Consider the following 144,179-nt stretch of genomic DNA (forward strand, 5'->3'; position numbering starts at 1 on the left):
AGCATTCAGTAGAATCACTTCTTGCCTTTTAAAAAATGGATTTAGGGGCTGGCCCAGTGGTGCAGTGGTTAAGTTTCCACGTTCCACTTTGGTGGCCTGGGGTTTGCCAGTTCGGATCCCGGGTGCAGACCTATGCATTACCTGTCAAGCCATGCTGTGGCAGGCATCCCACATATAAAATAGGGGAAGATAGGCATGGATGTTAGCTCAGGGCCAGTCTTCCTCAGCAAAAAGAGGAGGATTGGTGGCAGATGTTAGCTCAGGGATAATCTTCCTCAAAGAATAAAATAAAATAAAATTTTAAAAATTTAAAAACTGGATTTAGCTCTTGGGGCAGCTATGACTCAAGACTGATGTTTATTGGATTATGCTTAAGGGAACTCTTATATCCTTAGGACCTGAACTGCTAAGTCATTCAATACTTATACAGTTGTTGTGAGCTTAAAGTCACTTTCCATTTAATACTTATTAATTCCCATCTTTGAAATTTCAGCTCATTATTTCAGTCTGCCCAGAATTTATGGAATTTGGATTCTGTCATCTCCTGAGCTGGCTTTCCCATCCCTATTTATGCCATCTTCAAAATTTATGAGAACGCATTCTCTATCTTTGTTTTTTGTGGTACATGGGGTAATGGCCAAGTCAAGCTTTTCTTGGCTTACCTCAAGAAATAACCATATCGAGTTGCAATCAATATTGGAATCAAAACTCTCTGGGTAATATAGTTTAACCAACACCAAATCCACCTAACGGTACTGTCTTCTGGACCAAATTCCCCATCCATTTAATAAAAATATTGTGGTAATGGCTGTATTTATCTAACACTAACCACTTTGCTTTTATTTGATAATGGAATGGTCACATTCTTTAAAGCAGGGCAGTTTTGTCTAGGAATATGTTTTCTTAGCTAGAGAGTATATTTCCTAGCCTCCACTGCAATTTATGTGGCCGTGTGGCTATATCCTGGTCAATGGAATGGGAGTGAAAATAATCTGTATTTTTCCCTTCTCTTCCCACTTACTGGGAGATGGCAGCTAATGGAGCCATGATTTGGATCTCATGGAAGCCACATGTCAGGGATGACAGTTTTTCCACATCAGCTCTGCATTAGCTATCTTTATATTTTTAAGTCACTTTAATACAGTTGCTTAACTAATATATATAATAAGAGAGGGAGAAAAATTATCAAATGTCTTATAGATGCACTCTTTTTCCATCTTCCAATTGAGTAATCTTATTATTCAAGAATAATTGATGCTAGTAGGCACTTGTTTTACATGATACTTCAGAAAGTGTTGCCTACCAATCATTCATAACTTGATGTCTGTGAATATAACCAGAAATCCAAATAAATACATTCTTGACATTAGCAGAGCTCAGAATTTAGATTGCAGGTGAGTTGGATGAGCACAAAAGATTTTGTTTTAGAGTATGGAGCACTTGGTTAAGAGTAGCCTTAGGTGGAGTTGGTGGTTTGAGCAGCTACCGTAGGCCCCTCTCAGGGATTTTTGTGTCTGAAAGGCAGCAAGGCAAGTGCTCAGCAAAAGAAAAATGAGTAGGTTTAAAAGCTAACTCTGGCTCTGGTGCAATTTTGATAAGTGATCTATTTGCCAGGATTGTGTTTTGGGAACACATCTCAAATGTATGGAAACGTAGGTTTTCAGGGCCTGAGGAAAGCCACTGGGAAAACCTTGCAGGCTGGAAAACTTAGTCTATCCCAGCACAGCCTAGGCCCTTTTTCCAGTAGATATATAGTGCTGTCTACTCCACATGTATGCACAGTTTGAATGTAAAGAGGGATATGGGGAGAGAAAGAAAGCAGAAGCAACAACAACAACAAAACAATGAATAGAAGGGTGAGATATCCACTACACTTTTGCTACTGGAGGGAAATTCATATTCCCTTACTTATATGACTCCTCACCTTAATTTTTCTCCTCTATATCCTCTTCTCTATTTTAGTAAAGATGGGCACTTCAAATTTCCCTTTTTAGTGATCCAAAAAACTTATCCTGATGAGTATTAAGGAGAAGCTATTGCCTGAGATTGTTGAAATTATTTCAGTGCATTTCTGACAATGTTACAGAAATAGAATTCATAACTATGCAACTGGAATAAGAAAGCAGGCAATACTATTCCATTCTAGTGGTGACGTGTAATGTATTACCATGATAAAAGTCTCCAATATTAACACATCGTTTTGAAAAAATAAGAGTGTGTGGTTGAACTATAAGCAAAATAAATTTTACCTGAAATATATGATGCTTCCACCCACACCCTGCACCCCCCACATCCTGCCGTCTGAAAGCATCTGTTATTGAAAGAGCTTGCCAAAAATGTCACTGCCAGATTTTGCTGGACATGGGCTCTGATCATTTCCAAATGACAGAAAATCAGCTGTGGGATTTATGCGCTAAGTAATCATTAACCATGGGCCCTGCATTGACTGGGTGGAAAATATAATGTTCTTAATCTGCCTGATCTGAAAGGTCAAGCTGTGCCCCATGCTGCCTGCTCCCAGGGATTCAATACCAGCCATAATGATTGCAACAATAAGACAGATTTGCCCTGAAAGATAATACATACCTGTGCCAGTGGCTAGAAGTACAAGCACCCATGTGAATATTTTCCATGTTAGAGTTAAAGCATCAATAATGCTTTTTCATGTGTATGAAAATCATGAGGAAACACTCAAACATTAGCTTTATGAAATAAAAGAAGTGAGTGTGCCAGTATTAGTCAGTACAGAAGCCACAATTTGCTTTATCTTATTTCTTTTCTAATTGAATGTCTACTTTTATGATATACTCATATATCCTCACTAGGTGAAAATATTTCCCAGATTCTCCTCAATATGTTTTCCAAACATTTATTAAACTAATGTAATTAAAAAACCAGAATTTACCTAAAATTCCTATTTTAATATCTATTGCCAGCAAAATATCTAAGTTTTTAATTCTTTTGTTTAAATTCAGATATTAATCATTAAACATGTAATGTTTTGGGACTTCTGGTTTCCCGTCATCGTGTAAGGAGCTTACTCCATCCTAACAACAAGGAAAAGGCTGAACAAACTGAAAAATCAACAACTCCTTTTAGATTCATCAGAGAAGGAGATCGCAGAGCAAACTGCTTTCCCCAAAATTGGAGACAGATTGACCGGTGAATACAGGGAATCACAGGTTACCTGAGCAGAAACTCACAAGTAGAAATTTCCATAGGATTGGAAGCTCAGTGTGGACAAATCTGAGAGTTAAAAACTCCAGTGGGACATAGTCTTAGGTGACCCCCACACTTTAATGAATTTTAGTGAGATGCACCGGTGGAGTTCACAGTCCAGGGGCACAGGCTCACCAAAAGACTGGAGTCCGCTCATAGAACTATGGAATGCTTCCCCTCCCCCCAGGACATACCATTACATTACTGAAGTCCTATTACTACAGTTCCTTTTACCCAGTACTTCGTGTCCACCTTTCAACAAAAAATGACAAGGCATAATAAAAGGTAAAAACACAGTTTGAAGAGACTGAGCAAGCATCAGATTAGAGTCAGATATGGCAGGAACACTGGAATTACCAGACAAAATCTAAAACAACAACAACAACAACAAAAAACCTATGATAAGGGCTAGGGGCTTTAATGGAAAAAGTAGATGAGATGCAAGAACAGATGCTTAGTGTAAGCAAAGAGATGGGAATTCTAAGAAAGAATAAAAAAGAAATGCTAGAGATCAAAAACACTGTAACAGAAAGGAAGAATGCCTTTGATGAACTCATTGGGAGACTGAGAAAGGCTGAGGAAAGAATGTCTGAGCTTGAGTATACGACAATAGAAACTTCTAAAACTGAAAGCCGAAGAGAAAAAAGACTGAAAAAACCCAGAACAGAATATCCAACACTTGTGAGATAGCTACAGAAGGCATAACATATGTGTAGTGTGAATACCAGGAGAAGAAAGACAGAAAGGAACAGAAGTATTATTTGAAGCCATAGTAAATGAAAATTTCCCAAATTAATGCCAGACATCAAACCACAGGTCCAGGAAGCTTAGAGAATACCAAGCAGGATAAACGCCAAAAGTCCCAAACAAAACAAAACAAAACAAACCTACATCAAGGCATAGCATCTTTAAATTTCAGGAAATCAGAGATAAAAAAACCTTGAAAGAAGCCAGAGGAAAAACTATCTTACTTATAGAGCAGCAAAGGTAAGAATTACTTCCAAAGAAACAATGCAAGCAAGAAAAGAATGGAGTGAAGTATTTAAAGCGTTGGGAGAAAAAAGCCACCAACATAGAATTCTATACGCCATGAAATTATCCTTCAAAACTGAATGAGAAATGAAAACTTTCTCAAGCAATCAAAAATTGAGGGAATTTGTTAGGAGCAGACTCGCCTTGCAAGAAATGTTGAAAGAAGTTCTTCATAGAGAAGGAAAATGATATGTCAGAAACTAAAACATACAAAAAGAAAGGAAAGGCATCAGAGAAGAAATAAGTGAAAATAAATGAAGGTAAAACAAAAGCTTTTATTTTTATATTCTTAGTTGATTTCCCAGGTAACAGTTTGTTCAAAATAATAGTAGCAAAATTTATTCAATTGCTTAAATATTTATACATAATATATGCTTATATATACGTATATATGTATATATAATATATGTGTGTATGCTTATATATATATATATATATACACATAAGGATATATAAGCATGTGTATATGCTTTTGTATGCTGACATACATGGCAACAAGCCACACTGGTCTAGTGGTTAAGACTCGGTGCTCTGGATTCATTTCCCTGCCAGGGAACCACACCACCCATCTGTTGGTTGTCACACTGTGGCAGCTGTGTGTTGCCGTGATGCTGAAAGCTATGACACCAGTATTTCAAACACCAGCAGGGTCATCCATGGTGGACAGATTTTAGCAGAGCTTCCAGATTAAGACAGACTAGGAAGAAGGACCTGGCCACTCACTTCTGAAAAAAATTGGTCATGAAAACCCTATGAACATCAGTGGAGTATTGTCTGATACAGCACTGGAAGGTGAGAGGATGGTGCAAAAACACCTTGCATCCTTGTGCTCTGCTGTACACAGGGTCGCTAGGAGTTGGAATCAACTAGATGGCACTAACAACAAATGCTTATGTATAAGTGAAATGAATGACAGCAATGACATAGGGATGGCAGGGAATAATTAGGAATATTTTGTTATTATAAGGTACTTACACTACCCATGGAGTGGTATAATGTTATGTGAAAGTACACTTGAAATTTGTAAATGCATGTGGCAAACTCTAGGGTAAATATTGAAGAATATTTTAGAATAAGCATAATTGATATGCCAAGAAAGGAGGGAAAATTGATTGTATAAAATGCTCAATTAAAACCATGAAAAGCAGAAGTGTGGAAGATAAAAATAAAAGCAAAGAACAAAGGCAAATAAAAAATGAAAAATATTATAGGTATTAATCCAACCGTATCAATAATCACTTTAAATGCCAATGGTATTAATACACCAATTAAAAGACAGAGATATATGTGTCAACAGGCAGATGATATTATTGCCAAATGTCCATGGGAGGAAAAGATGGACAAAAACATTAGAAACAGACACCTCTTGGGTATATCGAACAAGATTTACTTGTCTAAAAGAAACATAAAGAAGTCAGCACAATTAGTATATACGCTAGTGAGATCGTCAATAGCCTCACTGATAGGTAGAAATCTGGAGAGGATAACTTCTGCAATAGATTAAACATAGTCTAATTCTTCTCCCTTTAAATGTGGGCTGGTCTTCATGACTTTCTTAATTAATAAAACAATATGACAGGGACTTTCAAGGCAAAGTCATAAGAAACCCTGCACCTTCTGACTAGGCCTCCTGGAACACTCGTTCTTAGAGCTCGGCTTTCAACAGTGTGAGGAGAACTCCCAGCCTACAACTCTGGCTGAGTTCCCGGCTGACAGACAACTGCAACTTGCCAAACTTGTGCATGAGCCATTTTAGAAATGAATCTTTCAGTCCCAGTCAAGCCATTTCAGCTGATGCTCACAGAGAAGAGATGCGCCACCCTGCCAAGTCCTGCCCTAATTGTAGATTCATGAGCAACATAAATGATTGTTGTTGCTTTAAGCCACAAAGTTTTGTACTGGTTTGACATTTAGTCATAAATAACTGAAATGACTTCTAAGCGAGGCCTCCTATAAACATAAACTTCTACTTCCAGACATTTGACCCTTCTGCACATAAAGCTGGAGTAGTCCAGTACATATCCTTGCCTGGACAAATGCTGCAGACACTCTCATCTGAACCAGGTTCACCTCCTCAACTGCAGAGTTATCCAAATACAACGTGACACAGCCTGCAGAATTAGAACAGGTGTCATTTATTAGATAACTTTGGGAGTCACGCCTCTGGGCTTATTTCACAGTACCAGATATAAATCCCCATTGATAGGCACAATTTGGGGAACTTTCAAGTAAGGCAGAGTTATCACTGCCAAAGATTTGCCTGTATTGAAGCTAAGTCCTAAAGCTTCATTTGCTATGATCTTCAAGTCTGACACCTCACTTTCAGCCATCACTTTAGGTCCTTCCAAAACCATTTCAAATACTGAGCATTTGATGATGTGCTGTTTCCTCCACCAGCGGGCCATTCATGAGGGAAACCAAGAAACAGTACAAAGATGAAGCAACAGGAAGCATAATTTTAGCACCAAACTATTGCACCTAATAATTGATTATCTTTTTTCTTAGACACTATCCTTCTGCAGCTATGTATTCAACATCAGATCTTCAGAATAGCTGTTTCAAACAGTAAACTTTCAAGAGAAGTGATTATGTAAAGCTACATAAAATCCAAATTTTGTAAAAGATTTGTAAACCTCTCTGCAACCCAAATAAACTTATTTAATTAAATCAGTTGCTCTTTCATGACTAGCGTCTTTTCCATGAAACAACTAAAGGTTGGTGATTTGGAACCCTTCAATCAAGAAGAAGAGCATCTAGTTTTTCTGGTTAGATTCTTGCCTCTACTATCACTGCCAGTTCTTCGATGAATTGAGATGGAACATTTGGGATATCTGGCCTGATAGGATGATCCAGAGAGGGAGAAGTAACATCTTAGCTAACCCACTCTAAAATAATAATAGTGAATAATTTTAATATACTACTCATTATGAGCCAGAAATTCTTTCAAATTCTTCACATGATTAACTCAACAAACTATGAGGTTAGGTTCTATTACTATCCTCATTTTATAGATGAGGAGATTGAGGCACAGAGATACTAACAAAATTGCTCACTGTCATGTAGATATTAATTATGGCAGCTGGTATAGGAGGTGAGGCAGTTCAGCTTCAGATTCTGTGCTCTTAACCTCTACTCTTAGGATCCTATTGAAAGATGAATGTGTGTGTGTGCGGAAAATGGTGAAGCTTGTATCAGTCTGTGTGTCTGCAGTATGTGAGAAAGACAGATACAGAGAAAGGGGGACAGATGAGGATAAGAAGTTTTGTTTGATTACTGAAAAAGAAAAGAAAGATAAATAATAATGTAAAAATAATCTAGAGTGTGGACCACATATTTAAGTCTATGGTCTCAAACATTTTCTGCATACCACAGAATCTCATGATTTAAAAACTATATGTGTTGCTTTCTGGGAAGAAGACAAGGAAACACTATTATCATCGAACACTATTTTTTTGAGGACTTGCTGCACACTAGAGGTTGTAGGAAAAAGGCGATTTGCAAGTGCTTACTCAAAAATGGCTGAGAAACTCAGTAACAACCAAATCACAACCTGAATTCCAAAGCCAAGGAAAACCTAGGCACCAAGGGAAAGATAGAATTGAGGCGCTGCAAGGCTGCAACAATTTAGGAAGGCTTTGTAGGGAGGTGGGTCAGGTTGAGGTAACAAGCCCAGAAATCATTTGGGGATGTTAATCCATCAAGGACTGTGCAGGGTGGCCTCTTTTCAGCCTGGCTTGCTAAAACAAAGCCCAGAGAAGCAAGTGCCTTGCAGGCAGCCAGCACCAAGGAGAGAGCCAGACAGGCGGGCCATCCAAATGAGAGTTCCTCAGTCCCATGGCGTCTTGGCATGGTCCCATAAACAACAGTTGACTATTGCCAGGAAAAAGTTCAGGAAACCCCACCAGACCCCTGGGGAAGATGAATGGCTTCTTTCCAAGAAAGCTCAGGATGTAGTTCTTATTTCACCCCTCCATGAGAAACATGAATTCTCCCAGACAGTAATGGTCTCTCTGCCTTTTTTAATCTGCTTGTTTGCAACTTAAAATTGATAATGAAAAAGCAGTTGTCTTGAACCTTCCTATAAATGTAAAGGAATGGAAACATTAGTTCCATGTAACATTTCTGTTGATTATGGCATATCCATTAGCAGATGGATTATGGCTTCCTCAATGTTTATGCTGTTTGGTGTAGCTAGGCTTTTTTTTTTCCTTTTAATTCCTTTCTCATTGAACTAGTGAAAAGCACAAGATAAAAGTGTAAAATAAAAATGTGTATATTAAATTAATGCTGAAATAAGACATTTTCAAAAAGATGAGCTAAAGGAAAAGAGGCCTGAATAGAATCAGACACATGCACACATGCGCACGCGTGTCCACACACACACACACACACACACGCATACAATGGCATCCTGATCATCACATACCCAAGCAAAACCATATAAATTCTATTAAAATATTTTGCTATATTTATGGATTTTCTCATAAGTGTAGAGTGAATAAACTGATAAAAATGTCACAAGGTGAGTTCAGTGAGTTTGGTGAGAATTCAGAAATCATCTCAAAAGCCTAGAAATGAGGGTAGGAATAATGAAAAGTAGGTAAGGGAAGGAACTGAATGTTTGGTCAGCTAATTTTGTCTCAGTCTCGATTACTGGAACTCTCTCATCTCTCCTGGCAGCTTTGTTAACCCAAGCTCACAAACCCTGCATATAAATGCCATTTGATCTTCACTGATGGAAGGGGGTGGTATATGCAGAATTGGGACAATATTTTTCCCCACTAGTAAATAAATTGAAGATTTTTAAAAAGACTCATGTACTGTTCAGTTCTTTCATTTGTAGAGAATGAGACAGTTCTTTGGAATACACTGGTACTATCGTCAGCAAGTAAACTGTAGGACTTTCATTGCCACTTGGACACTGAGCTACCGATATTCCAGTGCCTGTAAGATAATGTCTGCATATCAACCTAGATTCTAGAAAATGCACTAAGAACCAAGAAAAGAAATAAATTTGTGTATGTGAAGCACTCTTTAAACCTAATGTATTCTTGAACACGTTTTTTTCTATTGATCTGTATGTTTGGAGTACAGCTGGCAGGTAGGGAAATATGGCACCTATTAAACACTTACCTGCTTACATGCACCATCTTTATACAAGAACAATAATTGCTCTTTCATATTGACAAGCTGTATCTGAGTTCTTGAAAGAGTGGAAAATCTTGGCTGGGAGTACAAGCTGCTTTATCTCTCCCTCTGATGTGTATTACTCTGTATATACTCTCTGATGTAAAGACTCTAGTAAAAGTGCTAGAAAGTTCTGATTTAAAGATTTTTTAAAAATTAATTCATCAAATTACATCTTTCTAAGCACTATCCATCCCATCCCATGTATCAAATGAATTGTATTTTGGTTTACTACTCTTAGCCGTTGATTACATTGGAATCAGAAGTGATTCATTTCCCTCTATCTCTGTAAACATGGAAAGTAATTGGACGCTATATTGGGTTGAATTGTGTCCCCTCAAAAGATTTTGAAGTCCTAACCCCAAGTATCTGTGAATGTGATCTCATTTGGAAATAGGGTATAAGTAGAGACCTACTAAGTAGGTCTCTTAAGTCCTGGCTTGGGAATTGTTCAAATCTTTTGTTCTCTTCAGTAGTTTTGTGTTCATCCCTCAATAAAATTTGACTATGCATCAGGACCATGTGACACAGAAAGACAAAACATATAATACCTTCCCATATATTCTTTAATTGATACTGTAATTAATGAAAACTCTTTATGTCAGAGAAACTGGGTGGTATACTAGAGACAGATTTATAATGTTTATATACTTGTTATTCCCAAAATATCTTGAACATTTTAAGGGCAGTGACTATATCTTCATCTTTGTCTCCCTCATATTAAACATGCATTAGTATTTTTAAAATGCTGGATGAATAACTAAGTCTTGGGCCTGAAGTTAGAAGAACAGAGTTTGTATTCAGGCTCTGCCTCATTGTTGACTGTCTTACCTTAAACGTTGGAGATAATTTTAGGGAAGACATTTAATCTGTCTCAATTTGTTTTCACTTCTATAACATCAATAATGTTGACCTATTTGCCTCATAAGGTAGGTGCAAAGAGATTATCCTTTTCTTATAAGTATCTCTAAATTTCAGGCTATTTTCTTAAAGAAATTTGACAATTATTGTTGATCTTATTACTGCCAGCTGATGTTTAAGAATACAAAGAAATAATTTTGAAACTTGTTGAAGAGATAAGACATACACAAAAAAGATATACCTAATAATACATATTTAGCTAGATTGAGAATCAAATATACAAAGGCAGCAAGTGGTATAGGATTTCAAAGTAGAGGACCATTACCCACTCTAGTGCATTCTGGAAAATTCTTATAAGAATGCTAGGAGGTAAACTGGGCCTTGAAATAAGGACAGGGGCTGGAAAAATGAAGAGAACAGAGAACATTTTTGACAAGCAAAGAAGTAGAAATAGAGTCAGAAAGTCGGGGGATTTTCAGTGTGTATAATGAACTATGAAGATATCAACTTGACTAGACTATGAATGATTTATATATGGTATTATTAGAGAATGAAGTTTCTAGAAAAGTAGTCCATAGAGTCAGGAACATAGAGGGTCTTAAACGCTGGGCTAACGACATACCAAGCAGTAATAACAGAAGTTGCAGACTTTCTGAATAGGTGTAGCACAAATAACTCAATCATCTATAAAGACCCTGTTTCCAAATAAAGCCACATTCACAGATACTGGGGGTTAAGATCTCAATTTTTTTTTTTTTTTTTTTTTTTTTTTTGTATTTCACAAGACCTGTATGTCACCAGTCAGCCACAGGCAGGTTGGCACTGAAATGCACATGCTAACACCTGTTCCCCCGGGGGAAAACCTACAAGCCGCGCATCTGGGTGAAGGGAGCAGCCGGTAGGCTGCAGAATTCTCCAACAGGTGCGTTTCTCTGCACTGCCTCACGCCCACGCGGACCCCAGCAGGCACAAACAGCCGCCCACATCCACGTGCCCCCCGGGTGCCTGGACCACATGACCGGAAGGGCCCTAGAGGTGATGCTCCCTGAAACCCCACTTCTAGACGGTAAAGACGCCCTCCGTCCGCAAAGAGCTCCTTGGTGATCCCTCTGTGCATCTCCCAGCCCAGGGCAGTGAGGAGTGGACGGTTGCCTCCGGTTCCCAGCCTAGACCTCCTACGCACCCGCCCTCAGGCGCAGAGCACTTGAGAGACACTCCCCTAGTCATCACCCACCTGCACGTTGGGCCTTGAAATCTTTTGAGGGGACACAGTTCACCCATGATGACATCCAATTACTTTCCATGTTTACAGAGACAGTTGGAAATGAATCACTTCTGATTTCAACATAATCTACAGCTACAGAAATAAAATTCAGCTTCCCTGTCTTCAATAATTCATCCCTTCACTCAACTTCGTTAGCATCCTTTCTTAAATTGAGTCTCTTCACCCAAGTAATTGCTAAGGTCAAACAGAAAATCCTCAGGGTGGTATACCAAGTGTAGCACTCTTCCACGGATGAAAACATTTGCTTCCATAGGGTTAAAGGAAGAGCTCACAGAATGCGAAGATGGTATTCTTATTTTGTAAGGCCAGACACATACAATGCTATCCACTTGATTTACACTGCTTTCAGTGTCAAAGATTGATCTGAATTATATGTTGTTGTGTCTGACCACAAAGAGCTTCTTGTGCTACACTGGGTGGACATTCTTGATTTTCCTCACAGTTGTTACAGATAAGAGATACAACAGCACAACTGAATGTACTTCATGATAGCATGCTGTAATAGAAATCTAATAAGTTGATCAACCTTCAGAAGTCAGAAATGACCACCACAAAAAAACAGTTGGCAGAGTCATTATCTAAACAATGTAAGTAGTTATATGTAAGCCATGGGGTATTGAGCGTAATAGTCCTGTCTAGACTCAGCACTTGCATAATGGTTTATTGCTGTCTTTTCTGCACCAGCTGGTTAAGCAAGTTGCTGATGACCTCCTTAATGGGCACCTCCATGACATAACCAGAACCAGAAAAATCTTGGCATTCTTAAAATAGAAGATTTGAGAAATCTTACTTTTCAATCTTTTGAAGTAATTAGAATAGCTTGGTTTATATTGGCAAAGAGAAAGTCCTTTAATGAAAGTCGTTAGATAAATACTGCCTCATCATTTCCCGTCAGTGTCAAAGGAAAATCAATAGTAAGTCAATGAACATAGACACCCATATACTGCAGGATGATGCTCTTAGAGAAGAACAATACATGAGGTGAAGTCGGAAGATTATGAACTTTAGTGTCAGATTAGATGTGGGTTTGAATCCTGATTCAGGTATTTACTAAGTGGTATGATCCCAAAGTCACACTCCAAACATATGAAAAATAAAGAAAATGCCTCCACCATAGAATTCTGAGGATCAAATGACAGAAAATATGTAAAGATGCTAGAACAATAATAATCATAGGTAAGAATTCAATAAATGGCAGCTATTACTTTTATGAAAAGAGTGAACCACATATTGAATTTTTTCTCCTTTTAAGTTTGACATGACAATATTTTTGGAAAAACACATTTAAATGTTCTTACTGAATCTAGGGTTTTTCATCTATTTCTACTGTCTTCTAGTTGCTCTTATCACATCCATGACCTGGTTTCTTAACAGAAAATAACAATATGTTTTTAGTAAACTTCATACTGGCTACTTTTGTTTTTTAGGTTATCAGTGTCTTAGGTTGGGTTCCCCAGAATTAGACTCTGAGAATAGGATCCATGTACAAGAGTGTTCAGTGCTCCCACGAGAAAGTGGTAAGGAGCTGTGGGACGCAGGACATGGAAGGAGAGAGAAGAGGCTAAGAAGAGTGCCATGTCAGGCAAAATCCTGTGTATAATCACTTTAGGCAGATCCCACAGGAGAGCTCTGAAATAGAAGTTGGGCCTGAGCATTGTCCCCAACTTAGACAAAGAAGCTGGCCTTCCTTCTCCCTCGCCAACTAATCATTGACTAAGGCAACAGGGGGCAGTGGTATAAGGAACGCAAGGGGAACTGGAAGCAAGCCTGCAGTATTCCTTGCAAATATATCCTGCAAAATTTAGCAGAGAACTTTTTCTACTCTTGTTTATACTACATATACATTGAAGGAATGCCTAGAATGTATATATAAACACACACACAGTTAGGGACTTCCATTCTTCAATTTCTACAACTTCAGCTTCTACAATTTCTTCAACTTCAATTTCTACATCAGAAATTAGAAAAATGAAGCCTTGGCTCATATATTTCCTAGTGTCAAGTCTGGGAAAAGAAGCCAGCATTCCTAATGCAAATAACTCTTCTAACTCCTCTGAAAGCTTTCTTTTATCTTCAACAGGAATTATAATGTCATCTAGCACTAATCATAGAAAAAAAAATGACAGACAATATCTAAAAATGCAAAGCAAACTAAGGCAATTTATTAAATGTATGTAGGGACAGTACTAAACTTTTGTCATCATAACATTGTTTCCCCCTTAATTAAGTTTAAATAGAAATAACTTGCTGAACTGTCTATTTCTGCCATGTAATTTACAGGATATATAATATAAACTGTTATTAATACAATAATTAAAGTCAAGAAAAAGATTTGCATGATAAATCATTACAACTCACTTATTTTTGGCAAAAAAAAATAAATTTATGAAGGCTTTTGTTCAAACCCTTGTGAAAAATGGATCTTTTTGTAAGAAAGCCTCTTAGTTTGTAATGGTTAACTGATTCTTATTTGTCTCATGTATTTTGCTCCAAAAGTAGAACAATTTTATTTAATAACTAGGTAGCTAACCACTCTTACAGAATTGTTAAAATTGGTATTTTACAATCTTGCAACATTCCACCTCTCCCAAAACAAGAAAAATAGAATGAAAGATAATAAAAACTGCACACACAGTCTTTTTAAGCAAGATGTGCAGGACCTTATTATGTCTACAATTATGGGTCCTGTATTTTCCCTCTTCTATTTATTATTTTCTCTTTGGTTCAGGATTGTATACATGACTTTCCTCCTAGATACCTATAATAAACTACTAAATGCTCTCAACTCCCAGCCTTCCTTTCTCCAGTTTTTTCTGATGTTGCCAGCAAGTTAATCTTTCTTAAGCATGGCTTCCAACACATCCTTCCTTTGCACTAAAACTCTCAATATCTCCCCACTGCTCACCCTCACCCAACATTTAAAGTCTTCTATGATCACATCCCCTTATCTACTCTTTCAGATTTACCTTCCACTTCTTTTTGTTCCAGTTATTTAGTAGTATATGAAAATAATCCTGTCTTTCCCACCTTTCTTCCTTTGTTCTCACAAAACTGTCTCCACTCTGATCACCACCTATTAATATGTACTCAGTCTGTAATATTCCAAAATGTGGTTGTTTCTGAGTGTGGTGATTTTTATTGTTGTTTTTGTGATTTTCTGTACCTTCTAAGATTTCCATGAGGAGTATGTGTTTCTTTATATTCAGAGTAGAACAATAAAACTTATACACAATATCAGTCTTTCAAGAAGTGTCTCTTGTATCCCTGCCTTCCTGTAGCCTTCATTCATCCTCTCAGGTAGCCCCTCTCCATTCTGTTCTCTTAACACCCCGCCCTCCCCATGCCCCATGCTGCCTTACCCTACGAGGCTCTCTCCATCCTCCATGTTGCATTGCAGTGCAGATGCACTTCATCTCCATCACTGGGAGGTGAATTTCTTCAGGAATTCTCTTCTGCTGTAGGGCTTGGTTTGTTCTAAATGTGCAGCATTTAACTCTCATGTTAGTTTTTAGCTAAATGTGAATAAAAGAGAAGATTCTCAGAAGCCTCTTGATTTATATAATTTCCAGAAAATAGCTTTCAAATGTAACATTTTTTTCCCTAGTGAAAGTATAAATCAAGCAAGAGATCTCAAGTCTCCTTGAAAGAAAAGTACTAGTGCTGGGCTCAGGAATCGGACTCCTTATTAGATTATGCTATGTACTAGTTCTGCAATATTGGGCCAATAACTTAAACTTTTGATACCTCAGCTAAATCATCTGTAAAAGAAAGATAACGTCAGCACCTATTCTTGAGAGTTATAGTGAGGACTAAACGAGTTGATACACTTAAACCTCTTAGACCAGTACTGTCGTGTGGTAAGTTTCCACAAATACTAGGTATCATTACTGGGAAATAACCTTGCCCTATGTCATTGCAGCATGAATTACAAATTATGAAGCAAAACATTAACACACTGAATTAGAGAGTTCCTAAACTTGCATAATCATAGCATTCTTATTGTGCTTAGATCCTGCAAAAACAGCCTGCAAAGTTTAGTGCCGACATTATATAGAATAAAGGGGAGGAAAAAAACACTGAGTATTTTATGTAACTCGACTATATGACTTCCCACTACCCAATGTGAAAAATTGACAGTTATGTTCATGGTCTTTTTTTCCTCCAAAATTAGTACGCCTTTATTATCTTTGCTGGTTATAAATATAATAAAAGCTCTTTGTAAAATAGTTTAATAATATAAAAGTGTATAAAGCAGTATAGAAAAGTATTCCATGCCAAACTAAGTGTATAACTGTATCTATATTTCTTATACACACAACACACGAAACAGTTCTAAATATATTTTTTGTAGACTATTTTCTACTTTTATTTCTTTTTTATTAACTATATATCATTAACATCTTTCTATGTCAATGCAAATGGGTCTATCTCATTCTTTTTAATGCCTCTATATTCATTTAATAAATGACCAGTATCATATTGATAGAGATTTAGGACACTATCCAGTTGTTTGTTGTTATAAGCAATGCAATAAACAATCTTCCACTTAGATTTTCTGGGTGCATTTTTCAATTAATTCCTTGGGATAGATCCTAGTATTGGACCAGATGGATCAAAGGACATGCATATTTAAAATGTTAATAGACAAGCCAAATTGCCTTCCAGAAAATTGGACCAATTCATACCTCTAGCAACAATGTGTAGAAGTCTCCATTCTCCCACTTTTGATTACATTGGCTATTATCATTATTAACCATTTTACAAATCTGATTATTTGGTCATCTTCTATTTTAATGGATCATTTGCATTTTTTTCTTTTGTGAAATGCCTAATAAATCCTCTGTTCCTTTATCAGAATATTAACCCCAAAAGAACACAGTTTGAATATATTGATTGTTCTGGATATATTTATCTTAGAAATTAATTCTAATTCCTACCTCCCATAAACACAGATGCATTTTAAGGAGTATTTGCATTTATTTTCCACTTCGTATTCTTAGACATTTACTCAACCATCATGTTGTCTTTTTCGCTCCAATAAGACCGTCTCCCAAGTCCCTCACTGTGTCAAGATGATATTCTTGATAATGGCAAAGAAATCCGAAGAACACCGCTTTTTCATCTCAGATATAATATTGCTAATATAAAAGAACTATCTCCTTTCGTTAACAGTCTCGGCCATGTGAAGCTGTGATGTTGCTAAGAAGATTCTCACTGTCCAATATTTAGAGAATATTCCCGTTGCTATTTGTAATAAGGTATACAAACACAAATTATGTTAGGATACAAGCTTAAAGGGTTAGCAATGTTTTTAAAACAGTTGTCAGACTCATGCGAAACACCTGGTGAAACGTGAACTTTTTGCTTGAATAGTTCTAGCACTAGTACTGCACAAATATTAGGAAGTATTACCCTTTGTCTAAAAATTTGCATTCTCTATAGAAGGAAAATAATCATAGATGATCCGTCATTAAGTTTAGCATGCACATTTTTAGTTAATTCTTCTAATTTTTTTTCTTGAATTTGGGGGTAAGGTATTCATGAAGAATGGAAAAGCAGGAATTTTGAGTTTTATTAGCAGCACTGTTAGTTATTGACTTTGGGGCTTAAGTTAGTTACACAAACTCTCTCCATCTTCAAACTCTCTTCATCTCCATAAGAGGATTAAACTATATGTTATTGAAGGTCTACCCAGTTTTACCATGTTAGCATATCATAGTGCCATATTAACATGATGGTTTTAGAGGATGTATAGTGTCCAGGAATACAATTTAATGTAATTTAGACTGAAAATTAAAAACTTTAATGATAGTAGAGCAGTTATATCTTTATACTTTAAGGAACATTTGAATCTTTAAAATCACAACCAAAAATCTTTCTGTTAAAGGGACTGGAATGGAGAGATGAGGGTTTTCATGTTCTTACTTTGTCCTTCCATGAACAGCTTTATTTTTTTCTAACTATGCACATATATAACTTATTAAAAAATGCTAACTGAGATTTTCTAGAAGATAAAGTTATGGGGTTTTTTGTTTTGTTCTTTATATATTTTATATTCAAAAAACTAATAAAACTTTTAAATCTCTTTCTGGAGAGATTTATGTACATATAAACAGTAGGAACATTCACTGGAGTGGTGTGGTGCCAAGACTCCTAGAATGAAATCCAAGACCCTGGGATTCTCACATGTCTTCCTTTCACCCTCTGCCCTCAGGAAGGTCTCATAGGTGCCTTCCTTCTTCATCTAGGCTGCATCTTTGTTAAGCACATCTACTGAGGTTCATATTCTTTTGGGGAGTTTCAGAGAATGAATTATTAAAATAATATGATAAACCACCGGTTTACATTTTAGAAACTACTTTTTATTAGATCCTTGACAACAGATGGCCTTACTGATTCTTTTGGTTTTTGGCAGTCAGATAGGTGAAAAATATTTTCTTACTTTCTTAGGTGTTTATTTGATTCTTAATGATGCTGAGGATGAACATCATTTTCCTAAGTTTATTGTCCATCTGTCCTTTTGTCTGTTTGTACGATTCTCATGATTACATCCTTTGCCCCGATGAAAACACATGAGAGAAGAGAAGGGAGAACCTACTGGCCCTATCTCTGAGGTCAGGGAAGGATCTTCTACCTGAGACTTGAACGATGAGTAGAGATGACAGCTGTGGATAAGGTGAGAAGAGCTGTTATCTCTCAGCTCAAAGTTCTATCTTTGTATATTCTGCTTTGTGAGGCTGAGGCTAAACTCTGTAAACATTTTTCTTTTGCCAACTGGCTCCTTGCTAGGTCTTCCCAGTGGGGAACTGGAAGGAAATTGAAAAGCAGGAGGAGGGGAGACAGGATTTGATCCTTCCTGTGTACTTGCTCTTACTGTCAATGTCTCCCTAGCAAAATCTCTTCACCCTGGGAGCAGCAGTTGGTTGCAATCTACAGCTGTTTATTTGGCATTCTAAGAAACAGCTTCATCATGACTCCTCAAAGATACCAGCAGCAGCCTGGAAATGCCCCATCCTCAGCTTGCTCCCTCCTCCACCCATCCCCCACCCACACCTGGTATACCAGCACAGTGGGGCAGCACCCCTCTTCTTGGATCTGAGTTCATGGGATTCTTCCTACAAATTGCTAAGTTCTGTGAACTCAACTCAACTCAAGCCTCTTCCCTTGTTTCTTTCCAAGAAGGTTCTTATTTTGTCCACCATCTCTGTTTTAGCATCCAACACCTATTTAACACATTTATATTAAATTCTTTCTGTTGAAATACCTAGTATGATTTCGTTTTCCTTACTGGACCCTGAGTAACTTTTGTGGGGAAAGACGAAGTTCAGCTTTTACCTGTTGAAGTTGAGGGGCTGCAGGGCAACTGGATTTCAAGTCCAGTAGACAACTGGACTCAAAAGACTGGAGCTCAAAATGATGTTCGGACCAGAAATATCAGAATGATCTGCTTTCTTACCCACTTAAAACTGAGCTTGGTATAAAAAGCACTTCTAGTTTAAATGTTCTAACATGTAGAAATGTGTAAATACTTTTGTTATAAAGATAGTTTTTGCCATCTTAAGTTATGAAGCAATAGGAAAGAATAAAAATACAGAGAAAAATCCTTAAGCATCATGCAATCAATTAAACCAGAAGTTTTATGTGGTAATGTGGCCTCTAAAGTTTTTAGAGTAGTGGTAGAAGTGCAGATGTCCTATTATTTTGAGTGGCTTGAGTAAAACTGAAGTGAAGATGCTAAATGTTATGGTCTTCTACAACAGAAGAGCTTTGAGTGGATGAGCAGTTGCCCATTATCACTCCATGAGAGGCTATCTACTTTCTTCTACACGTTTTCACAAAAGGAAATCTAAATTCTGCTGGATAGTTTTAGACATTAGGCTAAAGCCTTTTTAGATCCTGAGAATGGAAGACCAAGAGAAAGGTCAACAAAACAAAACACTACAAAAACCATATCATAGAATTATGAAGTCATCAAAAACTTTCCAGTATACTCAAGATCTCTATTCCTTTTACATTGCCAACCAATTGAAGTGACAATCGTAACTAATAAGCTGATATGAGATGGTACTTTTGAAAAAGATATTGCCTCTGGGAAAGACTTCTGTGTGCCTTTGTAAGGTAATAAGTTCAAGGGAAACCTAGCTGAGACACTCCAATGATTTCAAGGCAGCTTAAATTGTAATAAAATAGGCATGAAATGCTCTAATAAGTATTCTTAAGTCAGGCTTCCTCAGCCTGATATTTAGAGGTTTAAAGCAGAAAAACGTTTTTCAGATACAACAAAACACGAGGCAGCATCAAGAGCAGTGTATATGAAGCCAGCCTGAGCACTGTTTTAAAGTTTATAATGTGCTACAATGATGAAGGAGCACACTCTACAGTTATAACAGATTTTTCTGTTTCTTGTTCGTTAGTTTGACCCTAAGCTTCTTCCTTCTTTCAGTCTCTTCCACTGTTTCAACATCGTTTGGTGGGCAGGGAGTATTTTACATATTTTATTTTGTTATGAGAAAAAAAATCAGTTTTTCTTTGAATTCATATTTTATTTTTACTGAATTCATATTTTATTTTCCATTGGTTCTGTTTCCTAATGTATAATTAGTTCTATTACATTTGTGAATAAAAATGTCCAGCTGTAGACAGAATCCATAAATCAGATCTTGCAGTGGTTTGAACTTAAGTTCTGAGATATTATAAAGTATTTTTACATATTTTTATTCTGAATTTTTTATTTAATATTATGGGCTTCTTCCATTTTCTTAATTTTTCTTTTAATTTTATAGACAAACTAAAAGAATAGAAACATTAGGAACAACATCCTCGTTTTAAGTATGAAGTGAGTCAGTATCTGGTGAAAGGAGAGCTTGTGGACCCCTAAATTATTTCTTAAGTATCTAATCATTGTTTTGCATTTTTAATTCCTGACTCAGAAGGACTGTTTTTCAAAGGACTCCTTCACACATTTAAAAATATGCCAATGCATTGATTTTCTTTGATGTCCAGCTTTTGTTATTGGACTGGACAAAATTATGATGGACTAAGTAGCTGAGCAATGACCAGCTTGGCAGAGATAGATTACCCCAAAGCCACAGTAACCAAAAAATGTCATTGTATTTCTGGGTCAGATCAGTGTATTAGTGTGGGGCCCTGGACAGAAGAAAATTAAAGAACATGCAAGGTTTGCCAATGAAAAAGATTACAAGGAGGAACAAGGTACAAGTGGTTCAGAAACTAGCTTGGAAATGCTGATCATACACATTTATTCTATGCGGTTTCTGATGAGCTTCTCTAGACAAGTGGAAGGAATAGCCTAGCTCTGAGAGATCTTCTTGACCTACATCAATTGCTCAAGTGGTACATTTTACATCGATCCCAAACTTACCTAGAGGTAACTTCAAAAAGATATTTAATAAAAGTAAGACTGACTGTAGATTTGGTGAACTGATATAATTTGTTTTTAGCTATCAAGCAGTATGACTTTGCTAGCAGTATGACTAAGTCACTGAAGAGGATTCCTGGACCCAATTTCAACTTGTGGGTATGGAGGCTTCCCCACACCAATAAGCAGTTCTCTCACACCAGCAATGTGTCTGAGAATTCAGCTCAATTCTGACATTATCTACCAAGAGATAGAATCAGATTCCACAAGTAAAGGGCTCAGTCCCACAAGACCACCCTCTATTTCAGAGGCCAATCAAAAGTCCACATTGTTACCTGTACTTCTGATCAACTGGCTATAAATCAGCGGTTCCCACGACCCCCTCCCTGGGTTTGATTAATTTTCTAGAATGGCACACAGAACTCAAGAAAATCCATTTACTCACTAGAGTACAGACTTATTACAAGAGATATTAAAGGACATGACTCAACAGCCAGATGAAGAGATACGTAGGAGGAAGTCCCAAACAAAGGAGCTTCTGTCTTCCTAGAGCTTGGGGCCTGGCACAGCAGCACATGGAAATGTTCTGGTTTCCCAACATGGAAGCTCTCTGAAAAAGGGCCAATAAGCTGTCTTTTTGGATATTTATGGAGGATTCATTATACAGTCATGATTGACTAATTCATTGGCTATTGGAAATTGATTCAACCTCAAGCTCTCCCCATCCTTGGAAGTCAAGGGATGGGACTGAAAGTTCTAATCCTCTGATCACATGGCCGGTTCTCCTGGCAACCAGTCCCCACGCTTGGGTGCTTCCAAAAGTCACCTCATTCACATAACAAATCCCAAGGGTTTGGGGAGCTATGAGTCAGGAACTGAACAAAGCTCAAATATATCATCTGAATGACCAAATATATATTTCTTATAAATCACAATATCACAGTCACTCTCACTCTTTGTAACTCAACTTTTTTTTCTCCATTAGATGGGAATTTAATTTTTAAAAAATTTGTTATATTTGGGGCCAGCCCCAGTGGCCTACTGGTTAAGTTCGGTGTGCTCCACTTCAGAAGCCTGGGCTTGATTCCTGGGCACAGAACTACACCACTTGTCTGTCAGTGGCCATTCTGTGGTGGTGGCTCACATACAAAAAGAGGAAGATTGGCAGTGGATGTTAGTTCAGGGCAAATCTTCTTTAGCAAAAAAAGAGAAAACTGTTACAAAAAATTGTTATATTAATAGTATAAAGCTTTTTCTGAAAAAGAATTTATAAAAATTTTGAAAAGTTAAAAGTTCTATATTGATCCAAAGCATAAGCAATCAACATTATTCTTTGAACTAATATTAGCATTGTATACTTTGTTAACTAGTAAGAGGAGTAAGTAATAATACTTGTCTTAATAATATAAACACAGAAACTTTAAAGAACAACATGGCTATATAAAAATATGGGGTAGGATATACATGATAACAAAAATTAAAACAATTTCCAAGAAATAAAAAACTCTGAACATGTAAGGTAATTAGGATTACAAACTTGTGAAGTAGTTAAGCATCCTTTACCCACGTATCAGAGGATGAGTGAGAATTGACCACTGGATTAGGCATGATGGAGATCACCTACGACTCCTTCCTGTCTGGAAATCACATTTTTAAAACTCTATGGGCTACTTCTTGAAGACTGACTCTTGATATACTAAAGGGAAGATAAAGGAATATTCCCCATCCTTTTCATGATGTATGACCTTTAAGTATAATGTCTTCTTAAAATCCTGTTTTGAATAGCAGATACCCAATAGTAACTCTTTTTATTTTCATTTCTTCAGGCATCCTAATCTTACCAAGTCTATCACGCACAGATACCTTAGGCTGATTATGCACATGGGAAGGTAAGAAAGAAAGATACTATATTTTTTAAATTATTAGCTGGATTTCTATTTGTTATTTATAATCACTCTATACATTAGTCTTTATTATCTATTCATCTATCTATAATCTTACCAATCATCAGTCAGTTTAAGTGGCTGTGATACATAGAAATATTCTTCTGTTTGTATACATGCCAAAAGTCATGTCTGGAATTTTTTCAGCAAACACTAATAAACATATTTTTTCCTGGCTGGTGAGATTTTGGAGATATTTTGCTTTCTTCTTTGCACTTTTATGAATTATTTGACTTTTTACATAAAAATAGAGTACAAGTTTTATAGAAAAAAATTTTTCTTAAAAATAAAAAAGTTTTATTGATAACATGGAATAATAACAATAGAATTCATCTCATGGTTTTGTGATGAGGATTAAATGAAATTACAGGTGTCAGGTGCTTCCCAAGGTCTACTAGGGGACACTGGTGACACTCAAATGTATTGTTATTTCAGTCTTTTTTCCTAACCATAGTTAATGATTATGGGCATTGTGCTGCTTTTTTCATGTATACCTTGAAAATCTCAATGTATTTTATGGAAAATATCATCTTTTGTAAAAGAAATTTTGGCTATGGTTTAAAAGTTGTACCTAAAATAAATTAGAGGTAACTGTAACAACTAAAATGAGATAAAAAGAGCAAATTTATTAGAGGATAAGATAATGCTTACACAGAATAAGAATAATTCACAGATTAAGAGAGAGCTCAAAGAAATTCAAAGATCTAATTATTCAAGGGAAAAAAAATCTATAATAAGCACAAATATTTTCTTCCTGCTCCATCTACAGTTGTGCTAAAAAAATGCATTATAGAAAAGTTTGAGATCATTTTTTCACGCATAGTTTCTGTTAAAATCTGAAAACAATTTAGAGGGATGGTGTCAAGATGGTGGCATAAGCAGACTCTGAACTCACCTCCTCCCATAGATGCAACAAATTTACAACTACTCTTGGAACAATTGCCCCTGCAAGGGAACTGAAAACTGGATAAAAAGAACCCCTGAAACAAGAGACAGTGCTGTCTGAGGTGGAAGAGGCAGAAATTCCTTTCTGAAGAGAAAAAAGCCACCTTCATAAGCTATGGTGCTTCACAGCCAGCCAAGAGCAATCCTAAGTTACGGAGTCTTCCCTGGAGGAGTAGGGGAGCTGTGCAGGGGAGTTTTATCCCTATAAGCAGCTTTTGGATTCACCGCAACCAAGACAAGTGTCATAATACTGGCTTTGCTGGCTGTCAACAACAATGGGGAATACCCCCAGAAAAGCTATCAGACATAAGGGAAAAAAGCACCAGCTTTTAAAGGGCCCATGCACAAATTCATCCATTTAGGAAAGCAACCTAAAATCACCAGAAAGAAAGGTGCACAGTCCTTTGGTGAAAAGACACTCACCTGACAGGCTCTGGGTACATCTCAGTGAGAGGTGAGACCTCTCCAGGAACTAAGACATTGGAAACAGCCATTATTGTGACCTAGTACAGGCATGCTGGCACAGATGCTGGCAGACACTATTAGAATTCTTCTCCTGGCCTGTCAGCCCAGGGTCTGCTGCCCCAGCTAGAGCACTGATTTAATCCAGCTCAGCCAGAGTAGGCGGCCGCCCTAGGGACTGGCTGCACCCTACAGCAATCCCTTGGGCAACTTGTGGGCCTGCATAGGTGGGGTGACTAGAACCTCTGCAGCCAGGCCAGGGGGTCTGCTTCTGTGGGGGCAGGATGTGCACAAGGAGCAGGATTAGTGGGTGGGGCCTCTGTAGTAGGGTGACTGGGTCCACTTCAGTGGGTTGGGTTGCATACACAGGGCAGGACTGTGTTGATGAGGTGTGTGGCTCTGTAGGTGGTAGAGATTGTCAGCAGCAGCAGACTTGTGGTTCTCAAATAGCCACATAGGGGATCAGTTTGATCTTCTAAAGCCTGTAACAACTGGAGGCTCCCATTCCCAGAGCCAGCCCCACTCAGTGACAATCCTGAGAGAGCTGACAACAGCCTTGCAGGCCTGATGCCTACAGCAATTGTAAGCCTCTGAGCCTAGAAACCAGCCACGCTGGGGGCCTACTCATTTAACAGAAAAATTGCAACAGAAAGGTGCTATTAGACTTTTCAGCCAACTGTCCTGGAGCTCCTCATGCCCAATAAAGTCATTAAAGGATCCATAGCATCCATAAACAGCTGAGCATTACAACCAGCTGGCAAGGGGGACAGCCTAGCCTCCCAGGGCACCTGCAGCAAGGGCAACCCTGCCACAACAGGAGGACACAATTAGCCCACACAAGGGACACTCCAGGAATATTTGGAACTGGTGACAAGACAGAAGCACATTGTTGGACCTCATAAGGCATCTCTTACATAGGGCCACATCTCCAAGATTGGGAGACATAGCTGTCCTACCTTATACATAGATATAAGCAGAAATAAAGAGGCAAAGTGAGGAGAAAAAGGAACATGTTCCAAGTAAGGGAACAGGACAAAGCCCCAGAAGAAGAACTAAATGAAACAGAAATAAGCAATCTACCTGACAAAGAGTTCTAACAAAAAAATCATAAGGATGCTCACTGATCTTGGGAGAAGGATGAATGAACTCAGTGAGAACTTCAACAAAGAAGTGGAAAATATAAAAAAGAACCAATCAGAAATGAATACTATACTGGAAATGAAAAATTCACTAGAAGTACTCAATAGCAGAATAGATGATACAAAAGAACAGATCACTGAGCTGGATGAGAGACTAGATGAAATCACCCAAACTGAAAAGATAAAAGAAAAAAGAATTAAAAAGAATGAAGACAGTCTAAGGGACCTCTGGGACAACACCAAGTGCACCAACATCTGTATTATATGTATCCCAGAAGGAAAAGAAAGAGACAAAGGGGCAGAGAATATATTTGAAGAAATAATAACTGAAAAATTTCCTAATCTGAGGAAGGAAACAGACTTCCAAGTATGAGACATACAGAGAGCACCAGACAAGATAAATCCAAAGAGGCCCACACCAAGGCAAATTATAATTAAAATGTCAAGAATTAAAGAGAGAATCCTAAAAGCCACAAGAGAAAGGCAACAAGTTACATACAAAGGCAATCCCATAAGGCTATCAGCTGACTTCTCAGCAGAAACCTTACAGGCCAGAAGGGAGTGGCATGATATATTTAAAGTGCTGAAAGGAAAAAACCTACAGCCAAGAATACTCTATTGGCAAGTTTATCATTCAGAATGGAAGGAGATATAAAGAGCTTCCCAGACAAACAAAAACTAAAGGAGTTTATCACCCAGAAACCAGCCTTACAAGGAATGCTAAAGTGACTTATTTAAGTGGGAAAAAGAAGAGCACAAATAGGAATAAGAAAATTATCCAAAAAAAAAAAGCAATAAAATCACTGGTAAAGGCAAATATACAGTAAAGGTAGCAGATTAATTACAACCAAAGCTAATATGAAGGTCAAAAGACAAAAGTACTAAAACTATCTTTTTCCATGATAAGAGTGTACCAGATACACACAAACACAAAGAAGTTAGATATGATATCAAAAACATAAAATGTGGGAGGAGGGGAGTAAATTAGAAGAACTTTTAGCAAGAGGTCAAACTAAAGAGACTATCAACTTAATATAGCTTGCTATATATGTAGGTTATTATATATGAACCTCATGGTAATCACAAACAAGAAACATATAATAAATACACAAAAAATTAAGAGAAAGGAACCCAAACCTAATAGTAAAGAAAGCCCTCAAATCACAAGGGAAGAGAGCAAGAGAAGAAGAAAGGAGCAGAGAAGAACTACTAAAACACCTAGAAAAAGTAATAAAATGGCAATAAGTGCATACTTATCAATAACTACTTTAAATGTCAATTGACTAAATTCTCCAATCAAAAGGCATAGGCTGGCTGATTGGATAAAGAAAAAGACCCATATATATGCTACACACAAGAGACACACTTCAGACCTAAAGACACTCACAAAATGAAAGTGAAGGGATGGAAAAAGATACTCCATGCTAATGGCATTGAAAAGAAAGCTGAAATAGCAATACTTTTATCAGAAAAAATAGACTTTAAAACAAAAACTGTAACAAGAGACAAAGAAGGGCACTATGTAATGATAAAGGGAACAATCTATCAAGAGGATATAACACTTATAAATATCTATTCACCCAACATAGGAGCACCTGAATATATAAAGCAATTATTAACAGACATAAAAAGATAAATAGACAGTAACACAATAATAGTAGAGGACTTTAACATTGCACTTACTCCAATGGATAGCTCATCCAAACAGAATGTCAATAAGGAAACATTGCCCTTAAATGGCAGATTAGACCAGATGGGCTTAGTAGATATGTGCAGAACATTCCACCCAAAAACTGTAGAATACACATTCTTTTCAAATGCACATGGAACATTCTCCAGGAAGGATCATATATCAGGCCATAAAACTAGTCTCCATAAAGTTGAGAAGGTTGAAATAATTCCAAGCATCTTCTCTTGCCACAAAAGTATGAAACTAGAAATCAACTACAGGAAGAAAATCAGAAAAGCCACAAATATGCAAAGAGTAAGCAAAATGCTTCTGAACAACAATTGGGTCAATAAAGAAATCAAAGGAGAAATTAAAAAAAATACCTTGAGATGAATGAAAATGAAAATACAACATGCCAAAATTTACGGGATACAGGAAAAGTGTTTCTAATAGGGAAGTTTATAGCAATACAGGCCTATCTCAACAAACAATAAAATCTCAAATAAAAAATCTAACAGTGTCCCTAAAGGAACTGGAAATAGAAGAACAAACAAAGCCCAACATCAGTAGAAGGAAGCAAATAGAAATCAGAGCAGAAATAAATGAAATAGAGACTAAAAGAACAATGGAAAAAATCAATGACATGAAGATCTGGTTCTGTGAAAAGATAGACAAAATTGACAAACCTTTAGCTAAACTCACCAAGAAAAAAAGAGAGAAGGCTCAAATAAATAAAATCGGAAATGAAAGAGGAGAAATTGCAACAGACTCCTCAGAAATACAAACGATTTTAAGAGAATACTATGAAAAGCTATATTACAACAAATTGGATAATCTAGAAGAAATGGATAAATTCTTAGAATCATACAACCTTCCAAAACTGAATAAAGACGAAATAGAGAATTTTAATAGACCAATAACCAGTAAGGAGATCGAAACAGCAATCAAAAACCTCCCAAAGAATAAAAGTTCAGCACCAGATGGCTTCCCTGGTGAATTCTACCAAACATTCAAAGAAGACTTAATACCCATTCCTTCTCAAACTCTTCCAAAATGTTGAATAGGAGGGGAAACTTCCTAACTCATTCTACGAAGCCAACGTTACCCTGATACCCAAACCAGAGAAGGACAACACAAAAAATAAAACTGTAGGCCAATATCACTGTTGAACACAGATCAAAAATCCACAAAAAGTACTAGCAAATCAAATACAACAATATATTAAAAAGATCATGCACCATGATCAAGTGGGATTCATTCCAGGGATGCAGGGATGGTTCAACATCTGCAAATCAGTCAATGTGATACACCACATTAACAAAATGAAGACCAAAAATCACATGATCATCTCAATAGATGCAGAGACAACGTTTGACAAGACACAGCATCAATTTATAATAAAACTCTGAATAATATTGGTATGGAAAGAAAGTACCTCAACATAATAAAGGCCATATATGACAAAGCCACAGTTAATATCATTCTCAATGGAGAAAAACTGAAAGCTATCCCCCTAAGAACAGGAACCAGACAAAGATACATACTTTCACCACTCATTTAACATAGTATTAGAAGTTCTAGCCAGAGCAATCAGGCAAGAAGAAGAAATAAAAGGAATCCAAATTGGAAAGGAAGAAGTGAAACTGTCACTATTTGCAGATGACATGATTTTATATACAGAAAACCCTGCAGAATCCACCAGAAAACTTTTAGGAATAATAAAGGAATACAGTAAAATTGCAGGACACAAAATGAACATACAAAAATCAGTTGTGTTTCTATACAATAACAATGAAGTAGCAGAAAGAGTAATTATGAATACAATCCCATTTATAATTGCAACAAAAAGAATAAAATACCTAGGAATAAACTTAACCAAAGAGGTGAAAGATCTGTACACCAAAAACTATAAAACATTGTTGAAAGAAATTGAAGAAGGCACAAAGAAATGGAAAGATATTCCATGCTCTTGGACTGGAAGAATTAACATAGATAAAATGTCCGTACTTCCTAAAGCAATCTACAGATTCAATGCCATCCCTACCAAAGTTACAACTACAATTTTTCAACAAGGAATCCTAAAATTTATATAGAACAACCAAAGACCCTGAATAGACCCTGAGAAAAAAGAACAAAGCTGGAGATACCACACTCTGATTTCAAAATATACTACAAAGCTATAGTAATCAAAACAGCATGGTATTGGCACAAAAACAGACACATAAGTCAATGGAAAAGAATTGAGAGTGCAGAAATAAACCCATATGTCTTTGGACAGCTAATTTTTGACTAGGGAGCCAAGAACATACAATCGATAAAGGAGTCTCTTCAATAAAAGGTGTTGGGAAAACGGGAGAACCACATGCAAAATAATGAAAGTAGACCATTATCTTACACCATACACAAAAATTAACTCAAAATGGTGGCCAACTCTGTGGCACAGGATAATGTTGGTCGCCCTAGCCCTCCTTCATTGAACTGCCTCTTCCAGTTACCAGCATCTACACCATACACCCACTCCCCAACACATAATGTTCTCAGACTTCAGAAACTGGCTTTGTCTGCTAGAACAGTCTTGAAAGTAGCTAGAAATTTACATCCCCCAGGGTGAGCCTTCAGAAATGACTGTTCAGGGCCAGCCCAGTGTCGTAGTGGTTAAGTTTGCTTCAGCGGCCTGGGGTTCACCAGTTTGGATCCCGGGTGTGGACATGGCACCGTGTGGCAAGCCATGCTGTGGTAGGCGTTCCACATGTAAAGTAGAGCAAGATGGGCACGGATGTTAGCTCAGGGCCAGTCTTCCTCAGAAAAAAGAGGAGGATGGGCAGATGTTAGCTCAGGGCTAGTCTTCCTCGGAAAAAAAAAATTAATTCAAAATAGATTAAAGACTTAAATGTAAGACTTGAAACCATGAAACTTCTAGAAGAAAACATAGGCAGTACCTCTTTGACATCAGTCTTATCAGCATATTTTCAAGTACCATGTCTGATTGGGCAAGGGAAACAATAAAAAAAATAAACAAATGGAACTACATCAAACTAAAAAGCTTCTGTACAGCAAAGGAAATCATCAACAAAATGAAAAGACAACCTAACAATTGGGAGAAGATATTTTCAAACCATATGTCTGATAAGGGGTTAATATCCAAAATATATAAAGAAGTCATATATCTCAACAACAATAAAACTAACAACCCAATTAAAAAATGGGAAAACGATCTGAACAGACATTTTTCTAAAGAAATATACAGATGGCTAACAGGCACGTGAGAAGATGTTCAATGTCAGTAACTATCAGGGAAATGCAAATCAAAACTACAATGTGATATCACCTCATTCTTGTCAGAATGGCTATTGATTAACAAGAAAGGAAATCACAAGTGTTGGAGAGGATGTGGAGAAAAGGAAACTCTCATACACTCCTGGTGGGAGTGCAAACTTGTACAGCCACTACGGAAAACAATATGGAGATTCCTCAAAAAATTAAGAATAGAACTACCATATGATCCAGCTATTCCACTGCTGGGTATTTATCCAAAGAACATGAAAACATGAATGCATAAAGATACATGCACCTCTATGTTCGTTGCAGCATTATTCACCATTGCCAAGACTTGGGAGCAACTTAGGTGCCCACCAAGGGACGAATGGATAAAGAAGATGTAGCACATATACACAATGCAATACTATTCAGCCATAAAAAATGATGAAATCTGGCCATTTGTGACAACATGGATGGACCTTGATGGTATTATGCTAAGAGTAATAAGTCAGAGGGAGAAAGTCAAATTCCGTATGATCTCACTCATAAATAGAAGATAAAAACAGCAACAAACAATCACGTAGAGACAGATTGGATTGGTGGTTATCAGAGGGGAGCAGGGAGGGAGGAAGGCAAAAGGGGTAATTAGGCATGTGTGTATGGTGACGGATTGTAATTAGTCTTTGGGTGGTGAACATGATGTAATCTACACAGAAATCAAAATGTAATGATGTACACCTGAAATATATTTAATGTTATAAATCAATGTTACCACAATAAAATAAATAAATAAGTAAATAAATAAATAAAAACAATTTAACCACTTCAATGTAAATTTGCTAATAAACCAGACAAGACAAAATTATGAGTGCTCAAGACTGAAGGAGAGTAGTGTAATAAGATTCTGCCAGGAAAAGTTCCCCTAAAGACTTTTTTTTAGTTATAGTAATGATTCCCAATGGGAAGCAACAGAAATATGTGTAACTGATTCTTTGGCCGTAAGATTTTTTACCCAGACAATTCAAGATACAATTTTAAAATTCTCATTCTTTTATTTGCTTTATCTGTTTTATTTTTGTTCAGGCATTCTCATTCCCAATTTTCCATTTATTTTCATAATGTTTGGGTAACTTTCTCTATTTTAAAATTTTTCTATAGGTATTAATTCCTTTATTAACTCAATTCTTAAAGACTAACATGAAGTGTTTATGACTAGAGGGCTTGCAAACTCAAGTCAAGTATTAAAGATTCATTCCAGCTAAGGCAGATATCTATGCCTCCTTCATTTGCCTTTCAACATAAGAAATGCCAGCAAGAAGTATAGTTGTCTCTGGGAGGGAAATGAAGGCTTCAGTTAACCCGGATTCTCAGAGCCATTGGCAGTGGTCTAATCTTAGAAGGGGAGATCTGGTGGACCCACACCCTATGTGGACTTCTTTTTCAGTATCTTGAATCTCTAATCAATTGTGAAGTTTCATGGGAGGAATACAGTAATTATTTGTCACAATAAATTGTATCCCTTGAACTAGAATTTTTTGTGATGGTTTTACTCTGATCATTTAGAGAGAGTCTATAATTTTCCATCTTTTAAATGGAGAGATCTAGATTCTAGCTGTTTTATGAGATGACTACGTGAAAGCACCTTAACCAGGACCTAGGACATTGGAGACACTCTGAATTGTTAGTTTTCTTACCTTTTTTCTAGACTGAGAAAATTAATATACACTGCTCACTTTGTTAATGCAAATCTAATGAATTTTCTGGGTCGTGATATTGAAAAAAGCCAAATATATACTCAGTCATTCAGAGGAAAAAGGAAGCTTTCTAATTCCTGAGCCATGAATTTCCCATTAATGTTTTAATTCTTTAATCCATAGAGGAAGCCATGGCTGGCTAATAATATAACAGAAAGTTTACCTATAAATCTTCTGAAAAATACATTGCATATATACTAAAGGTATAGTCATATTTTAAAAGTAAAATGAGAACTTGTTTTATGTATCACATCCTGTAGCAACATGAGACTTTTAAAATGAACAATTATTTTTATTACTCCCTTATTAATTTTAAGGTGGATTTCTGGGTTAAAATCGTCAGATATGGTCAATACAATCATCTTAAGAAAAACAAAAAGGTAGAGCTTATGTTTTCATCATTGCTATTTCAGGAACCATCAGGATTTCAAAGGCTTATTATTTAAATCCCCTTGCTTTTGTTTCCACAAACTAACAAAGATATATCTGAAAACCATTATTTCTCTTTTGCCATTTTGTTCTTAATATAAATGATGCAAGGGTGCTCTCTCTTTTTCTTATTTCTTAGACATTGGCTTATGCTTTTAGAATTAAGAAGGTATGGACACAGGAAAATGAAGGAAACACTATTGGAAACTTCCTTAAAGAAGGAACTTTATTGAAATAGCAAAATATAATAGAGAAGACAGATTCTAGTGAAAACTGGTGTGGCTGGCTTTAGGTAACATTGATATTAAAGGGAAACCTTATTCATATTTCTCAGCCCACAGCATGTATAAAATTAGCAGTTAAATGAAGAATTCAGAATGAAAAAGATGTTAAAAATATATCTCGATATGGACCAGCCCTTGTGGCCTAGTGGTTAAGGTCAGTGCTGTCTGCTTTGACCCCTGGGGTTTGGTTCTGGGCATAGACCTACACTGCTTTGTTAGTGACCATGCTGTGCTGGTGGCCCGCATACTAAAAAATAGAGGAAGATTGACATGGATGTTAGCTCAAGGTGAATCTTCCTCAGCAATATATATATATATATAAACCTTGATAAAATATTCTCTTTCTTCTGTAAAATTTGTAAATTAGCTATTGGAACCTCCCACTGCTACCAAACTCTTGTTCTGAAAGCATACCATTAGTCTTCACCAGAGCCTCCCACAGGTTATTATATCTCATTTAAATTTTCTTTACCCCTGTCTTTCCTCCCTATCATTCCTTCTTCTCTCATAGGCTCAGCTAGCAGTGAATATCATCATAAGAAATTAATAAAGTAAATGAACAAATATACATAAGATAGAATACAATAAATATCGGACAGAGTAAAAATGATTCCTATTAAAATTCTAATTTAGAGTCTCTGCATTTATATTGTCACCTGCACCTTATCTTTGATCCTCTTGCTGCTCAGCGCGTGGTCCTTGGGCCAGTAACCTCACATCCAGGTGTCTCATATGCCCATTAAAATTTGATAAAACTACTCAGCCTACCTAGAAAATGATATCAAAACTTCTTATCCTTATGTTACTTAGGCTTAAGACTCAAACTACAGACAAGCTTCTTAAAATAATTTTATGTCAGGTTTTAATGGTTAAATTCAATAAAACTACCTTTAATGTTGATAAAATGATGCTAGACAACATAGAAAAGTGGACTAAATCAGTCAATTTTTAATTTGCAAAACCTTTCCCACTTCAACACGCTGTTCAATTTTCTGTTTTCTGTTAGATATCAGCCACTGAAATCTGAGAAAAAGGACTCTACTAGACTCACACCACTATGGTGGGCTGGAAAATTCAGGTTCTTTTAATCTTCCCACCTCTCCGTTCATGATATCCATTGATATTTCAGGTGATCTCTGATTCTGATTTTCCTTTACATTTCTCTAGCCACCAGTCCAGTCTCATCCCTAACAAACATCTTGGCCTCCATCCCGTCTCTGCCCCTTTCACTGAGCTTCCTAAAAACAATATTTCTTAAAGTGGGTTTATAGGAAAACCTGTTCTATACTATATTAACAAGAATGACTTCCCCACAGTGCTCACTGGCAAAGGTGTCTAGGAAATGCTTGATAAAGCACAAGAGGGTTCTTTACCAGCTGGTGGGCCACACTTTGAATAGCACTGTACTGAAAGTAGTGTAGTCTTTAGTCTGGGAAGATTAGAAATTTTAAAAAAAGAAATCCAAAATGAGTCCTTGACCTCAACTTTCATAGGCTTCTGGTCATTTAGTTATCATCAATGGGCTAGATGTACAAAGTGTTTTTGGACTTTATTTGACCAGAGACCCTCTTTTTCACATAGCATCTACATTGATTGGAATTCTGTGACTATGTCTCAAAAAATATAATTAGAAAAACCTGCTTTCCTCATGTTCTTCTGTTTAGGAACTTAAACCGGCTTCCTACTCTCTATCACACCAAGTTCAAAATTCTGGGGTTTTTTTCCTTTAGGATTTATCTGATCTGATTCTGCCCTATTGTCCTACCTGCCCCAAATTATGCCCCCTTGGCTTTACAACACCCACAGTCAGCTATGAGGAAGGCTTGTGTTTCCCCTGATCTCTACATAAACAATACAAAACCCCGCATCCCTAGGCCTCTGCTCACAACTTTCTCCTCCCCTGGAAAGAACCTTTTGGCCCACTGCTCAAATGTGAAGCATATTTAAGGCCCAGTAAAGTTCCAGAGTTCTCTGTCTTGGATTGAGTTCCCCTAAAGTAGACCCAGAACAGAGGATTTGTGTGAAACTGATTTATTAGGAAGGTCCCGGAAAGAGTAGGTAGGGGCTGAGGAAGTAAGGCCAGGATGAGAAGAGGCCAGGCAAGGGCTCCACGGAGTGACATCCCAGAAAGGGTCACTTGGGGTCAGCCTCACAGGGGAGCTCTGGAGAGAGTGTGGTGACACCTCTGAACTGTCTCATCCAGAGTGCAGGAGGCCGGGTGCCCAAGGCATTGATTAAGGGCTGTGCCTGGTTGGGGGGAAAGGCAAAAATTCACAGGCATTCCCATCTAACCTCTGACAAAGACACTTGGGTGCTGGCTGCTGGGATTGGAAGCACATGGGAGCCTACGAGTGCAAAACTCTTAATGTGATGGGATGAAGTGGATCATGAATGGCATCAGCTGCTACTTCCCCTCACCCTTCTCTGACCATGGAGATTTCTGTTGATATGAGTCTCACTAAACCTGGCACTAGCATTACTTAGTTTTGCACCTACTTGCTTTTTACTTCCATGTATATATTTTTCCTAAATTCAGCAAGATTTTAAGCTCTTCCCGAACAACGTCCACTCATGATAATTCTCTTGTAATTTGTGCATTCCCAAGCAAACTCATTCATTTATTTAGGAAATTAATTACTAAATAAAAACTAATCTTTGCTTACCAACAATATGAATACAATACTGTCATGATTCCAATGCTTATTTGTCTAATGGGAGAAGCTAAGGTAGATGTTGGGATTAAATTCTGTTGGATCAGAATTTAAGGGAAGATGATCATTTTTTACCACCGAGTAGTAACTGAACTGGACTGAAATTAAGAAACTAGTTCCTTTCCTTTGATATATTCTTTTTTCCTTTTTCTCCCCAAAGCCCCCTGGTACATAGTTGTATATTCTTCTTTGTGGCTCCCTCTAGTTGTGGCATGTGGGACGCTGCCTCAGCGTGGTTTGATGAGCAGTACCATGTCCACGCCCAGGATTCGAACCAACGAAACACTGGGCCGCCTGCAGTGGAGCGCGCGAACTTAACCACTTGGCCACGGGGCCAGCCCCCTTTCCTTTGATATTTTGATCACAATAAAGTAAATTCTTGTTCTGGGTTGGAAAAATCAGCAAGACTATCAGATAGGTTGATGTGAGGGGAGCTGACAATGCAATTTGGAACGAGAAGACCTGAGTCCATAGTTCTGCATCACCACCTACTTTATATCCCAGATGGATTTAAAACATTTAGTACTTTATTTTCTTTTTCTTTTATATAGGGTTGCTAGTAATAATAATTTTTCTCTTCTCTATCTTTGTTTTGAGGGTTAAATGAGATAATAAAGTACAAAAGGACCTTATAAATCATAAAGAAGTGTCCAGTTTAGCAGTCATAGTAGGTACAGTAGAATATATTATATATGTATAATATAGTGGAATAGTTGTAGTTTTTACTCAAAAGCAAACAATGTTAGAGTCCAGTTAAAATAAATTTTTCTAGAAGCCAAAAACTCTTAATCAACTCAAAATTCCAAGTTGATTTTCACTTAAGATTTTTATAACTATAAAATGTTTAGTGTATAATCACTGAGTGAAAGATAAGGTTGCTGCTTAAAAACTCAGTGTTGGTAATCTAGCCGTTGTTTCAGGCTGCATGTTTCAAATTGTATTGCCTTCCCAGATCATTTTTTTTTATCATTAAGGTAGTTTTTAGCATGAGAGGCTCAAAATTGCCAATTAATTAAAACCATTGCCCAGTGGCCTTCAGATGCGTATGTAACCCTGATTGAGCTCTGCAGCTGTGAGAGCAACCCTTGAATAATAACCTCATCTCATAATTGGTTGCATGATGTTATACCTCTCAAATATGCAGTCTGATGGACCAAACAAAGACTAGAGAGCCTGAGTTTTTCTATCCTTTTTTGGCATATAGATTGATACTGCATTTAATCTTTTAGAGAGCTCTTTGAAATTAATATTTGGGACAAGTATTCTAGATTTTGACTTGTTCTGTTTCATGCTGGAAACATTCTTCTCCTCTAGCTGCCTCAGACACAACAGAAATAATGCTGCTGGTAATACAGGCTCTCTGGCTCGCTGCCAACCAGTGCCAAGAGAAAAGAAAGCAGCAAAGGCCACTGAGCAGTTTCTGGGCTCCATGCACAAGTCCTGCAGCCCCTTTGCAGTGAGCTCTAATTCCATGGCAGCTGCCCGTGTCATCGCCTCTCAAGGAAAGCCAACATTCTTAGGCTCATTAGTGGAAACATGGCTTCCCTGGTATCCTGAACATTCTGCATCTTTGAACCAGAGAATCTGAATAATAATTGTTACCTTTTAGTGAGCATTTACATCATGTTAGAAACTATGACATGCTCTAGGCTTTTTCTCATTTAATCCCAGAAGCAGATACAATTTTGATGCCATTTAGTTATGGAAAATGAGGTTTAGAGATTACAATAATTTCTCATCTTCAGCCAGGTTTCCCTGGAGCAGAACCAGAGTTGAGATTTCTGATGGAAGTGATTTATTAAGAAAGTGCCTACAAGAGAAGCCAATAAGAAAGAAGGGAAGCAGGGTGGGAGGTGGAATGGGGCGGGGGGAAGCCAAATAAGGAAGAAACTTGGCAAACTCTCCTGGGTGTGGCTTTAGCTTATTAGCACAGGGGAGCTCTGGAGTGTGAGGTAAGCCTCAAGGTTACACAAATCTGAAACAAGGGAACTCAGGCCTTTGTATGCCCTCACTGAGCAGTCATTTCTTTTCTTCTTTATTTTTTTTTAGGAAAATTAGCCCTGAGCTGACATCTGCTGCCAATCCTCCTCTTTTTTTGCTGAGGAAGACTGGCCCTGAGCTAACATTTGTGCCCATCTTCCGCTACTTTATATATGGGACGCCTGCCACATCATGGCTTAACAAGCAGTAACATGTCCGCACCCGGGATCTGAACCAGTGAACCCCAAGCTGCTGAAGTGAACTTTACCACTACGACACTGGGCTGGCCCTGAACAGTCATTTCTGAAGGCTCACCCTGGGGGGATGTAAATTCCTAGCTACTTTCAACACTGTTCTAGCAGACAAAGCCAGTTTCTGAAGTCTGAGAACATTATGTGCTGGGGAGTGGGTGTATGGTGTAGATGCTGGTAACTGGAAGACGCAGTTCAATGAAAGAGGGCTGGGGCGACCAACATTATCCTGTGCCATCACATAGCTAAAATGCAGCAAAGCTGAGATTTCAACCAAGCTCTGTCTGACTATAACACTCAAGAATTTGTGAGCAACCAGGGTAATGGAGGTTCTGTATATTGTGTCCCATGAGAAGTTGTTGACCAAAGTTAACTGAAAGTATCCTAAAGTAGGGGAAGATTGGAAAGAGAAAAGAAAGTTCTCATAAATTATTTTGAGGGCTGTCAAGCCCTTGGAATTAGGAGTTTTGAACTAGGTTGTTTCCAAGTGCAGATAGAGAATAAAGGGGTGTGAACTACAGGGAAACAGATTGAAGCTTAAGATAAGAAAGACTTTTAGGACAATAATATTCTTCCAGTAATGGAGTCAGCTGCTTCTACAAAGGAAAATTTGGCTATACCTCACAGCGTCAAACGGTCCAGAATATCATCTGTCAAAGAGATGTAGTGTCCCATTACACTGGAGTTGGACTAAAAGATTGACTTCTAAAGTACTCTGATTTTCTTAAATGAGGACTTAGTTTAGAGGAAACATTTGACTTGTTATCTTGTCATTGTCTGGCATAAATGTTATGGCGATCTTACAAATACACTCCTTTGTTTTAATGCAAAATGAAGTGCACTAACTTCCATTTGAAATATGAAATTGAATGAGTCAATTGCCCTGCTTACCCCCCACCACCTTTTCCATCACATCTGTTCCTTTTGTAATAAGCAAATGAGCCAGGAGACAGGATGACACCTGCATTAGGGAACCGAGTATGTGCAAATGTCCTCTAAATTGCTTAGGATAAATCCGAACTTCATGAAATTCAAGCTAGATGATTGTAAAATAGAGTTTAAAGAGAACAGAACATCATCACAGAGAACATGGGTACAAAATTGAGTCAAAACAACTCAAAATATCTAATCCAGTACAGACAAGTTCAATAATTAATAATCCCACTTGAGAGGAAACTGTTTGCAGACTATCCACAAGTATTTTTACTTATGCTATTAAGTTTTTCAAAGACTGACACTGAAGGTCTTAAATTATTCAAATTCTATGTATTTATTTTAAAAACATTGAAATCTTGAGAAAGACTCCTTTGTTCCAAAAAGAGGCTTTCTTTCCCTTTTTAAATAGTGTCACATCTAAATAGTCAATTAACAGGAGCACTAAGAGTAGTTAACCAACTCATCTGAATTAGTTCTTACCTTTTAGTGCTACTTCAGGACAGGCAGAGCGAAGTGCAGAGTTGAACAATTAGCCATGATTTTAGTTACAGAGTCTTCAGGTTAAAAGCTTCTGTGTTTTTCTTTTTTTTTTTTTTTTATTGAGTTAATGATAGGTTACAATCTTGTGTGATTTCGGTTGTACATTAATGTTTGTCATTCGTGTTGTAGGTGCACCACTTCACCTTTTGTGCCCATCCCCCACCCCACCTTTCCCCTGGTAGCCACTAAACTGTTCTCTTTGTCCACGTTTTTAAATTCCTCATATGAGTGGAGTCATACAGAGACTTTCCTTCTCTAACTGGCTTATTTCACTTAACATAATTCCCTCAAGGTCCATCCATGTTGTTGCAAATGGGATGATTTTGTTCTGTTTTGCAGCTGAGTGGTATTCCATTGTATACATATACCACAACTTCTTTATCCATTCATCTGTTGATGGGCACTTAGGTTGCTTCCATGTCTTGGCTATTGTAAATAATGCTGCAATGAACATTGGGGTGCATAGGACTTTTGGAATTGCTGACTTCAAGCTCTTTGGATAGATACCCAGTAGTGGAATGGCTGGATCCAACTTCCCAAAGACCCACATGAAGATTCCAGCTCACTATTTATTCGGTCTTTATATCGTATGGTAGTTCTACTTTTAATTTTTTGAGGAATCTCCATACTGTTTTCCGTAGTGGCTGCACCAGTTTGCATTCCCACCAGGAGTGTATGAGGGTTCCATTCTCTCCATAACCTCTCCAACATTTGTTACTATTAGATTTAGATATTTTTGTCATTCTAATGGGTGTAAGGTGATATCTTTTTCTCATAGAAATATGATATCTTTCGCTTAAAGAGCACATTTATAGGTGATGGATAGCAACTAGATTTTTGGTGGTGAACATGATGTGGTCTATACAGGAGTCAAAATATCATGATATATACCTGAAATCTATATAATGTTATCAACCAATGCTACCTCAAACTTTTAAAAAAGAAACAAATACAGTACCTTTGAGCAAGTCCCCATGTGCTAAATGACAGCCTGGCTCATTGCAGAATTCCTCTCTTCTAAGAAATTGGCCCTGAGCTAACATCTGTTTCCAATCTTCCTCTTGTTTTTGTTTTTGGTCCCCAAAGCCCCAATACATAGTTGTATGTCCTAGTTGTAAGTCACTCTAGTTCTTCTATATGGGATGTTGCCACAGCATGGCTTGATGAGCTGTGTAGGTCTGCGCCAGGATCCCAACTGGTGAAACCCTGGGCTGCTGAAGCAGAGAGTACAAACTTAACTCAGCTGTGGGGCTGGCCCCAGATTTCCTATGTTTTGTAAAGCATGTTATATCTAACTTTTTTCACTCAATGTTACGTTTTTAGATTTATCCATGGTAGCAGATGTAGCTGTAATTCATTTGTTTTGGCTGCTGTGAAATATTCTCTTGTGTGACCGTATCACAGTGTATTTATCCATTTTCAAGTTAATGAAACTTTAGGTTATTTCTAATTTTTTTGCTTTTATTGACTGGGCTGCATCTTGTATGTCTCCTCATTCACAGGTTGGTTTCCCCAAGGCTTAGGACATGATTTTTTCCATCTCTTCAAGATGGTTCCGTAAGCTCTCTGGTGTGGCTGCACTGATCTGCACTTTTACCCTTGATGTGCAGAAAGGACCAGAGACCAGTGTGTGGGAATATTGTCCTTTGGGAGTTACTCCTATAATGTACATTAGTCAAGGAGATAACACGGAAGGATGGGCTTCAAAAGGCAAGACAGATGGTTACAGCTGTATTATGGATAATTGTGTGAGTAGCGCAATTAAGTGTATAACCTAATTGTGAAGACAATTTTGAACCTCCATTTTGGTAGGCATAAAGCACAGTAAAGGCCATGAAACTAAGGACAGTTCCATAAAGACTGAATAAATAGTGAGCTGGAATCTTCATGTGGGTCTTTGGGAAGTTGGATTTTCCTCTTCCTGACAGCATTTCTGCTCTTTGTACATAGGTCTATGGCTTATTTACTTTTACATCTTTTAATATCTTTCTGTATCAATAAGGCCTTTGCCTAATTTTTTCTACTAGGGTCATAATTACATAAGCTCTGTCAAGACCTTAGTATGGGCTTCATATTGTGTGGTCAGAATCAACACCACTTTTTCAATTTAATAGATAATTATTGACTACCTACTAGCTGCTACTCTTCCAGGCCCTGACGATTTGGCAGTGAGCAACACAGAGGAGCTCCTTGCACACACAGAAATTACAGTTTAGTGGGGAAGAAAACAGCAAAAATGAGAACACAATAATTCCACATAGTATTAAGAGAGTTGAAGGAATTAAAACAGTGATTCGAGAGTATCTGGCACTAATCGACAACATATTTATTATGAACACGTTCCAGGTACCAATGACATGGCATCAATTCTTATCAATTTTGTACAGTGTGCAAGGTACCAGTCAACAGAGGCTTTATCTTCCTTTTTTTTTTTTAGAATTTTCTGGAGTGAGGAAGATTGTCACTGAGCTAACATCTATGCCAATCCTCTTCTATTTTGTATGTGGGATGCCACCACAGCATGGCTTGATGAATGATGTGTAGGTCTGCTCCTGGTATCTGAACCTCCAACCCGGGGCCACTAAAGCAGAGCACACGAACTTAACTGCTAAGCTACCAGGCCAGCCCCAAGGGTTATCTTTTGAACTTGATTTTAGATGACCTAACAATATTATGATGTGAGGGCTTTTGATATCATCATGATCATAGTATGATAGTTATTATCACAGTAATTTTATATTTATTATGTAAGAGAGGAACAATGTAGATGTTTCAAAAAAAGAAATTAATAATCCATCAAAAGAGATCACACATCATGCAAGAAAAGTAACCAGAACACACAGTAGTATTAGCTGGCTATCTATAGGAGGTGCATACACTGAGAACTAAAGAAGTTCAGGAAAAAACATGTCATGTTGGCGTCGTCAAGAAAGAATTCCATGAGGAGGCATGATTTAGGGTTGAATGCTGATTACTGTTTGATACTGAGATTGTAAACTTGAATCTGTATGGCATTATAATTCTCTATAAAATTAATTCATTTACTCTAGTAGCTTTCTTCTTGTCCCAGATTCCATTCTGAATTAATCGGACTTCCATCTGGCATCTGCTTATTAGGCCTTGATCTCTTGCCCAGAATGGCTTTCAATTGTTCTTTCCTTGTCTCTTCCTAGCCTCCTGGTTTTACTTCTATTGTGGTAGGTGGATCTGGAATTCCTCTGTGCCCCAAATCACCTGCATGCTGCCAGGCTTGTCCTAAAATGGCTTCTCCCTTCCCTTCTATTACTTGCCACTATGACAATCAATGTGCAGAAATGGAGTCACACAAAGGAGAACAAAATCATAGTGATTTTCTCTGGCTCAGAAAAAAAACCTGTTGGCAGCAGTCTTCTTTCAGAATTCCATTCTAAACAGCTACCTTCACAAGTTTCCTTCAATTTCATTCTATTTTGGTTTAAAATAAAGTAGGAACAAGATAAAGAGCCTAACAAGCTTTGCTGCATTGACAATTAAGAAGCACAGTTTAAGGATAAGTAGGTGAGTATGGAAGTCAAGCTGAGGAAAAAGAAAAGAAGGGATATATTAGGGATCCCATATAAGGGAAAGGAATAAATGAAATTGTGAGAAGAAAGGAATATATAGAATTCTAAATACTAGCAACTGAAAAATATAGGGCCTAATGAAGCATCCAAGATTTTTCTAAAAGGATTCTGAATACATTTCAGTATTAGATTGTTTCAGGAACTCAAAATAACTCCAAAAAAACAAAACATAGATTCTCATTCATTTACTCAATATATTTATGAATTGTGTTCAATACAGCCATCTTTGCAAAACTGAGATAAAGAGCTGAATTTCTGCCTTTGAAGAGCTTGTCATCCAGAATGGAGACAGACATTCAGACGCACCATTACAGTGGAATATGATCATTAACTGAAGCAGCTCTGGGGGGTGGGGGGTGAGAGCATAGTGGAGGCAGTATCTACTTAAGTTTTCTCTGGGTAATAACATCTTATCTCTAACGTGGCTTTAGAAACTTTCTGCATCTCTTCAATTTTATATTATACTTTAAATTTCAAAGCTAGGTTCATTGATCTTCAAACCTTTTAATTTTCTTTTTCTACAAAATGGGATCCAATTGCTTTTCCTTTCTTCACTCTTCTTCATTTCTCTGCTCCATTTTACAGCTACATTCCACCCAATTCTGATTTCTTATACTCAAATCTCTCACTCCTTCCTCCTGGCTTTCTCTTCTAGGCTTAGGGACTGCGCATCAACCATATTTTCTATTTCATCGCTCTCCTCTAACCAGGTATAGTGCCTAGTGCTGCGTTCTGCTCCACAAAGGCTTGTTGACAAAATGCCAAAAGTTTCTAAAGCCACCCCAGAGACGCGGTGTTATTGCAATGCTATCTTCGTATGGATTTCGCAAAGAAATCAAGGGAACTGATTAAACAGCGACTGTACTTTTACTGCGGAATTGCCTCTCTGAGAATCAGTGGGAAGTAAATTACAGGAAGGAAACCTGCAGGAAAGTTGCTCTTGATTAGACATCACTTTCACTGACCGCTCAAGGGGAAGCCCAGAGCTCAGCAGTGGGACATTTTGACACAGAGCTCAGAAACCACATGAGCCAGCACCAAAGGAAAAACAACTAGTTAAAGGAACTGGATTGGGGTTCTGGCTTAGCAAGGACAGGAAGCCTAATGATTCATTCACTGGTCAATATTTTGCAAGGAAAATATAAACTCATCATGTGGGAGAATACTGCTTTCCAAGCGGGAGCCCCCATAAGTGTACCAATGACATATTTTTTTTAAAGTTATTATTTACTTTCTAATTGTTCTCAGCACAAAATTCCTATATAAATGGGTATTTCTGTAAGATATAAACAACGCACAAATGTGCAAAGTAAAAGGCTAAATTTCCTCTCTATTCTTCCCCTCAAAGGTAACCTCCATGAACTGATATGCATCTTCCCTGTTTTTCATTTCTCCATATATGCTATGTGCAATGGATTTTTAAAATATATAAGGATGAGATGTTACAAATTTGTATTGCCAGATTTGTAGCTCTGTGATTTTAATTTCACTTACCATTCTTTATTGAGATCACTAAGTTAGTACTAGACATTTAACTATACTAGTACAATGTATGAGGATTTATACTGAATTAATTCAAATTCAAAGCAGCGTTACGTTGGCTAAATTTTCTCTTCTGTTGGCCTTGTTTTCAAAAAAGTGATTGGGTCGCAAATGGCTAATTCATTTGGTGTTTGGTATTTGAAATAACTTAAAATATGAACAGGGAATGGTTAATCATGGAGCTTGAAGCAGAGTAGGCACTTAATAAATACTTGTTCAATTCTACTTAATATCTCTTAGTACGCTGTTACAAGTGAATAGTAGCGCCCTCTCAGTTTATCTACCTACATATTGCAAGATATCTTCCAAGGAACTGAGTCTATCTTATTTTATGAATCAGTTTACAAATATTTATCGGCTGCTTACTATGGTCAGTCAACAAAACTCACCCACCATGATGCGTCTTATCTATACCAGGAGTTTTGGAGGTTGGAAGTCATTCTCAAATCAATAACAATAAACTGTTATTTGTGTAGAGTGCTTTGCTGTTTACAAGATACTTTCACATGCCTCATCCCACTTAACACTCACAACAGCTTTGAGAGACAAGTATCATTCCCGTTTGAGAGAAAGAAAGTGAGCCTCTGATCATAATTGAGCATCCCAAGTCACTTAACTGAAAAGTGAAAAAGGCTCAGATTCCCTTGCTTCAAACTCAGAGCTCTTCTGATATATTTTTTCCTGTACAAAATTTACTGCCCTATAGGACTAACACATTTTTAAAAAAATTAATTCACGCCTGAAGTGCTATTTATAAAAAGTGGGAAAGTCTCTGTTGGCATAGAAAATAACAGTTTAGTACATTATGAGGATATATCTACATTAAATCAGTAGTATATTCTACCTCTCTGGTTCTCAATATGTGTTCCCCTGACCGGGAGCATCAGCATCCCCTGGAGACTTGCTGGAAAAGCAAGGCCCCACCCTAGGTCTACTGAATCAGGATCTGCTGCGGGGCTCAGCAATCTAGATATGATAAACTTCTTAAGCTATTCTGATGCACATTAAAACTTGAGAACCATAGTTCTATCCAGTAAACTGGCAGAAGATAAACAACTTGCTATACAAATCTAAGCAACTCACCTTCCTGCTGACATAGATTCCTATTGAGGTCCAAAGACATACCTTCCACAGAGATCAAAGGACAGCTTTCTCCCTTGAAATACAAGCAGCTACTCTCTGTCAGGGCTTATTGCTTCCAGGTATAGTAGTAGGGTTTCACTTCCCTTATCGTATTCTCTGTATTTCTTGCTATTGTGAAAGCTATTTTTAAAAACCTCTTCAATATATTTCTCTCTTGATTCCAATTTCCCCACATAGGAATATGAAATAATTTTATTCATTTTCCCAATTTATTAAACTCTGAAAGCTAAAAAGAAAAAGAAAATAAACAGACAAAACAGAATAAAAAGAAAATTTCCCAAATCTTTTTTTTTTTTTTTGAGGAAGATTAACCCTGACCTAACTACTGCCAATCCTCCTGTTTTTGCTGAGGAAGACTGGCCCTGAGGTAACATCCATGCCCATCTTTCTCTACTTTATACGTGGGACGCCTGCCACAGCATGGATTTTGCCAAATGGTGCCATGTCCACACGCGGGATCCAAACCAGGCCCAGGCTGTGGAGAAGCAGAACGTACGAACTTAACTGCTGTGCCACTGGGCCGGCCCCCTCCCAAATCTTAAGTACACAATTGGACAGTAAAATGACAATCAAGATTGCTACTTTTTGGTGACTGTTATTGGGCTGAATGTTTGTGCCCACCCCAAATTCATGTGTTGAAACCCCACCCAACAATGTGATGGTATTAGGAGGTGGGACCTTTGGAGAGTAGTTAGGATTAGATGAGGAGGAGTCCTCATGAATGGGATTAGTGCCCTTACAAGAATCATGAGAGAGCTTACTTCCTCTCTTTGCTCTCTGCCATGTAAAGATGTAAGAAGTCGGCAGTCTGCAACATGGAAGAGAGTCCTCACCAGAAAGTGTTCCTGCCAACACCCTGATCTTGGACTTCCAGTCTCCAGAGCTGTGAGAAATAAATTTCTGTTGTTTATAAGTCCCCTGGTCTATGGTAACTTGTTACAGCATCCCCGAATGGCTAACACAGTGACTAACTGATAAACACACACTTAAGACGTGTGGAGGAGGGATATGAAAAACAAGAGGGTCAGAACCATAGGTTACTGTTCAAAAACTTGTCTCGCATCACGTTATGATTTGAGTTAGCCTTGGACGCGGTTGCCACTGCAACAGAGACCGATTTTACTCATATCATCTTTGTTTGGCTTAGTATCTATTTCATAGACTAAAGGCTCTGGATTCTCCTTGGATACTCTATCATCAGTCTAATGTGAGAGGAAGAGTCTAGTGATAGTTGTTGCTGTTAAGATAGAGGAGTTTCAACTTTTGTATGTAAAGATTCTCATCCAAGGAAAATATTAATTGTTGAATGAATTAATAAACAAATATGCAAGCAGCAGATTTTGAGTACCATGCATATTTCTTCTATCGAAATGAATCAGCCAAATATGTATGATCTGTAAAACCTCTGATGTGCTTTTTGTAAAAAAGTTAATAAACTTTACTTTTTAAAGCAGTTTTAGGTTCACAACAAAATTGAGCAGAAAGTACAGAAAGTTCCCATATACTTCTTGTCCTTGCACATACACAAGCTTCCCCATTATTGATATCCTGCGTCACAGTGGTACGTTTGTTACAGTCAATAAAACTACAGAGTCCACAGTTTACATTAGGGTTCACTCTTGATGTATGTTCTACAAGTCTAGACAAAAGTACGACAGCTAGGCATCCTTGTAGTATCATTCAGAATAGTTTCACTGCTCTAAAAGTCCTCTGGACTCTGCCTATTCATTCCTCCCTTCCGCCCCCCTCCAACCTCTGGCAACCTCTGATCTTCTTACTGTCTTCATAGTTTTACCTTTTCCGGAATGTCACTTAGTTGGAATCAGACAATATGTACCTTTTCAGATTGGCTTCTTTTACTTAGTAACGTGCATTTAAGTTTTCTCCAAGTCTTTTCATGGCTTGATAGCTCATTTCTCTTTAGCACTGAATGACACTCCATTGTCTGAATGTAGCACAGTTTATTTATCCATTCATCTACTGAAAGACATCTTGGTTGTTTCCAAGTTTTGGCATTTATGAGTAAAGCTTCTATAAGCATCAATGTGTAGGTTTTTGTGTGGACATAAGTTTTTAATTCAGTAGGATAAATACCAAAGAGCACGACTAGTGGATAGTATGGTAAGTGTGTTTAATTTTGTAAGAAACTGCCAGACTCTTCCAATGTGGTTGTATCATTTTGAATTCCCATTCCAGTGATCTATTTGTCTATTCTTTTGCCAGTACCACACTGCCTTGATTACTGTAGCTTTTTCCTAAGTTTTGAGCAAGTCATTTTTCTTGAAGATGGGTAATGTCAGTCCTCTGGCTTTGTTTTTCTCCTTTCACATTGAGTTGGCTATTATGGGTCTTTTGCTTCTTCATATAAATTTTAGAATGTCTGTCAATATCCGTAACATAATTTTCTGGGATTTTGACTGAGACCGTTTTGAATATATAGAGCAAGTTACAAAGAACTGACAGCTTGACAAAATTAAGTCTTCCTATCCATGAAGGCTGTTGAACTAGCATTATATACCTAGGCTAAGTCATACTTCGTTGTGTTATATAATTCTTTTTGTTTGTTTGTTTGTTTGTGGTGAGGAAGATTGACCCTGAGCTAACATCTGTGCCCATCTTCCTCAATTTTGCATGTGGGACACTGCCACAGCATGGCTTGATGAGTGGTGTGTAGGTCCACACCCAGGATCTGAGCCCACAAATGAACTTAACCACTACGCCACCAGTCCGGCCTCCCTTTAATTCTTTTTATACAGTGTTGGATTCAATTTTCTAATATATTTTTGAGGATTTTTGCAACCATGTTCATGAGAGATATTGTTCTCTTGTAATGTCTTTGTCTGGTTTTGGTCTTAGGGTAATGCTGGCCTCATAGAATGAGTTAAGAAGTAGTCTCTCTGCTGCTATCTTCTGGAAAATATTGTAGAGAATTAGTATAATTTCCTCCTGAAATCTTTGGTAAAATTCACCAGTGAACCCATCTGGGCCTGATGCTCTCGGTTTTGGAAGGTTATTAATTATTGGTTCAATTTATTTGATAGGTATAGGCCTATTCTGATTGTCTATTTCTTCTTGTGTGAATTTTGGAAGATTGTGTCCTTCAGGGATTTGGTCTATTTCATCTAGGTTACTAAATTTGTGGGCATAGAGTTGTTCATAATATTCCCTAATTTTTTTAATGTCCATAGGATCTGTAGTAATGTTCCTTCTTTCACTTCTGATATTAGTAATTCTTGTCTTCTCTCTTTTTTTCTTAGTTAGCCTGGCTAAGGGCTAATCAATTTTATTGATCTTTTCAAAGAACCAACTTTTAGTTTTACTGATTTTTTAAATTGATTTCTTGTTTTTAATTTCATTGATTTCTTTTTTTTTAAATTTTTATTTTTTTCGGATGTACATCATATTTCAAATTCTGGATACATTACATCATGTTCACCACCTGAACACTAATTATAGTGCATCCCCTCACATGTAACCCTAATCACCCCTTTTGCCCTCCCCCCTCCCCCTTCCCCAATGGTGACCACCAGTCCAATCTCCAATGCTATGTGTTTTTTTGTTGCTGTTGTTGTTTTTATCTTCTACTTATGAGTGAGATCATATGGTATTTGACTTTCTCCCTCTGACTTATTTCACTCAGCATAATACCCTCAAGGTCCATCCATGTTGTCACAAATGGCCGGATTTCATCATTTTTTATTGCTGGGTAGTAGTCCATCATGTATAAATACCACATCTTCTTTATCCATTCGTCCCTTGATGGGCACCTAGGTTGCTTCCAAGTCTTGGCTATTGTGTATAATGCCGCAATGAACATAGAGGTGCAAGTATCTTTATGCCTTTGTGTTTTCAAGTTCTTTGCATAAATACCCAGCAGTGGAATAGCTGGATCATATGGTAGATCTATCCTTAATTTTCTGAGGATACTCCAAACTGCTTTCCATAGTGGCTGTACCAGTTTGCACTGCCACCAGAAGTGGACAAGGGTTCCCTTCTCTCCACACCCTCTCCAACATTTGTTGTTTCCTGTCTTGTTAATTATAGCCATTGTGACCGGAGTGAGGTGATACCTCATTGTAGTTTTGATTTGCATTTCCCTGATAGCTAATGATGTTGAGCATCTTTTCATATGCCTGTTGGCCATCTGTATTTCTTCTTTGGAGAAATCTCTGTTCAGATCTTTTGCCCATTTTCTAATTGGATTGTTGGTTTTTTTGTTATTGAGCTGTATGAGTTCTTTGTATATTTTGGATATTAACTCCTTATCTGATATGTGGTTTGCAAATATCTTCTCCCAATTGTTATGTTGTCTTTTTGTTTTGTTGATGGTTTCCTTTGCTGTGCAGAAACTTTTTAGTTTGATGTAGTCCCATTTGTTCACTTTTTCTTTTGTTTCCCTTGCCCAGTCAGACATGGGACTTGAAAATATCCTCCTAAGACAAATATCAAAAAGCATACTGCCTATGTTTTCTTCTAGAAGTCTCATGGTTTCGGATCTTACATTCAAGTCTTTAATCCATTTTGAGTTGATTTTTGTGCAGGGTGTAAGGGAATGGTCTACTTTCATTCTTTTACATGTGGCTGTCCAGTTTTCCCAACACCATTTATTGAAGAGACTCTCCTTTCTCCATTGTATGCTCTTGGCTCCCTTATCGAATATTAGCTGTCCATAAACTTGTGGGTTTACTTCTGGGCTATCAATTTTATTCCATTGATCTGTGTGTCTGTTTTTGTGCCAGTACCATGCTGTTTTGGTTACTATGGCTTTGTAGTATAATTTGAAATCGGGGAGTGTGATACCTGCAGCTTTGTTCTTTTTTCTCAGGAATCCTTTGGCTATTCGGGGTCTTTTGTTGTTCCATATAAATTTTAGGATTCTTTGTTCTATTTCTGTAAAAAATGTTGTTGGAACTTTGATAGGGATTGCGTTGAATCTGTTCCAGTTTTTATTTCTTTTCTTCTGCTTACTTTGGATTTAATTTTCTTTTCTTTTTCTAGTTTCCCAAGGTAAAAACTTAAATTGTTGATTTTAGATCTCTCTTTCTTCATTTCTAATATATTCATTCAGTGGTATAAATTTCCCTCTAACATGCTTCTCTGCATCTCTCTAATTTTGAGAAGTTATATTTTCAATTTCATTTAGTTCAAAATATTTTAAAATTTTTCTTCAGATTTATTCTTTAGCCTATGTATAATTTAGAAGTGTGTTGTTTAATGTCCAAGCATTTGAGGATTTTTCAGTTATCTTTCTGTTATTGATTTCTAGATTAATTCCTTTGTGAGCTGAGACCAGACTTTGTATGGTTTCTTTTTTTAAAAACATTTTAATTTTTAATTTAAAAAAATTTGTTAAGGTGTTCTTTATGGCCTAGAATGTGGTCTACCTTGGTAAATGTTCCATGTGAGCTTGTGAAGAATGTGTACTTTTCTGTTGTTGGATGAAGTACTTTATAGATGCCAATTACATCCAGTTGATCAATGATGTTCTTAAGTTCAACTATGTTCTTACTGAATTTCTGCCTGTTGGATCTGTCCATTTCTGATGGAGGGGTATTAAAGTCTCCAACCATACTAATAGATTCATGTATTTCCTCTTGCAGTTCTATCAGTTTTGCCTCACACGTTTTGACACTGTTTTTAGGTGCATATGCATTAAGAATTGTTATATCGTCTTGGAGTATTGACCTCATCATTATGTGAAGCCCCTTCTTGTTCCTGATAACTTTCCTTGCTTTGAAGTCTTTCTGTCTGAAATTAATAGACCTACTCTGCTTTTTTTGATTGGCATTAGTATGGTGTATCTTCCTCTATTCCATTACTTTGAATCTATGTGTGTCTTTATATTTAAAGCGGGTTTCTTGTAAACAACATAAAACTGGGTCTTGTTTTTTGGTCCATTCTGACAATTTCTGTCTTTTAATTGGTCTATTTAGATTATTGACATTTAAAATGATTATTGATATAGTTGGATTAATATCTACCATATTTGTTACTTTTCTTTTTACTGTCCTTGTTCTTTGCTCCTATTTTTGTCTTCCACACATTTTTTGCCTTTTGTGATTTTAATTGAGCATTTTATTGGATTCCATTTTCCTTTATCTCCTAGCATATCAATTATGCTTCTTTTTTTTTTTTTTGCTTTTTTAGTGATTGTCCTAGAGTTTGTAATATTCATTCACAACTAATTCAAGTACACTTTCAAATAACACTGTACTGCTTCATGGGTAGTAAAAGTGCCTTATTAATGACAAACTATTCCTAATTCCTCCTTCCTATCCCTTGTATCATTTCTGTCATTCATTCCACCTATACATAAGGACACATAAGCATATATATATTATAATCTAATGCACTCATGCTATTATTATGAACGAACTGTTATCTATTAGATCAATAAGAAAAAAATAAAAGTTCTTGTTTTACCTTCAGTTATTCCTTCTCTGATGCCCTTCCTTTCTTCTTGTTGATCTGAGTTCCTGATTTATATTATTTTCCTTCTCTCTGAAGGATTTTAAGGCCTACTGACAACAAATTCCCCCAATTTTTGTTTGTCTGAGGAAGACTTTATTTCTCCTTTACTTTTGAAGGGTAATTTTATGGGGTACAGAATTCTAGCTTGATGAGTTTATTCTCTCAACTCTTTAAATATTTCACTCCATTCTCTTCTTGCTTGTGTGGTTTCTGAGGTGTCGTCTTTCTGCTGTCTTCAAGAATTTTTGTTTCTTTCTCATTTTGTGAAGTTTGAATATGATTGGCTTAGGTGTAGATTTTTATGGTATTTTCCCTATTTTGTGCTCTGTGAATATCCTGGATCTGTGGTTTGGTGTCTGACATTAATTTGGGGAAATTCTTTGCCATTATTGCTTCAAAGATTGCTTTTGTTCCTTTCTTCCTTTTTCTTCTGGTATTCTTATTACATGTATGTTATGCATTTTTTAGTTGTCCCACAGTTCTCGGATATTTGGTTATGATTGTTTTTCAGTCTTTTTTCTCTTTGCTTTTCAGTTTTAGGAATTTCTATTGTCCTATCCTCAAGGTCAGAAATCTTCCCTCAGCCATGTCTAGTTTGCTAATCAGCCCATCAAAGGCATTAGTCATTTCTGTTACTGTGTTTTTGATTTCCAGCATTTGTTCTTGATTCTTTCTCAGAATTTCCATTTCTTTGCCTACATTATCTATCTGTCTTTGCATGTTGTCTACTTTTTCCATTAAAGCCCTTGGCCTATTAATTATAGCTTTAAAAAATTCTTGGTATGATAATTCTAACATTCCTGGCATATCTGACTTTGATTATGATGCTTGTTCAGGCTCTTCAAACTATGCTTTCACTTTTTATTGTGCCTTGTAATTTTTTGTTGAAAGGTGGACGTGATGTACTGAGTAAAAGGCACTGCAGTACTAGGCCATTAGTAATGTAATTGTAAGGTGCAGGGGAGAGGAAGCATTCTATAACCATATGGTCAGGTCTCAGTCTTATGGTGAACCTGTGCCCCTGGACTGCGAACTTCACCAGTGCTTCTCTGTCCCTCCCCATCCCACCCTTAGATGGGAGAGGATGGCTAGAGGGGGCTGGAGTTGGGTAATTCCCTTCCCCCATGTGAAAGGCTTGAAAGAGCCGGAGTTGAGAATTTTCCTTCCTCCAGTTTGGTTAGGCTCTGGAAAAAAACCCAATAATTTATGTTTTGGTAAAATAGTTTCACTGCAGTTTGGCTTTGTTAAGAACAGAATGATGTATTTCAAAGAGGTTTTTTTTCCCCTCTCCAAGCTGGAAGCAGCAGATTTTTCTCAGATATTAAGCAATTCATCAATTGCGGTTCAAGTTTTCTTACTCCTGCCCTAGTTCCTGTGGAAGATTCTGCTTTTGGGTTTCTGCTCCGGTTGAGTTGTGAATTTCCATATTCTCCTGTTTCTGTAATTTCGGGGGCAGCAGTTTGCCCTGTGACCTTGCTTCTCTGATGGATGTAAGAAGAGTTGAGTCTTCAGTTTGTTCAGTTCCTTACTTGTTTTTAGAATGGAGTGGGATTTCTAACTTTACACACCAGACCAGAAAGCCTGTGCTTTTTATTCAGATGAATAAAATACAAGCTAACATTGAATTGTTTGCTTTTCCTTCACACTGAAGAGTATTTCACTAATGAAGCAGGTGACATAAATCTATATATCTGAGTAAAATTGTAACAGCGAAAAATCTGTACCATATAACATAGCATAATATAATCATGTTGCTATTTGGAAAAAGATTAATCACTAATCATAGTACAATTTTTAATTAAAAGGAAGGTGGGAGCTAGATGAAAAAAATTAGGGATGTTCAGTAAGCTAGTGATCAAAGCCAAACATTAAATTAAAATGTTTTCTATGAAAATATGAATCTGCTTATGCAGATTATCCCACTGAATTATTCCACCATCTGTAGAATTCATGCCTTTTTGTTTGACTCATTTGTTACAAGTAGCTTATCAACAATAGCACCAACTATTAACATAAATAAGAGATTCTTGCACGATGATAGGAAGAGACAATTGGAAAGTCGTACCCAGTTAGAAAAATTAAAGAAACCAGCACTATGTTTTTATGCCATGTGTTACTGAATCAATGGGACTGTGCCCTTGAGAAATTCAGCTTTATTCCAAAAAGAAAAACAAATGCTAATCATATCATAGAGAATATTGAAACATTTGAAGATGCTCTTGTCGATCTCGTTATGATTTTAACGCAGATTATGTGTAAAGATGGAACCCTGTTCAATGTGTAATCTGTACTGCTGGCTGTGGTCAGATATACTGGTATTGAGAAAATTTAACAATCACATTTTTATTGAAAAAATATTACAAAACATGTCTTTAAAGACAATATTCACAATTTGATGGCTGTGTTGTGCGTCAGCAACACACTAGCCTTCAGCTTTTACTTCTATGTTAATAAATTATTCAGAGAAGATACGGTCAAACTTTCATAAATGGAGTACCCACTGTTGATCCCTGTTATCTTCATTTCTTTAGTTTGAGGAAATAACCTGAATACAGAAGAGGCATAAAGAAGATTTTTATCTATGTATCTGTTTATCTATCCATCTATTTAGCTATCCAGCTAGTTATCTAACATCTATCTTTGTGTGTACATTTGAGATATTAGAAATGAAAATTCCTCTTTAAGATTCCAAATTTTCTTCTACTAGGAGTGGATCTGTAAGTTCACACTTCAATGTAAATTACCTTCGGGGAAGTCAAAACTGGGATCCATATTGGGGACTTTGGATTGTCAGAATTCCACATGAAGCCATAGAAAACTGGAGGACAGGAGAAAAGACAAATAGAAAAGAATTTGGAGTGTGTTAATAATAATTAAATTATTCTAAATTTGTATTTTCTTCAGGTTCCTGAATGAAGCAAGTCCTTCCTTGGGAGCACTAAAATTTCCCCCACATGCTGCCTTTAGTGTGCTCCTTCTTTTTTTCCTTAAAGATTGGCACCTGAGGGGCCGGCTCCGTGGCCAAGTGGTTAAGTTCGCGCGCTCCGCTGCTGCGGCCCAGGGTTCGGATCCTGGGCGCGGACATGGCACCACTCGTCAGGCCACATTGAGGCGGTGTCCCACATGCCACAACTAGAAGGATCTGCAACTAAGATATACAACTGTGTACAGGGGGGGTTTGGGGAGATAAAGCAGAAAAAAAAAAAAGATTGGCGCCTGAGCTAACATCTTTTGCCGATCTTCTTTTTCTTCTTCTCCTTCTCCTCCTTTGCCTTCTTCTTCTCCCTAAAGCCCCCCAGTACATAGTTGTCTATTCTTATTGTAGGTCTTTCTGGTTGTGCTCTGTGGGATGCCACTTCAGCATGGCTCGATGAGCTATGCCATGTCCATGTCCAGGATCCAAACCTGCGAAACCCCGGGCCAGTGAAGCGGAGCATGCGAACTTAACTGCTCGACCACAGGGCTGGCCCCTAGTGTGATCCCTTTTGATAGACAGCTGCTATTTCTTCTAGATCAAGAGGATGGATGGTGGACTCTAGTTTCTGAGAGGAAAAAATGCATTTTAAAATGGCCACGAGTTGCAAATATTGCTAGAGGGGAATACAGGGTTTATTTGACAATTGGTGAGTGGAGACTTTTGTTAGCATTCAATGGAAGGCCCAAGTTTGAAGCCATCATAGAGAGATGAAGTGACGTGCTTTAGGAAGCTTACCATGACCCTCTGCTATAGTTAGTGAGCCCAATCTAAATTTGCAATAGCTCTGGTAGCCTCCTCTACTAAGAAGTGGGGAGAGATAGGAAGTTTGTGTGAAACTTATGCCTCCTATTACTGACATATTTTGTTCATAAATATGTTTCATTAATAGCAACAGATGGAAATGACTTCAGTAATGAAGACTTGGAGAACAGTTGTTAAGCAAGGACATAAAATCGTGTTCTGTACAGCTTGGTTCAACAGAGTTCATCACATCAGAAGAATGCCAAGCAACAAAAATTAAACACGATGGAGAGCATAAGGCAGGAAAACAATACGTGAAGACTACTGAGAGTTTGTTAACCCCTCCAGTGATCAAATCAAGTAGGAATCAAATCAAACTATTTTTCAAAATTGAATTTAAAATGATAGAATTTGCTCTAATCTTTTTTTAAGTTCCAAATATTTGATTGTTAAACCCAGTTTAGTGTCCCTTTGATTCCTGAACTCTCCAGGAGAATGGTGACGAAGAGCATATGCAGATTAGCCAAAGGCTAGAAGCTTTGGATACTCAGCAGGGTCTGGATTGCAGTTCATATATGGTCATAGCAGACACAGTACCACACACAGAAGGGGGTTTGTAAGCAGACTTTGTCAGCAATCCTATTCTTGGATGCAAAGGATTATAAGCCTAGCACAAAGTAAATAGTCGGTTTCGCTTACATTTACAGAAGGCTGGACAAAAGTCAGCAGACACTACCGGCACAGAGCTAAATTAACTCAACTCAAGACAAGCGAGTTCTATATGTTGAGGAATAAAAGAGGATTTGGGAATTCTGTGTTTAAATTCTTCCAGAAATCAAGAACAGCAGTAGGTTTGAGCACACACGGCTAATGTATATATCCATGGATGCTAACATAAGCATCTTTAGGTGTCGATACATAGAAAGCAAAGTGCACCTTTGATTTTAAAACAGACTCTTCAAATGTGTAAAGGCATCCAATTCTTAGGAATAGAGCATAGGAAAACTAACTTTTTTGTTGTTTTTTGATTTATATTGTAAAACATTACTTTGATATTTAAATAGTGGCTATTTGCAACTGTAATAATGAAATAGTAACGTTTTATCCTCCCCTGATTTTCCAGACATATCAAATGGCAATTTTATTGCTTAATTTTTGAACATCCTGAAGTTAAGAACCAGTCAAAGACCATTACTTGAGTCTGGGTGAGGAAGTCTCCAATTTTCAGAATTCGGTGACCCAAACGGGCTGTGGGAATGTTATTATATTAGCTTAACACCTCAGAGATATGTTTCTCCGAGAACGTGATTTTGAAGAGTATTAAATTTAGCAAAACTTTCCAGTGAATCTCACCGTATGTGAAATTGAACATTAACAAGTATGTGAAATTTAATACTTGAGAATTATATTCTACCTGTAAATAGTACATTAAATCTCTCACATCAGAATTGCTGCTATGAATTGGGAGGTAAAATTGCTCTTTTAGGCAACTGATGCACTGGAGTAAATTACATAATAATTTAAAATGTAACTGAAGGAGTTAATTGTCTTTCTAGCAAGCTCATTATAAAAACCTCTAAAGTGTTTATTTAGCTACATACATTAAAGTGTGCTAGTTTTCTAAAAAATAATTTCTTATAATAAGGATTTTTGTAATTTATAGGAAAATAAGCTTCTTGAACAGATCATCAACTGAAAAAACAAATGCTGAAAGGGAACATAGGAATTAAATTTACATGGAAAAACAAATGAACTATAAATAGATTCCTGGAAGTGCCTTAATAATCTGACTGATGCAACATATGAAATACTTTTTAGTTTCCCATTTGGGACTGGATTTTATGTTCCTGATTAAAGTAAACCTTTAAACATTAAACAAAAATAAATAATTTTTAGTCCAACTATGAACTGAAAGTGTTTAGCTGTATAGGTGGCAACACTGGATGTTAAAGTGGGAGTAGAGACTTTCTATCCCTAATTGCATTCCAGAATCCCACTCTCTTCTAGTGCTGTTACTGGGACTGAACATAGTTTTCCTGTGGATATGGAGGTTAATTTTGTAAGATAATTTGGGAAAGAAAGGACTCTAGGCTTCTTGAGTTTTGTGATCATTTCCTATTTTATCTTTATATCTAAAATGCTTAGCTATGGGAGACTGACATTTCATATACGCTTTATTCATTCATTCAATAAATATTTGTTGCACGTGTATAAAGAGCCTCAGAAACTGCTTTTGGTGCTGGGCACCTGTCAGTGAAGAGAGCAAGCAAAAATCTTTACCTGCCTCATAGATTTATTTTCTTATTTTTAGTATTATTGTATTCAATATCTTTTGAATGAATGTTTACTGGATGAATGACAAAGGAACCACCATTTGGAAAAACTAGAAAAAAGCATTTTAAAATTTTGTAATTATGATCATTTTCCCATTATCATATTAAAGACATTAAGGAGTGTTAATAGAGCATACAGATTACTTTGCTTGAATAATATTTTGAGGAAATGTAGCCACCTAAGCATCTGCATTTAGGTTAAAAGCCATGTTTCAAAAGTTCTGTCTCACACGCGAAAAATCACTTAAGCATATTTTAATATTACGTCTTCTTTCCTCAGAAAATCTTTAAGTAAAATAAGAATCTGGTAATTGTTGCTCCTAGATTAGGAGCTAATATTATATCTGTATACTCTGCAAGTAAGTTCATATTTACTGGGGGAGATCACTTAGAATAGTGGGAGAGCAGGTAAATGAGTGTATGGCTTGTCTACTGGCGCCAAGTGGTATTCTCAAGATTAAAGGTCTTAAATCTTTCATTCATAGTGTTACAAACTGACTGTCATAGTCCATTCACTACATCTACTCTAAAGAATAGCTAAGAAGTAAAGGAATGATTTCGCTCTCAAAATTTCTCAAGATGAGAATTTAAAAGGTAGGCAAGGTAATTTTGAGAAAATGAAGGATATTTTGGATGTGAAGATATGTAGGGTTTTTTTTTTTCAGACAAGAGCACATTACAAACAATGCCCAGCCCTTTCTTCCATCCTCCTCCTGACACAGTAGCAACACACACCAAAGAAAGGATTAGTCCATCAATTTTAAAGAGATCCTCTTTAAAGCCATTCTGCAATAGGAAAATTTGGCTCAGTATTGTAGCACATCAACTATTGCCTTTAAAATTAGCTCTTATATTGAAAGAATGTACATTTCAGTTTTCTTTTTTTACTGTAAATACATTATTTTTATTTCCAAGAAATAAGATCTTTAAAAATCACCAATCACTGTAAATTTTTGAAATATTGGAATATTTTCTATCTGTCCTTTATAGGGATAAAGTTGTATATTTTATATAGGCAGCGTTTATTCTATTTACCAAATACGAGTTTATGGAGTTAAGATGTATTACGCTTATGTAAATTAAATCTGTCTATAACCACATTTTAATAAAAAATAAACATATCACATACTTACTATTCTTCTTGGAATAACTGAAAGAAGGAATCTTAAATGATTTAAAATTTAGAGATGAAAGAAGTAGGTCTTATTTTAAATTGTTGTTTTATCTGAAACGTCTTAATTATTCTCATTGCTGGTAACAAATAGTTGATAATGACTTTGAATCATCAAAAAACAGACTATCATAAAAATAATGACTACTGTACCTCTGTTTTCATAATTAAAAATCTTAAGTCTTTAAGTATTTAAAGAGTATCTTCACATTGTCCCAAAATGAAGTAAAATGTTTTCCGATTTCTGTATGAAGGAAAGTATAATGATAAGTCTCAGAGCATTAAAGAAATATAGTACAGGTACTTTGGTTTGAGTTAGTTTGGAATATTTAACTTTTATATTTGTGGAGGCAAGTTTGGAATTTGGAATCAGAATACTGATTTTGAGTCCACCAAATATTACCAACTATCTCTGAGTTTCAGCTTGTTCATTTATGAAATAAGAAATATTTTACTTATCTCTTAGTGCTACTGTGAAGATTAAAAGAAAAAAAAATGGGAAAACAACATGTAAGATATAAGTGCTACGAAATAATGTGGTAGTTTTCAAGTCTCCCGTAAGTTTGAGTGGCCTTTGGAAATTTTCGAAAACACAACATACCAGTTCCCCAAATATTGAATTTTTGACTCAGTGAGTCTGGAAATTAAGCCATCTGTACTTTTTAAAACTCCACAGAGGATTCCAAAACCCAGCCAGAACTTCTGTATTGTTGTTGTTGTTGTTATTATTATTATTATTACTATTATCATAAGCTGAGCTGTTCTACTATTCTCCTTTCCCAAAGATTTTTTTTCTTTACTCCACTACAGGCAGAGAGAATGAGAGTCTAGGATTCCCCAAAACACTTGTTCTGCAGACCATCCTTAATGCTCTTAAGAGGAGGAATTGCAAAGTAAACCCAATACAGAGACTATATTGCAAAGCACAAGAAATAAATCTACTCTATTCCTGACATCTGGAAGCAAATGCCAAAAAAATAAATAAAGCATAGGAATCCTTAAGATCTTTCTTGCAATGTTAAAGAGTGAAATTCCATTTTCAGACCAAACGTAGTTTAATAATAAAGGACAGAGATGTTCAATATGGAGATGAGGAAGGATATGAAAGTTCTTGTCTATATCAATTCAATTTCTTACAAGTCAAGTGATTTGTCTTACATAAATTATCACTTTTCAATTAGAGCTAAACAATAATAAAGTAGCAATAGGAGAAATTCCATCAAACTAATTATTTGGCATCATATAACTTCCCCAAACCAAAAACTTGACGTTAAGATCACTTATTTTATACACAACTAGTTAGTATTACCAGAATGAGGAGAGAGCTCTCTTGACGATCTCTATCAACTTTCACAATGTGGTCTTTTTAAAGTTAAAGTTCACTTCACTATAATTGCGACAAAATAAAATTCAAACGTTCAAAATTTCAAGAGAATCATAACTTCAACATTGCTTCAAATGTTGTCAATTAGGGTTTTTTCAGGGGAAGGAGTAGTGGGTTATCATGGATAAATATTTTTGGCGCTAAATAAGAAAGGTAGGTGGGACACAATCCCTCTTGTCAAGAAACACAGAGTCTATTGGGGGAGATGCACAAATAAAGAGTTCATTATAAGTTGCTGTCATAAGTGCTATAAACTAGAAAACATTGTATGTTATAGGACATAAGAATGGCTCCTGATTTTCATTGATATTAAGATACTTAGAACAAACTCTTAAAAGGAAGTAGCTCTGAAACTTTACTCTTAGATGACAAAGCGTTGTCCAGATGAAAGATGTAGAGAGAGACCAACAACAGTCCAACAAGAGAGAGCTATGATTGTAAAGTCATGGAGGAGGAAGAAAGAGAGACCTTGGTGATTTAGGGGATGGAGAGAATTTTAATATATCTTGGGTATAATGTGAAAAGGGAAGAATATAAGGCAAGCTTGAGAAGGGTCTTATATGTCATGCTAAAGAACTTGGGCTTGTTCCCGGAAGCTGTAATAATCCACTGAATGATTTAAAGATGTGTGTCTTATTTATGCTGAAAAGAAATGCATCTATTAATTGAGTTTATTCATCATTAATCATGCTGAAAGAAGTTGCTGAATTTAATAAAGGTCACAATGTCACGGTAAGAGTGCTGCTTTGAAACAAAACAAACACAAAAAAGACCATAGATCATTTGAATTCCTATATAACATTGACATTTTGCAGTTGGCAAATATCAGAGTACTCCCACTCCCAGATGCACATGTAACTGCAAGTAATGCAAATAGGTCATCAATGTTAGGTAAAAAGAAATATCTTATACCCTCTCCCTTACTTTCTGTTCAAAACGCAAGCAGATTTCTTAGTTGCTAAATTTAGAGTTTAGATAATTTGATCCTTCTCTGTTAGAAACAGTTGCAATGCCATATAAGTTTCATTATTCCCTGGCTAAAAAAAATCCTTAGGATTAACAAAATAAACTAGAAATCAACTGAAATCTTTGGTTCTATTGCAAGAAAACTCAATGTTTAGTTGAACTTTGACTTTAAAAGTAAATGCACGCCTTAATCAATATATTCCAAAAAGTACTGGGCTAAAACAGTGGTTGGTAATATCCATATTACATTTCATAAGTTTAAATGCTCCTAATAAGTTTATTCATATCAAAATTTAGTTTAGCATCCTTTATAGTGTAAGAGTATGCCTTCTTAGAATTCACATAAAGTCTGTTATACTTGCCACACCTGCATTTTAATGTGACTAAAATATATGGATGATATGTATATAGGGCAAAAATTGGACAATTGAGAAGAGATTTTATAATATTTGTTTATTAGTATTTCAGAACAATAGAGGCTCATAATGCATACTACTCATACTTTTCTTAAATAAATTACTTTGCATAGTCTAGCCAATAAAAAACAACCAGAGTCAGAACTTAAGACCGTATAGAAAAAACAGGTGGGTCAGAGTGTTGAAGAGTGAGAACAGGGAGGTGGTGGTGATGGTTGGATTCTCTTTCATTCTTAACATTGATAGAAAAATACAGGTTTGAGATAAGGTATGAAGATAATCATTACCAGGAATAAAGTCATATATTTAACTTCCAAATTTTTAGAGAAAAGAGGAGAATAAAGAGATTGAATTCTATAGCTGCTGACAGAAAATTAAGAATAAGAGGAAACAGCAAAAACATAAACTATATGCAGTAGATCTAATAGAAAAAATGGGCCAAACATCAGTTATCACAATAAATATTAATGGATTAAACTCTAATATGAAATTGCCAATATAAGATTGTATTAAGACACATAAATATCTATGGATTGTTGAAAGAGACATATTGAAAATTAAATGGTACTGGGGCTGGCCACGTGGACGAGTGGTTAAGTTCATGCACTCCTCTATGGCGGCCCAGGGTTTCGCTGGTTTGGATCCTTGGCACGGACATGGCACCACTCATCAGGCCACATTGAAGTGGTGTCCCTTGTGCCACAACTAGAAGGTCCCACAACCAAAATATACAACTATGTACTGGGGGGATTTGGGGAGAAAAAGCAAAAAGCAAAAAAAAAAAAAAAAGGAAGATTAGCAACAGTTGTTAGCTCAGGTGACAATCTTTAAAGGAAAAAAAAAGAAAATTAAATGGTACAGAAAAGTTAAAAGTAGAGGGATAAATAAGAAGATATAAAAGGAAAATAAAAGTTTGAACAATTATTGGTGGCTATTGAAAAAAAAGAAGAGGAATAATAGAATTCAAAGCAAAAAAATTTAACAGGACAAAGATTTATATATTTTGCAAAATGAACATATGAATCATAAAATTTTACATTCAAAAACCCCAGAAAGTGTTTATTAAAATAGCAATTTTGATAAATATGATAGCTTGTGGATAATACTCATTCAATAAAAAAAATTTATTGAATATTTGAGATGTGCCAGAAATGTACTAGTAACAGTAATATTAGTAAATTATGGATATTATACATTCTGAGATCTTTACTCCAATTGTCTGGTTTTTAATTTTTCTTTCAAAACCAATAAATTGTGGTCAAACATGCATTCAGAGAAGAATGGATAACTTTAAGTGCATTAATTATTAAAGGTGGAAGAATGACAAAGAATAAATTAACTGATAAAGAACAAAAAACTGCAGAAAGACAAGAAAGCATTAAAACATATAGAAAGCATAAATTGGTTAATCTGAAAGAGATTAGCAATGGATTGATAAACAAATCCTCCCTAAATTGTAGTCTCTGGTAAATTAATAAAAAACACATTTATGTATAGGAAATAGGATACAACCACACTCAAATTTATGAATAAAATTATTCCAATTACAGATTTCTGGACAACGAAATTTGAATTATCAAATTGTTTTAAGATGGGATAGACAATCTGAGTAGATTAAAAACCATTAAAAATTTGGTAAACTTTAAAAAAATCTCTCCCCACCCTAAATTATTATATTATGATTTTATATGCAAGTTCTTATAGATCTTTTAAAGGAAAAGTTAATTTCCATGATACTAAACCTTTTTAAGAGGTTATAACATAATTTAACATTTTTAGTTCATTTTAATGATATTTCCTTTACGCTGATGCCAAAGTCTGATACCAAATATGCCCCATCTTTATCATTCCTTATCCTGATAAATTACACCCTTATATCCAGTTAGCCGTGCCCTAAACATTGGAATTATTTTTGATTCCTCTTCCACACTACTGACATGAAATTTATCATTAAGTCCCAAGAATTTTCTTTCTAAATACCTCTAGAATTAGTACTCTCCATCCCTATTGTCCCACGTAATCCAGGCCATTGTTGTCTTTCATTCTGGTCCATTAAACAGTTTGCAACTTACATCGTTATTTATATTCTTGGTCATTTCCCATCCATTTTCTGTGCTGTAATCTGGGTGATCTTTCTAAAACCTAGATATGATCATGTCGCTTCCATTCTTAATGCTTGTCAATGATCTCCCATTGTCATTTGGATATAGTCCAATATCAAGCTCCTTTTCAAAACTTACAAGACCCTTCATGATCTGGCTCCTGTCTACATTTTATAGTAGGGATTATCAATCTATTCTGATACACTGAGAGCTCTGTGAGCTTGAATTCCTAGCATCTGGACTACTCCCTGAACATAGTTAAAGTTAGAAGTTGATATTGGAAAGCTATAGTGGAATCTTGTCCAAGAGAAGGAAGCTTAAACATCTAAAAACTCATACATTTAAAAGATTTGTCAAAACGTCATTCTGCTTTACTCTGATATAGTCACTCATCCAAGCAGTTAAGAGAAATTCTTGGTATGTAGTGGACCACAAGTAAACATATAATGAACGAGTAAACGGATATGGTAGGTGTTCAAAGCTTTATAGAAAGCCTGGAACCCATATAAAGCTCATTCCACTGAGCTCAAGGACAGATTCTCTCCACAAAAATCACAGAAACAAAGTCCAGTAGATCAATCAATGCTACAAAAATATTAAACTACTTTTCTCCATTTTCTTAATTGGATATAATAGAATATAGCAACAGTTTAATATATTTGTGAAATTGTGAAACCTAGTAATTACACAGACTACTGAATTAAACAATAGCTCACTGGAGGGAACTCTCAGGTAGATTTTTGTGATCTTTTTCAGCAAAATTCTGCATCCTAACTTTGAGGAGTCTTCATTCCAAGTGAAAGACTTTACGCAAAGAATTAGTATAAAGAGTTATGTCCCTATCTCAGAAAAGATTTTAAATCATTTCAGTGGATTTCCCCTTATGGCCTTTTTTCAACTTGAAGTAAACAATCAGATGTGATATAATGACTGAGTTAATTGGTTCGATATGGCATAACTTTTAGGGGTGTGCTGGATATTTTCCATTTGTCCCTTCAGACCTATTCTCCACTCTATTCTATGCCCCAGAGGTTGACCTCTATACCCCTCATCAGATTGGGACCTTCTGGCCCAAAATGGAGGGTGGAAAGAGAGAAAGGTCAGGGAAGCTATTCTTCTATCTCCCTCCTTGCTTGTCCTCAATGTGTCAGTCACTGCATTCTTCTATATACCACACTTCCTGTTAGGTGGCCCCTCCCACATTATAACTACAGCTATAGCTCTTGTTAGGTTCTGGTAACTGCTCCCTCCACTTACCCCTTAGGCCTAGAGATGAGTAAGCCTCCCGGATATTGCTACCTCTGGGATGCTGCACCATTGCTTGTTGGCTTTCCTGTAAACCTCAGATCTTTGCAAATAATCTCTTTATTTACATCTCCCTGATAACCTCTTTTGAGTTTCCTATTAAATTGAGAACTATTAAATTGAGAGCAATACCTCAAACCATCATGAAGTAATTTGTACCTCTCTACTTTGTCTCAGTGAATCCATGCTATGAGAAACCTTAGCCCAAAACCATTTTTTTCGCTCTAAGGACTAAGCTTAACATTTTCACTGAGATTTGCTAGAGTAAAATTTTGCTGTTCGTGTAAGTTGCTTATGAAAGGATTTAATTTTAAGCCCTTTTGAATGTCTTTATAGATTCCTCAGAGTTCTGAGAAAGATCCTTGGAGGATTTTCTTGGCTTTCCATTTGTTTGTATCAAAATAAGAATCAGGGAGACAATCCCTAATTGCTCAGCCATAGGGCAGTCAGGGCACATTTCAACACGTCTGTGATCAGCTGTGGAATCACAGAGAATATCTTTGACATGCCTTCTCTGCCTCAACTGCTTCAAACACTGTTTTTCTATCCCATTTATCTTAAGACTTAGAGGCAGCAATACTGAGAGACAGTTCAAGAAGCAATAACACCTTTAAACTTTTTCTGGGACAGTTAGAGATTCAGATTATCATGAGCACATAGGAATGTTAAAAGCATTAAATGCTTAAAGGAAGTCAGAGGAAGAAAAGACTACCACCAGTTGAGTAGATCATAGAACTCTTCATACGCTAGATAACATATGAGTTAAATTATTAAAGATGTATATTTTATTATTATTGCTATTACTATTTTTTATCGTTATTTTATTTCTAGGGTAAAAGACATTATTGAAAGGGCAACTGTAAACAAGGCTATCAGAGTGAGTAAATATAAATATAGATTTTATTTTTTTTCCTTTTTCTCTCCAAAGCCCCCCGGTACATAGTTGTATATTCTTCGTTGTGGGTCCTTCTAGTTGTGGCATGTGGGACGCCAGCTCAGCGTGGTTTGATGAGCAGTGCCATGTCCGCGCCCAGGATTCAAACCAATGAAACACTGGGCCACCTGCAGGGGAGCGCACGAACTTAACCACTCGGCCACGGGGCCAGCCCCAGTAAATATATATAAAGAGCATTCAGGGGGTAGAAGTTGAGTAGATCAGTTGAAGTAGAGCTTATTTTAAAAGATTTAGTCAAAAAATATTTGATAGACCGGAATCAAATCAATAGGTAAAATAATTGAGTATTTTTGAGTCAAGAGTGTGACAAGAACATGGGTGATGTTGTGGGAGTCTACTCTGAAAGCATTGTGCAAAATGGATTGAGGTAGGAAAGACTAGGGCCATCGCAATAGTCTGTAGATGAGGTAATGTGGCTCTGAATTGGTCTAGTTGCAGTGAGAGGTTAAATGGGAAGAAAGTATCAAATAAGAAACAGGTTATAAAAGAATTAATAAAATTCAGGCAGATGCAGATGGTTTTAATTTCAACCTTCTTAATACTTTAGTTAAGCCATGTAGACTTTTCATTACGATGTTAATTTATTTTCAATACAGATGATTTTACTCTTTCCTAAACTACATTTTGTGAATGTATTCTGGAACCATGTCCAAATTCCATAAGATATTAGAAAAAGTCTACAGAAAATGATTACATAATTTGTTTTGCCTGCAATCTTTGGCTTCTTTCAGGAAGAGTGTAAGCTAATCACGTTGGCCACGCAAATATTGATTGTTCAATTGTGTGCATAAAAGTTGCTGTTACTATAGGGCTTGTGAAGAGACAAAAATTACATCACTAAACTCAATGGGATGATAATGACCTCAACCCCCCTTAACCCTATGATGTACATATGCTTACTTCATTAGGCCTTACTGTTAAGGATATGACAAAAAAAATTAAAGTATAGGATAATTTTACATAAAGAAATCAAAATTCTTTCTCAAAAAAGAAGTAGAAGGGATGCGTATATTTCGAGGACAAGGAGCCTATAGAGTTGACTTTTTAGTTCCCCAATTATACTGAACGAAATATGATGAATGCAATAGTCACTTATACATTTTTGTAAAATACTAAAATAATTATAAACTAGATAAGCTAACATCTGGTAAAACCACATTAGATTTATTTATTTTAAATTTTAGTCAAGGATACCTCTCCAAAGTCAGTGAAGAGCCGGTTGAAATTAGACTAAAACACAAAGCCTCAATTTCAGACTTCTTATAATACCTATCATTCCAGTCATATGGTTGAAACTAAACAGAAAGTTTAAAACAAATCAACATATACAATAGACTTCTCAGGGTCAGACCTTGTACCCAAGAATGCCCTCATTTTCTTCAGAACACTTCATTTTATACTTCACAGAAGAACCCTTAGCCCAGAGAAAAACTGTTCATCGGCATTGGGCTAAGGTCATAACTCAAATTTAAAATTTAAAATTTCCCATCATCCACCATTACTCAAACCTTCTTGGATAATTCTGGCAATACTTGCTGAAACAACAGGACAAACCACCAGTACCGTATTTAGTGCTTCCTGTATCCTGGAAAATGCTTCCTCTTTAGAAAAATGGCTTGGAAGACTTCCAAGATTGTGCTTTTGCACTTTCAAGCATGAAGGCTCTATCAGAGTGCTGGATGAGATGACATAGTGCATTCACAATGCTTATAAATCATTTTACAAGCTGATTACTATTGAGCATCTCATTTTTAAGATAAATCTGGAATTTTACACAGTTGTTGATTCTTTAATGTAAGGCTCAATAGAGGACTAGTGAGGAGCTATATTTATTTTAAAAATGAATAGCTTTCTTTATCTTTTTTCTGGGAAACATTTGCAGATAATGTGGCTAAAATGTAGTTTCTCTATGACAATGTATCCACTCAATGGAAAAGCCCTTTAAAGGCATCATGTGTCTGAATGACTAAAACATTTTCAAATAACATATTACTGAATTATTTAAAGTAACAGTTTTAAATTTTTTTTAACGTTTTAAAATATCTATTTCTAAGTTGTCTCATTCTAAATTATTTTATACCCCTTTGTGTTCCAATAGGAACAGTAATCCACCCTTTTCTTGTATCATTAAAAGGACATCACTATGCAAGAGACTTAAAGGGTTGTAGATACACAGTTAGGTATATTTGTTTATTGCACAGTGAATGAACAGTGGCTCTACATCAGTCACTATATATTCGAGGAGGGCTAAATTTGTGGGTGAGGCATGGTAGTGAAGGATATAACTGAGTACTATAATTTTTTTTAAAAAGTTAGTTTATTCAGTAGAAGATGTTGCTCATATTACCGTAGGGTCCCCTTGGCAAGAGGCAGATAATGGAATCCATCATCAGGGAGTCCACGGACCTAGCGGTGTTCAAGAATCCCCAGAGCAAAGGGCAAAGCATAGGTACTGAAGAGAGTGGAGGAATTCTGGAACTTTAGGTAGTGAATCAATGCAGATTATGGGCTGGGTCACCAGAGCCCAAATACCATCCTAAGCTATGATTTAGAGGCTATTTGGGCATGCTCAACCTCAGGTCTGGTTGGCAGTAAAGTGGATTCAGGGAAGATGGAGAACCCAGTTCCTGATGGGGTAACAGGACTAAAAGGCAAGCCCTATCTCTTAGTTGGTGTGAGTTTACTGATATACCTTGCACACATAAGACTGGGCTTAGCCACTGAGGTTCTTACAAGAAGTAGCTACAAGAAGCTAAGGAAAACAAAGATAGACAAAAAAAAAAAAATACATGTAATAACAAAAATTAATGCCTACTGTGTGATTTAAGGGCTATTATGTTAGGATGGAATCAAATAATACTTGGAAAACATCATTTCCCTTTTTGGGAATATCTTTGGGGAATCAAACATCTAAACAAGTCAACCCATTTAAAAATGGTGAAACATTTCAAATGGTAATTACCAATTTTACAAATTAAATACGTATACTTTTGAAAGACAAATTTTAAAAATTGCATTTAGAATTTTTATGGGGTTATTGTTCTTGCCATTGACACTTTTGACCAATACCATGTGCTTTTGTGAAAGTTGCATGGACTGTCATGCAGTGGACCTGAGAACACATCCTAGCTTTAACTTTCTGTCCGGTTTGCTGAGAATTTTGAAAACTTTGTGGGAAACAATTTTGAGACAAATCTGAGAGATAAGGGATAGTAAATACACAGGATGGATGATCTAGTCAAAGGGAATATTTTTTGTAATGTCCAAAATGTCTTTGTGATGAGATAATTAAATTGTAATGATCCTTATGTAGAAGGCAAATCAAGAAAAAGTTCTTAAATAATTTTAAACAGTTTTTATGGTAGAACATACATAACATAAAATTTGCCATTTTAACAATTTTTGAGTGTGCAATTCAGTGCCATTAGTTACATTTGCAATGTTGTGCAATTATCACTACAATTTCTAAAACCCTTCCATCACCCCAAACAGAAACTCTGCACCTACTAGGGAACAACTTCTCATTCCCCCTTTCTCCAGCCCCTAGTAACCTTCAATCTACTTGTCTCTATGAGTTTGCCTATTCTCTGTATTTCATATAAGTGGAGTCATACAGTATGGCTCCTTTTGTGTCTGCCTGATTTCACTTAGCATAATGTTTTCAAAGTTCATCCATGTTGTAGCATGTATCAGAATTTCATTTCTTTTTACAGCTGAATAGTGTCCCATTTTATCTATATACTACATTTTGTTTATCTATTCATTTGCTGATGGACTCGGTTATTTTTTGAATCTGGAAATGTCATTACCTAATATTATATTTGTCCAAAGCCCATATCAGAGGTAAGGCCTATTTGGTGTAGCTTTATACCTGGACTTTGGGAAGATATGTGCTAAAAATGAAGTTATTACAAGGTTTACCACTATCAAATGATAATAAAAATTATCCAATAATATGAGATTAGAAATCACTTCACATTTTATATTAAGTCACAAAATTGTGCTACTATTAATTCATTAATATTGTCTAAATAGACTTTAATTTGCATATTATAATTTAAATGAATTTTCATGCTAGTTTAGAATTATAAGCACATAAAAACAATACCCACTCTCTTTAAACACATTAGAGTCACAAATACCTGTGAATATATCATAAAAGTCACTAACTCAAAGGCACACATACACATACACACAATTTTGCAGTTAATATTGTGATTCATGGAACCCCAAGCCCTTCCAAGTCTTGAATTCCAAGATAAAGATTTCTCATCTTGGTAGATATTTGACCAAAAGTTCTGAGTGGTACAGATAAGAGTTTCAAATGACTCTTCAATTCAAACATTCTCCGTTTTTCTTATTTATGCATGCCAGCACCCTTGTAGCTCCAACAGAAGTTGCATATGCTTAAAATTCATGACTCATTGTGTTCTAACTAATTATCCTATGACAGTAGGTTTTGTTTTCCCTCCTAAATTGCAAACATTTATGGGAAACAGCTATGGCTTATATTTCCATTAAAGTTTTCATGCTCTTAGCACACATTGTTTTCAATAAAAATTATTTTATATATTTTACGTTTATTAGAAAGTTTAAAATAGAGATGTAATATCTCTTTGGAGTTTTCAATAAATGTCTTTGCTTTTTTTAACAATACTACTTTAGCACCATACTTTATGCATAGAAGATATTCCATAATTAGTTGTTAGTTTGATTTGATTTTTGTTTTAGATTCTTTCTTCAAAAAATTATTTTTCTTAGTGTTGTGAATGGATCGGAAAGGGAGTGAAGAAGTCATGTGCCCATATATTATATCTTTCGGAAGAATTACACTTTAACTATTAAGTATAACTGAGCTGATATTTTTCAATATGGGCCCAGTAAATATTTCTAATATTGTTAAGCATTTTTAAGTACTTCCAAAGAGAGCAAGAAAGTGGTTTCAATACTTTCAGAGAAAAGTTAATTCACAAAGGAAGCTTGTGTTTTATGAGGCTTTCCTGAATTACAGAAATTAAAGATGGAAGGACCCATTAGGTCATCCAGTTCATTCCCTTAAGAGTGCAGAATTGCTCCCTGAAGAATATGCACTTGGGCTTTTCTGGAAAGGAAACATTAAAAGTCAACTGCAATTGAGATAGTAAATTTGTAATTTATGCACAATAAAGGTTTTTCTCCATAGATATTAATACTACTGCATATTTTAAAATCTGGCTAAAGCATTAATAAAGTGATTAGCAAAAGTCAAGGAGGCCATTTGTTAGCATACTTCCTGATGAAATAAAAAGCTCCTTAGGCAATTAGTTTGGAAGGAAATGAACATGAACCCCTGGTTCCTCCTCCTTATGCCACCCATCTAAGGCTTTTCCTTTTTGTTCCCCAAAATGCAATTTCATTGTTCTATAATGAAGGTGTAATGGTTCCTGCTTGGGAAGCTTCATGGGTAGAAAATTTCTATTAATTTCTCTGTTCAAGTGCAATTTCCACACAAGCCTTTTAGAAGGATAGCGTTCAAAATATTAATTTGACCAATACATAAGATCAGCTTTTGCAAGGACTGAAGTTGTTAGTTCTCTTAGGATCTCAAAAATAGCTCTTAGCCACAAAAATACTTTCCCACTACTATCGGAAAGTATTACTTTTATTTAAGCATTACTTTTTATTTAATTATTTATTTAAGAATTATTTTGTTGTTGTTAGTGCCATGGAATAGATTCCACTCCTAGATTCTGTGTACAGCAGAGTGGAACCTGCCTCATCTTTTCACACCATCCTCTCACCTTCTGATGCTACATCAGACAATGCTCTGCTGTTGTTCATATGGTTTTCATGGCCAATTTTTTCATAAGTGAGTGGCCAGGTCCTTCTTCCTAGGCTGTCTTAGTCTGGAAACTGCTGAAACCTGTCCACCATGTGTGACCCTGCTGGTATTCGAAATACCAGTGACATAGCTTTCAGCATCACAGCAACATGCAGCAGCCACAGTATGACTACTGATAGGCAAATGGGTGGTGTGGTTTCCGACCTGGAAGCAGACCCAGGCCGTGGTGGTGAGAGTGCTGAATCTTAACCACTAGATCACCTAAGTATTATTGCCATAGTACTAAACTACTATGGCACCTGAAAATGTAATCATAGATTTCATTTCTTAGGTTAACTATTCCCAGCATATTTTTCATAGGACACTAGTCTTGAGACAATGGTTCTATGGACAAATTTGGGAAATGATGGCTATTTTATTTCCTCTTTTAGAGATGCACAGTATCCATCAGTGACTTAAATACTGAAAAATCCATAATAAAGAAAGCTGCTTAACTTTGAGAAGCCAAATATTTAACTCATAATGTTTTTAAATTTCATGACCATCTATTAATGATCATAGAATATACTTTTGGAAATGCTGGCTTAGAATTATCGAGATTTTTCCTTTAAATTATAAATACCTTGGGTGGGTTAACACCAGTGTTTGTCTATCAGAGATTTAATGTAGTATGAATCAGTATACCTTTCATTTTTTTTTTAATAGGTGATATTCTAGAAGAAAGAATTGAAGGAATAACAGAGTATTAAAAGGACTAGTTTGGGAGCATGAGCATTGTCCATAAATTCTTTATGCACTTGTTCAACTTCTATCTATCCTTCATCTTTTCTATATGGTTGCATGGGCCTTTCCTTGGGGAGCTATTGGTTATCATAGGGAGTGCAAATGACAACTGATCTGATTTTTGCAAGTTCACGTTGGCTCTTTAAACTTTCTGACTCCTTTAGGCTAAAATGGTCTCATGGGATTTCTCTTTACACGGCAGATTTCTTATTTTTGTTTTAGACTTCAAACTATGACTAAACTGGAATTGGCACAGTGGACTTTTTCCCAAGTTTGTCCTCTGGCGTTCTGCTTTCAGTTTTGGGCAGAACAAGACCAAGAAGAAGGAAACAACGAGCAGTCAAGCTACTTCTCTTTCTTTGCCCAGATCCTCAGGAGACTCTGGTTTCTACCCAATATGATAACCTTTCTGATTCTCAGTTTTACTGCATGAAAATTAATGAGTGGGATTAGGAAAAGGTGACATTTATGATTCCTTTCAAATTTATCTATGACTAAAACATGCACAGATAAATTCTAGGACATAGCTATAAGAAGATATAAATTCTTTTTTTTTTCTCTCCAAATCCCCCCAGTACATAGTTGTATATGTTAGCTGTGGCTCCTTCTAGTTGTGCCATGTGGGATGCTGCCTCAAGGTGGCCTGACGAGCGGTGCCATGTCTGTGCCCAGGATCTGAACCAGGGAAACTCCAGGCCACCAAAGTAGAGTACACAGACTTAACCACTCAGCCATGGGGCTGGCCCCCCAGATATAAATTGTTGATAGTAAAAGATGACTACAAAGCAATAACAACAATAACTTAACTAGATATTATAAAAATTACTTAACTTCTTGTGAACTAATGTCCTCAAGTATACAGTGAGGGATGAGCTAGTAATTAGGAAAAACATTTCCAGTTCCTAGAATCAATAAATTACTCTGTCTGATTTAGAAATTGAATTTTACCTGTTTCTCGCCAGGATAAGGAAACAGTGACTGGTTTTTCACCTTCCAGACTGAAACAGCAACAACAAAAAGGTAAAGCATATGAAATAAAACAGTCATTTTCAAGACAATAGACATTACACAACAAGAGATAGTAATCCCTAAGAGACAGGGAGTAAGTGAGATGAACTTTATGACTGTCCCAGTTTTCCACCTCGAGAGAGTTTCTAGGCTGCACTATAGTAAAGAAAAGTCTACTTGGAGTCTGGTGATCTCCCTGAATTGAGGAGACAGAGCAGAGGATCTGGGAAGACCAAGGTGGCAAATATTGGAGAGGAGAATACTGCCTAGAAAGAGAAATTCAGAGAACCACAGAGGGCCACCTAAATATTCAACAGAGTACTGATCAGCACATACATGTGAAGATACTACCTGAGGCTAGGGGAATCACCTAAAATGATTCAATGCAACAGTGCCCACTGTTCACACAGGGCCTGGGAGAGTGACAGTTTCCACCATCTTGTCTGGAAAAACTCATAATTCAAGAGGCATTGGGTAGAGTACTCAGTAGGATCTTGTTTAGAGGTAAAGAATAATTAGCCCTAGAATGAGCACTGAGCCAGACCTACCTAAAATATAAAACAAGACCTCAAATAATTAAACTATTCCAAGTAACTTAACAGCATCCCAGAACAAAGTTCAAGAACATTTATCGGGATGCAAAATATCCCTCACCTAACAGTGTCTGGGTATCCAATCAAAGATATTCAGAAATGCAAAGAAGGAAGAAAACAGGAGCCATAGTGAGGAGAACAATCAACCAATGGAAACTGACCCAGAGCTGACAGAGATGTAATAATTAGCAAACAAGGCATTAAAACAGTTATTTTGACTGTATTCTACAAATTCAAAAAGTTGGAAGTAGAGATTATGGAAGATATAAAAAACCCAAATCAAATATTTGAGAAGAAAACTACAATGCATCAGATTAAAAAAATAAACTGAATGGGATTAACATCAGATTAGATGTTGCAGAAGAAAAGATTAGTGAACTTGAAAACATGGTAATAGAAACTACTCAAAACGAAACACAGAGGAAAAGAGAATAAATTTTAAAAATGAACAGAGACTCATTGTCCCAGAAGATAACTTCAGGTCACCTGATATACACATGCTTGGAGTCTCTGAAGAAGAGGGGTGGGATGCAGAAAAAAATATGAAAAAATAATGGCCAAAACTATCCTAATCTAATGAAAACAAGCAATCCATACCTCTAAGAAGCTCAATAAACTCCAAGCACAAGAAATATGAAGAAAACTACACCAAGGCAACTCATAATCAAATTATTCATAAACAGTGATGAAGACAGCATCTTAAAAATAGCCAGAGAAAAAAAGATATATTATATATAGAGGAAGAAAAATAAGGCTGAGACCAGATTTTTCACTGGACCGAACAGCATCTTTAAAGTATTGAAAAAATCTGGCAACTTATAGTTCTATACTCAGCAAAAATACTTTTCAACTACCAAGGCAAAACAAAGAAATAGAAAAGCTGAAAGAATTAATCATTAGCAAACCTGTACTACAAGGAATGTTCAAGGCAGTCCTTCAAGCAGAAGAAAAATGATATGAGATGAATTATAGGTGAATAACATGATGAAATCCTTTGTGAATCTATACAAAGGAATGAAGAGTATTGGAATTGATAACTAGATGTGTAGAATGTCTGTTTTCTTATTATTTAAATCACTTTAAAATTTAAAATTAATCAAAAATACTAATGTATTTTGTAGTTTATGATATAGGAGAAATACAGTGTATGACAGCAAGAGTTTAATGGCTTGGAGAGTAGAAATGAAAGTATACCATACAAGCAGTGGGATAATATCACTTGAAGATAAAGACAGGGATAAGATAAATATGTATACCATATAGACCAAAAAAATAATTAACTAAGAGTTATGATTAATAAACTAACAAAGAAGATAAAATTGCATCATCAAAAGACCCAATCTAAAAGAAACCAGAAAAAAAGAAAAATGGAAATAAAGAAGAGATGGGACATATTAAAAATTAATATGTACATGATGTATATAAACTTAACTATAGTAGTAGTGACATTAACCCTAATTGGTCTAAATAATTGAATGGCAGATATGGTCAGATTGCATAAAAAAATTGAGACTCAAATATATGCTACCTATAAGAAATAAACTTAAATTATAAAGAAACAAATAGGCTAATAGATGGAAAAAAATTATACCCATGCCCACATTAATAAAAATGAAAGCTGGAGTGGCTATGTTAATATAGGACAAAGTAGAGTTTAGACCAAAGAATATTTCTGGGATTAAGATGTTCATTTCACAATGAAAAAAGCATCAATTCATAACAATCTTAAACAATTATGGACTTAATAAGAGAGTTTCAAAATACATTCAGCAAAAACTGATAGAACTGCAAGAAGAAATAAATAAAACCACAATTATAATGATAGATTTCAACATCCCTCTCTGAATAATTGATCCAACAAGTAGACAGAGAGTCAACAAGTATGTGGTAAATTTGAACAATACCACCAGTCAACTTAACCTAATTGATATTTATAAAAGACTGGAACCAATAACAGTAGAATACTCATTTTTTTTCAAATGCATGCAGAACATTTGCCAAAAAATTTAATTTTAAACAATTCAGATTTAGATTCCATTTATTAAGATGTTTTAATCTTCACTTTTAAATCTTAGAGTATTTCTTTAAAAAGTTAATTTATAAGCATTTATTATACTTTGCTTATTGTAGAAATGAATTCTTCTATACTACATTTTCTTTGGGAATTTTAAATGTATCATTTATAAAATATAGAAATATACCTAATTACAGAGATACACTTGGTATTTCAAATATGTGTCTGGACTAAAGAAAAATGTTTCATGCCATATTAAAACCAAAGTCAAAGCAGCAATTAATATGGGATATTATCACCCAGTAAAATCATTGAATAGGTTGGCAGCATTCTTATTTTTAACAAATATGAAAGATACTAATATCTTGGGGACTAAGAACACCTTCAGAAAGATGCTATTTTTGCAAATGTCCTTAATTTACTCATTTTAATCAAAGTTTTTGGCTTTAAAAAGGATGCTTAGAATATGTCTCCACATTCTTGTCAAATACTGGCTGCTATTTTCAAGAGACCTACTCAGTAGTCCAAGATTTAATAGCATCTGCTTATCTACCACAAAGGTTAAATAGGGATAAAACTGGCAATAACTTGAAAGAAACAAGCAGAGTTGGGGAGTGAACAAATTTAGGATTGGGTTGGCTTTAACATCACAAATCAACTTAAAAGCAAATTTTCAATATTGTTCAGATGTAGGTCCCTCAGTAATTCTGCCCGAGCTGTGCAGTTCAGCCAGGAGCTGGAGGATGGACTGGTTTTTATCCAGCCTCCTCCCACCCATCTTCAAAACTGAGAATCACTTTTGCAGTGCAGTATGTAAAGATAGGAACAGCAGATGATTCAAGTCACATAGAGAGCCTAGTGTGGTATGTTACAATTACCCACCACACATCTATACACTTGTGATCATCAGTGTTATCTTAGTCCTCACAAAAGCATGATGATGTAACTTTTCTATTCCTAGTTAAAGGCAAAGACCTTGAGGCACAGAGAAACTCAGCAATTTATGTCAGTTCAGAAAGTGGGAAGTAGCAGAGGCATTTTTCAACCCAGATCTCCGGTGAACGAATCTAACGATCTTTTTCATCCTTAGACTTTCGTCCTCTTTGGTGGAGTGCTTTATTGTCTTCCACATTTAGCTGTCCTTTAAATGGGCTTTGAGTCAACCAGTCCTGGGTCAAATCTGGATCTGTTACTCACTGGTTACCTGATCTGAGCCTCATTTTCTTCATCTGAAAAGTAGGAATCATAAAAATGTATAAATAAGTTAACAGATTTAAAGTACCTATTAGAATACATGGGCCACAGAAGACAATAAATATTAATTCTCTTATCAGTTTACAGACTTTTAAATCCTCAATTTTGGTATCTCTGTGCCAATAAGTAAAACTTTAGAAGCAGATGTTTCAGATTCATTTAAGGCATCTAAATGTGGTATCGGACAGAAATACCTTTGAAGACGGTGTCAACATGTAAGAATCACATAAAGGTAATTTGGAGCCATGCCTCAGAATATTTCTGGAGTTAAATGTTATTCACTAGTGAATCAGTCTGAAGAATATTTTGTAATGTGGAGTTTTGGATTACGGTTGGAGTTTCATCACAATTACATCAATGAAGTGAGAACTATTGTCATAATTTTCTTATCTTTGTGTAATTATGGGATGGCTGGAAGATTCATCATTTTTAACCGAACAAGTTTGATTTAGGAAATTCTTATGATCATATATCAAGTATAGAAACAATACTGTCATTTCTTTCACCCACTTTTTAAAGAGGTTTGTTAGCCGATGATCAAGAAAAGTGGATAACATACACCATGAATATTTGAGATTCTAGTATCTGGGCCTCTTTCCTATTTGTATTGGCAATTTTGAAATCTTCCTTTAATAAGTTTGTCATCAATTTATTATGATAATCGATGAAGATGTCCCAGGAAAAAAAGGTTTCCCTTAAGTAGATGCTTTATAAATACTAACAAATAACTTTGTTATCTTGAATTTTCACAACAAACTCATCACATACAAAAATGTACCATAAATTATAGATATCCATCATTAGCAATGTATGGACTATCCAGTGGCAGACATATTAAATAGACAGTAACCTTAAAATAGCCCTAGTTGCTGCAGCTGTATTGTGTGTTCACTGTTTGTAGCATATTAAATATCTCTGTTTCAGCTCAAGAATATCTTGCTGACTCCGAGTATTTCTTATACAATTAGCAAGCAACTTGTAATCACTGTCACCCTTAAACAGCATTACAAGGATAAGAAGCTCTTAGTTTTGGTCAAGTGAAGCTGGGTTTCAATGGGTTAACTGGGATCATTGCTTCAGTGACTGTTCATAGCCTCAGACTTCACAACCCTAGCAGAGGCTGGCTCTGTAATAAGTCTCACGTTACACACGGATTAGATTTGTAGAAATCCTGTAACTCAATAGGTACCTGCCTATTCTCTCCTGGCGTCAGCCTGCCTGCACTGCTTTGCTCTGTAGACATACCTGGCATTCCACCCATGCCTCTCACTTACTAAGTGAACTGGAGTCTGCCTACCAAAACATTGGGGTATTGTTGTGAGGGAGAAACCCCCTGACAGACAAGCAAAGTGTGAAGCTGGGCTTGCAATGCCTTGTTACCTTTCTCTGAAGTGCACATGCTCCTCTTTCTAACTTCCTTATATCCCACAGCTAGGTTGGAGGACAGCTCTTTCCAGGTATTTGTAAGTAGAATGCAGTCACACTCCAAAAGTAAGATGGCTGCCTTTTCCTCCTCTCATCTGTCCTTCCCCCACCCTTGCCTCCTTGACCATAAGGCTTACCCACCCTAGTCCCCTCTGCTTCCCCTCCCAACAGTGTACCTTGACAAACATGTTTACACTCAAAGGTGGGAAAACAAAACCAAGCACCAACCACAACAAAAAACAGGCTTGGCACCAAATCCTAGAACAGTCAGTGCACTGATTTCTGGGAGCTGTGCCAAACACGATAAGCACTGCTATTTTAACACATATCTCTGGTTCTCAGCACAAATCATTCATTAAACAATTAGCATGTTACCTTGTTAAGAATCTTTAAAACTAAAGTAAGGTTTTCATTCAGGAAGCGCATCAGATTGTTTAGCATCTTTTTCTAATTAAGCATTAATCCCTCCCAGGAAGAATGAGTCACTCAAGCAAGTCAACTTTCAAAGATAAGGGATTTCTCTTTTGTAAACTGCAATTAACAGCTTTTAACAGCCCGAGTTGCTCCAGTTTTCCCAGTAGTTGCAATGATTCTGATGATTTTTTTCTTCTTGCTCCTGATGCAGCTAAGCAAATTCAGGAAATGGAGACATTTATGACAAATGGGGAGATGAGTTGAGTGGCAAGAGACCCAACCCACACCAAAACAAGCAAAAACCTTGAAGTGCATTACAATCCCATACAACATCCTTCTTACAGGAGATTTTTTTTTTAATATGTCAAATAGTAGCACCCTCTTTGGGGACACGACATGGCATTCTGTGTGATGCTTGGATGCAGTCTTCCTTTCAAAGGTGTGAAACATATCCTGGCAGTCAAACTGTGACCTGTGCCCTAATTATAAGCATACTTTTTTAAACAAGTCTAGTTAACATCCATCACCATATATAATTACAAAGGTTTTTTTCTTGTGAGAGAACATTTTTTTTAATTATGCTTTTTTTTTTCTTGGTGAGGAAGATTGGCCCTAAGCTAACACCTGCTGCAAATCATCCTCTTTTTTTTTTCTTCCCCGAAGCCCCAGTACATAGATGTATATCCTAGTTGGAGGTCATTCTAATTCTTCTATTTGGGATGCTGCTACAGCATGGCTTGATGTGCGGTGCTAGGTCTGTACCAAGGATCCAAACTGGCCAACCCTGAGCCACCAAAGCGGAGTGTGCAAACTTAACCACTCAGCCATGGGCCCGCCCCTAGCCAAGCTTTTTAAATATAAAAATTTATTTTACAGTTGCATTTTGAAGAAGCTTTGAAGTCTTCAAGTCCTACAATTTTGTACCATTCAAATACTTATTTCTAGAAGCAAAGATTAAATCTTCATTCTTACAGGTAAGTATATGAAGTGAGGATTTCTGCCTCTCTGATGTAGCTGGTAATTCTAGAGTAGTAGACAGTCATGTTCTACGTGGGTTCTTACACTATTTATTTATTATTTGTGTATTTATTAACTGTTATGGAGGAAAACCATAAGCTGTTTCTTTCCTGAAAGTTCTCAGGCTTCAACATTTTCAAAAAGCGATATGTGAAAAACAAAGGGTGGGGGTGCAGGTCTGATGCCACTCAAAAAGGGAAAGAATACTGAATTTTCATGCGTATTGAACATTTTATTATCAGAGTCTGTCTTTGTTGCCTCAAGGAGCAATTTCACTTGTGAACCAGCTTCATAGGGTTGTAGATCTGTAAGGGACCTTAAAAGCGACCCAATCCAACTTCCTCACTTTATAGAAAATTATTTAAGTAGGGAGGCCAAGTGACTTATCCAAGGTTACACGCTAATTCACGGAAAAGCCAGGAAGAGAATCAGGTCGATTAACCCCCAATCCAGAAGTTCTGCTCTTTGGCACACCTTGATGCCTGGGAAAAAGTCTTACTCCAGCTGTAGGACAGCATCACTTCCACGGTTCATTATGGCGAATAATTCTCAGTAGTCATAGGGTTTCCTCCTGCTGATATTTCCACTAAAGAACTGCAGGTGTAATTCCAGGAGAAAGCAGGAACACCGACCTGCAGCAAGTCCTTTTTAGAATGGCCATTGCATAGATAGCCTGAAAATAAACAAACTGATAGATCAGCAAACTCTCTCTTAAGAAGCAGAGCGTGGTTGGATTCCAGGTTGCCTTTGTCACTGGTGAAGGGAGTAAAAGGTCCTTTTCTACTTAAGCTTCATGATCACAACAGCTAGTCAAATACGTTCAGCACTCTTTGAAAGTGGAAAACTTTGTTGTGTGTTTTGAAAAATTATCTATGTGTTGAAAACCAACTTTGTTCTTACTGAGAATTTTATACCTTATTACGAGGATAGGATAAATCTGGAGAAGCACAAAGACCCAACTTATACCAGAAGTGCAGAGAATACAGTGATGTTGGAATTAATTAAATTATATTTAGCATTGCATATGTAAAGCTGGTGGTTTATAAGTTGTTACACATGTGCTATCATATTAGTCAAGCTTTTGTATTTGTTTTCTGCATTTAAGTTGTTGTTTAAAAACCACACTGGGGAAATATAAATTACAGCACATAGACATATATACATGGGCATGCATGCACACACGCACACACACCCCCCTACATTTAAAAAGACATACCGAAACCCTTGGTGTAGTCAGAAAACAAGCACGTTGACTATTCTCATTTATTCAGCCAGTGTTTTCTGAGAGCCTATGGTGTTAGCTGTTGTGTAAGGAACCAAAAAGTATGTCATATGGTCAACTTTCTCTAGAAGTTTACAATCTACCTTGGGGAGCTGAAAAATATAAAGAGCTAGTGACCTTAGAAATATGATGTTTAATAAAATGCCAAAGTGAGAGCTTCAAAAAGTAAGTTTCATTAGGCATTTAGGGGAAGGAACGACAATTGGAGCTGCTTTAATTGGGGAAATCCTCACCAAGAAATTGAGAATTAAGTTGGGCCTTGAAAACTGTGTCAGATTAGATATCAGTTTCATTTTTTTGTTCAGAAGTTTGAGGACAGCATATGTGTTGAGGAAATTAAAGACGAATCTCTGTAAATTCACACAGCTTGATGTACATGGTACTGTGGGTAGACTGCAGTTATAACATGTGTTAACTCTTTCACCTGTAATCCATAAATTTCCTAGTCCTTCAAATGCAATTTAAGTCCCAAGGTCTTCATAAATTCATCCAAAACAACTTCAGTTAATATCGTTCATTTTCTTTCCTAAACACATCTAGTACTTCAGTGTGTAAACTGGTTTTTACACAAGGATGTATCAGAAATGTTCTGAAAAGAGAATTCATCAGGATCTCAGGTAGGCATTTTCCTAAGTATCTCATAAAATCTTTGGAGCTAAGATAGTAAAATGTGAAGAGGACAATAGTACAGAGAAATTGCTCTATAGTGGAATGATCCATGGAAGGAATAACAGCACTATTACTGAATTGCATGGTTAGTCTAAATATGAATCAGTTATTTAATTTATTCCATAAAGAATTTCAAACAAGAACTAATCTTAATACACATTCCATCAAAGAGAATCTTAATATCTATATATTCAAAAGAAGTTCATCAACTATCACCTCAAGTTTCTGGAACATTCACAAGCATTTCCGCCAACCATTTAGTCACTCTACAAATCATAAGCTTCCAAGTGTGTATGTTGCCGGCAAAGTTTCCACCTTTGGAGACTACATTGACTTTAACACTGTTGACATTATTCAAAATATTTAACGTTATCTTTTGGATCGGACTTCAGAGTAGATTCTTACCCACTGAAGTGGGCTCTTTGTTCTTCGTGGGTAGACTAGCTTTTACAGCCAAAGGTTTGAGAAAAGCTGGCAAAAATAGAGAAGGGAGCCCATAAAGTAACAGGATTTAATTTTTGACATTCCCCCTAAAGTTCTCTGAAAGCAAATTAAATAAGAGTGATATTTTAAGTGATGGCAGCATAATTTCACCAGCTTCCCAAAGTGACTGTGTAGGAAGCAATATTGAGCTGCAATTAAAAGCACTAACTTCAAAGCTGGATATACCTGGGATGCTTGAGCTTAATAAGCATAAGTTTCTTCATCTTTAAATGAAGATAATAATTCCTACCTCCGAAGCCTATTTATTGTTAATTATATTATCAGAATATGGCATAGACTGGTGGCGTTTTAAAATGTCTATTACGTTCTAATTTCACCTCCTATTTATTGTCCAACCTATCTACTTTTATATGTGATAATAGTAATTTGACTGTTAACATAGTTTAACAGATCTACTTAAAATTCAAAACATTTCACCAGGGTTTTATATTTATGGAAAACCTGTTATTAGAGAATGATATTAGCCTAATTAATAAGTCATAGTTAACAAAATGCCAGGGATTCTTCCTGTGAAATGCTAATCAAACTAGATTGCAGACGTTAAGGAAGAGTCTTCTATGATCCCAGTTTAGGAGAGTCTGTGAGAAAAGATGATATATTAAACACATATGATTGAACAAAATTTCTTCAATGAGCAAGTGATAATCTCACACAGATACATTAATTGGTCTGGGCTCTGACCAAGGTTTTAAGAAAACAGGTGGCAAATGCATGTTTTAGCAAAAAGGTAAATGCGTCAGATGGTCGGTCAGTCAATCATTAATATTTACAAAGGACCTACTTCTTTATGCATGAATGGTTCACAGCCTTTAATATTCATCACTGGTAAGACTGAAAGGGGCTAATGATAATATTGTTTTAAAATCTGTGGACTAAAACACATACTTTTATAGTTCACCAAACACTTGAAATAGACTTCATTTCAGAAATTAAGGACTTTATTGTAGATTTATTTTCTAATGGGACTCTGTTTGTAATAATAATCACACTTCATGTTTCTAATATGTTCCTAATCTTGGATTTTCTCCCCTGTGGTCTCTTATTCCAATTTTTTTTTAATTTTGCAAATTTACTGAACTTTTTATCATAAAATAGTATTATCACATAATAGAAAATTCAGAAAAAGTATTCACAATTATACCGCTCTAAAGTGATGCTGTTATAATGATAGTATTTTATATTTTGGCTTCCAGTCTTATAAATAAGTTATTTAACTCAATGTTAATCTCAGTATAAATATACTTTTTTATGCTGCTTTTTTCACTCATCTTGATAAAAACTGTACTGTCTTCCCAATCAATTATTGTAATGTCTTTTAATGTTTCTATTAAGCAGATACCGTATCTAAAATTACTCTGATCAAATTTTTTGTGTCAGCCTATCTCATCCTTACATCGCATGAGATGGGTAGGCTAGCTAATATGTAGCCCCACATTATGTATTGAGAGGTTCATTTGCAGATTTTGTGGCCTGAGATTGAATCCTGGCTTGGCCACTGTGTAAATTTGGGCAAGTTGTTTAAACTTTTAACTCTCAGTGTCCTACTCTATAAATGGGGAAATACTTTCTCATAGAGATATTATAGAAATTAAGTAAAATAATTCATATGAAAGCACTTAGTACAATGTCTTAAATGTAGTATGTTCGCAATCAGTATTAACAGACTAGCAGTTGGGTCTCCCATTGCCCAACCCAGTGTTCCTCTCTATGTATCATGCTGAGAACCTGGGAGTCAACACAATGATGAATCTGTTCCTTCATCTCCATAGCTGCTATACATTACTTACTGGGCTGTGGAGTATCACAATCAATAGTTCATTAGTTTACAACTCACATTCTCTCCAAAAGACTTTGGCAGCTTTTACTGTGCAGGGTTGCATTTTTTTCCAATGCTAAACATGATTGACAAAGAAGTGTAAGAGGACGACTCATTGAAATCTCAACACAAAGTGTTCACATTTGAAATGCTAAGGTCCCCAAAATGCTGAGCCCCATCATTTGCAGACATTCAAGAAGATTCAAAATACATAATTGGCTTCTTACCTCTTGAGAAGACCATGTTGACATCCATACCTCTCCCAATTCTCCCACTCTGTATCACACACATATAGTCGTGAATGCTGATATTAAATAAACGGCAGCAGAGGCTCAGTATTTTTAAGGTGAGATGGGCTTTTTGAGATTCTTCATTATTTTAGTTTGTTGGCATATGAAATAGAGGATTGAATTTGTAAAATGGAGTGAAATTATGATGCATTAATCTTATTTCAAATGTTAGTTTATGGGTTTCATAAGACCCACTTTGCTTTAGCGCTCAGAAAATGTTTTTTCTCAGTAGCTCAATGGCTCAATTTTCATAGCAGTGACACTCCAAGAAAATTGAGTAGTTACCAGAATGAGAATTTTTGTTCTATGGTGTCTGAGTATCCAGCGATAAATTTCATCCTGCCCTAGTCAGAGCACTGTAATTTAAACACACACGAATAAACATAGAATGAAATTGTGAAATAGAAACAAAAATCTCTTTTTTAGCATCCCAAATCTTTCTTTCATGAAAGAATATATTTTTGTTGTCAGCCTAGGACTTTGTATATACATTTCAAATGTAAATGTGAAAATAAATTCCAATACATTTATTATATTAATATCTTTGAAGAAAGGGACTTTATAATTGTAATAAGAGCAAACTGTAATGAAAGGTGAACTGGTTTGGAAGTCTAGTGTTCAGAGCATGAGTTAGCCCCTGTAGACTACTCCGTAGTGAAATTAGAGCTGAGTTGCAAGATTATCTGGCCACAGTAAGGGTCATCATCTCATCTTGGTTTGACTGAACTGTCCTATTTTTAAAACTCAAAGTCTTGCATCTGAGGAACCCTTCCAGTCCGGGCAATCTGGAATACTTTGTCACTTTAAAAATGGAGAAAACATTGACAGAGACATGTGCTTTAGCTGGGGGAGGGGAATAAGAAGGGGGATGATTTAAACAGTAATGGACTGCAATGCTGGGAACATTCAGGTTATTTTGGACTTCTGGAAGACTTGTTACCCCAAAGAGGAAGTACTGCCTAAGAGTGTTGCTGGATTAGAGACTGTGCTTTAATGGGACTGGACTTTCCTGACTCCCAGTTCATTTAAAACCATTCCAGAAGATGTTAGCTTGTTGAAAGATACATATCTGCCAGCTCAGACGTCTTTGCTTTTAGGATTACATGGTTACACATCCCGCTCTATGTCTAGCATTCTTCCTTTGCCTCTTTTATTTCAACTAAACCTGACCTTGGTCCATTTCCATCTTTGAACTCCCTATTGCCTTTCAGGCAGCCTATGAGAACTTCCCCTACTTGCATTCCAGCTGACCTGACCACATTTTAGCTTGGTTTTCCACACTTGAACATTCTCATATCTTTGATATCTGCCTTCCGGGTTAAGCCCTATATTATGGCTCCTAATTGCTGTATCTGACATTTGCTTTTAGGATTTCCCACATAGAGGATAAAGGCTCTGGCCCCAGTCACATTTTTAAAAACCAAACACATTTATTCAAAAAGGGGTCATGCAGGGGCTGGCCCTGTGGCCTAGTGGTTAAGTTTGCACACTCCTCTTTGGCAGCCTGGGTTCCATTCCCAGGCACAGACCTACACCATTCATTGGTGGCCATGCTGTGGCAGCGACCCACATACAAAACAGAGGGAAATCGGCACAGATATTAGTTCAGGATGAATCTTCCTCATACATACTCAAAAAAGAGGAATATTGGCAACAGATGTTAGCTCAGGGCCAACCGTCCTCAGCAAAAAAAAGGGGGAGAAGGTCATGCAATCATTTTCATTTTTGCATCATTTTTTCTTCAGAGGCTAAATTACTTTAAATAGCTTCAATAATTTCCCTTCATTAGGTTTTGTTTTCCCAGTGCAGAAAAATTCTTCCACATATCATACAAAGTGCCATGTAAAAATCCAATTCACGATGCTTTGCTTGTTTTACTTATTCTTCGTGGCCTTGATGAACCTATGAATTTATAGGGTAGGAGGGCAGAAAGAGTCATTTTTTTTATTTTAATTCATTTCTTAGACTACTTTTATTCTACAAATATTTCTTAGTGTCTATTATATGCTAGACTCTCAAGGGTCAAAAAGACCTCTGGAGAAAACAAGGTGAGCCTTAACCACTCCAAGATCCTAGTATAGATCCTGGTGCCTGGTGGGTACCAAAGTGTATGACTAAGGATGTATAAGATGGCTACTTCATAAAAAGATTGTTGTTTTTGCAATTTTTGTGGTATTTGTTAGCTTTTTATACTTTGTAATGTGATTTCTTTTATACTCTACTTACATATTCACTCTTGTACCTAATTTTGAACTGACCAATTATTTTTCTATTTCTTAAACAATCTCCTCCAAATTGTATACGCTGCAAGCACCACAAGAGTTACATCTGCCTGTGCTCATCAAGAAAAAATAAAGAAAACTAGCAAATACTACCTAGTTCTAAGCTGAAGAGTTTTTGTCCTAAAAAAAAAAATTATTGAGATGTCTTTTGGTTTCTAAAACAGAAACTTCTAGCTACACAAAGGATCTGATTTCTAGAAAATTTAAAATATATTTAGACATCAGCAATTATAAAGATTCATCACACTTTTATGGCATACGAAATAGATATTTATGTGGATTGGAAAGAAAATCCTTGTTAGCTTCTCAAGTATTTCTGACTAACCGTTGGTACAGTTTTTTCTTGGGAGAGAGCTTTCTTGTGGTCATGAAAAATTTTTATAGTTTCACCCATTCTGCCAGTGGTGGTTTAAAGAGATTGGTGGAACCAAATGGAAAAGAAGATAAAAGAGAGGGGTTTTAGCTTGTTCCCAACACTACAAGTTTGTTAAGTTATAAACCATGTGCTCTATGCATACTTCCTCTAATCTCTTACTTAACGTTTTGTGACAGGTTTAATATAGCAAAATTAGACATGCTGCCACAGTCCTTCTGACAGCTACCTGGTTTCCAGGCACTAATACCGCTGGCTTCTTGCCCAACACAAATACACTTGAAAAGAATGCCAAGGAACACATCGAGTGAAATCAGGGAGCGTGAAAATAAGAAGATTTCAGCATGCAAACAGTAAATGCTCCTGAGGAATCTTTAGACATTACTCAGCACTGATTGGCTTGGAAGGAGGGGAAAATGACTATGTACTTGTTACACAGGGATTTAAAGATGCACGATATGAGGTGAATCACTTAGAATGATCTTAAACTTAAAGTAACATTGCATAACATGTTTTTTTCACTTCATATCCAGTTAGAGTCCTTGGAGTAAATTCAGATGAAATAGTTTCATAGTAAGTCATTGTTTTCTACATAAATAAACTTGGAAACGTGCATATAGAAGAAATACATGAAGTAATTTTCTTTTTACTGGCATAAAAATAGTTTAATCATTTTTTAGGTTATACTAGATAATTCATAGGGCACAATTGCTCAAGAAGACAAATAGTAGATTTAAAACCATTGCTTTCTTTTGAATTCATAATCTTAGTGGTAATTGTATCTATAAAATATTGATAAATGCCAAGTACCAACATAACATTACCACCTTAGGATCTAGTAGGAAAGAGTGAAAATAGAATAAAGAATATTAGAGAAAAGTCGAATTCTTGATAATGTATCTATATGCACCATTGTTTTAAATCCCAATGCCATATTCTCATCAGACAAGGCAATGGAAGAAGGAGGAAAACGGAACAACAATCTTATAAAACCTAACATTCAGAGGGTTATGATTCCTACTAATACTTTTTCTCCTTTTTGCCCACTCATGTAAAGCCTTACATTTTGGATTTAACTTACTCCATCACATACTGAATCATATTCCATATTCATACTATGTATCTATTCTCTATTCATTTTTTTCAATGTCATCTTTGAACAATATTTTTGTTATGATTTTTTGGCGTCATTTTACCCTCCAATAAACCATTTTTGAACCATTGGTTCATCTTAGTGAACCTGGAAAAAAATACAACTCAATAAAAAGAACAAAAGGAGCAAAATTAATAAAATTTATACAACCACAAACAAATTACATAAAAATATATTAGTTTAGGGGGCTGGCCCCGTGGCCGAGTGGTTAAGTCTGTGCGCTCCGCTGCAGGCGGCCCAGTGTTTCGTTGGTTCGAATCCTGGGCACAGACATGGCACTGCTCATCAAACCACGCTGAGGCAGCATCCCACATGCTACAACTAGAAGGACCCACAACAAAGAATATACAACTATGTACCGGGGGGCTTTGGGGAAAAAAGGAAAAAATAAATTCTTTAAAAAAAAAAATATGTTAGTTTAAATGATTGTTACCCATTTAATTACATGTTAGCCAAGATGAACTTATCTGCACAGTTTAGAAACAGAAACATAATCTTTAGGAACATGACAATGACTAATAACGTAACATGATTTGGAGGAAAATCATAACAAAAATATCACATGTATCAGATTAGAAAATATAAAAGTCTAGCAATAGCAAATGTGGCTGAGATTATGGAAAAATGGAAAATAATATATGCTTAGTGGGAATGTAAATTGATTCAATCCTTTTGGAAAATTATTTTTCAGTTTCTAGAAAAGCTATAATGTGCATGATCTATTTATCCAGCAATTCTAGTATATTTATACTCATTGTAAATTATTGCAAAAAGAAAATAGTCATTCCATAAGCACAAGAAGACATGGACCAAAATATTTATTGTGACATTGATTGTCATTATGAAAAAAAGAGAAACAACCCATTTATTGAGAAAGGATGACTTAATCCAAAACCCAGTGAATAAAAAACTAGAATGACTTATAATCCAGATATTTGAAGTTATCAGACATGGATTTAAAATAATTATGATTTATATGCTTATAAAAATAGGTGCCAAAATGGGAAATCTTACCAGAGGCCTGGAATCTATACAAAACAAAACACAGCTTAAAAAGAAATTCTAGATATTTTTGAAAACAATATCTAAAATCAAGAATTCAATGTATGGGTATAACAGCAAATTAGACAGACCACAGGAGAGGCTTAGTAAACAGAAAGATGGGCCAGCTGAAATTGTACAGAGTCAAGTTAGAGAGAGAGAACGATGGAAAAATGTACAAAAGAGCATAAAAGATATGTGAGGCCAGGTGAAAAATTATAATATACATTTAATTTAAGTCCCAGAATGACAAAGAAGACAAGAGAATGGGTCAGAGCTTTTTAGGACTGATGAAATTAAGAAGTCACATATTCAGGAAGCTCTACAGTCACAAGGCAGGAAATATGCAAAGAATACTACATTTAAGCACGTATAGCAAACTGCTGGACACCAAAACCTAAGAGAAAATTTACAGGTTGACAGATAAGAAAACACACCACTTTCAATTGATTACAAGATTGACAATTGGTTTCTCAACAGAAATGATGGAAGACAGAAGACAATGGAATGACTATTTTTTTTTTTTTAAAGAAAGATGAGCCCTGAGCTAACAGCCATCGCCAATCCTCTTTTTGCTGAGGAAGATTGGCCCTGAGCTAACATCTGTGCCCATCTTCCTCTGTTTTATATGTGGGGTGCTTGCCACATTATGACTTGATGAGCGGTGTGTAGGTCTGGGCCAGGGATCTGAACTGGTGAACCGGGGGAACAGCAAAGCAGAGTGTGTGAACTTAACCACTACACCACTGGGCCAGGCCCATTTTTAAGGTGCTGAGAGAAAAAAAAATTGTCTACCCATGATTTTAAATCCAGTGAAAATGTCTCAAAAATTAAACTGAAATAAAGTTTTTTTTTTCTTAAAGATTGGCACCTGGGCTAACAACTGTTGCCAATCTTCCTTTTTTTTTTCTGCCTTATCTCCCCAAAACCCCCCTGTACATAGATGTATATCTTAGTTGCAGGTCCTTCTAGTTATGGGATGTGGGATGCTGCCTCAACGTGGCCTGATGAGCGGTGCCATGTCTGCGCCCAGGATCCGAACGCTGGGCCGCAGCAGCAGAGTGCGCGAACTTAACCACTCGGCCACGGAGCGGCCCCTGAAATAAAGATTTTTGAGAAAAAACAAAAACTGAAATAATGTTACCATTAGACCCACACTAAAAGACTGGGAGTTCTTCAGATAGAAGGAAAATGACCAGAGATGGAAACACACATATTCAGGAAATGAAATAAAGAGCATTAAAAGTAGTAAATACACATTCATCTTTTTAAAGTATATAGAACAGTAACCAAAATTGACATCCTGGATGATAAAGCAAATCTCAACAAATACCAAATGATTACAAATCCTACAAAGTACCTTCTCTGTCTATAGGGGGGTTAACCTAGAAATAATAATCCAAAGATGGCTCAAAAATGCCCAAATATTGAGAAATTAAGTAATAAAATTATGGATTACCTGTAGGACAAAGAAGAAAGCTCAATCAGTTTTAGGAAATATTTTGGGCTGAATGATAATGAAAATATCACATATAGAATATTAGGGCAAACAGGTAAAACAGGGCTTAGATAGAGATGTATAGCCTTAAATCAAATCTTAAAAAATAAGAAAAGCTAACATCAATCATAAAAAGCTGTTTATATGAAGAATTTAGGGGCATAAAGTCACATTAATCCCAAATAAATTAGAAATCAGGTGATAATAAAGATGAGCAGAAAATAATTAAGTAGAAAGTAAACATAATACTGAAAAATCAATGAAACCAAACATGTGTTCTTCGAAAAGGTGAAAAATCTGGATAAACTCCTAATAGAACAGATTAAACTTCTACCACCTCTCCACCCTCTGTTCAAATTACTAATACCAGAAATGAAACAGTGGACATCACTACGGATCTTCCAGAGACTAACATATCAAGGAACAGGTTGAGGCTAACAACTTTAAAAGTTTAGATCAAATTTAAAAATTCCTAGAAAAAAATAACACTTTAGCATAAGTAACACTGATAAAAATAGAAAATCCAAATAGTGCAATATTATCACAAAAACTGAGAATTTATCATGGAGAAAACTCCAGGCCTAGTTGGGTTCCCAGGTGAATTCTTGCAAACATGCACTGAAAATGTAACACCAATGTAACCGTAGTTTTCAGAGAACATACAAGGATGAAGTAAAATATAAACAAACTTTTCCAGATAGAAGAAAAAGTTTAACACTTCCCAACTAGTTTTATGAGTCTGGCCAAACTTGATATCAATATGTGAAAAGAATACTAAAGGAAGGGAAAATTTTAGGTCAATTACTTTCATGAACATAAACGCAAATTATAAAAATATTAACATATTATATTCAACAATATGGAAAAAAGATAAAAAGAAATGATAAAGTGAAATTTATTCCAGAAATCCAAAGATGATTTTATATTCAAAATTAATCAATTTATTTCAATGCATTAACATAATATTTGAGAAAAAAAATAAAAATAACTCAATAGATGCAGAAAAGTCACCTGATAAAATTCAACACCCTTTCATGGTAAAAAGTCTAAGCAATTTAGTAATAAAAGAAATGACCTTAATATTAAATTATATTGTATAGCATGTAGCAGACTTTATATTTAATGACAAAAGAGCAAAAACCTTCCCTCAGCATTTGGGCACAAGGAAAGGAGACTGATGTCATCACTTTTATTCAGCTGTGTCCTGGAAGCCCAAACCAGTGCAATAAGATAGGAAAAATAAATAACATATAGTGATGAAAAGGAAGATATGAAACTATCACTATGTGCAGTTAACATAATTGTGTATTCAGAAAATGCAAAATAATCTACAGACATTGTCTACAGTCAATAATCTACAGACAACATCTATAGATTAAATGAAATCTCACTCAAATTTTCAACTGGTTATTTTAGTAAAAATTGACAAGGTGAGTCTAAAACATATATAAATGTAAGGCCTGCAAAAGCTAAGGTTATCCTGAAGGAAAAACAGCACATATTAAGAGTTAATTCCAGGCATATTCCAGACTCGGAAATTAAGACAGTATGGAATTTGTGCCAAGATAAGCAATTGGATCTAGGGAACAGAATGGAGTCCAGAGTCAGACAGACATATATATTGTTAAATAATATATGGCAAATGCAGTTCTATAGAGCCACAAGGGTAGGACAGACTTTTCAGTAAATGATGCTTTTAATATCGAAGGAAAAAAATTGCAACTCTTATGTCACACACCACACATATACACACACATACACACAACACACACACAAACTCCAAGTGGATTGTAGACTTAAATTTGAAATCTAAAAGAATAAAGCCTCCAAAAAGTTTGGGGTTGGCCCCGTGGCCGAATGGTTAAGTTCGTGCGCTCTGCTGCAGGTGGCCCAGTGTTTCGTTGGTTCAAATCCGGGGCGCAGACACATGGCACTGCTCATCAAACCACGCTGAGGCAGAGTCCCACATGCCACAACTAGAAGGACCCACAATGAAGAATATACAACTATGTACCGGGGGGCTTTGGGGAGAAAAAGGAAAAAAATAAAATCTTTAAAAAAAAAAAAAGAATAAAGCCTCCAAAACGTTTAAATCACTGTATGGATAGCATATAGAACAAAAATCTTCAATTATAAAGGAAAGATCAAATATTAGACTTTAAAAACTCAAGAGCTTCTTTTCACCCACAGACACCATTAAGAGAGTGAAGACGAGCCACAGAGTGGAGGAAAATATTTGTAATACCTATATTTAATAAAGGCCCTGCTAGAATATACAAATAACCCCTCAAATCACTAATCACACTATAGAACCACCTCACCCCCACCCGCCTTGGGCAAATGACTTGAATGAGCACTTAATAAAAGTAGGTGTTCAAATGGCCAATAAACATATAGATAAGTGCTCAACGTCTTTAGTAACAAGGGAAATGAAAATTAAAACCACAACGGAACACCATTAAACTGACATGAAAATGTTTTCTTTTTTTAATTGACAATACTAAGTACTGGCAAAATTGTAGAACAACTGAAATTCTCATACAGTGCTGGCAGAAATGTAAATTGGAACAATCAAGTTAACAGTATCTCTAATGCTGATACACAAATACTCTGACCCAGCAATTCCATTCCTAAGTATCTCGGCAATAGAATTATGTATGAACATGTACCAAAAGACAGTTATAAAACTTTTCAGAGCAGCATTATTCATTTACACACCAGAAAAGGAGATCTAAATATCGATCAAAAATAGAATAGATGCATAAGTTATGATATATTCATACAACGGAATCCTATATATCATTAAAAATGAATGAACCAACATTACACAAAGCAATTTAGATGAATCTCATAAACAATTTTAAGCAAAAGAAGCTAGAAACAAAAGGTACATACCATATGATACCAATTATATAAAGCTCAGAACAAAACTAATCTGAAGTGATAGAAATCAATAGGGTGGTTATCATTGGGTAGGCAATGCTGTTAGCGTTTGTTTCCCTTGTGAGTAATTTCTCTGGTGTCTTTACTTTTTGGAAATTCATCAAGCTTTTCACCCAGGAAATACGTACTTTTCTTTGTTATGTTATATGCATAAATATTTTTCTTTAAAGTGCTGTAAGAAAGAACAAAGCAAAGAGATGAGGTACCTAGAAATAAAAGTATGCCTTTAAGGCAAAATTCTGAAGAAGGAAAGTTAGTTCACAGTCAGAGAATTGGGAAAAAAACATGTAGAGGATAGAAAGAAGAATGTTGAAGTCCAAGGGCAAGAAATGTGATTGTTGATTGATTTTAAAGGATACATCTATAGAAGAATCCCCAAGGAAAGAAAGATTAGAAGATTCAGTTCTGAGGCAAATTGGTAAGTATATCATCTGCGAGATCCTAGATAGCAATGATCGTCTGTACATGTATTCCCGACAACCCAATAGAGTGCCTTACATGTTGTAGCTGCTAAACAAATGTTTAATCACCTGTATAGCAGTTTTAGAAAGGAAGCTTTTGTTTGAAAGACAAGCATGCAGCCAAGTGGGGGAGGGAGGCAACTCCTAACCACATCTTCCACATTCCTGGACCTTGACCTCCAACTTTAATATTTAAGCTAGTTCTACTATAGACTGAGGAGCAAATTTTGAGAGGCTAAGGAAAATGCAGGACTTGCATCGTTTTAGTTTTTTCTCCTCTGAATAATAATAACTATATTGTGGATAATCTGTTTTATTTTTCAGTAATCTATGTAAAATATTTTTAATTGCACTAGATTTAGATAATATGATTTAGAAAGAAGAGTTATGATCATTAAATTCCTCTAGGTCTATTCTATATTATGAAAGAACAATGACCATATTATGTATTTATGTACCACGACAATGCTACGAATCTGAAGAAAATGAATAATGTACACACAGTTACCATTATACATCCTCTTTTCCCCGTAACTCTTTAAGCATTTAAGTATAAACTCATAAAGTGTGTATGTATATTCAAACATTGAGAAAATGTGCTTAAATTTAGCCCACCAGGTGGTTATGTTAGTGGGGGTTTTATTAATTGGTTGTATAGACCATACTCAACCAATTCTTTCATGCTATCTACTGTTTGACTCTAAGTTCATATTCCCTCTTCTCTATATTTGCCAAAGCACCACAGCCATTCTGCTTTTCAATAAGGGGAGTTAATGTCAGTGTTTTAGGCTGGTTCCATTTTCTAAGTATGATCTCAAAATAAAAAAGGTTCACTCCCTTTTGTGTTATACCCACTTTCTAATTTAATTTTAATCACAAAAGTTTATGTAATCATTATAAAAATATCAAAGTAGGTAAAATAAGAAGTGAGGTTTCCCTTCTCTTTATCCCCTTAAATCCCTCAGAGGTAAAAATTCCTCCCAGCATGGAATATTTTTTTTTATTAGGAACATTTCTGACAAAAGATAACCCTCAATATGAAAATATGCAAAATTTTAAGGCCCCGTTTAAAACAATCTCAGGTCAACAGTTTCGTTAGCATGTTAAGATAGGGGAGATGATGCTTCTGAAATTCAGACCTGATGCTTTTCTGTGTAGATGAGTAACCAGAATGGGAATTGGGAATAAGGACAATTTAAGAAAAAATCAAAAATTGCAAACAAAAGTGATGTTAACATTCACAGATCTTAATTGAAATGCTTCAGTGGCCCATAGTCATCACAATTTCCTCAAACCACTGTCCTCTATCTGTATCTTCTAGACTTCAACACAACACATCTCTTGATTGATGACTTCCTCAGACAACGCCTCTATAAATCTTAAACTTTGCATTTTCTTTTTCACTTGACTGTACGCTCCTTTAGCAAAGGACTTTGCCTTATTATTCATTTTTATTCCCAGTGCTTAGCATTATGTCTGGTACTTGGTAGACATTGGATTAATAAGTCCAGTCCTTTCAAAAAAAAACAGGAGAGAGAGATCTTTGGATTCAATTAGAAATAATCTTGAGCTATACGTGAGAGTAAGATAATTAAATCACTACTGCCCAGAATGCTAAGTGGCTGTTCATACACTCACTTGTTCCTTCAACAAACATCCTCAGAACTTACATATGTAAAAGCTTTGCCAAAGAGCAAATCAGGCCTTATAAAAGAGAGTTGGGCTGACTTAATCTAAATAACCATTATTAAACATGATCAAACTATCCTGTACATGCAGTGTTCCTTGAACATGCCAGAATTCCTGTGAATTATACTAGTAGTATTTTTAGATTAATTTTCAGTTTAGACTCAATTTTCAATTTGTGGTATCTACGGACAAAGTATATCAGTGCAACTGGTCAAATGTGACCTTCACACTAGATTTCTTGCCTTTTCAATCTTATTTTGGATATTAAAAATATATGTACTGTTTTCTTATTTATTTTATTCATTTTAGCATCAAATTTGGAAAGAAAGCATGTATTTTCAAGTGGCTTTAACAAAATTATTGGTTTGCTCAGAAGATACATGTGTGTTTTGTTTACCTCCAGTGTCCCAAGTCTTAGTGAAAATGTCCTACACACATTCCATATTTTGTATTTCTTAATAGCAGTAAATGGACTCCGAAGCAATTCTAAAAAAGTGTGAAGTGACATCTTAGAAACTCACCACATCTTTTTGACATAGGCACAACTGGCTGAAAAGTTAAATCTTCAGCCAGTCCCCCCAAAAGTAAACTCTGAATTATTTTTTTACACTAATCTGATATTTATTTTAACTCAGAGTCAACTGATTATAAATCTTTAGGGTATACAACAGATTATCTTATTATAGTTAATTCATTAATTTTCATTCGTTTCATCAAACGGTTATTGAGGAATTTCTTCAGTAAAATTTCAACAAGTCCAAATGGCAGAGAGAGGGGAACATAAGCAAAGGCAGGAAAACACTGAGAATACTTGATGGCAGCCTGTGGTCCAGTTTGTCTCTGTGTATTGAATGCTCTAGAGAGGAGGTAGAAAGTGGACTAGATTATATCAAAGAGGGCCTTGAACTGGTAAGAGTTTGTCTTCATTTCTTAAGCAATTTAAAATCATGGAATGTTTTTATATAGAGGAGTGACACCCTTAGAGACATTATTTAAGAAAACTAATCTGAAAATAGTATCAAGATCATTGGTGTTAGAGAAACATGGGAAAAGGCAATCTACCAGAGGTCATTATAAGACAACTCAATACATTTTATTTAAATTCTACTGGATTTCTGTCTAATTGAATTTCTGATGAGCCAGGGTAATATGCTTCTCCTAAAAACAGATATATTTCAGATTCATATTAAGCTCACACTTACTTAGCTTCTATTATGCTCATACACATTAATCCCTCATAAGAGATTTTGCTGGTGAGGAAACTGAGAATCAGGAAAGGTAACTTTTTCAAGATAAAATAGACAATAAGCCCGAATGTTTACAGAGAAACAGAGAATGAAATTAAGTCAGCATTTCCAGAAAAATACTGCATAGACTAGGGAAAAGAGAAAGATTGCACATGAAGCCACTGTAATCATTTATATTATTAAGAACAGGTATGAATTAACATATATTTGCTAGTCTGGTTAGAAGATTGAGCTAGACTTTCCAGTTCTCTTGGTAGTAAAGAACTATATCAGTAAATTCCACACATTTCAACCATTATACTTTCCAGGTGTTTGTTGTTGTTTTTGTATGTTTATTTGCTTGTTTAATTGCTGGTGAGGGGAGAAGGTTGCCTATAAAGAATCTGTTATTTAGACTAGCCTATTGCTTATTTCAAGTGTCTATTAGCCTAGAATGATACTATGATGTTCTCTTCTGCCTTTTATAACATGCAGAAATACATGTGCTATTTGTCTCTAACACATAAATGTTTTCTCTTTGAGTTATACTTTTAAAATGGTTTCCATAAATTAAAAAAAAATTAATCCAGGTGTAACATTAGGAAGTCGGATATTCCAGCCATGCTAAGTTCACCGTGTTACACCACTGGAAGTCAGTATTTGTCAATTAAAGTTTTACATTTAAAAACAGAAGAATGGATTCTGAATTAATTACCCTTCTAAATCAAGCAGGTAAAGCTTGAACACTTTGCCATTTACTGTGTAGATGAATTTTTTTCCACCGATGCCTATTACAAGTTTTGATAAACTAAACCTACACATTTTTCTTACCTTGGCTTAAATCACACTTCTACTTTGCTTTCAACAAGCATGCTTATTTATAAATCAGAACTAATCCAGGGAAAATGATGACATAAATAAATGTTGGTGGGAGGGACCTAATTGGGTATGCCATAAGTGTAGGAAATAGTACTCTGAAAGTTACAGCACTTTGGAATATGAAAGATGGAGTCGGTGCAACATTTATACTTCAGCCCTTTTCGCCTCCTAAATCACATTTCTTGTGCAAGAGTGCCTATTGGCCAAAGGAAATTTTAGTGAATCATGCCTTAAATTACCGCACTCAGTAATTGTTGACATATGTGTACTTTACAGCGCTAATTTATTTCACCATGAACCCAGTGTTTACGAACACACAAAAGCAGATTTATAGTACATGAGATTAAGAACATTTTTATTCTTGATTTTAGATTTCTAGATTAGATAGATTTAAATATATAAAATATATTGGAAAATGATGTGAGTCTGCCCAGTGTGGGGCACAATGAACTGTAAAATGTTAATTCTTGTGTAAATAAGAAATAAAATAGCTTCATTTAAAGGACATTATAATATATGTTTGAAATGCTAAGATGATTTGAAGATCTTAGATCTAAGGTCATGTTAACAGATAAGATCTTGAAGGCTCACAGGATTAAGTTACGTTTTTAGTAATGAGGCTATCTAACATTTACTGAGCCCTCATTCTTTACCTGGCACTATTCTAAGCCCTTCACATCCATTATCTGATTTAGTCCTCATAACAACCATCTGAACTGCGCACTGCTAATATTCCCATTTAACAGATGAAACATTCTGAGTCAGAAAAGTTAACTCACTTCCCCAATGTCACACAGTTATTAAGTGAGTGATCCAGGATTCAAATATCCAGGTAGCCCATCTCCACAGACCCACCATGGCTGGCATCCTCCACTGTTAGAATCAGGTCTGTTCTTTCCAGCGTGTATCTAGAAAATGATAGCTTCTCACTCGACTGGTATTTCTTAGGAAATAGTGCTATTTCAACATCCATAAATACAGGTTGAGACAAGGTAAAATGGAAGTTAATTAGATTAAATTATAAGAGAGATACAACTCACATGGGCAAAGATCACTGAAAAAAATTTATTAAACTTGTTCCAGGGCTTGTTCTTCTCTTGGTTTTTCCTTTCCTGCTTTATCTTTCTTCCTCCTTTGTTTTCCTGTCACTCTAAAGGAATAAATGAATAAAATAATGAGAATTTAGTGAATGTTTACAGTATATGTTGGTCTGTAATGTATATATGTTCTACTGTATATGCTGTATGTACTGTAAATACATATACACATATACATGTTGTACAGTATATGCTGGTCTGTATACCTTATATGCTGGTGTAAAATGCCAAGAGAACCATATAGTTTAAGAATGATGCTTGGTCTTTACTCACAACAGCACACAGTCTATATAAAAATCAATACATAAAACAGCAATAGACAATGGCAATGATTAAATGACAAATTATATGGCAGACATAATAAATGTACAAAAGTTCATGGGTTTTTGTTGCTTTTTTTTTTAGAGAAAACATTTTACCCAACTTTCAGAGGATATAAAATATTAGAGTAGATAGAAAGCAAAGGTATAGAAGAAAAAAATTGTTGGAGGTTGAAAGAGCAATAGAAATAATTGTATGGTGTTAAATACAATCTTACCCTATTTGTGATACACTAAGAAGATTCACCTGACCAGAGTAAAAGGTATTTTTTGAGGGAGTTTTTGAAGACTAATTCAAATAGTGGGGTTAAATTGAAGAGGGATTTGAAACTTTTAAAAAAGTGATTTGATTTCATCTAAAGTGTAGATGTGATGGCAGAACAGTCTAATCTCTAATATTATAGACATCTCTGAATGTGTTAGCCAATCTTTCCTTTGAGCATTTGGCAGACATATGTGGGGATAAACCAGGGTTTCTCAATCTGGGCGCTATGGTGTTTTGGGCCTGATGATTCTTTGTTGTTGGGGGCTGTCCCGTGCGCTGGGGGATGGCCAGCAGCATCCCTAGCCTTTATCCGCTAAGTGCCAGTGTACGCACCCTCCTCACTTATGACAAATGAAAATGTCTCCAGCCCTTACCAAATGTCCCCTGGAGGAGTAAAATCACCCCTGTTGAGAACCACTGAGATAAACCTTACCTTTTTGGACTCAAATTCGTAACACTTTCCTATTTATAACAGGCATTTTCAAGGTACATAAATGGCATAGTTTATGGTGGCAATGTGGAATCACTTCAAAATGGTCTTATTTGGATTTCAAAATGCAGTTAAATATTGATGCTATGCAGTTTGGTACCATAAACTCTGTACTTCTATCTTAAGGAAAGAATAGACACGATACAGTTTTTGCTGTTTTTGGAAATCCATTGTTCGTCACAAACAAGCCAGCTAATTTGGCTATCCCCACTGTTTCCTCATCATTTAAAACAAACTTTTTTTTACTCAATATTAATTTTCCCTTGTTCTGCTTCTCCATAGAAGCTTTGGTTGGGTCCTTTATGTGTGTTCTGTCTCCTCAACCAAATTGTAAACCACTGGAGAGCATTTTCGCTTAGACACATTTCCTACAAGCATGCTTCAAAAAAGGCCAATAAATCTTATTTGATTAAAATAAAATCACATTATTTTATATGATAGCATTTCTACTCATATCTATGTGTAACATGCAATCATTTAAAATCTGAAATAACATTACATATTGAAAACTATTTTTAAATGTATGGAAAAGTTTTATATAATGATATGTTTAGTAATAAATAGGTGACTACAATCCATTTATTTGAGAATTATTCATAGTTAGGAAACAATTTATCCTTGAACTTCTAAATTTTTTTTTGATTTTCAGTTCAAACAATTTTTTTAGTGAATATAGAGAATTTAGGTACAAAATGAGGTTTTGTTTCTTTGTTCTTGGAAATTTTGTTTGTGCTCTCTTTAGATATCAAACTAAAACTTTATATCATTCAAAAACCTAGTCTACATAAATGATATGGAAAATTATAACTTCTAAAAAAATTTTGAATAAAAATACTATTATTATAGTTAAATGAATATATCAGAGTTAAGTGATATATACAAGTGTTGAGAATTAACTTGATACATACAAGAAGATGGACTTTGCTCTCTATAATTTATGAGAGTAAATAAAATATATAAACTTCATGTTTTTCATTTGCCAGCTGGTACTGCCATGTGGAAACACAGGTACGTGGAGAATGCAGCTAAAGGCCCAGGAGCGTCCTCTCAGAAAACCACCTGCCGGTTTGGCCATCTGCTCCAGAAATTGCAGGCAGCACTCCCTCTGTCTGCAATAATCCCCAGCCCTGACACAGCAAAGCCATCCTCTGGGCCCCCTCTTATCTGGACTAGTGGTGGTATTATTACTCCACCAGGATGCTCCCTCCTGTCCTGCATTCCTACTCATATTCCCTTTTTTTCTCTTCCCATGTCTATGAAACTTTCCATCTATGCCATGTAAGACCAAGGCTTTTCCTATTTTTTCCATTGCTTTCTCAAATAAAGAGAGTCCTTGAATTCTAGACTAACTGTATGAATAAAGTCAGATCCCTTTCACCCTTTCTTGGATTCTTTTTGTAGATGATAAAATGCAATATCTCTAAAATGGATAGAAAATCATAACAAAAGTATCTTTACTATGGAAATTATTTGTCTCATCTTTTAATGGGAACATAGAGTCTAGGACTAAGGAAGGGCGTTTCATCGTGAAAGCACTTTATAATTGAGCATTTAGAGCACTTGAGTTTCTTTTCATCCTGTTCCGGGAGGTCAAACTGCAAAAGCCATTTAATCCAGTTATTTGACTTTTTCTCTTTCATCAATGCTAGGAGCAAATTGTTGGCATAAATGACTTTTTTTAGCAGACACGCTACTGACCTTTTTGCCAAAAATATGTCCATCTAGAAAAGTTCATTGTATAGACACTTTAACGGGTTTTCCTATAATTCACCAGGTTGTGGGAAAACCTGTCCTTATGTCTGCACACCTTTGGAACTCTGAAATTTATTCAGTTTAACATTGTTATTGGTATTATTGCCCTACCGTTACTGCTATGCAGTCATTATACCTTTTATGTTTCTGGAATGATCGATTTTCAGGCAAGCAGCGCAGAAAGCACTTCTACTCCCTTAAATATACAGCTACAACATCTTCAGCCGCCAGCAATTCTAAGTCCACCATTTCACAGAATCTGAGAAGAAGTGCTTCAAGCAAATTAAATGACTCATTATCATTCCCTGAGTCATGACTGCATTTATCAGCAATATATAAGGCAGGGGAAGGCATGGTCCTTTCCCAAAATTCCAAATTATGTTTTCTATAAGTCATGCACTTATAGAATAGTTTTCTAAATAGTATCATCGTACTGAAGCAACTGCTATATGGCAAGTTACCTGAATAAGGAAGGAAGAAAAAATTCCACCCAAGCACAATGGCACATGGGTTTCTATACCCTCTTTTTCTTGAAAGCATGAACGACTATAATGCATAGAGAAACCTAAATGGCCACTAATAGGGAAATGGGGAAATAACTGGGATATATTCACATAATAGTACTATATAAAGTCATTTAAAATTAAGTGTACAAAGATAATGGTATAATGGCATGAGGCAATGCTTATAGTATAAAATTATTTGTAAAATGCAGGATATAATCTACTTGTCAAGATCAATCTTAACTGTTTAAAAGTACATGCATAGAAAATAAATGGAAAGTAAATGCAACAAAATGTTATCAGGGGCCATCTCTGGATACTAGGATTATGTGTGTGATCACTATTTTCTTACTTATATTTCTGTGTCTTTCAAGTTTTCTACCAATGATTATTTATTAATTCAAATTTCAGAAAGGAAAAGAAAAACTTTATTAGAAGAAGTTTTGATAAAGGAATGCTATGAATAGTAAAATGTCCTACAATGTTAAATACAGAACATATTACAGACTAATTTAAAGGTGCTTTTGGAATAGAGGAGACTATCACTTAAGAGAAGAAAGTCTTTTTAAGATTGAGAAAGATCAGTTACGAAACAGCAGATGTAAACACTGCAATCATAGGAATCTTTGACAACTGTCTTAAGCCAACTCTTGTAGCAAAAAGATCTAGGTGAAACATAAAATGAATTCCCTTACAGAAGAAAGGTATTGAGAAGTTATGAAGATTTGAGCACAGGTGTTTATCAATCTTCTAAAACAAAACCGAACAAAAAGCCAAATCCTCTTTTGCTCAAAATAAAAGTTTTCTGGGTAGCTCGAGGCATATATTTAACTTAACTTTATTTAATCTGATCCAGTTCAGTTTGTTTTAGCTCAATTTAACAAATATCTATTGAAAAACTGTATCTGCCTGACTCAGTACAAGGTACTAGGAATACCAGGAGAGCAAGAGAGAAAAAAAAGATCTTCACAGAGCTTACAAAGCAGCCATGCACACAGCCTCATTCCCGTGTGGTACCTGTCAGGAGAGAGGAAGCTTGCGAGAAACTGAAGGATACTCAGAGGAACCCAGAGGCCTGACACCTAACCTGGAAGCAGAGTTTCCCTGGGAATAGTTCTTGCAGGAGGTGACGTAGGAAGTAGATAAATGCGCGCCTTTGTGTATGTACATGCTTATATGTTTGTTGGGGGGCAAGGAGGCTTGGGAAGTGGATGAGGTTAAGGAGTACATGCAAAAAGAAGATAGGAAGAGATGGCATGGAGCCTTTGAAAAAGGGAAATAAGTTTGATTTGGTTCAAGCTCAGAGTCTGAATTAGGGACTGAAAAGAAAAGAAATTAAAGAAGTAAAAGGGATGGCCTATGCAATTTAAGAATGGGAATACATCTTCCAGGACATGGGATGATATTTAAGGGTTTAGATGGGAAAATAATTTGCTCAGATCTGGTTTAAGAAGCCTATCCTGACTGTCGGAGCTTTGCTTTCTGTATTATATGAAAGTTAAGTTTTTCTAAATATGTAATTATATTAAATTTATCATGCTTTTCACGTTAACTCTCTCTCACAGTGTAACATTTTCCGCTAGGAGCTGGGTTTATACTCTTAAAGTAGAGCTGAGAATTACTGAGAAAACCTAGAGAACCCTCAAATGGTATTACACCTGGGCATAAGTGATTGGGGTCTGAATTGACTAATTGAAATTGATGAACTTCAGAATCTCTGAGCCAGCTGACAGCACTTTCCTTGTAAAGAAGAGTTAGGGAAACATTTACTCCTGAATGACATCAGCAGAACGATACAAAGGCCTTTTTTTCCTCCCGCTCTGTCTCCCTCCCATCTTTCCCTCTCCCTTCCTTTCCAGTCTCCCTCTGTTTCTTTCTTTTTTCTTTTTCCTTTCTTTCTTTTCTTTTCCCCTTTTTCTCTCTCTCCCTCCTTTCTGTGCTCCTTTCCTTCCTTCTTCCTTTCCTCTAATATTTCCTAAGCATTTATCATTAGCAGAGATATTTATCATATGGTGTTTATAATCTTACTGGGTGTTTATAATCTAACTGGGAAGATAAAAAATTAAATGGATAAATATTACTTAAGAAAAGAAATTGAGGCAGTATAGCATTAAATGCCAAAGTGACTGATACACATTTTAAGTTCTCTAATTTTTCTGAGTGGAAAAGAGATTTGTGAGCTGGAATTGCTGGAAAAAGGTTATATTTGACTTGATTTGATTGGATTAGATTGGGTCTAGATTTACTCAGAAAAGTTTTAACAGATTTGCAACATGCAAAATCCTTCGCAACCGAGGAACAACCATTTGTAAGGGCTGTTGTTATTGTTAATAATAAAATCTTAAAGTTGAAATTGAAAGGCTTGAAGACAGGAGCTGTATAAACTTCTCAAATTGGTTATCTGTAATGATTAGAAGGAAAAAACACTCTCTTTGGAGTCTATTTTCTGCTAAATAGAGCTTTTGAATGATATAAGAGATAAGCAGTTTGGCTTGAGAAAGTTTTAGTTAATTGGAAAATAGAAATGAAACTTTTTCGCCTCAAACGCAATTTTAGCTTCAGTCGTGTATTCAATAGAGATATTTACTCCAATAACATATTTTATAATACTTTGCATCAGAAGGGTTATTAATTTCTTCTTTAAGTACTATAATAATCTCAGCATTGTTGAATAACATAAAAACTTTTCTTCTGGTACTTAATTATGTTTGTGGATAATATTTGGTCTTAGAAATCCAAGATATTCAAATTCAAAAGTTCTGCATCTGGAACATCAGTAATGAACTTATTGACTAGCTTCTGTTCCATTTTCAGAGTCTCAATATCTTGAGGCTGTTTTAATTATGACACCCTTTGAGAGTATTAATGGTTCTATGCTCACTTTTCCAGTTTTCAGGAGACTCATATTCTTAAGTAGATACCAACACCTTTTGTAATAACTAATCAGCAAACCCTAACATTTATTCATAGATATGATTCTCAACATTAATAAGTTCATTTGAAAACTTCAAATAAAATTATTTAAATGTATTCTAACTAGGGCAGGGTTTCTCAGCTTCAGCATTATTGCCTTTTGGGGCTAAATAATCCTCTGCTGGGGGGTTATCTTGTGCATTGTATGATATTTATTACCTGAGCTCTACCCATTAGTAGTCAGTAGCATTCTCCTCCTACTTTAGACAATCAATGTCTCTGAGCATTTGAAATCTTCCATTGGGGAGCATAATCTCCCCAAGTTGAGAACCACTGATTTAGGGCTCCCCTTGTAGAATCATCAGAAACTCCAACTTGGCAAATTTAAGACAGCAGCTTTGATCTGACATATTGGTTTCATGAGGCATAGTATACCTACGGGCATTAAAGCCTGATATTAAGTTTCCATTTTTTGATGGCTTGAGTAATAAAAATTTACGAACTTAGATTTAGTTTTGCATTTTCTTTCTTTTGTACCATCATTAAAATGAAGAAAATCCACAAGAAACAATCTAATCCCTCTTAGTATGAACCTTGAGTCACCAGAAAAGTAAGAAGTATTCTTTAAATTATCCAAATTTTTGTAACTTTCCTTATATTATCCTTGTTATACTGTTATGAAAACTTGGTTATTACAAGTATTTTAATCAACTTTTTATTCATATGGCCTCAGCACAAGGTAGAGCTGCTTGTTATGAGTTTACTACTTGGTTTTATTTCTCATTCCTAACTGAAAGACACATTTTTATCCAGAGACCTTTACACCAAGACTATTTAAAAGTTGTGTTTTCATATGTTTAACAGAACATGTTTAGAAAATGTGACTGGGGTGGATCTAATCCTACAAAAATCATTAAAGCTGAACTCATTGATATTTCTCATAATTGTTCTGGATACTTTAGGAAGGTTCAATTTCAATGTTACATAGCTTTAAATACTCTGCGGAAATAGCTCCATTGAAGCCTTTTAATTCTGAGATTCAGATAATATATGATACTTCATTTATGTACACCAAAAGCAATTTGTGTGCTAATATGCTCACTTCTGATTAGGCACACTTCAGAATATTTCTAATTTAATTTCTTATATGTCAATGATGTCTTTTTCTCCCCCAAGCAGAGTTACTCTTTATTCCAGAATTCACTACCACCAGGAAACCTATGCATTAATAGTTTCCTGATGCAATGGGACTATGTTTTTCTTTACAAAGAATTTTTATGTTAAGAAATTCCTGTCACTAAGCATATGGTTAAGAGGAAAAAAGATATGCTCACATAGTTTCCTTTCTATAATGGATGCACAGTTTAATTCTGTTCTTCTTCAATGTTTATGTGTATTATATCCAAATATTCAGCACAATATATACATCTATATTTATATATCAAATATAAACCAAGCTATCAAAAGATAATTAGGTGAGACATGTAAGTTTTGTCATAATTAATATTCTGTCAATAGGCCAGATAAGAAAACTCCAAGGGTTAATGTTTTGCTGGGCTGCCAGATACTGTTGCCAGTGAATTTTTCTAGCTCACTCCATTAATCCAGTCAGCACAATGGATCAGGCGAGAGATGTGTCTCCATAAATCACTCTGAAGTGCTGGGGGTAGGGAGTATCTAATTAATCAGCACTGTCATTATGTTTGACTTGTAGCTGCCTTACTGTGTTTGGGATGGAGATTCAGTGTGTTTAACCCACATGCTCTTAAACAGATCTCCAGTGGTGTGTAAATTTTAACCCATTTACAGAAAAAGTCAACCAGTGCGATTCAAACATATTTTTCAACAGCAATATGTCTTTTAAACATATGACCCCTCATTACTTTTAGTTAATTTTCCATCCACCACAGTAGATCTCCTTTGCAATATTAAAAACAAGACATTTGAATATTATTTTGTATGCTATATCATGGTCAAGACGAAAATATATCTCAAAATATTTTCCTAACCAATAGGAGAGCATACTTTAAAATTGTGAAGAACTTTTGGATACTTTATTGTCACCAGGAGTGAAAATTTATTCCTGTATCTTTGATTTTTGCTCTTGAATTTCACTATTTTTGGATCATATATTTTCATATAGTACTTTTCCTTCATAAGAATATTACTAATAAAACAATCACTTTATAGTTTTAAAAAAATCACATAACCAGCTATTACCCATTTTGCAAATAAGCAAATTACCTCAAAGTCCTGTTCAAGGGCATATAGCTAATATAAGGTTGAGTTCAGTCTAGATCACGTTTCATATCACTTAGATTACCAAGAACATATGAGGGATAGATTGTAAAATAGATAGATTTTTATAAGTAGCTTGAGGAATCCACCGTTATTCATAACAACCCCCAGTATCTTTTATGGTGGCTAATTCCTAGATAATGCTATAAAATTAGAACTTCTCCCCACAAAAACACAAAGTGTAGCTAGTACCCTTAATGTTATGAAAAATAAAGTAGCTTTGGATTTTTTCTATGACTATATATACACACACATATATAGATACAGATATATATACACACACGCACAGATACTTGTGGCAGATGTTTTCCGGTAAACATGTTTATCTTGACAAGGATGTGGGGGGAGTTAATCTTTGGGGAAAAAACACTTATTCCAATCATGATGCAATCAATTGTCAAATATTTCTAGAATTCCTCTTTTGATGACTCTCAATAACAGAGAAAATTGATTCTTCAAGAATGAATTTAATTGCCAATAAGAGCCAAATGTCCTTCAGAAGTAAATATGGTAACTAGATGTATGAACTAAGCAGATAACGCTGAACAGAATAAAATTGACAGGAGGAACTCTAGAGCAATAAATCTATTTTGTAAAGTTTCACTCAGGAAGCAAATTATGTAGCACATGTGCCAGAAAGGTAAGGTTAAATCTGTTAACAAAAGTATGTTAGTCTGAATCGTAAATAAAAAATAACTCATACTTAGATTACCTGTGTTGTTATTACAGTCCAATAATGGAGAATTATCTTATAGATACAAATATAGATATGAATATATACTAGATATATATACACATATATCATATAGTCACACTTGTATAGCATATCTATATGCACAAAAACATGCATACATAGGTTATGTTTTACGTAGAACACATGTAACTATATATAGTATTGTACTTAATAATAACTATTAGCTATTGTCATTTAAAGCATATTTAATAAAATCTGAAATATGATTATGGGATTTCGTTACTAATTTTACTTGTTTTCATGTATGTTTTCACTGTCTTCCTTGTAATCAAAGTTGGTGCTGGCACTCCTCATCATTAAAGGATTGATTTCCTTTTCCTTTGCCAGTGCTCAGGATAGACCTGCAAGTGTCCTCCCTCCTATTGGGATAGGAAGCACTCATTTGCAAAGTAAATGGGATAACAAGTTCCTCTTTGATTATGCAACAGAGAAAGTCCATCTGACGAATTGGAGGATCAAGCTTCTTGTTTGGGGCATGCACTAACTAAGTGGTCTAATGTGCCTTGCAGGGAGATTTTAGAAATTGAGGAGTTAACTAAAAACCTATTTACCCAATAGTGTCAGAGCTCCCCAGCGATCAGAATAATACGTTCCATAAAATGATTTGCTCAAGTCCTGTAAAAGAATGCATTAGCCTCAGGTGTTTCTGCTTCTGCAAATGCAAATTTTCTGGTGACTTTCTACTAATCGATTAGTACTTAGCGCAAATCTGCAAAAGAGCAAACATACTTTAGACTTTTAAGAATCATCAAAAATATCAAAGAAAACACCCCAAAATATATACACTTTGCTATGGCTACTGAGCTTTGGGTAGCAGGAGCTTTTGGAGGTGAAAATTCTTGCAGAGTGTCATACATGGAAACTAATGTGATATTTAAGTTTTTACATTTATTATAATATTATATTGGCTATGGCTTTTTAAATACTATTATATTGGAGGGAGCTGAATTATTCATCCATCATGGACTGTGTACAAGCTTCTTTTTTTTGTTTGTTTGTTTGAGGAAGATTAGTCCTGAGCTAACATCTGTGCCAATCTTTCTCCACGTTGTATATGGGATGCCTCCATAACCTGGCTGATGAGTGGAGTAGGTCCACACCCAGGATCCAAACCCGCAAACCCAGGCCGCCGTAGTGGAGCGTGCAGAACTTTAACCATGTGGCCACAGGGCCGACCTTGTAGTGCAAACATCTGAGTGTAGGCTTGTGAAATTTTGGTCATTTATATTAACTTTGTTTCAAGATACATATTATTTTGAATGTACATTATTTGTAGAATACCCTGCAAGTCTCTGAGTTAAATATATGAATAAGTCTCTCTTCACCGAGTTTGCATTTCTTAATAATTTTCACATATATATACAAATAAGATTTTGAAATTTCTGTGCTGTCAAATAACACGATTATTTATGAGGGGTTTATGTGGGCTTTTCTCAAAGAAAAAGATAAATTTTGATCTAATATTTACTGAAATTTCATATCCTTAACATCAAAGGAAATATATTTTGTACAAAATATCTGCTTAACATGATCATTTTACTTTTCTAATAGGCTAGAAAATGTCTGGTTCCATCAAGTAAATTTTTTCTAAAGTTAAAATAGTCTAACTTTTGTGTGGAGTTTCCTAGTCTATTGGTAAGTAATTTGGGGAAATCTACTGATATGATGCGCACCATGAGGAAAGAGGAAATGGAGACCCTGGCCTTAAAGCCATGAGACTAACTGGTACATAAAACATATGTCATAGTAAACATGATGATAATGCAATGGAATATAGCACAAGGGCTAAGTAATGGCTGAAAAGTAGGACAGTGGGGGTCAGGAAAAACATTGAGGGTTAGGAAAACTGGGAAGGCTGACCAAGGTAGGTTCCTAAGTGGTTAGAAGTGAGAAGGTCATTTCAAGTATGAGAAATAATTATAGTGTAGGCAAAAACAATGAAGTAGAAATATTCCGAGTGTTACAAGTAGAGCAGTCCAGCTTGAGTGACAAAAGGGGATAACAACGGAAAGTGAGGTTGAAGTAAGATTACAAGAGCCCTGAATTCTAGCAAAGCAGTTCAGAAATACCCTATTAGCCAAGAGCTGCCATCAAATACCTCTGATAAGATTAGTAATAAAATGAATAGTTCTTTTAAAAGGGTAATCTAGTGTCTGTACATAAAGATCTGAGTGTGGGACGTATGAATTCAAAGAACACTTAGGAGGCTGCTGAGAAAGGAATTTAGATGGGAAGGGATAAGGACTTGGAATAGAGTAGTGACAAGTGGAACTGGCAAGAATGGAAACCCATGAGAAGGCTTATGTAGGAAGTATCTTCAGAGCTTCTAACTAATGGGCTGTTACCAAGTCCTATAGCAATTAGAAAAAAGGGAGGGCCTGAAATTAACTATGGGCTGCAAGGGTGATTGAAAATCTGACAGTAACAATACTGGATAAAATAAGAAAGTCAGAAGAGGAAAATTTCTTTTTGCAAGGAAGATTGTCGCTGAGCTAACATCTGTGCCAATCTTCCTCTATTTCATGTGGGATGTTGCCATAGCATGGCTTGATAAGCAGTGCTAGGTCCACACTGGAGATTCCAGCCTGTGGACCCCAGGCCAGGAATCGGAGCTTGGGAACTTCACCACTATGCCACCAGGCTGGCCTCGAAAATTTTTTTTTTTTAAGAAACCACAGATTTTATTTTAGGCATGGTGACTTAAAAGTGATATTAGGAAATTTAAGAATTTTTGTTGATCATAGTTATATCAACACGTACATAGAAAGTGAAGTAGATTTGGGATAATTACCTCACTATTTTGACCAATGTGGAAATCTAACATGGATTTCAATTTTTAATTATATTTTTGAAATTAAATTATTCAATTTTTTATCTATAGCAGAAACTATAATTCTCAGTTATTTATCCATTACACTTTCCTGTACAGAATCAATCTGTGTGTGTGCATAATTTTTGCTTTGAAAGCAAAACTTGAATAGTCCTAAGTATGTTTTCTTTTCATTTTTTAACGTGTATTATGACTGAAAATCAAACTAGTATATAGTAAATATCATGAAATACCACTTCTGCTGATATATTACATTGTTTTTAACTTTGTAGAACATTTATTGGCTCAAGGTTAAAACAATTTTATATTCTTACTTACAAGAAAAGATTAGTATATAAGATATATTATTACAATAACAAATTTAGGTTCATGACCCTAGAAAAGTCCCTTCCTACATGCAGAATAAAACAAATTGGCATTAACCAGTTGGGTTGCTTTTACAGGAAAATGACCATGATGAATCCTGATTGCATAAATAAAGATATTCTAGAGGTAAAGACTTTTAAAACATACAAACACACACGGACATAGACACACTGACTCATAGATTTCATTAGGATCCAACGTTGTTGATTATCAGTCAGAAGCATCACACTGAACTAACTTGTTCAGAAAGCTTTTGAAATAATTTTTGAATGATTTATTTCATAGCCATATTAACAGCAGGACAGAGGTCCCTTATATTTTGTAGACACTATATACTTTAGGCAAACAACCCAGTAAAGTCGTAGGCTGTTACCATTTGTAGCAGGAAAAGCTCTTGGGTGGTCCTCTGGGGAAACCTCAGGCAAAAAGTATTACCGAAATCCACTCTGTACAGCAAATCATCAGAGAACCAGGAAAAGACAGAAATGGTGGAATTCTCCACCCAGGTCAAGATGTGGGAAAGAAAGCAAATACTTTACTAGTAACACTCTGTTTGAAAATACAGGAACTGCTGTATCACTCTGTTTTGCTGTATTCGCCTTATTGAAACTGCCCTGTTTTCTTCCACATTTTGAGAGGATAAATATGTTACAAAAACCCAATTCTTTTTTTGTTTTTTTGAGGAAGATTAGCCCTGAGCTAAGATTTGCTGCCAATCCTCCTCTTTTTGCTGAGGAAGACTGGCCCTGAGTTAACATCCATGCCCATCTTCCTCTATTTTGTATGTGGGACGCCTGCCGCAACATGGTTTGACAAGCGGTGCATGGGTCCACACCTGAGATCCAAACTGGTGAACCCTAGGCCGCCAAAGCAAAACATGCGAACTTAACCACTATGCCACCAGGCCAGCCCCAAAAATTGCATTCTTAAAAGATATTCCAACTGAAGTGGCATGTCCTAGGTACAATGGAAGAGTAAGTTATTAGAATCCCTCTTGAAGGGTGTTTTCCCAGGAATTGCTTTATTTTGTTCTGCAGTTCAGACAGCTCACCTAAAGTGAGAGTTTCCTCTGAAATTGATGGGATCCACAGCTTGGATCTGCTAAAAGTTCAGAGGAGATAGGAGGCTAATTAGAGATACGCTGTGAGCCCACCAACAGTGGCTGCCTCTTCAATGCTTCTATTTCAAGTACTAAATATTTCCTGATAGTTCCAGGAATTTTACACATTCATTCATCCACTCATTCATTTATTTATTCATTCGCTCATTCAACCAATCTTCACAATACTCTTACAATGAACCAGACATGTTTTTGTTAGTCACTGTGGATCGAAAGATGAGTAAAAAGGGAATGAGATCTCTTCTCTCACGGAGCTTAACATTACATGGAAGAAGACAGTAATTAAAAAAATAATCTCAATCTCAATAAGAACATACAATCAATAGCTGAAATCATGGGAAGTTCTGCTATAAAATGCAGCTATATCATGACCTGTTTCAAAAACACAGTTGTTTTAATTGCTGGTGTATTTTTTGAGATTACATTTACACCACATGAAAAGTGAATGTTATAAATCTAATTTATTTGTTTATTAAGAAATATATATAACAATTACATAGACAATACAATTTTCCTCAAGTTGTGTTTGTATATATACATTTATGGATGAACTTTAATGCAAATTTGACCCTTAGGGAGAAATATTCAACGTAAATATATAGGAAAAAATTATTTTTTCTCATTGAGAACAATGTTATTATTAATAAAAATTTTTATTAAAAAATAGCCACTTGAGGGGCTGGCCCCGTGGCCGAGTGGTTAAGTTCACGCGCTCCGCTGCAGGCGGCCCAGTGTTTCGTTAGTTCGAATCCTGGGCGAGGACATGGCACTGCTCCTCGGACCACGCTGAGGCAGCGTCCCACATGCCACAACTAGAAGAACCCACAACGAAGAATACACAACTATGTACCGGGGGGCTTTAGGGAGAAAAATGAAAAAATAAAATCTTTAAAAAAAAAAAAATAGCCACTTGAGAGTAGTATCTTTCCAAATCCTTGTGGATAATTTGTTATAATATGAATAATTTTCCCTTAATTTTTATAAATTGTGAGGACTAGGTAAAATATTTAAAGATCAAGGAAATCAGTGAGAAAAGAGAGGCAATTCCATCTATTTCCTCAAGCATCACAGTAATATAGACATATAAATATGCGTAGTGAATATTCTGAACTAGGTTTAGTGAAGAATGTGCTAAGCCATCAAGAATAAGAAGGATATTATTTATTTTTATATGTCAGATTTTCTCATGTCGTACTGAGTTCATTCCCACCAACCTGAAGCTTTTTCATGAAAATGGCAGCAGAAGCATCATCTATTCCTTGACATCTGGACACACACACATCAGTGGCAGGCGCACCAGCCATAAGAGCATAAAACCAGGCTAGAGGTCTGGATGCATCATCTGGTACCTGTTATAAGTCAACAAAGATCCTGTGCTAAGTGGTTCCACAGATTGCACCAAGCAAGGAGCAAACCCCAGGAGAAAAAGCCAAAGGCAATATTGCTCTGAAGGGCTGTAGAATTGTGGCAGTGGTCTCAGTTAGTGACATTGATGATACTGATGACAATTAGGAGAGAGGGTTTAGAATGTGAATGGGGAGCAATTCAGCTGCTACAATATCCATCAGCAGACTGTTGCCTGAGGCAAAAGGACCCTGCTGTCCTTTGTTTTTCTGTTCCTACTGGGAGACAGAGGGGAGGTGGGGCAAGAAAGGGGAATTTATAAAATTCGTAATAAAATTTTTAAGCGAAAAATTGTTGTTGAAGAATTCAATGTGACTGTTTTTCAAAAAGAGAGTTGGTTGCTTGTTCTAGTTTTAATAAATGTGAGATATGCCATATCACTGGGATACTTAATTTAAAAAAAAAATGCATATTTGGAAAAAAGCATTATATCTGCTCAGAGGGAGTCATCAGATTAACACCACTAAATGTTCAACTATTTCCTCCTTGCCCTAACATGCCTTTGTAATAATCCCCAGTTATGTGGCGGCATCCAGCCATTGCTTAGACCAGCATTCCAGTTTTGGTTCATTTTGCCCAATGAATCACATTGAGCAAACTTTGTTTTAGATTTCATATATAGCCCTCTTATTTAGGCTTACTGTAGTTTAACATAAATGCATGAGTACTTTGCAAGCTCACCAGTGTTTTTGAAATTAAATGTTTATTTTATATATGTTAAGGAACCTGATGTCTTTCATTTTCATGAAAATTATCATCTTATGGAAGGAATCCTATGATTAGATTTGTCATGTAGTTATAAACAGTGCTACCACAGAGATGTATCAAGATGAAAAATATAAAACTGGGACACAACAAAATACAGAAAGTATCAAAAGGCAAGATTTTATTCATGTGTTATCTCTGAAATGGAAAATAGGGAATACTAGTAATGGGTTGCCTTTATATCCTAGAAAAAAGAAATCTGTTTTACCTTTATGTTTAGAAAGAAGAAATACCACCCCAGTCTAATAGTGGTTTTTCATATATTCCATGCATTTCTTGTGATTGTATTCTCTAGAAGTGCCATAAGAAATATATTTCTAACATTCATTGGGTAATTCTGCTTTGGGTCTCCGAACAAAGGCTAGAATTCCCAAATATGTGGAGAATAACAATCAGTGTTAATTGTTTAAAAGTTCAGGTTAGAGTAGTTTTCCTTGTGTTTCAACAGATATGTGATTTTCAAAAACAAAAATTATTTGATACATTGTCTTTAATACATCATACAGCTGTGTGTTATTAGCCTATTTGTAAAAGGAAACTTAAACAATTTATTTAAAAATGTTATCCTAGCTTTCATGCCTGATGGCAGGATCTAAATTAGAGAGTCGCAAGCTTTTTGATTTTGCAGACTACATTTTATTTCAAACTATTGATTTTTATTATATTTTCCTTCTTTATTCTACGAGCAGATAACCTCATATATGAAGAGCTCAAATATAATGCAATAGAAATAAGAACAGATCCAATTTAAAATTCTGTTCAATTGCAATGATTTTATTATTGTTACTCTGTATTTATGGTTAATTGTGTTTACAAGGGAAGTACTAAAAACAACCTATCACCACGAATTCTAAAACCATACAAACTTGCACCTGAGAAGAATTTTCACTGGGGAAACAAAATCAGGCCAACCTCAATCATGGCTTATTAAATTACAGCTGGTCCAAAACTGTTTGATATTCAATCAGCTAATTAGCAATGGAGATTGCTGATTCAAACTCTGGGCTTTGATCTCTTGGTTCACCCAATATTTATTAGGTTTATTTAAAAAAGAATGGAGAGGGAAAGTATCCTGAAAGCCGGAGGAGACAGTCTGAACGGTAGTTTACTTATAATTTACAGACTTGTGGTACTTAATATATAATGCAATAATCTTCCCAGTGCCATTTGTCATTTGGACGCCGCCACAGATTATAGCTTAGGGCACTGCATCTGTGCACAGATCTGGCAGGAAATGGTCTAAAATCTTGAACAGCTGAGCATGATGTTTCGGTATAGTTGGAAAATTCAACCTCTGCTCCAGAGGTCACTGCATGCTTCTGTCCTGACAGCCCAAATTGTTAAGCATATGACTAATATACATACAGAACACACGCTGCCTGACATCTGCTACAAGCTTGATGGCTGGTTAGCGGCCAGTCTTAATTTTATGTGACAATCCTATGTAGGAAGTGCTGTGTGGGTGACTAAATGGAGCATATTGATGTCCCACTGGGTGTAGCCCCTGTTGTTTTGACAAATTCTCCTTAGCATTTATCAATCAGGCCTTCAATGGGGAGTGTGCTGAATATCTAATTCAGACATACTAGTCAGGGCTAATAGAGCAAGATAGCATGTTATTCAATTTGTACTTGTTAGCGATGTCCCACTGTCACTGGGCAATTTACCTTCACACTTCACAAATGAAAAGAGAAATTTGCTGGGCTTCAAACACTTACATGAGTTACAAGCAAAATTTTAATTAGCATGTCATTACAGCAATAATTTATTGCTTCTTTGTAGTTCTCCCAGCATCCAGATTGCGCTTTTCCTATTTTAGGAGGGATGTCCTCAAGGCTTACGAAGCAGGTAAGAACAAGGACAGCTAACAAGCTTTAGAAAAAGATGCATATTGATGTTTTCTGTTTGTGGACTTTTAAATACTTATGCATGGAAATAAAATCGATCTTTACAATTTTTCTTTTTTGTGATTCTCTCAATGTTTTACCAATTCTGTTTTAATATTGAGTGTGTTTATTTGAATAGGTTCTATAAAGCTCCTGTTTATTCCTAAATCTCAGACATGTGGGCAAAGTAAAGAATGTGCACTACCGTTGTTAAAAGCACTTGATGTGAGCGAAGGGAACTTCTGTAGGTCTCCCAGTCTGAGTGCTTGTGAATGTACAAGAGTTTTCCCAGACTGTGAAGAAAGCAGCATCCGCTGTTTCCTACCTGCTGTTTATGGAGAGGTGTCTAGAAGCACAATCTTTAATCAGCTGGCAAATAAAACATGTTAAGAAAGAGAGCAAGAAGGAGGAGCTGGTAGCTGTCCTCCATGTGTGGCCTCAATCTGGCCTCCTCAGAGTACAAAAGTGAAAGAATGACCTATATTATTCAAGACAGGAAGAAACAAAAGAGATAGCGTGAATAAATAAAAGGGCAATGTAAATAGATCCAAATACAAGTAGAATAAAGACTTTGAACGGTGTCAGCATATTTTGAAGAGTTATCATGGTCGAAACCTCCTTGCATGAAAGGTACAGTCAGACTACTTAGAAAGAAAATTAACAGCATCTCATAGTAAGTAGGAAAATGAAGGAAAATAAACACAGCAGAGTATTATTCTGCATATATTATCCAATCTAAAAGAACATGGCTTAATGACTAAATTTCCCTGTATGTTTCCAAATTTATAGATATATGGCTTTATGACTCCTGAATTCTATATTACCAATTTTACAGAATAGGGCTTTATGACCGCCTTGCATCAGAGCTCACTGTCAAACAGAATGGGGTCTTAGGCTGCATTTCTGCTATACTTAAAGCGGCAGGGTATTTTCTCATCCATCTTTATATGCCATTTACTAACTAGGATGGTACAGAGGATCTAGCAAGAACGCAATCCATAGCTATTGAAAGAATAAACAAATCGATGAGCACACAAATGAGCCAAAGGAAGGAGTACATGAATAAACTCATAGTTCTAACTTTTCCCTTATCGGGGAAGATAATTAATTAAACGTATATTTATATTTGCAGGAAACTGGAATATTCTTTATGTAAAGTCTAATATTTTTTATTATTATTTTACTGAGGTCATAATAGTTTATGACATTCTGAAATTTCAGTTGTACATTATTTGTCAGTCACCATATATATGTGCCCCATTACCCCTTATGCCCACAACCCCAAACCCCTTCCCCTCTAGTAACCACTAATCTGTTCTCTTTGCCCATGTGTTTGTTCATCTTCCGCATATGAGTGAAATCATACAGTGTTTGTCTTTTTCTGTCTGGCTTATTTCACTTAACATAATACTCTCAAGGTCCATCCATGTTGTTGCAAATGGAATCATTTTGTCTTTGTTAATTGCTGAGTAGTATTCCATTGTATATATATACCACATCTTCTTTATCCATTTGTAAGTCCATAGGCACTTGGGTTGCTTCCACATCTCGGCTATTGTGAATAATGCTGCAATAACCACAGGGGTGCGTAAGTCTCTTTGAATTGTTGATTTCATGTTCTTTGGATAAATACCCAGTAGCGGGATGGCTGGGTCATATGGCATTTCTATTTTTAATTTTTTGAGAAATCTCCATACTGTTTTCTTTTTTTTTTAAAGATTTTTTTTATTTTTTTCCTTTTTCTCCCCCAAACCCCCCCGTACATAGTTGTATATTCTTCGTTGTGGGTCCTTCTAGTTGTGGCATGTGGGATGCCACCTCAGCATGGCTTGATGAGAAGTGCTATGTCCGCACCCAAGATTCGAACCAACGAAACACTGGGCCACCTGCAGTGGAGCGCCCAAACTTAACCACTTGGCCCTGGGGCCAGCCCCCTCCATACTGTTTTCCATAGTGGCTGTACCAGTTTGCATTCCCACCAGCAGTGTATGAGGGTTCTCTTTTCTCCACATCCTCTCCAACATTTGTTAATTCTTGTCTTGGTAATTACAGCCATGCTAATGGTGTAAGGTAACTTCTCATTGTAGTTTTGATTTGTATTTCCCTAATGATTAGTGATGTTGAACATTTTTTCCTGGGCATATTGGTCATCTGTATATCTTCTTTGGAAAAATGTCTGTTCATATCCTCTGCCCATTTTTTGATTAGGTTGTTTGTTGAGTTGTGTATATTCTTTATATATTTTGGAGGTTAACCTCTTGTCAGATATATGATTTACAACTATTTTCTCCCATTTGGTGGGCTGTCTTTTTGTTTTGTTCCTGGTTTTCTCTGCGCAGAAGCTCTTTAATCTGATGAAGTCCCATTTGTTTATTTTTAATTTTCTTTCTCTTGCAGGAGTGTATATGGTATTTGAAAAGATGCTTCTAAGACTGATGTCAAAGAGTGTACTGCCTATATTTTCTTCTAGGAGTTTGATGGTTTCACATCTTACCTTCAAGTCTTTAATCCATTTTTAGTTAATTTTTGTGTGTGGTGAAAGATAAAGGTCCACTTTCACTCGTTTGCATGTGGCTGTCCAGTTTTCCCAATACCATTTAGTGAAGAGACTCCTTTCTCCATTGTATGCTCCTGGCTCCTTTGTCAAAGATTAGCTATCCATAGATGTATGCTTTTATTTCTGGGCTTTCAATTCTATTCCATTGTAAAAGCTAATATTTTTAGAGTTGGAAAAAGCGTATGTGACAAAGAGAAGTTTCCTGGCATTGTGAGCATATCTACATATTTGTTTTACCTTAATCTTTCCTAGTTATATATGTTTCAAAGATAATCAGATTTTTTTAAAGTCATTTTCTGGGTCAAACATACATACAAACAGTAAAAGACTTTGTCATAATAGTTAGACTAATAACACGATGACTTTATTTAATATTTAAAAAATATGTCTTGTTGGGGGGGATTTTTTCTGGAGTATCGTTCGCCTTGCCCTTCTGGTTTCAGATTTTTGAGTGTGTGTGTGTGTTTCTACTACTAGAAATATCATGCCCTGCTTAAAAGGGATACTCTTGAATACTAACAGCCACATTTTATTCTTTCTTAATATAATTCTTCACAGAGAGAATCTGGAAGCATTAGAATGAAAGCATGACACCTAACATGGATAATTACAATTCAAGAGATAACTAACTCTAGCACGTATTCCAGTTTTACAGAGGAGGCTAATAAGGATACTCTTTTTCACCTATTAAGTAAATTTCATGAAAAATGATGTATTTTTAAATCAAGTGATGACAGTGCATTTCTAGTACTTTTTTAGCTTGATAGGTATATAGTAAGTACATACCTAACACAAACAAGCATGCATACATGCACATACTGGAGTGTATAAAGCACTTTCCATCTTCCCTCCCCCAACTCTACTCCAAAGACCTCTGAAATCACAAAATTAGCATTTATTTTTTTATTTGTTTGTTTTTGGGTCCTTTTTACTTCACTTTCCTTACTGTGCCTTAAAGAAGGCAAAATATGTAGTATTTTTCAAATTTAGGGTGATCATTAGGGACTTCAGTGGTTCTAGGTTTTAATCGGAATTCAATACATATTTTTAGACCATTACTGTGTTCAGAATACTGTTAAGTGCCTCAGTGGTCAGAAACAGGTATGATCATGGGATAAGGCATGTAAGTATATAACAAAGCCAAATAAAAGTGTCTTAAAGAGGAACTGAACGTGCATTAGGAGTCAGAGGAGAGGAGTCCCACATCTAGTAGAGACTATCAGGAACAAGTCCATGGAAAAGATGACTTTTGAGATGGGCCTTGATGAGAAGGTAGCATTTCAAGAGAGAGATGTGGGTAGTAGAGAAGAGTCTATCAAGCAGAGGGATCAACCACAACAGCAAACAAACAGAAAAAGCAACCAAAAACCCAAATGAAGACAATATAGTGCAAAGTTACAGAGTAGAATCTAGTTTAACTGGAGTGTAGGGTATGTGAAGACGCTGATGAAATACAAAGTCTAAAGCAGGAAAGATTCTGAGGTCAGATCCTGAAGGGCCTCATTTATGCTTCTCATGAATGCTCCTAATTTAATATGCGGGAGAGAAACTTTAAAGACCTTTGAGCAGGAGAGGGAAATGACTAGAGATGCAGTGTAGGAGGATGGAATCCAGCAGCAATGGATAGGATGAATTAGGTAAGGAATTGCTAGAGACCTGAGAGCAATTAGGACTTATTAAAATAATTCAATTGAGAATGTTATTAAGATTATGGCATCACATAAGAGAGAAGATAAAACTATGTTCAAGTAATGAATCCATGAATTTCAGCTACTTCATTGTGCTTCAGTTCAAATTCAAAATTAACCAATAGTACGAATACAGTGGTTGCATCAGAAATATGTGTGTAGCATATTTGAAACAAATCATCCCTACTTCTTGGCTAGCATCTCTTTTTGCAGTCTATTTAAACAAACACATAAACAATCAAAAATCTTGAAAGTGTGGATCTCTGAATATATATATTTTGAATATATCTTCAAACAGAGAGAAAGAGTGGGCATTCTGTACGGTTGGGATCAAATTTGATAAGTATTGAATTCTTTCTTGCCATAGTAAATAATTCAATTTCCTTTTGGAGAAACTGACTGCACCAACATGTTCTCTTTGTTGTTATTTGCCAAAAATTCAGGAATCAGATTTTAAAATTATACTTTTTTTCCTGTATTTGAATCTATTGTCGTCCAGAGAAAGTTCCTCTCAAATAGGAAGAAGTTATTTGCTTCTACAAAATTTGTGCATATTGCCTCTGTGAGATAATATCCTCCAAGTTCTTGGCTACAGATCTATCATCTTTCAGTTCTTTTGAGCAATAACCATTTAGCACGCGAATACAAACAGTTTCACTATGTTTACTACCCTTTTCATTCTAGAGATCAAAATCAAACTCTACTAGTGGTATTTTGTAATTAAGCAGCATTCATATCCTTTATTCTTTCAATGCACCCAGGCTCTCCAATTTTCAATGCTGACATATATTTTTTTGAACCAATTGTCTGAATTGTAGTATATGTTAAATATTCCTTTGTTTAAAAAAGTGATACCTATGGTCTGAATCTGTTCCAGAAAGAATTATTTTGCTTCTATTTTAAATAGTTAATAATTTCTATTTTAATATTTTATTCTCTATTTTAGGGAACAATGTAAATATTGTAATTAGTGCATTCTATTGGAAATTCAGACATACTTTAATGGAATTGTTTTCTGAAAGTCATAAAATTTTAAAAACTAAAATAAAAATAAGAGTCTTATCTTATACTAGCCTTTGCTTCAAACTAATTATGTGCTTAATTTGCCACTTCAATTTATAATAGACAGATTCCGCTTAACCCAAATTTCAACCAAACTGGCAAATTTTCCTTCCTTAAAAAATGCTACATGAAGAGTTAGAGCAGTAGTTCTAAACCTGCCATCATTATTTTTAAAAATGACTCTAATTTATTCATATAAATAGGTTGAACTGAGATCTTCTGAGGAGTTTCAAGCATCTTTCATCACATTCTCAAAAAATATCAGGTATTCTTTTCACAATAGGTTATGGATTTATTACTCTCTCTGCTCAATTATAGGGAAGCTGAGGTAGCTATTCACTAACATACTGTAAAGATAATTTTGAATGGATGATTGGCAAAAATAAATGAGAAAAATATGATGGTCATATTTCCAAGCAACAAAAAGCATAACAATATAAAATTTACTTCATACACAAAATCATTAGAGCGTACTAATTTAATTCTTTATGGTAAAATAAATGCTTCTCTTATTTTTTTTTTAAAGATTTTATTTTTTCCTTTTTCTCCCCAAAGCCCCCCGGTACATAGTTGTGTATTCTTCGTTGTGGGTTCCTCTAGCTGTGGCATGTGGGACGCTGCCTCAGCGTGGTTTGATGAGCAGTGCCATGTCCGCGCCCAGGATTCGAACCAACGAAACACTGGGCCGCCTGCAGCGGAGCGCGCGAACGTAACCACTCGGCCACGGGGCCAGCCCCAATGCTTCTCTTATTTTTGAAATAGCTATTTTGGTGATGTCATTGCATTAATATTTTTCACTCATATTTAGATAAATATAATGCTTTAAACATATACTTTTCAAAGAAGCAAGACATAAGAAAATAGATATAACGATAAAGAAACCAAATGGAGATGTAAATCAATTATCTACTTCTTCCAAACTTTCATATCTTATTTATTAGCTCCTGGGGATTTTATCTTTTAAATATTTCTCCATATATTCAAATGGTTCCACAGCCACCTCTACCTCCCAAATCCAAGATGCTAAACCTCTCTTCTGGGTTACCATGGACGTTATTCCTTCAGACTTTAGATCTGTTCTCTACAATGTAGCCAGAGTAATTTTTACAATATGCGTATCTGGTCATGTCATCACTTAGGTTAGAATCTTCAGTTTCCTATTGCTTTTAGGGTACTGACAAAATTCTTGATGTGATTTCATTTATTCTGCTGACCCTTCCCCATCTCTTCCCCCTGGGCTCAGTGGTTCTTTTCCAGTCTTTAGCAATTGCTGTGCTCATCCCGGGACCTTTGCACATGTGACTTTATCCATTCAGGATGGTCTTCCCTCTCCCATGGTTTAGTCAATTATTACCTATCCTACAACTATTATTTATCCTTCATGAGCTCTCAGAATGGTCAAGTCCTCCTTTTCCACACACTCAGAGCACATGTGTAATTTCATGTTTATTTGTGTGGTTATTTGATAAATTAATATCTGCCTTCTTTACCAAGTTGTAATTTCTTCAAGGACTCTTGCGTGTTTTTATTTAATTTTATATACCTGGCATATTGTAAGTGGTCAATAAATATTTTCTGAATAAATAAATGAGAGTAAACATTTAAGGTACCCAGTACAGAGCCATGTTGAGAACTAACTATAAAAGAAGTGTGAAGTCTTTTAGATTCTCCTCTCTTTGCCTCTCTAGTCTTGGCCACTCCTGCCCTCATCTTCTACACGTTAGCCCCCAGGAGACAGCTGCAGTTTTCGAAACAGCCTGCTCTCTCCTATTTCTAGTCCTTTGTACCTGCTGTTCCCTTATTCTGGAACATTCTCTTATCCTGTCTCCATATCCCTGCCTCTACTTCCATTTCTACCTAATTTAAATCTCTACTGAGGAGACACTTCTTCCTTCGCTGTCCCTAATGAGTGGACTGAGTGCCATGTTATATTCTCCCACTCTGCCTCTGTAGGTCCTTACAAATATCACAGAAAGCACCTGTCTGTCTAGAGCATAGCAGCCAGGCCTGGTGTGCCGGCAAGGGCTTTTGAGCAGTCCATGATCTTTATCAACTCCTCCCCAAATCATGTCAAATTATTTAAATATAAGCTGGATTCTAGTTATGACATAAATTCAAGACAGAATCACTAAAGCGTGACCCTCCTCAGACTTCCTCCTCCGCTCCATCTTCACTACTAGAGAAATGAGGAACCAGGAAAAACACTCAGCAAAACAGAGTATCTACATACTGTGACTACTGGTATCTTAAAATTGGGTGTGGCTGTGATCAGCAAAGAGACACTAACAGTTCCACTGTGTTTGTCTTCAAGATTTTCCATCACACAGATATAAATATAATTTGTTTAGAAGTGTTTCTAGGTCTGCAGATGAATATCTCTTCAGTACAAAAAAGAGATATGAGCCATAATATTTATTTCCAATTTTTAAATATTGTTAAATTTTCAAATTGAGACATATTTAAGTCAAAAGGTAAGCATACTTATAAATACAATTAAAAACAAAAGAAAAAGATTTTTAAAAACTGTAAATAGCCATTCTATCTATTCAATGTTAAGATATGTAGTTAGAAAAATGAATTAGAAAACTATGGAAACAGAAATATTTACGATGTGTTAAATTTTAAGAATAGGATAGAATATAATTCAGCTATATAAAATGAGAAAAGAAAAAATCTTCATAAAGGAGATAACTTAGAATAGGGACATTGTAAGTAATTTCTTTTAATTTTCCAAATTGTTTTTCATATGGTTATACTATTTCTATCATTTAAAAATAATAGAAATAATTTTAAAGAATAAACAAGGAAATGAACTGAAAAGATAAAATGTTTAAAGCAAAATGTCCCTATTATTAAAATGTGTTCATAAAACTACTCCAGGCAGGAGTTGCATTTTCAACAAACTCTTCATCCTATAGTGATTTTTAGACCAGTTGCTATTAAGTGAGTGTGATACAAAATATATAATAGAGTAGCATGAAAATAGAATCTGTTATGTACTGAGTCAGTAGTAATGATAAAAATGAACAGCATTTAGCTCTGCATTCATGGTAAATTGGCATCATTTTAAAGGCCCAAACTAATGATCTTACACTTTTCCTGTTCCCTTTATTTATTATTTTCCCTTTACCTATCGGGAGTTGTTTACATTTCAGTTACACTACAGTTACATACTCCTGTAAATGACTTATTTTCATTTAAAATTTAATTTCCCTTTTCTTCTGTTGATGAACCAGCACTTTCAAAGAGCGCTTTCAAAAATATGACTTGTGGCTGAGTAGCGTCTCCATCATAGGTCTAATAATCTGTTCTGTTGGTTTCTAAGTCCCCGGGGGATACACTTTACTATCTCAGCTTTACATTTGAGGAAACTGAAACTCAGAGAGACTCAGAGAATCTCAGTTGCTCACTGAGGGTCAGCGGGTAACAAGAAGTGGGTGGAATTGCGGCAGCGGCCCTGGGACCCTCGCTTTCCTTCCCTTGGGCCAGCTGCCTCCTTGGGAAATTAAATATCTGGTGGCGGCCATTTTTAAAGCTCTGAAGGAGACCATGATGCCCTTAGTTCTGATGTTGATTGCTCCAAAAAATCATGACAAAGCCCTAAAGAAAGGGGTCAATGGTATCATTCATGTATTTGGTGTTTCAGTCACTAAAATGAATATTTTTACATACGAAGCACTGCTCTTAGTGTTCTCGATGATGTGCTGATTAATAATATATGATTATTGCCCTCTTGAGTCTAATAAACACTTTGGGGAGAAAAGACCTACAGTATGTGAGAGAAGCATCCATTAGCGTTTTCTGGCAGCAAGTAACACAAACCAACTCAGGCCAATTTAAGTTAAAAAAATCTTTCTTGGAAGGGAATTGGTGCAATTCAGAAACCTAGAGGAAAAATCATACAGCCAGGCCTCATAATGGACAGAAATAGAGCAACCTCAAAATTCTAACGGCTGTGCTGTAATATATGACACTAACTTAGCACTCTCTATGTGCCTGGCCCTGTCCTAAGAGTTCTACACATCGCAACATCTTTAATCCACACCACAATGCATTAAGGTAGGTACTATTATTATGATTACTATTTTAGTAGATGAGGAAACTGAGGCACAGAGAGGTTAAGTAACTTGCTCAACGTCTCAATTCTATCTTCAGGATGCCACTGTGATAATGGCTGAATTCCAAAAGGTTTTCATTTTTGTGACACTTTCCTCAACATTCAGATTCAGAGGACTTAAGCGAGGTCATGTCCCTGACTTCAGACAAGGGATGGATAGTTCCCCAAGGAGGTGATGTTACCAGAAGAAATCAGATAGGCCAAAATAACAGATGTCCATGGTATTGGAGAGAGAATAAAACCAGGCTATGGTGAGTGAGGACATTTTTATGTACCAGCTGACTTACAAGCTTTGAGGTTTAAAGACTGCCTCATTTTGCAGGATTCTCAGCCCAGGGGGAATTGGAACCAGTCATTTGACCACTAAGCCAGGGTGACCCAGCTTCCCAGTGACGTCATGTAGGCACTTCCCCAGCAAAAGGAGAGGCCAGAACTGAAATCCTAGAATAGGAAATTCTGTCTGGGAATGCTGACAGGTACTAAAAGATATCTGGGAAGTACCTTATTTGTCAGAGTCCTGACTGGCCTCCTTAAATATCAGGGTTAAAAGAGTCATAAATGGAGGACACACAGCTAAGATCTCAGTGTGATGGAATCCCTTAATCTGATAGCATCCTTTACCTGATAGCACCTCATCTTCACCCTATCACCATGGTTCCCCCACTTCCACCCTGTAATCTTGGCCTCCCTGGTGGAAGAAGAGAGCAGTCAACTTCAACAAGCCTTTCCTTCTTTTGTTCATTCAACAAATATCTGTTAAGCCCTTTCTACATGAATACGACAGATACCGTTCCTACCCCCCCAAGCAGACAGTCTGGTGGGGGATGCAGAAGAGTGAACAGGCCATTATGATACAGTGTGTTACCTGCTACAATGGGGGACACAGTGGGTATGCCGGGAGCACATAGAAGGGGCATCTAACAGAAGCTTGCAGTATTTAGACAAGGCTTACTGGAGGAAGTGTTTTTTAAAAGGAGACCTGAAGAAGAAAAAGGAGCTGGGAGAAGAAATGTATCAGGCAGAGAGAATATTTGGGATAAAGGCCAGGCAAAGGAATTGTGACCTGTAGTGAGAGAAAAGGTGATGAGAACGATAATGTCTGATGCTTCAATCTGCTTGGGACAGAATAAAACAGGTCCAGAAGTAATCAGAATATCAGCTTGATTAAGAGAAGGCTAGAGATAATTCAAGAAGGATGAGACTCCAGCTCAGGAGGGAGAATCTCAAAGACCTTAGAAGAGGGAGGATTTTAGAGGAGACTTGAAGGATGGACAGTTGCCCTCATGTCCTTGAAGGATGGAGAGTTTCAATCAGCAGAAGGAGAGGAAAGGGCACATCTGTAGGAGGAAAGCCCTGAGGTAGGCCAGGACCAACACTCCTTACCCTGTTTCCTTTGTGTGATATTTTATCTGCCTTGATTGCGTCTCTTGGACCCACATTTCCTTTGTTTCTCTAATTCTTATTCATTCTTCAAAATTCATATGGTTACATTTTCTGCAAAGATGTCCACACCAGAAGAGATAAACACAGGTGTTTTTCCTCTGTGCCATTGAAACTATTGTTCCATTCATTTTTGTGTTGTCCAGGACTTAGCGTAATTCTGAGAACACACCAAGTGTTTAGTGGTTTTGATGAGTCAATTAGTTTATTAATGAGTAAACACATGGAGAGAGAGTTTGTTATGGTAGTTACAAGTGTGGTTATGGACCAGACTATTTTGATCAAATTCTGGTTGTACTACTTTGTATATGTGTGACTTGGGTCAATTATTTCAACCTCATCTTCTTTGTTTGTAAGATGGAGATCATAATAAAATCTCCTCTAGGTTTCTTGGAGGATAAAATGCAAGGTGTTTAGCAGAGTGCCTGTACCTAGTAACCATGCAACATGTATTAGTCGTTGATAGCGTTGATATTATAATATCATCTCTCTCACACTGTGCATATCAGTGGTAACAATGTGGGGAAAATATATGAAAATTGGAAATTGTAAAAAAAACCTTCAGACAAAAGGCAGAATGTTTCTTGACTTAATCAAGTAGGGGTGACAACGAGGACAGAGAAGTAGAGTCAAGCCTGTGCAGCAGTCTGCTCTATTTGTTGGCAGATTGGTTAGACAAGTCCACTCTTACTACCAGAATGTGCTTCATGGAATTTGTAATGAGATTGCCAGAGGCTCAGTCGAGGCTAGAGAATCTTTGAAAAATTGCCAAAAAGAAAAATACATATAATATATCTATATATTGACACATGACCATTGGCATTCCCCCGTTCTCTTCCACAGTTCTCTGTCCTCTCCTCATTGTGTGTTCACATGTTCCTTCAGATCATCCTGAATTCCCTACTCTGGCATTCCACTTGGACCACCTTTCCCCACATTTCTTACATCTGCTTCCTTCCTTGCCCCTGTTCTCTGAAAAATTTAATTGAAACTCCATTCTCTTGGGTGGGCTCATTCACCCAGAAGTATTAAATAACAATGTAATTAAATTAAATATTTTGTTCATTCATTCAAGCATTTATAGAGACTCTATATTTGTTCCAGGCAAGGGGATGCTTAAATGAAATTGAGAGCCTTGCTCTAACGGGCATTTTTATTTCAAAAGAGGTGGCTGATTATTAATCAATTTATGTTAGGTAACACTTCAGACAGTGTCGGAGAGAGATGTTGGGAAGCTTCTAAAACTACAGATGATCATCTACTCCTCTTGTACCCAGAAATGACCCCAGTAATAATTTCCAGATTTCATAACTACTTCTAACAATGGTCAGAATAACAAAGGAAAGATAACTTGAAAATATGTCAATACAGTAGACATGTCATACTACCTATCATACATTTAATTCTTGGTGTTTGTGAGGTTTTTGGTATAGGTGTATAATATGGTGGTTACCAGCACAGGCTTGGGACTCAGACACCTGTGGGTTCAAATCCCAGCTTTCATTCTTATTAGCAATGTGACCTTGGGTAAATTACTCTGTTCTCTGGGTTCAGTTTCCTTATTCGTACAATGAAGCAGCAGGATTTTTAAAGGTTAAGTGATTTTCTTTAAATAATTCTCAATATGCAGTGTTTTTTGGTACAATGAGTAAAGATGTCATTGAAATCTGGAATTAGCCTATTGGTGCTAATTTCTCCTTCTGCATCATGTGGATACCTGTGTGTTTCTGACATACACACATACACTCAACATCCACAAACACTCTCCAGAGTGCCAAAACCAACAAATGCACTACCTCACAAAACCCTGCTTCCTACTCTCACATTCATGTGTATTGACAGCATCTCACCCCAGTAAGACATTTACAATGTTTTCTTTTCCCTCTTTCTTAATGAAAAGAAACATCAGCACATCTGCTACTGGCTGCCTTCTGTTGTAACCTCAAAACCAAATGTTACTCAAGAAAATTGATACAGAGCTGAAGGTTGAACTAGCAAATATCTACAAGCCATTTTAAGGCTGAACAGGAAGATACCCAGGAGCTTTTGTTTGAAGACAAAAATTGAACCTTGACCCACTGTCTTTCTCTTCTATATGGCTAGGGTAACCTGGGTACCTAGGATGGTGGAGAATTAAGAATAAAAGGTAATTGTGAGATTATTTCATCAGTCTTCCAGCTTTCATTCTAGTATTTTGATTTCCTTTTGGATTAGTGAAAATTTGCTTGTCTTCGTGCTTCAGTTTAGCAAGCCATACGTTTTTTCCTATTTTTAGTCACCATACCAGACTGAAAAGCATTGGCCATAGCAACAAAAAAGTTACTATAACTTTGCCAAATAATGTTTAAATGGTGAATTCAAGGAGAAAATCACACAAACCATTGATTTGGCATTCTGCACACTGAAAAAACCACTTGACTCAATGTTTGACTTTTCCTTTGGACATAATGTCATCATGTTGACATTTCGTGGTATTAGAATTGACTATGGTAAAATGACACACACAAAAATCTTCTCATGAATTTTCCAGACAAATTTTGGAAACTCAAGATGGACGAATAGTTTTATGAATATTTCAAGACCAGAAAATCTGGTAAAGAAATAGTTCATTTGCACTCAAACTGCGTAATTGGCTTAGAGATCTTCACATATGCCCCATTCTGTGGCCATTAAGTGTGCTTAAAAATCCCATTGAAAGGAAAGGATGCTCTGTATGAGCAGTGCCTGGGTGTGAAGTGATAGTTTTTTCCAAAGCACATTGAATCTCAGGAGGCACCATTGTGTTTGACAGAATTTGTATGCAAAGCTAAAATTACGTTCCACTATAGCGTGAAGGTCGCCAGTTTCCTATTATTTGAGGTTTTTCCTTATAACTATCCTTATAAAAGAGAATTTGCAAATAATAAACAAAATTCCTAAAGTATTATAAATTTGATATTGTTTATGATCTGTTTTGAAATTTCACCTTTGGATATTTTTTCGCAAATATCAGCTGCTGAATAACAGATATCCAAAACTATTCTTCAGTCTTTTGCTTTAATGAGCTATATTAAGCTTGGATTCTCAAAAATTTTTATATATATATATATAATATTTATATAAATTAGATAAGCTATATAATTCATACATTATGTATATAAATATATACACAATATATAGAATTATAGTTAGAACTGTTATTATTGTTTTGATTTTTCTAAATTGTTTTATTTTTTCTTCAACATTTCCTTAAATAAGATATTTTCAGAAAGAGTTATGTGCATGATTTTCATTGGAAACTGAGAATCTAAAATGAATATTACATAATTCCATCTTATTGTGTGAAATGAGTTACTAATAAAAGTATGATAGACAGTTAAATTTTAATAGATGTTTCTCTGGTATATAATGATGCATTTATTACATGGGGTTATTACAGATTTCATTATTTCAAAAGCAATATGATATTTTTGAAATTTTGAAAACATTTAAATAGTAAAATGCTGATAAAAGATAGGTTTCTATAATAAAACTAACTTTCTATATTTCTTTTCTTCTAAAATGCTTTAAAGTATCCCTAGTTGGGTTCCACCATTTTGTATCAGGATGTCTTTAGCTATTTTAACCTGAATTTCAAGATGCTGAAGTCCTTAAAAAATGAAGTCTCAAATATTTTTATATTAAAATATAGAGATACAAAATGCAAACAGGTTAAGTGATTGTATTACTTCATTGCCAACTTTTTTCTTTAAAATTCTATGAAAGGATTTAAAAGTGGCTAAAGACGTATTCCTGTATCTTAATAGTGTTTTTTTTTCTGCAGGGAAATATTCGCCCTGAGCTAACATCTGTTGCCAATCTCCCACTTTTTTTTTTTTTCCCTCCCCAAAGCTCCAGTGCATGGTTGCGTATCCTAGTTGGAAGTCTTTCCAGTTCTTGTATGTGAGCTGCCTCCACAGCATGGCAACTGACAGACGGGTGTTGTGATTCCGTGACTCGCAAGTGAACCCTGAAGCGGTAAGTGCCGAACTTTAACCTCTAGGCCATCAGGGCTGGCTCTTAATAGTGCTTTTATAAATGTAACAAGGCCAGCCCATTTCTTCTCCTTGTTTAGACGTGATTTTAGACTTTTATAAGTTCAATTATCATTTCTACTTCACAGAATATTGATAAGCTGCTCTAATATATATGTACAGGAAATTGTGCAGAAGAGTCAAAATCATGAAGTTTATGAAACAGTCATATGAAGATTTTATGATGGAATAGGAAGAGCCCTCGATTAAAAATCAGAAGAGTTTTAATCTCTTATGCAAGCCACTTAACCTCTCTATTAACTCTTAGTTTTTTTTCATTTATACAATGAGAATCTACGGGAAACACAAAGGTAACCGGCATAGAATTGCTGAGAGAAACACATACCTTAAATTACATGTATATAGAAGTAGTTTTTAAAATCCTATTTATTTTGAAAATTATTTACAAATCTCTCTATTTTTTCTTGCCAATTAAAATGTCTTGGTCTCTTTTGCTTGCTTCATATTTCTGGTTTTGATTTGGCAATTTAAAAGAGATGGGAACTTCTATACGAAAGACATCCAGAGGTTGCTACCATGAAAATTGATCCTCACACATTGAATAACACTAGCAAGTAACTTAGCACTGTGGTCCTTTCCTTGACTTGGATGGAAAATAGACATGAAAGAGGAAAGAAGATTCTTCTCCCTCTCTTTTGAAGTCCCTTCAAACTCCCATGACAAGTCATTTAATGATTTGGGGGAATGTTGATTTGGAATGATCCATTCCCTTCACATGGACACTGAACCCAGGGGGTGGGACTAAGTTGATTATGAGAACGCTATGTACAGCATGCTTAAAAGGGACAAACTTCCCATTTAAGAAAAATATGATTATGAATATAAACATCAGAATCCCTGACTTTGAGAAATCTATCTTTATGTTTTCATTGTCCATAAATTATCATAAAAATGCCAAGCGATTGACAATGATTTGCACTGTTCCAATGCCAAGGAAATTTGGAAGCACCAGAATACAAAACAATATGAGCAGATTTAATCTATTTAATAATCTCATCTGGAACTTAAAATTTTCAACATAGCTTCACTGAGCCTCATTCAAATAAACTGACAGACTTGTGTGTCAGACACTTAAAGAAGACCAAAGATTTAAAATTTAACATTTGCTCATTCTAAGAAGTGGATTTCTTTTTAAATTAAAAAAAGATAGAGCAAAGCTAATTGTCATTTTCTTTTATCATTTATGTTTTTCCTTTTGTTTTTCTCCTTTTGAATTTTCAATTCTCAAGTTCAGAGATCCTTTGTTGGTTTGGTGGAGAGTTTGAACATATACCTAATTAAAAAAACATAAAACTCAGCAACACCAGAAAAGCATTGTCACCAGACAATAAATAATGTTTCCCTCTAAAATATCACTTAAAGATGAATACATTTCAGGAGTTGAAAGGTGGCAGCGCACCTGTGGCACAAACCTTAAATGAAAAATAAAGACAACTGGGTTGTAGGGTGCCTTCGCCTCTTCAAAATAAAATTCTTTGCAACATACAAGACAAATGGTACAAAAGTGAAAGGGCAGTGATGCAGATTGGATAAGCTTACAGCGTAATTGAATTAAGGCTTGTGTGCCACATATGACCACAAAGCAGGCCCACAGCTCGGGCCTGCTGAATGGAGGTGGCTGGCCTGTCAATAAAGACCCTTTAAACTGGTTAAATGCATCATAAGCATGTGCAGAGAGCTTTCTAGCTAACAGGTGGCTGAGTAAACCTCAGCTGGTGCCACACAGGGCTGTCGCATTGACCTTCTTTAGGATAATTTCAGCCCTCTTTTAAAAAAAAATTTGTTACTGTACTTGCTGTGGTGGAAACAATTTAGGGATGAATAATTTCTTTTGGGCCCTGGAGGCACCGGTGGCTCTCTCTCCCCCCTCCCTTTTTTCTCTTGCGCACTCTCTCTCCCCTTCTTTTTCTTGGTCTTGCAACTGAATTAACATAAAGGAACAGTGACAACAGCAAGCTGAAAAGCATAGCTGGTGGGAGGATTAAGTATATCATTGAAAGGAATTATGTTGTAAATGACTGGGAGGGGTAGGGGCTTCTGTTCCTTGGTCCCATCTGGTCCTTAAAGAATACCTTGTTGTAATTACCCCCAGATGGTTTGTGCTCCACTGGGGTCTGGACAGCCAGGTGCCACTGTGCCCTGCTGGGTGTGATATTCATTGCTACATGCAGGGACAAAAATGGACTTTATTGAAACCTAATTTCTTCCAGGGTATTACACAAATATGAAATGAACCTAGCTCATCGAGAGAGAGCTTTGTTTATTTCCAAGCCGCAACAGTCTCACCTAAGATAAGGCTGCCTGGTTATTTTACTTTTAACAACTCTCCTAAAAGGAAGAAACAAAAGCAATTTTCAAAGCGTGCTGGATTTAATTCAGTATTTTTAAATAATGGAAGTAGTCAACATCAATGGCAGGTTTTCATTTCTTGCTACTAGGTTATTTTAAAATAACAGCCAAGTAAGATTTTCAAGACCATGTTTTGATCATTTTCTTATTGAAATTAACATTAAATAAAGTGAATTATAGTATATCTAAGTCTAAACACATTTTGAAATTCATGAGCAAATATTTATGTAACTCAAAATTAAATCACATATTATTCATTAAAAATATACCTCACCACTTAATTTAAGAAACAAGTTTGAACATTTTTTGTTGCACTTTAATATAATATTGGTATTATCATAGAAAAATAAGAAAATGAAAAATAAATATTTATAAAAGTTAGCTGTCGATGTACACAAAGATGGAATTTTACAAAATTATGCTTATGTTAGCTTTCTCTCAGGAAGTTGCGCTTTTAATTTTTAATATATTTAATGTATTTTAAAATCAGCAATAATCTGAAAATAAAAGTTAAAAGTCATAATTGTATGATTCAGCTATATATAGCTTATCACATTCTAATTATACTTGCAATGTCTTATAATTCTTATTTGATAAATTGCATAACAGAATATCTTTTAGGTCTTGCTAATTTTAAATACAAAATATTCATCCATTCCCTGTCTTTCTTATTATAATTTTGCATGTATTGACATTTTAGCAAAGTTACTAAATTCATGACTTTAAAACATGAATGTTTCAATGTAGAATTTAGAAATTTTCAATATGAGAATCAAATGAGAATTATAGTAAGGAGTAGACAATGAACAAACTTTCTTTTTCCTTCCCCCAGAAGTTATAGCTATAAATTGTACATGGTATAAAGAAAATATAAGCAGGGCTAATCCTAATGAGAATATTTTCCTTTAATATATTTGAGCAAAATATGTTAAACTATGAAAATGTTGGCTAAAAACAAAACAAAATAAAAAGGCTTCTTGTGTGTATTTAAGAGGGAGTTAAATATATAGACAAACAATCAAACAGGGAAAAATGATTGACAGCTTACACAATAGGAGAGTTGTCAGGCAACACTGAACTTTGTCAGTAAAGAAGAGTAGGTGTTATACACAGTGTAAATAAAATTTTGAAGTGAAAACCTTCCTGTCTGAACAATTCCAATATTCTGTTCAAAAACCTTGCTGTATTTCAAGGTCAAAATAATTTTATTAGTATCCACAATATGTGTACAATACTAAGGAAGACAGTGAGGTAAGGTGAAAGAATTCTGGAGGAGGAACCAGAAGACCTGAGCTCCAGTTCAGCCTGGTGCTCAGAGCTCTGTGATCTTGCACATCCATTTAAACTTCATAAACTTCAGTTTCCTCACCTGCAAAATGATTGTAAAAGAGCTTGACTACAAGATCATATTGATGCTTTTAAAAATATGTGTATTTGACGATATCACGAGAGATACAGGAAAGAGCCTGAGGACAACAATGGTTCAAGCATTCATGATTAGGGCTTGAATGATGTTACATTAGGCGGAATGGAGAAGAGGGAGGAGGAAGACATTTAAGAGTGGGAGTTTTAATTATGACTTAAATAGAATTTTTAAATATTTCACCAATTTTTTTCACTTTTGGTGCATTTTGGTACACTTCTTTAAATGTTGTAAAGAATTTTTTTTTTTAAAAGGGAGATTTCTGATGCCATTTTTTCCATCTTTCTCTATTTCATTCTCTTTATTGAGTGAAATATTTCCATGGAAACTCCTTCCTTGATACTTAGTCATTTGGAAAAGGGAATTTGAGAAGATTAGCATAGGAGCAAAAGAAATGCCTATGCTTCTTTTCCTGACATACTTAACACATAGGTTTCACGATAATCTGGCTTAAGTTTTGGACAATGCCTTGTGCAAAATAACAATTTGGGGCAAATTTGTTAAAACAATAGAGGGGGAAGTTACTCTTCAGCAAGTTGATACAGGTTGTGGTTGATTTAATATACGTCATTTATTGAGTAATATAAATGTACTGGGAGTAACTCCGAGATATTCTAGACTCTCTCTCTCTCTATGCATATGTGTGTGTGTATATATATATATATATACACACATACACACACACATATATATATGCATGCATATGTATATTTACACATGCATGCATATATATATGTGTATATATACATACATATACTTATATTATTTATATATATATATATACACACACACACACATTCACACACAGATATATATTGGTATTTAACAGGTTTGTAGACCTTAGCAAATGAAAAGTGCAATTCATGGTACTTGGAAAACGAAGAATAAATTTTTTTGTGTATAGTTCTGTCTGAGTTTTAAAAGCATCAGCTTTTAATAAGACAATTATCTGGCATTATCCTTATATGGAATTAATAAATCTTGGAATTAGTTAGGGTCTTTAAGTTTCTCAACTCAAACTTTTTATCTCTTACAATGATTTCTTATGCATTATACTTGACAGGTGGTCATCCAGATTTTTTTTCACTCTTTCAATGATAGAAAGCTCTTTATGTTTACAAAGCAACTAATTTCAATGTAGAGAAACTCTAATAAGTTGTCTTATTTGGAGTTGACATATGCCTTCTTGTGGTTCAGTTTTTTTCTGTCTTAAGAACAATTCTGAATTGCCATATGAAGAAACACTGTTAACCAAGCCAAAATCAGAGATCTTAGAATGCATTTTTTTAAACTTCTAGTCCTTTCCAGATTTCTTAGCACTCCTTGCAGCTGGTTTTGCTGTGCACTTTAGTACTTTTCTTCCCAGAATGTCTTCTTCCCCCTCTAAAACACTCCTGAGGTATCTCCCACTCATATCAAGATTCCTTATTCATTGGTGTATTTCTAATGCCTAACAAAGTATTTACCAACAAATATATATTGACTAAATGGGCATCTGTTATTTAGTATTTATTGAAGATTTACTATGTGCAAATAGAGAAAGAGAGCACAAATATGGCAAGTCTCAAGTAACTTTCAAATAAGCATTGAGACTAAAATGGGATAAGTGTTATGGAAAAGACTGAAAGAAAGTTTAACTAGGGAGTAGAGAATAGATTAAAATAGAAAATAGAGCAAATTTTCTTAGAGGAGCCTTACATTTTTCTTCTTTGTAATGTCTTTGAAGAATAGTTATGATTTCAACAAAAGGAAATGGGTTGGGGGAGAGCATCCAAGAGGACAAGATGGTGAGAGCAAAGGCCCAGAGTCAGGAAAAAATCCCCATGCTGGAGGTAACTATGAATTCCGACTCTATTCTTTAGGCATTGGTCATTGAAATGTTCTGAGTGTGGGCACTTCATGAAAGCTGTGTACTACAAAGAACTAGAGGAAGACGGTGGCCCTTAAAAGTTAATACTCTCACTGGATAAAATAGAGCAGTATATAAGCCCAACACTGTTTATTGTCAAATCACTAAGCCTCTGTCCTTATTCTAATTATTATGACTCTCAAGACTTTAAGGGGTACAAAGTCAGAAAGCTTACTGTATTTTAGAGAAATACATTTTCTTCCCTATTTGGGTTCTTTTTTCTTAAGAGTAATTGAATAATAATAACAACTAATTCTTTCACAATAGCCAAGATGTGGAAAACCTAAGTTTCCATTTAAGGATGAATGGATAAAGAAGATGTGGTATGTATATACAATGGAATTTTATTCAGCTATGAGAAAGAAGGAAATCTTGCCATTTGCGACAATATGGATGGACCTTGAAGACATTATGCTTAATGAGATAAGCCAGACAGAGAAAAACAAATACAGTATGATATCACTTATATGTGGAATCTAAAAAAGCTGAACTTATAGAAACAGAGAGTAGAACGTGGTGGTTCCCAGGGGCTGGAGGAGGGGGAAATTGGGGAGATGTTGTTAAAGGTACAAACTTGCAACTAGATGATTAAGTTCTGGGAATCTAATGCACAGCACAGTGATTATAGTCAACAATACTGTATTAAGTACTTCAAAATTGCTAGCAGACTAAATCTTAAATGTTCTTACCACAAAGAAGAAATTATTATTATGTGACAAATTGAGGAGTTAGTGAAGACTTTGCTGGTAATCATGCTGCAATATATAAATGTATCAAGTCAACATATTGTACACCTTAAATTTACACAGTGTTGCATGTCAATTATATTTCAATAAAAAAATTAAACAGCAAGTGATTCACGCAAGATTCCAGAAAAATTATACACAATGAATTAGCACGCTTATCTTGCTACACAAACCATATGAGGAGGGAAAGGAAACAGATCAGTGGGGAGTAACGTCACTCCAAAAGTGCTTTCCTGGATTCAAATGTTAATTTAGACTTTGACTTTGGTTTTTCTGGATGCTTTGCTGAAATGTCCAAAGTTTTCTTCTAATCTTGGAGAAGATTGTGTGTAAGGACACTAGGTCCTCTGCACAGACACATATTTCCTCATGATCCACAATTCTGTAATATCCACCCTAACACCCTAGTGATCTGCAAAAAAACTTAAAGAAAAGAAAAACTTACCTAGATACTTGTCATTGTTTTATAATTGGTCTTTCTTTCTCAAATTTTATCCTCTTCCAGGCCTCCCTTTTTTACGGGAATTATTTTTTCTAAAATATAAATTTTAATTCCCTATTCCCTCAATGATAAATTTTATGTTGTGGTATTTTTCCAAGATTTGAAAAATCCCAGCTAATTCCATGCTCCTTTTCCTCTGCACCCATCCCATCCCCAGGGAGTTAGGCGCTTCCATTATTTAATCAGTAGACTGAAATAGCGGCACCCTAAGTGATTGTCAAGGACTGTAACCTTGAACTCACTGCTGCTTAATGCTCATCAAATACTTGGTTGGACAACATAAATTTGCAGAAGATTGCCTGAGTGAAATATAGTCCATGTGTTCCTGTAGATACAAAAAAATCGATCCTCAGACTAAACCGCACAAGCAGAAATCCACACATCTGGACTATATGGTTTATTCTCTTGTAAAACTGCTTTTATTAAACATAATTTGGCATTACGTCGTCATTGGCACATCCTAAGAGCCACCGTAAGAAATAGCCTGTGACATCTATTTTAATAGAAAGATGTTGTTGAAGATGGTATATTGTTCTCTATTTGACTACCTATGAGGAAAAACTCTTTAGTTTCAGCACCAGAAACAGGTTTGTTCCTTTTTCTTTGTAGGTAACATGAATAATGTTAATTAATTATGTTCTCATTTTTGCCTCCCTTCCAGAAGGCCTAGAGGCCAACTGGTGGCTTGTTCTGGCATTTTCTAGACCTTAACTATGGATTCTGTATATCCATTTGCTACTGACTTGAAATTATCTGTTCAAACTTATTTTTTACTCTGAATTCATTTCATTGTTCATTTTTCTTTTTATTTCATATTGTTGTGAGCCACTTTAATTCCTTTGGTGCATAAATGAGAAATAAATGAAAAATTAGCTAACAAATTCACTCTCTTTCCTAAATTCCTACTAGATATTGCATATATTTCTACTATTGCTTTTATTACCATTAATTTGTATTTACATGTCTGCCATTCACACTGGACAAAACACTCTTTTAATGCATGATCCATGTCAGTAATATTATTCTTTATCTCAGGACAATTAGAATGGCTAGCTAATAATATGTATAAATAAGGCTACGAGGTTGAACTGATATCTGAATAGATATGAGAAATACAATAACTTTGAAAAACAATGCAATTTACTAATCTCTTGACTTACAGCATGTCAAGTTTTTGCAAGCAAATTAAACTTTTCGCAAAGCTAATAGTAAAAGTTAAAAAGTCAGACAAACTGCTGAAAGAATTCCAAGTCCTAAATGAATTCTTGTTTATTCTATTTCTTGTGGCCATTAACATTCAAACAAATATTCAACTAAATACTTTCTCTATTGTGCGTGTGTGTGCTAGTGTAGCAGACCACAGATGCAATAAAACTTATAGTGGGATAAACATCTCTCCTATATATGGATAACTAATGACAACATATATCTATTGTATGTATATGTACATATATATGCATATGTAATACCTATGTAATACACATATGATAAATATATAAATTTTTGTTACATATAAATATATAGGTATATATATGTTTTATATATGCACAGAATATAAAACCTTATGGTTTTATATATATATATTTAACATATATGTTTGTGTGTGTATATATATATACACACACACACACATATATGTAGGTGTATACAAACACATATGATGGATATGTGTATATATATATTATAGTCATTTATGTAAATTCATAGATATATTTATCCCAAAATAAGTATTACTAGTTCTATTTACTGAAGTCAAATTCCATACTCTGTTTTCACAATAAAACATTCTTTTGTTTTCTGACTTTTCTAGTCTAATTTGATCCTGGCAGTGCTCCTTTCTTGGCCTCCATGGTAAACTTGTTCCTGTAATCAGTTTTCTGCTTACTCCACAGTCTATCCCTGACCAATTTTATCCTTATTTATGGCTTTATCTACAAAATTCCAGCCTACTTTGCATTCAGCTCCCTGCTTGGACATGTCCACATGATTAGCATTGTTTCTCCAGCTAAATTCATTATTGTCCATGCCTTGACACTCTCACGGGATTGCTCCTTCGCTTAAATCCCTTCTCTTCACGGTTGGCTTTTCCCGTTTCCTGTCCCCCGAGCCTGACCCCTGGAGGTGATTATTGTCTCATTCTCCTCTCTGACTATTCTTCCCAATAACCCATCCAGTGCCAACTCCTTCTCATCTCACTTCCTAGATATATCTCATATCTTCTCTGCCAAATCATTCTACCACCCATTTTCTCCTGCTGGATTTTAGGTGAAAGCCACAATTATTTCAATACTGCAAAATTCATCCTTTTTTGTTTTTTGACTGATTATATTTAAAAGGCAAATATTACCATGTATCCTACACACTTAAAACTCTTTATTGGCTCTGTAGTGCTCACAGATTCATTTTTTTTCCTTGTTAGCATGGCATGTGTGGTTCCTGCCTGTTGTTCCCCTCCTTCCTGAGAAGTAAGCCTCTAACGATGCACAAACTTTGTGTTTCCTTGCATGCACTACACTGTTTCAGTTCTAGAAGACTTTGCTGGCCACTCTCTTTATCTGACAGATTCCTTCTCCCCTTCTTCAACCTTCCAGATAATGGAAAGAAGATAGGTTTTAAGGTCAAAGGAATCCAGGCTCAAGTTTCAGTTCCATCACCTGCTGTTTCTGAAAACTGAATAATGGAGAATGAGTCAAAATCCTACTGATAGACCTCTTTCCATGAAAATTACTACCAAGCAATCTGTTTAATAAATTTAAAACAAAATTCTTGCTTTAGAAGGAATTTTAAACTCCACTAAATATCTGCTTATGGTATTGAGCCTTCATTGACTGATCTTTTACAGTTACACAGATTTGTGTTCTGAATTAAAGATCTTATATAGGTTGCTACCATCAGCTATTCTGGAAAATTCAAAATAAATTATAAGGGATTGGCCTTTTCTTTCATATTTCTATACATGTGATCAAAATAATTATATTTCTATCTCAAGTTAGTGTTAAGCAAATATTTTTATCTTAAGTCATGCTGGTCAAAATGTTGGCTCTGTGTGTGTGTGTGTGTGTGTTTAGCTGAGTCCAATGGCAGATTTCCAAATATATATCTTGCTTGTAAGTGTTTTCATTAGAGAGTAGAAAAAATAATTTTATTCTTATTGGCAGGTGTATTCCACATATGTGTTTATTCTAGAATTTGCAAACTGTGACGGCTTTCTTTTCGGTATGAAAATTGTAACCATGTGTTTTAAAGGGCAGAGGAATCCTGGCACTAGAGTAATCACTTCTAGTGATATTTAGTAGGTACAGAAATGGTGTAGATATCTCTATAGCTATAAAGGAATTGTTAGCACAGAAGATGCTAGAGAATAATGTAGGACAAGAAGAATCAGTTTAGCACAGTCCTAGAGATTACTCGTTAACTGCCTGTTGCAAGAGGCCAGACTCTGAGAATTCCCTTTGTCCATTTCACTTGGAAAACATGAGCTTCTCAAAGAGTAACGGTTCTCTTGAAATCTCTTTTTGAATTTCTAGGCTCCTCTCAGAACTGAGAAGATAATGAGGTATACTCAGAAGGGTTTTCATAGGTCAAAAACAACCTTCGATAAACATCGAGGTCAATTAAAATTTGGGGTTAACTCAGCTCTTCCTTTGATTACGAACCATATAATAAGGTAAAACAAATTTATTAGAATTAACTTCTCTATGATAGTGGGATTACAAATTACGTAAATTGCTTTTTTTTGCTTAATTGAATTTTTAAAATTTTCTTCAATAACTATACAAAAAAGAAAAATTTCTTTTTAATGTATCTTCATAGATGAACATAACAGAAGTCTCTACATAAAGTGAAAATATTTTCTATCACTTTATTTACTGCTAGTGATGTTTAAAGGAACTTCAACATCTTAGGGATATATGCATATAAAAGTGTATGCCATTTTACATTTCAGAAAGGCACATGTTATACTTAGTACAGTATATTATATCTAAAGTTGGGGCAATTCCTCCGTTTTTATCTGTAAACAATTTTTCTCAAATTCCACAGGAATATTTTACATAGATCCTAAAATGATATCCTCTAAGGCACAAAACGAAGTCTACTTTGCTTTAAAGTTTTAAAGATTTAGAGGCACTTGGTTATTTTTATTTGTTTCAGGGCAAGATGGGGTAGTATGAGCAAGAAGGATGGTCAGAGGAAGTGGGGTATTGAAGAGAATCAAAATCAAAATATGAATCATAAATTCCTTATGTGACCTCTCACACCACAACTTCCATGTTTTCTTGCTTTCTTTAGAGAAAAAGGAGGAGAGTGAGAGTGAAAAGGAGACAGGGACAGAGAGAGAGAGAGAGGGAGATTGGATTAAAGAAAGAATTGAGTGGTCTATGGGCATCTCCAAATAGGAAATATTTCTTCTATTTTCAGCCTTTCTGTGGGGGCGGGGTTTGTTTGTTTCTTTTGTTCTGCTTTGATGACATCCCCTCCCAATGTGAAAATTCACTTCCCCATTCTGCCTTCTCTAGTCTCATGTCCCCAAAACTTCTTGGCTGCAGGTCTGCCACAGCATCCTCAAACATTTCCTCCAAGAAAGCACTCCGGAGTCTGAGCCAGGTGTTAAGCAGCAGCACAGCTGGAACCAGACATTTTGACTTGACTTCCTCTTAAGGGGACAGGTAAATTACCATTTTTGATGCATAGTGTTTTGCAGGTTCCTTAGGATTCTAATGCCTTTGGTGGTCCTTTGGCCTC

This window comes from Equus caballus, chromosome 21, assembly GCF_041296265.1.
Source record: "Equus caballus isolate H_3958 breed thoroughbred chromosome 21, TB-T2T, whole genome shotgun sequence".
Classification (NCBI taxonomy): domain Eukaryota; kingdom Metazoa; phylum Chordata; class Mammalia; order Perissodactyla; family Equidae; genus Equus; species Equus caballus.